The sequence below is a fragment of the Megalobrama amblycephala genome, linkage group LG15 (assembly GCF_018812025.1).
Source record: "Megalobrama amblycephala isolate DHTTF-2021 linkage group LG15, ASM1881202v1, whole genome shotgun sequence".
NCBI classification, from domain to species: domain Eukaryota; kingdom Metazoa; phylum Chordata; class Actinopteri; order Cypriniformes; family Xenocyprididae; genus Megalobrama; species Megalobrama amblycephala.
In genome coordinates, this window is record NC_063058.1 from 21,551,799 (window position 1) to 21,695,977 (window position 144,179).

At 36.3% G+C, this 144,179-nt stretch overlaps 1 protein-coding gene across 2 annotated transcripts; it reads left to right on the forward strand.

Annotated features, from left to right (window-relative positions):
• The first annotated feature begins 267 nt into the window (after positions 1–267).
• Positions 268–69,504, forward strand: tafa5b (TAFA chemokine like family member 5b). Of its 2 annotated transcripts, none has more exons than XM_048159065.1 (4): positions 268–863; positions 47,363–47,512; positions 65,977–66,104; positions 68,479–69,504. In XM_048159065.1, exons 1-4 carry the CDS (start codon positions 755–757, stop codon positions 68,485–68,487), a joined length of 396 nt encoding a protein of 131 aa, XP_048015022.1. In that variant the 5' UTR covers positions 268–754; the 3' UTR covers positions 68,488–69,504. The 2 variants fall into 2 exon arrangements, with proteins under 2 accessions (XP_048015022.1, XP_048015023.1); XM_048159066.1 differs by lacking the exon at positions 268–863 and adding an exon at positions 27,846–28,604.
• Positions 69,505–144,179: the final 74,675 nt, after the last annotated feature.

Genomic DNA, 144,179 nt, shown 5'->3' on the forward strand with positions numbered 1-144,179 from the left:
AAGGTGGCATCAAGTAAAAACCGAAAAACTTTCCTTGCATCTACTTGATTATTATTAAAAACATATTATCTTTAAATTAAACACACACACACACACACACACACACACACACACTCATTGTATTTAAGTCATTTTAGCATTTTTTATGGAAATTTCACGTTTTTATATAAGATTTTATCTATTATAACATGGCCAGACAAATAAAATACCGTCGCTGACCCATGTATAACTGGAAACAGAGTATTATAAACATTTCAGTCAGGAAGGCATCATTTGACTGCGCTTTATGGTGACAAATAAGCACAACAATCGATTCGCTCTCTTCTCTGAATCAAAAACACCTTCACTTCAGTTATCAAGCACTTTTCTGTAGTCGCCAGATGAAACGGCAGCAGCGCTTCTCTCCAACTCAGCTTTTAGGTAGCCTTTTTCTTTTTCAAGTTTATACGGTGTCTATTTTTTTACCCCCCAACTTCTCTTTCTTTTACGTTATCTGTCTAGTAGTACTTCGGTGAGAGATGATTTAGCCTATTTTTCTTCATCGTTTTACCTTGAGCAGTCTCTAACGCATCGCTGATCACGTAGGATCTTCTTCATTTGCAGTCTCATTTCAGTGCTTCTCACGGATACGTTCGCGCCGTTTCTCCCTAGTTTCTTTATGGCAACTTTGAGACGAAAGCCGACGCGTGAATAGCTGCTGGCCATATGAGCCTGATTGGAGGCTAATTTGACTGGAGAATTGAGACTGACTTTGATGGCTTCGCCCTTTAGGAAGAGGACTAGACAGAGGGATGCGTGGCTGACGATGTCCTCAACTTTCTGGGTTGTGGTGCTGTTGAGCGGTCTGCTGATCCTGTACTGCGGTAAGTAGCTAAACTGCTCTTCTGCCTTATGAATCTTTAATTTATTCCCATAACTCGTTGACAATATAATGTAATTGCAAGTTCAACAGCAATAATGATTTGGTTATGTGATAAGCTCGATATGAAAACAGGATAAATCAAAACGAGGAGTTGGTTAGAGCATTTAACCCCAAGTGCTGTTAGATCGTTTTTAGACATTAATTTCCCCATTTTTACCAATGATAGATAGATAGATAGATAGATAGATAGATAGATAGATAGATAATTTTTAGACACTAATTCCCACACTTTTACCAGGGATAGATAGATAGATAGTTTTTAGACATTAGGCTAATTCACACACTTTCACCAACAAGATAGATACATAGATAGATATTTTAGACATTAATTCCCTCACTTCAACAGATAGATAGATCGTTTTTAGACACCAATTCCCTCATTTTACCAACTATAGATAGATAGATAGATAGATCGTTTTAAGACACCAATTCCCTCACTTTTACCAACTATAGATAGATAGATAGATAGATGGTTTACATTAATTAAGACATTAATTCCCTCACTTTCACCAATGGATAGATAGATAAATAGATAGATAATTTTTAGACATTAATTCCCTCACCTTTACCAACAATAGATAGATAGCTAGACAGATAGATATATCATTTTTAGACACTAATTCCCTCACTTTTACCAACGAACGAATGATAGATAGATAGATAGATAAATAGACAGACAGATAGATAGATAGATAGATAGATAGATAGATAGATAGATAGATAGTTTTTAGACATTAGGCTAATTCACTCACTTTCACCAACAAGATAGATAAATAGATAGATCATTTTAGACACTAATTCCCTCACTTTTACCAACGAACGAATGATAGATAGATAGATAGATAGATAGATAAATAGACAGATAGATAGATAGATAGATAGATAGATAGATAGATAGATAGATAGTTTTTAGACATTAGGCTAATTCACTCACTTTCACCAACAAGATAGATAAATAGATAGATCATTTTAGACACTAATTCCTTCACTTTTACCAATGATAGATAGATAGATAATTTTTAGACACTAATTCCCTCACTTTTACCAACTATAGATAGATAGATAGATAGATAGATAGATGGTTTACATTAATTAAGACATTAATTCCCTCACTTTCACCAATGGATAGACAGATAAATAGACAGATAATTTTTAGACATTAATTCCCTCACCTTTACCAACTATAGATAGCTAGCTAGCTAGATATATCATTTTTAGACACTAATTCCCTCACTTTTACCAATGATAGATAGATAGATAGATAGATAGATAGATAGATAGATAGATAGATAGATAGATAGATAGATAGATAGATAGATAGATCGATCAATTTTAGACATTAATTCCATGACTTTTACCAACGAAGGAAGGAACAATAGATAGATAGATAGATGATAGAGATTTTTTACGAACCAACTTTTTTTTTCTACAGTCTAGCCTATGCTACTAGAAAGATAGATAGAGAGAGAAAGAGAAAGAGAGAGCGAGAGAGAGAGATGCCCATATAGTCACTACATTTAACTTAATCAAGTTCATTCCCTATATGACTAGATTACCGGTCTGGTGTTTGGGGACTCAGGAGTCAAGCCCCACTGTACTGTGGCTGTCCCACTGCCTGAGTCTTCATTAGCGTCGTGTTGTCCTATTGATTCCATCTATAGCACTGCATTTAGTTAGAGGACACAGCAAAAAACAGACACTTCCTCCCCAGTGGCCTTTCAGCAAATGGGCAAAACCCCTTAATCAGTTTTATTAGGGGATGTAGCATTTCTGGAGCAGACACCCAGAGTCCATTGTAGCTTTAGAAGGGCTGTATTCTTGTCTGAGTCACCATTGCATATTGACTTGAGTACATTAAAATCTTTAGTTCTTCCTAAGACAAGCCAGTAAAAGGAAATCTTTATTGATTGCTCTGCGGAGACAGCATTCACACACCCTTTTACCCCCTCAACAGATTTCGGGACTTCTAATGTGGGGGTCTAAGACAGACAAATCATTTCATTAAAAGCAACAAGAATCTTTATCCATGTATTTGAGCTATTTTTCATCTTTTAAAGCTAGAAAGCACAAGCACCACACTAGAGTCCATAACTCACAATAAGCTTGGAGACAGGCCATCTGTTCAGTGCATACAAATAATACTGATAAAAAACCAACCTAAAATCTGTTTTCTAACCAGCAGCTGTAATGCTCAAAACAGTTGAATCAACCATTTCTCTGCATGACACTGACTTCAAATTATTTATACTGAAAATTTGTAATATATTGAGTGGTGTGCTGAGTCAGAATACAAAACAATGGGATTTTAAGAAGTCGTTATTCCAGAGCTGACACACCGTACTCTTTTAATCCGTCTATACTGTTCTCTGGCTTTTGAAAATCAAGTTATGCAATGGCTGTGATGACCAGTGGAGTGCGAGTGGCTCTTGACCTACAGGCTCATTATGCAGGGCACCTATATACCGCTCATGATGAAGTACTTGCATGAAAGCAACCATTTATTGTTTTTATTTCTATAAATTTAGCATGCTGTCCAGGGATGTGCTTTATTATGCATGTGATGAGGTAGTACGAAGGCCGCTAGAATTCTTTTAAACTTCCTTTCAAACAACCAAGCTTAAAAAATTGAATTTCTAAGAACATTCCCTTCTAAAGTGCTTATGAGACATTGGATCCCTGTGACGACACTCACTTTTCAAGAGCTCTCATGAGGGGGGATCTTGGAGTTGCTGCTTTAACGTTTTAAGAGCATAGATGGGATTCATTAAAATGGCTACTCAAATGCAAAGGGTGGAAAAGACTCTCAAAATAGTTGAGCAGTTAGAGATCCATAATGTTAACTTTGGATTTCTATTACTTGAGCTTCAGCACCCAAGTGAAAACTGAGGCAGATCATCCAGGAACTCATCACACAAAAGCATGTTGGGGAGCTACTTTGAAACTAGCTTGCTAAGCTAAAAGAGAACTAGCTAGATACATTATAAGCTACTAACAAAAAATATCTAACTACATTGAAGCTACTTTAATATCTTTTTAAGTATAAACAATCTATTTATCCCAATTAAGGTGATATCAACTTCAAATTTGGGAAGATACTTTTATAAAAAATACATCTAGAATACATCCTTATAATTATAAATATACAACAGTCGGTACTTGAATTTGATCGGCTGAGTGACATTTCAACAGTTTTTATATATAGTCCAGACAGACTGTCAATCTATGCATTAGTCACTGGAATATTCAGTGATTCTTATGAGTGATCAGAATCATCTAATCATTTGTTCATGCAATTCATTCAAAAACAATTTATTTTAGGACCGGAAACAAATGGTGTGTTCCATTACATGTCAGAAACATTGTATTTATGAGTCAAAGGCACATGAATGGCACCACAAAATTACTCATTCAAAAACACATTCATTCAGGGACGAAACAAGCCACTTTCTTTGAGTGAGTCATTGAATCATTTTACTCATGATTCATTCAAAAACACTGAACAAAAGGTGAACGGCTTTATGGATGAGTCACTGAATCATTCAATCAACTGATTTGTTTAGTTAAAGGGATGGTTCACCCGAAAATGAAAATTATCTCATGATTTACTCACCCTCAAGCCATCCTAGGTGTATATGACTATCTTCTTTCAGTCAAACACAGTCGGAGATATTTAAAAAAATATCCTGGCTCTAATGGTAGTGAACGGGGGGCCTGATTTTGAAGCCCCTAAAATAAAAATAATCCATACAGCTCCAGGGGGTTAAAAGAGGCCTTCCGAAGCGAAGTGATGGGTTTTTGTTAGAAAAATATTGACATTTAAAACATTATTAAGTATAATAACTAGCTTCCGGCAGACGACCATACGCATTGATTCGTGGCGCAATACGACTTGCATAGTATGTGTACCAGTGTTAATTTCGTTGAAGAATAATTTTCGTCACATTTTTTCACGGACGAAAACGAGACGATAACTAAATAAAAATGCGTTTTGAATGACTAAAACTATGATTAAAATCTACTCTAATTTTCGTCAACGAATAAAAACGAGACGAAAATGAAAGAGAGGGACGATTTGGGAAGATATCCAGTCAGGACTGCTGTCCTGTGTAGAAGATGCGCACATTTGAAGTGTAACGTGCTGATCTAACCGCGGGAAAATGCGGCGCTGTTGCGCGCTCTACAGGCTCGAGCAGCAGTGCTTCAGACTGCTTCGCAATCGCATGTTTATGCCAAGCGAGTGCTTATAAGCTAATGTTGATGAATTATGACAATGTTTACTACACGATGTTTATATGGTAGCATGTTTTAGACGGTTGTAAGAATGCATAATTATCTCCCTCATGAGCAGCCTGCTACAGTGCAGACTGCAGACATTTCAGAATAAGAGTCACGGTATATTTCGGGATGGTTTATGATTATTACACAATAAACTGTATTCAATTTAATTTCTATTTAATTCAGAGTAAACTACTGTATCTTCTGTCACAGGAAGGAAAGATTAAGAACATTATTTGACACATTATTCGAGTACAATGGTTATTATAGTTAACTAAACCTAAAACCAAAGAAACCTTCATTACTTGAAATAAACATTAACTGAAATAAAAAATAAATATATATAAAAAATGTAAACTTATTGTATTTCATCTAGTTTCTAAGCTTTAGCTTAACATGAGGTATTAAAATAACAAACAGAAATAAAAACTTATAGACATTTAAAAGCAAAAACTAAAAGACATAAACACAAAAAAATACTAAAACCTTTAACTAAAATTACAATGAAAGCAGAAAAACTAAAAATGAAATCTAATAAAAATTTTAAACGAAAACTGTAATAGTACCTCAATGATAAGTGTGTCAATCCCTGAAAAGTCTTGATTTTTTCTCTTTCTGTCTTTTTGCACTTGAACGGTCAAAAATCGTCCGTTTTGGCGAGCAAAGTACAGTTGGGTGAACATAAATAGTTTGGGGAATATCAGTGTATTGTATTGTTAACGAAATGCTTAATGCATTTCAATTTATCTAAATTAGATTTTAGTTGACTAAATTTACTGTAGATTTAGTCAACTAAAATCTTATGATATTTAGTCGACTAAAACTAGACTAAAACTAAAACAATTTCTGATGACTAAAATATGACTAAAACTAAATGGCATTTTAGTCAAAAGACTATGGCTAAAACTAAATCAAAATTTGGTGTCAAAATTAACACTGATGTGTACGGTCATCTGGCTGAAGCTAATTATTATACATAATAAAGTTTTAAATATGGATATTTTTCTTACAAAAAACCCATCACTTGGCTTCAGAAGGCCTTTATTAACCCCCTGGAGCCGTATAGATTATTTTTTATGATGGATTAATGCATTGTTTGAGGCTTCAAAACACACCCCCCGTTCACTAGCATTATAAAGCTTGGAAGAGCTAGGATATTTTTTCATTTTTGGGTGAACTATCCCTTTCTCTGTTTCATTCAGAATTAAATAAATGACTCAGATGATTCAGTTTTAAAATCATTCACTCAACTGATTCTCAAGGAATGCATGAACTGATAAAATATATATCTCAGCTGCAATGTAAGCGACTTTGGATAAAAGCATCTTCATTTACATGAACCATCTGAATGAACCAAATCACTAGAAAGAATTTGATTCACGTTGAATGAACAGTTTAGACAACTTAATTACTAAACCAGCTTTAAAGGATTAGTCCACTTTTAAATACACTTTTCCTGATAAATTTACTCACCCCATGTCATCCAAGATGTTCATGTCTTTCTTTCGTCAGTCGAAAAGAAATGAAGGTTTTTGAGGAAAACATTCCAGGATTATTCTCCTTACAGTGGATTTCAATGGCTACCAACAGATTGAAGGTCAAAATTACAGTTTCAGTGCAGCTTCAAGGGTCTTATCTAGCGAATCGATCGGTCATTTTCGAAAAAAATACAACCGTTTATGCTTTATAAACAAAATATTGCCTTGAACGTACTTTCCGTTTCCGCATTCTTCATAACGCTTACGCTGAATGTTCTACGCCTTCCCTATTCTACTTACGGAACGAACGCGGCGCCAGTTTCGTTTTTTTCCATAACTTGAATAGGGAAGCCGTAGAACATTCAGCGTAAGCGTTATGAAGAATGCGGAAGCGGAAAGAACGTTCAAGGCGATATTTTGTTTATAAAGCATAAACGGTTGTATTTTTTTCGAAAATGACCGATCGATTTGCTAGATAAGACCCTTATTACTCATCTGGTATCGTTTAAAGCCCTTGAAGCTGCACTGAAACTGTCATTTTGACCTTTAATCTGTTGGTAGCCATTGAAATCCACTGTAAGGAAAATAATCCTGGAATGTTTTCCTCAAAAACCTTCATTTCTTTTCGACTGACGAAAGAAAGACATGAACATCTTGGATAACATGGGGGTGAGTAAATTATCAGGAAAAGTGTATTTAAAAGTGGACTAATCCTTTAATTGTTGTACAGCATACACAAAGTAACATTAAAAACAGCAATGTAGAGTTTTGACACACACCCCCTCTACTCACTGCAAAAAGTTGCTTGTTACTGCAAAAGCTTAGATGTTTTCAAAACAATGGTACAAATGCCACTACTGTACAAGATGACAACACTGTACAAGAGGAAAAATGGCACAGTCATAGAAAGGAACAGTGTGTACTTAAGTGAAGCATAAATGAACACATACACATACATTTATACACAAAGAGCAAAGCTAGTCACTTTGAAGATGAGAGAGCACAAAAGTACGCCTTGAGAAAAATTTCAAACTTACAGGACTTGACAAAGAAGTTTTTTAGTTTGCAAAATACTGAATGCCTAAGGCACTGCTCCACTGTGGGGGCAGGGTGAGCTTTTTTTCCTCTGAAGGAAGCACCTTCTGAAAAAAAATTATAATAAAACTGGGAAACAAAGAAAAGAAGCGAAAAGAGACAATCAAACTAAAGTAGATAGGAGAATTTTTTTGGTCCAACGATTCGTAGCTGAGGAAATAAACAACTTTGGAAAAATAAACAAGTTTGATAGCAGCGCCGGGAAAGAAATATGAAGTCTGGTGCGCGACAACTAAACGAGCTGCTATTTTAATAAAGCCGGCGGATAATGAAGCCGCTCAATTAATGTGGTTTATGGTGTAGTTCTTTTTACCCGCGTTCCTCCGAAGCTTCCGTTCCAATAATGCACTGACTTTGAGATACCTTCTACACTTCCACACGAGCCTGCGATAGATCAATCAGTCCGTTTGTTTGCAAAACCTATTGAGGGTGAGAAAAAGAGCGCGCGCGAGAGAGAGAGAGAAAGTGTGTGTTTACAAGAGCTCATTCAACGGACACAGGGGAAGAGAAACCCTGAAGATATTTATTCAACTGGAACAGTGTAATTCCAGCTGATACATTCATACATTTTGAAACATGGCTTTGTTAAGCTTCATTGGCTGTCTCTGGGAAACCAAATCTCTCTACTGCTCAATTCCTGAAACCTTGGTTTCTTGCTTCTGCTCTTTTTCTCGGGAGCAATAAATGTTAGATTGTATTGGCACTATATAGTCCCGGCCAAATCCTATTAATATGTGTTATATTAGGTTTTCGTGGCAATATCGAAAAGAATCTCTCTCATTCCCGACGTTCACCCTCCAAAACTTTCAGTGGGCGAGGTTCATTATCCGCAAATATAATACTTTCAGAACCAAAGCATTGTTACATTTTCGGACAGAAGGTCAACGGCGTTTCGCACCACATGTAGACCGCAGCATGTCTGTTAGTGACTCTCCTCCCTGCCGTCTGGCAGGCCACTCTATCCTCAGATTTGTGCTCTCCCAGCTTAACTAAATCAAGTTCAATTTGAAAGCAGGAGACGTGCCAGAAGTGCCATTGTGTAAGTCTTGAATAATGTAAAGCAGCTGATGCCTTTGCTTTTTGCGGAATCTCTTTGTGGCTCAAATAATTTAAGAAAAGCTTTCAAGAATCGCTCTTGCGGCAGCGTTGCAATGCTTTCACCGGTCTCTGAAAACAAATTGTCGTATGCAAAGAACCTGGCTGCCACCAAGGTCATTTTGTTCATTTATTCATATTTTTTTAGCCGCATCCTTTCCAAGTATTTGTCGGTATTGACTGCAGATGCTACCAGCTTGTTTATAATCATCCTTAACCTCAGGTCAAAAGCTGAAACAGTATCATTGCTAGTGACGTTATACATCTACATTCATTTTTCATTAGCTCAATGAACGCTGCCAGAAGTAAACAAGAAAAATCACTTTGTTCTGGAAGTTCCTCTATAACCCCTGACATGCATTTTATTAATTCACACACAAAACTGAATGGAACAGAATACAGAGGTCTCGAGACGTGTTTGAAAACCTGTTTTAAATCTGACACTGTGTCATAAACTCAGGGAATGGGATGTTTAAACAAATTGAGACATCTGTTTATGGGTCAATGACAAATAAAAGTAAATATATTTTAAAAATCTAGCAAAAATTCTTATAAACATACTCTTTTTATTCTTGTTTGTTTCATATGGTTATGAAAAACTGTAAAAAAATGTCTTTTTATATATAACATCATATCATATCATGATGACTCATATCAATTTTAAAATATCATTAAGTTTTTTTGGGTGTTACACATCAAAATCACATCAGAATTAATGGCTTTGTCATAAAAAGGTCAAATTATCTGCTATTTTAAGAGATTTTATTGGTCTTGACACTGTCTGCTGCAGGGGTCCTCTCTATGCCATCATTTCCTGTCCATTCTATGACATAATTTCCTGTCTTTATTTTTTTCCCCTGCATCTTTCTGCGTGTTACTTGCACACACAAACGTTTTTAAAATATTAATGAACAGTAAAGCAGTTTTCTTAAAATGTTTTTTCTTCAGAAATCTCTGAAATATGATCATATTAAACCATTTTTCATGAATTTTATTCTTTTAATGAGGCTTTTTCTGCATTATGATATAAGTACAGTTGTGCAAACCTGATTTTTTTTTTTTTACTTTATGCCTCATAAATATCAAAAGGAATTTATTAATAACATCATATCATAACAGAGGTATATTCATGTTATTCAGTGTATGAATTGCATTTTAACTCTTTCCCCGTATTTGAAGAGATTTTCTGTCAATTATTACGCATTTCTTCCCAGGCCATTGACAAGGTTTTCTGGCAATCTGTGTTTTCATTGTTATGGTAGGGGGCGCTGTTACACATCTTTAGAAATAGTACAGCATCTTCAGAACCAAAAACAAGTGAAGAAAAAGATCTGCGAAACCAAGGCTGTGTCCGAAATCGCCCCCTATACCCTTAAATGTGCTCTAAGTGATCCTGGGTGGAGTAACTTCCTGTTGACGTTCGAAGTGTTGTCAAACAAAACAGAGGCTAGCTAGACCCTCCCTCCTCCTCCTCCTCCCCTCCCCTCCGTGCTTCCTGAAACTGTCATGAACGCGCATTTAAAATCATTCTTGTCGGTTATTGGCTGGAGCATGTTTATTATGTTTTGTGGTCCAGGCTGCACTAGTTTGTTTTTGTTGCCGTTTTCGGAGCTTGTGGCGACTACAGAGACCACATTTTTTTTACAGTATGTTCAAGGGACAGGCAACTAGTGGATAGTGAGGAGATGTTTGCTGTATGTGACAAAAAATGTTTTGGCCTAAAAACATGTGACATCACTTAGAGCACCTTTAAATAGGGCACTATTTGAGGGGACAGCCATTTGTAGTGGTGTCCAAAACCATAGTGGACGATGTTGAGTGCACTCATTCAATCTCACAATGCACCGCAATAACAAGTGTACAACCGATGCGCGCTCAACAGTTAGAGAATACCCACAATGCACTGTGAGAGTCGCACGCTGAATGAGATCCTGTGTCTCGCCAGGAGATGGCGCCGGCAGCTGAATCAATCATCCATTCATTTCCAAACCCTATTGACAGACAGTTTGACCAGCACCACATCCTCTTGTACCACTGTTTGAAGAATTTATCTTCCAAAATCTGGCAGTAAGGTGTGGGAGTTCACTTTTAGTATATCATGAGGTGCGTCCCAATTCGTGTACTTATGCACTATTCTATGACGTTTTTAAGTATAAATAGTGCGAGTAGTGCGTTCACACTGAAAATTCCAAAAAGAAAAAGTGCACTTTAAATACCCGGATGATACACTAAATTAACGGAAAAAACGAAGTGTGGAATGTTGGACACTTCGTGCACTCAAATGTCGCAGCTTTAATTACGTAGTGGAGGGGAAGGGAGGATCGGACTCTGTTGTTAAATGACAAAATAACCTTATACAATTCACGCACTACATGGATGAGTGCATAGTGCACAAGTACATAGTGTATAAGTGCATAGTGTATAGTGCGTCATTTGGGACGCAACTATGGACTAAAAATGATCTTCCAAAACTTACTGCCAGATTCTGGAAGATAAATTCTTCAAACAGTGGTACAAGAGGATGTAGTGCTGGTCCTTCAGGAGTCACTCTCAAGCTGTCTGTCTATAAGGCCTATAAAAACCCAGTCTTCATGTATTTTATAACACTTCAGCTTGTGATTCTTATTAAGAGCGGGTCATTTTTTAGGATTCTTTAACTAACCTAAGTCTCTGAGATCCTGACACCTTGCACTTCTGGAGACTCCAGGTAGGTTTCAGTACTGGGAAATGGTGGCGCTGGAGACTAAAGGGTTCCTGATGGTTTCACACTTAATTCTTCACCTTAAAGGTGCCCTAGAACTTCTTTTTAAAAGATGTAATATAAGTCTAAGGTGTCCCCTGAATGTGTCTGTGAAGTTTCAGCTCAAAATACCCCATAGATTTTTTTAAATTCATTTTTTAACTGCCTATTTTGGGGCATCATTAACTATGCACCGATATATAGGTTGCGGCCCCTTTAATTCTCGTGCTCCCCCTCCCCCGGAGCTCGCGCTTGCCTTAAACAGCATAAACAAAGTTCACACAGCTAATATAACCCTCAAAATGGATCTTTACAAGATGTTCGTCATGCATGCTGCTTGCATACATCGGATCATGTAAGTATACTATTTATTTGGATGTATTACATTTGATTCTGAATGAGTTTGATAGTGCTGCGTGGCTAAAGCTAACATTACACACTGTTGGAGAGATTTATAAAGAATGAAGTTGTGTTTATGCATTATACAGACTGCAAGTGTTTAAAAATGAAAATAGCGACGGTTCTTGTCTCCGTGAATACAGTAATAAACGATGGTAACTTTAACCACATTTAACAGTACATTAGCAACCTGCTAGAAACATTTAGAAAGACAATTTACAAAAATATCACTGAAAATATCGTTATCATAGATCATGTCAGTTATTATTGCGCCATTTGCCATTTTTCGCTGTTGTCCTTGCTTGCTTACCTAGTCTGATGATTCAGCTGTGCACAGATCCAGACGTTAATACTGGCTGCCCTTGTGTAATGCCTTGAACATGGGCTGGCATATGCAAATATTGGGGGCGTACATATTAATGATCCCGACTGTTACGTAACAGTCTGTGTTATGTTGAGATTCGCCTGTTCTTCGGAGGTCTTTTAAACAAATGAGATTTATATAAGAAGGAGGAAACTCAGTGTATGTCTTTTCCATGTACTGAACTCTTGTTATTCAACTATGCCAAGATAAATTCAATATTTAATTCTAGGGCACCTTTAATTCTTAATTCTTTTGCAGTTAACATGTGTCTTTTCTTCTCCAGCTGTTTTTGTATGACCCCGCTGACCTAATGAGCATTTTGCTGTCCCTTGGTCATGCTTTAACTTTGCAATTTCTAGTATTGCATTAGTATTACGTCCTTCTCATGAGTATTTAATAATTTTTGACTTTTCAGTCTGAAAATCTCTTTTTTGGCTCATTTTGCCTGTAAAAGAAAACCTGCCTAATAATTCTGCACACCTGAATATAAGGCATTTTCATTTCCAGCCTTCATGAACAATTATATATCACTTATAAATGATTAAAAACAATATTAATAGTAGTTATTAAGATTGGCGTGGATTGGAATTGGTAAAATGTGCTTGGAAAAAAATATGATCAGAAAATCAAATTGCCTAATAAATTGACATATAATATGGATGTAATCTGGACATTCACCGTGTTGCCCTTATCACATGATCTACCAGCGTCAGTTGCATCGCTTCACCTCACATTCACAAATCCTCTCCCTCTCTCATAGGATAGTGAAGTGTCCATCGTATGCCACTTCAGAATCTCACCGAAAGTAGTAGGTCATCTGGATACGTTTTGCCTACTCTTTTATGAGTACTATGAATTCAGTCATACTTATTTTGTCACATACTGTTTTTCGCCTACTATATAGTAGGCAAGTATCTGATTTCAGATGCTGAAGTCTTTAACAAAAATGTGATTTTCTCAGCTTTTTGCTCCAAATGTTGTTGTTTTTTTATGAAACTTTCCCATATTCAAGTGTTGATAAAAAAGAATGAATGATAAAAGCTAGAATACATAGTTTTTTGTATGTTTAAAAGCAGAGGCACTGTTCTTTCTTTTGATGTATTGAGTGTTTACATATTACAACAAACATATATACAACAAAATATTCCGGAGGCCATGAAAGTTTTGTGAATATGATCAAAAATGCTGATGTTTGATGCTAACTTTTTTTATAAAACGCTGGTGGGAAAGAGTTAAAGTTTTTCTGAATAAATGAATAGATTCAGACAAAAAAAAGAGCATCATTTCACTGACCTTTATATAGACCAATAATTAAAAATAAATGGCATGTCCTGAGAGAAGTATTAAAGGACACACACACACACACACACACACACACACATACATTCACACCTTTTCAGAATTGTTTCTCCATCTCCACTACTGAAGGCCAGATGCTTTATGATTTGCCTTGAAACAGTTCTTGTGTGCTTTGCATAGCAACGACGGGAAACTGGTATAAATTCCACACTGAATATAGAATGAATGTATTCCCATCTGACCTGTGGGCAGTAAAATTCATAAAGTGGCCCATCTTTTACAAGCATGTTAACTTTTTTCTCCTCTCTCTCTGTCTCTCTCTCAATTTGGTGGTAATGCCGCCAACAGTTTGAGAAAATGGAGTTATCCTTGGTGGAACGCCTTCTCGTGATTACATCTCTGGCCTAAACAATATTTTAGTCAAATCTGTATTTCATTTTACTGATCCTTTACAAGTTATTAGATTTTAATAAGCAATCTCTTTTTCATTCTCTTTCAGTCACTGCACATAAAATCGTCTGACTGAAGGTTTTCAGCTGCATGTCATAGTGATGTTGGAAATCTGCACTGTACCAAATGATGTATCACTTTAGAAATGTGGTCACAGAACTTGTCTATGTTTTGACAAGCTAAGTGAATACAGCATCACAACTTCATAATCTACCCCTGCATCATTCACACGAAAGCCTTTTTAAGCTCGGTTGCTTGCCCACTACACCTTGTCTGAATGATTTATCTAAAACGTTTGTCAAAAACTGCTTACTATCCACATTTACGCCGCTGTGGACAGCACATTTGAATCTGTCAATAATTAATTTCACACATGCTATCCATTTCATAAACACTAGCTACAATGGTGCATCACGGTCAATGGGCAAAATGTTAGTTCTTTCAAATTAATACTGTCTATAAAAATACTGGCCTGGCCTGCAAGGAAAACACTTCAGAACTAGAGCTTTTCCAACCTCATGCCCTTTTAGAAACCACCAGTCTGTCCTTTAAACAGACCAAAGCACTGCTGTTTCACTCAGTAAATATTGACTTTACACATGGAGTCATTTCTTTCATGTATTACCAATTGAGCTCTATAACTTGACTGTGTTGTAATTAAAGGATTAGTTCACCTTCACAAATGAAAATTACCTCAAGCTTTACTCACCCTCAAGCCATCCTAGGTGTATATGACTTTCTTCTTTCTGATGAACACAATCAGAGTTATATTAATAAATATCCTGACGCATCCGAGCTTTATAACGGCAGTGAACTGGACCAATGAGTTTGAAGCTCAAGAAAGTGCATCCATCCATCATAAACGTACTCCACACGGCTCTGGGCGGTTAATAAAGGCCTTCTGAAGGGAAGCGATGCGTTTGTGTTGAAAAAAATATCCATATTTAACAAGTTATAAAGTAAAATATCTAGCTTCTTCCAGACCACCTTCCATATTCAACTTATGAATAAAGTGTAACTGACGTTGCGTCACTCGAATACGGAAGGCGTAGGACGTAGCGTAAGCGTTTTGAACTGCGAGAGGCGTTACACTTTCTTCGTAAGATGAATACAGAAGGGCGGTCTGGCGGAAGCTAAATATTTTACTTCATAACTTGTTAAATATGGATATTTTTCTTACACAAAAGCATTGCTTCGCTTCAGAAGGCCTTTATTAAACCCCCGGAGCCATGTGGAGTACGTTTATGATGGATGGATGCACTTTCTTGAGCTTCATACACCTGTTCCCTGCCATTATAAAGCTTGGATGCAACAGGATATTAATTGTGTTAATGAGAAAGAAGAAGTCATATACACCTAGGATGGCTTGAAGGCGAGTAAATCTTGGGGTAATTTTCATTTGAACTAAAGTGAACTAATTCTTTAAGCAAGTGTTTTATTCTAAAAGGGTAAAACAGACTTACAGAAATAGGCAATAATTGTGATAATTGTTGCAGAAATTAGTGCAAAGCACTCTGGAAAATGGCTCTAATGGCAACATTCATTCAAACAGTTTTTTTAAAATAAATATTTAATCCTTAATTTATGAACTATTAAATTACAAGTCTTATAGTCAGCATGAAACAGAGTTTCTGATTGTCTTTTCTTCCCATATTGTGATGTATACGAGTGTAGACCCATTCACACCAAGAACGATAACTATAGACCTTATTTACCAGAGAAACAAGCGTGCCGCCATCTTTAGAATATTGTCTTTGAACTTCCGTTTTTGCGGTAGCCCAGTATATTTCTATGGCATCGTTGTTGAAGAATAACTAGCTGGTGAAGTGGATTTACCTGTTGTAGAGTTAATGGAAGTTATCATGAGCATTGTTATGTTCAAAGCAGATGTCTTAACAAATGTCAATAGACCGGGAAGATTTTAAAATGAGCAGATCATTCATAAATACATAATATCGCTGTGGAAATACAAGCCGGAAGTTAAAAAAAAGACAACGAGCGCAGCGCTGAAAAGGGGCGGGGCTACATAAGGTCTATAAAGTTAACTATATTTTATATTTTAACTATATTTTTAACTATATTTTCGGTTTATTCTAAACTTGCGCGCTGCTGTTTCAAAGTATGTATAACGCCATCAAACATGTTTTGCTGTTGTTGCACTTACACGGCTTTAACCAGCAGATGTCCTCAGCATGTTATGTTCCGAGTGAATCTAGCTAGAGTAATCGATCTAATCTAACAAGGAATTTAGCTGACGAAATCAATATAGTGGAATAAAAACAACGCCTAGTCTTTTTCACTGCAACTTCAAAGGAAGCAAGACAATGTTGTCGAAACTAGCGCTGGATACCTGAGGTAATTTTGTGTTGTATCGTTAATACTTCTCACCATTTATTCCGAGGGTATGACTGATTGTTTTCCATATATCCATTTTCTTTAAAGTATCCTTGAAAAGGGGGTTTGACTTGTCAAACATTTTTCTGGATGTAGGTGATGAACTTCTCCGCAATGTCGTCTGCCATTTTAAATGTGCGAGCCCTTAAAATTCCACTGGATTCTGATTGGTTGTCAGTTTTTTATCGTTCAGCAGCTGGAAAAAATCTAAAGTGATCCCAACGATATTGTTTCTCCATATCATTATCGTCATAGCTGTGGTGTGGACAGTGCTATTCTTTTATATGTAGAATTTTTAGAACTATATCTTTATCGTTATTGGTATGAACGGGCCTTAACAGCGGCTCGAACAAGAAAAAATGTAGGGCGTAATGTAATGTTTGTCCATTTTGCGAAACGATTGGATGGTTCCCTATTGGTCAATCTCATGTGAGTGACAGGTTTTCCCGCCCTCTCGCCAGTAAATATGTCATCAGAGAAGAGATGTTGCTACAAGAGGGAGGGGAAATTATTTTAATTAAAATATTATTTATTTAAAATAATGATATGCACGGAATAATAATCCAACTTATTTTAACACCATCACACCATGAATAGTTAAAATGTCTTTTTTGAGTGCATCAGCGAGTTGAATATAATCACAATAAAATATCTAATTAATATGTTCCAACTGTACAAACTGAGTTTAATATTTTAAGCCATATATGTATCTGATGGGGAATTAAAATGTAGTGTACTGCAGGACACATGACTCTACAGCTGGCCTGTCAGACCATTTCTCACTTCCCTTCTCCGCCTCTTTTTGGATCACAATGTGAAGACCGGCCCAAATTAGTCTGTGTAGATTGATTACAAAGTCTTTGTGGGCAGGCGAGAGAAGAGGAGCCCCTGCCTTCTTATCACTCAACGTATCTGGACTTGTCACAGTTTCCCACCTCTCTTTGATTGGGATCTCTACTATCAGCTTTTCTTTCGGACTGTCTGGGAGTAAAACTGTGAGGCTAAATCCATTCTGATTACCTCTGACAGCAGAAACACATCACTCACCGCCCATTTCAAAGGATACAGTTACAGTTTCACCATGTGGTTTTAAATATATATGGTTCCACAGTAGCTAAACAAGAGTGTGAGATTTGATGCCATATGGATCAACATATCTTGAATGCAGCAGATTTACTGGAATGCATATTGTGAAGGTGGATGTCACATTTAATGGGATTCATCCAAATTGGACTGCACAACCCAAACTGTAATAAGGATGCGCTGTGCAGTTTAAACATTAGTTGGTGGTGGAATTTCCTTGAGTGTATCAATTTCTTCTCCTCTTCAGGCTTCTTGTATTTTATTTGGTTAAAATGTGTCTTGACTAATTATGCTGAATTGGAATGAAAGTTTCACACCATAGAAGCCACGATCCTGTGGTTCGAACACCTGTCAGAGCAGAAAGTCTTACATCTGCACATCAGCTTTAAATCTGATTTTGAGAGCTATGAGTCATTTCACCTACTATACATTGGCATTCTGATAGGGTGCTCTTTTGTCTTGCGTTAAAGGTCTAGTTCATCCAGAAATGAAATACTGGCATTATTTACACACTCTCATGATGTTCTAAATCCATAATTCATGCTTTTCTTTACCCAAAAGATGAATTTTGAAGACAATTCTGGCCACATAGAGAAAGCGAATGATGATGACTGGAGCTGTGAAGTTTCAAAATGACAAAAAGCACCATAAAACTATCATATATCCAAGTTCTTCAGAAAAAATGTTCTAAGAATGTTTTGCTTACGTTCCAATTAAGTTATGAAAAAAGATTTCTGAATGTTCAAACCCAAGTCGGGTTGAAAATGGACAAACCCAGGTTAAATGTTTGTCTAACCTGCAGCTGGGTAGTTTTATTTTAATTTAAAAATTACTGTATTCTTTGCTTAAAATGAACCCAAAAATGATGGAAATTATCATGTATTAATGTTTAATAAATTAACATTAAGAAGTTTAATGAATAATAATTAAACAATAAACATTTATTAACTTTCTTATTAATAAATGTTCACCTTTTGCTTATTATTGTTGCCTCTAGTAATTATATGTCTGATTTTTAATTTCCAACCTATTTTGGGGTTATTTTAAGCCAGCCATATAGTAACTTTTAAACAATAGTTGGGTAAAATAAAACTGCCAAGCACGTTGGGCAAACATTTAACCCAACCGCTGGGTTAAAACCTCCCAATCACTGGGTTTGTCCATTTTTAACCCAACTTTGGTTTAACCCAGCACTTTTTAGTGATGATTGTTAATTTTTAATGTTCTAAACACCATTCTGAAACCAGTAACAGTTTTTTAAAAAAATATTATACGAACGTCCAACTAAAACGTTCCATAAACAATGTATAAATATTGTTTCTGTGCTAATGTTTTTGAGATCACTAATAAATATGAACCAGATAACTTTGAAGAACCATTCTATTAACATCACTGGAATAATGTTTCTTAACTTTGAGAGAACCTTTTTAGAATGTTAGTCAAAGTTCTGAGAACGTTAGCTGGAATGATAGCTTTGTCTGGCAAACAGTCATTATTCATTGAAAAATCTTACAATTTTCAGTGATTAGGCATGAATCTCATGCATGTTTCATGAACAAGTTGTTCTTTTAAATCTGATCCTTTCAGAGAATCAGTTGATTCAGTTCACAAATCCAGCTGGGCGCTGTTTCAGATCAAGCTCTTCAGAGCATTCGGTATTGTAAGGGAGGATAGGGTTAAGGAGGAATGTCTTGATCCCAGTAGGGGTGTCTATTAGAACACAGAGTCCAGGAGTACAGTTCCATATGACCACTTTATTCATCCATTGAAGCAAGTAGAAAAGAGCAAATGAGCTGGAAAAGAACAGAAATACAAAAATTCAATAAAGATAAATAAAAAATTATTCAGATTACACAAGCAAAAGATACACAATATAAACAAAGGAGAATAAACTTAGGCCTATATGAAAGACTTTACATACAGATGGTACACTATATTTTTATGAATGGGAGAAAGTGCAACGCACAAAACAGCGGAATCCCGCCTTCTAAATAAGAGCCAATCGCCGATTGGTAAAGTCATTGCATCACTGCAGCGGCCATTAGAAGCTCCGGTTCCTATAGAAACAGTCAGACTCGTGCTTCCTATTCGGTTGTTAAGTCTGACGTCACGCGGCAGCGCTTCCGGGTCCTAACGCTCAATCTCATACCACAAGAAAACAACAAATGGTGCTAATATACACACACGATGTGGTGTAATACTACAAAAAAATTATAATCATAACCTTTATTTCCATACCAAAATTCCAGATGGCCAGACAATGATTCATCTTTTATAAATCGTTAAAATATTAATGTCTGTGACGCTGTAAGCACGGAGACTGTTGTGTAGACTGTAAGTATTTAAAATGTTTAACTTTTTAAAATGATTGATGTTTAATATGAATAAATAGCGCTCATAAACACTGTCGATGGCATTCTCAAGTGAAATGAGTCGAGGCTTGGACCCGGAAACGGCGTTCCTTACGTCATGACTTAACAAGCGGATAGAGACACGCACTTAGGACTGCGCATTAGCTTGATCCAGTCAGAAAATGCTGTTTTTTTGTCATGATCTGAGCATTTAGAAACAAAATTTATGAGACAGTTGTTGTCAGATTTCATTGGTGATTTCAAATATGAAATTTAATTGCAACAGCTTTGGAGAATTTGATGTTTCCCCATTTAAAGAGATAGGAGCTGTACTTGCATGCCCGAGAGACGTTTCAAAGATGGTTGCCGAGTGAAATGACTTGTCTTAAAGGGACTTTGATTTAACTGCACAATGGCTGCTAAAAATGACAACAAAGCCAGCAAAGATTGCAGTTCAGTCTCCATGTTATTGTTTACACGGTCATCAAGGATACGCTGAGCGAATGTGGGCAGCCACGTCATCGTTTTCAAAAGTCTCCGTTTTGGTCCATTTATACTGAAACACAACCCCAGCGTTTTCAAACCTCAACTGCAGCATTAGTCTATTGTGCATCAGTGCAGGCATTTGTAAATCAGGACCCATTAGTGCACAGCTACAGTGATTAAAGGTGCCCTAGAATGAAAAATTGAATTTATCTTGGCATAGTCAAATAACAAGAGTTCAGTACATGGAAATGACATACAGTGAGTCTCAAACTCCATTGTTTCCTCCTTCTTATATAAATCTCATTTGTTTAAAAGACCTCCGAAGAACAGGCGAATCTCAACATAACACCGACTGTTACGTAACAGTTGGGCTCATTAATATGTACGACCCCAATATTTGCATATTTCAGCCCATGTTCCCAACATTATGAAAGGCATTAGACAAGGGCAGCCAGTATTAACGTCTGGATCTGCACAGGTGAATCAACAGACTAGGTAAGCAAGCAAGAACAATAGCGAAAAATGGCAGATGGAGCAATAATAACTGTCATGATATCATATTTTTTAGTGATATTTGTAAATTGTCTTTCTAAATGTTTCGTTAGCATGTTGCTAATGTACTGTTAAATGTGGTTAAAGTTACCATCGTTTCTTACTGTATTCACGGAGACAAGAGCCATCACTATTTTCATTTTTAAACACTTGCAGTCTGTATAATGCATAAACACAACTTCATTCTTTATAAATCTCTCCAACAGTGTAGCATTAGCCGTTAGCCAAGGAGCACAGCCTCAAATTCATTCAGAATCAATGTTAACAATATAACAGTATACAATACTCACATAATCCGACGCATGCATGCCGCATGCATGACGAACACTTTGTAAAGATCCATTTGAGGGTTATATTAGCTGTGTAAACTTTGTTTATGCACTGTTCAAGGCAAGCGCGAGCTCCGTGGGCGTGGAGCACGAGAATTAAAGGGGTGGCAGCCTGAATTGGCTCATTTCTAATTATGCCCCAAAATAGGCAGTTAAAAAAATTAATTAAAAAAAATCTATGGGGTATTTTGAGCTGAAACTTCACAGACACATTCAGGGGACACCTTAGACTTATATTACATTTTTTTTTAAAAAACCTTTAATTAACAGAGGTTGTGTACAAATCAGTAAACAGTTAATTGAAGAGAAACTATGACTGGACAAATGAAATTTTGGGGTATCTCAGTAAGGTAAACCAGGAAAAGGATTATAAACAATGACCTTGAAATGATCTTTAATACAACAATCTTTTTTATATGCTTTACCCAACACACTCTCATTTTGTTGAATTGGCAGCGAGTTTCTATGAATTCAAACAATCTCAATTGCAGGTTTTCGTTCGATCTGCTCCCCACTGAGGGTTCGATTTAGAGATGGGAATAGAGATGGACCTTCATGCTTGCTTTTTCTAAAAATCATAGGTTTTTGTATGAGTGAAATCATACAAATTTGTCGAATCGTAAAATAGCTATGTTTTCTGATGAGATCTGGTTGGCTTTTCCCAAAATGCAGTTTGTTTGCACTAAGAGTTTGTTCATGACGTGCTAAAATGTCACATTAGAGACCGAACATCATTGTAGTTCATTATAACTTTTGTGTAACAAAATTTTTTTTTGAGGAATGAAAACTGCTACAATGAAACTGAATGGGGGTCCAAAATAACCCAACTGGACATTTTTCAAGATATCTTCTTTCTTTTGTTACACAGAATAAAGAAAGTCATACAGGTTTGGAATGACATAAGGGTAAATAATGACAGAATTTTCATTTTTGGCTGAACTATCTCTTTAAATGAGTAGTATTTTGCAGAACAATCTTTTACAGAATCATTTTCTTGTTCACTTGATGTGTGTTTTCTTATCAAGGTAGCAGGTTCCCAGGGTCAGTGAAGACGGTGGTTACACTAAGTCCCCGTGACTATTCCTGACAATGACAAAGATATTGATCATAACGAGACTCACCATGTCGTCAGGTGTGTTGTGGAGTGGAAACTGTGCTTTAGGGACATTCAGCAGTCAAGCGGTGGTCTGCGCTTTGCTCCCCCAGAGTGTTGCAGTGATAACGCTGACAGAAATGCTGCATAACATTACGGTGCAGGTGAGAGCGCCCTTGGCTCTCAGACAGGAAAATGGTGTAAGTCAGGATGCGTTAATATGCGTTTTTTTTCCCCTCTTTATTTTTACCCTGCCTCTAAAGCACATTAGCTCATGTTGTTCTTAAAATATCCTGAACTTCATTCAAACTATTTTTAAACAGTTTGGATCTCAAGTTCAACTGATTCAATGATCCGGTTAACATCTCACTGCAGGGGAAGAATATCATTGAATACGGACTTAAATTTCCGTCTGTTTTCACATAAATCTATCATTTGACGTGGAACATAGCAAAAGTGGTATTGACACTTTGGGTACCCCGCCCGGGGTAAAACGTCCCCCTGCTCTTTTTCTCAAAATAACCACTAGGTAAAGTCAAGATACATTTTTGTTGCAACTATGGACTACATTGACAAGAGTGATGTGGAAGTATTTACAGTGAAGCTTACACTGGTGACGTACCTGAAAGAATTTCACTGTAAATTATCACATTTTCAGCAGTAAGAAAAAAAGTGTTTTAAAGTGCTTTTTGTTTTGTAACATCACAGTAATATATGATATGAGAATAGTAAGGTGTTTATTTATTTAAAGATGCAGTGTGTAAATTTTAGCAATGCAATATAATAGACATAACTATGTTTTCAGTTGTGTATAAAGACGTTACATAATGAACCATTATGTTTTTATTACCTTAGTATGAACCATTTCTATCTACATACACCGCGGATCCTCTTACATGTTATGTCGCCATTTTGCGTTTCTACAGTAGCCCTAAATGGACAAACTGCTCTACAGAGCGCGTTTGCTGGACTGGCTGCTGTCTCAGACGACAACATTTTTGTCCTGTGTTGGTCACCGTAGCTTCTCTATATTGCAATACGCAACCTCACCACTAGATGTCGCTAAAATTTACACACTGTTCCTTTTAGGAATACATAATTATATTTTAAGAATGACAAAAAAACATTTTCAAATATAGTCTGTGGGGTAAAACGTACGGAGCCCTGCACGTGACATGCAAGAAAAATTTTTTTAATTGTGCGCACGATTTACTAATTCGGTCCCTCGATTTATTAAATCGTGCACACGTTTTACTAATTTGATAATAAATCGAGGGAACGAAATTGTAAAGCATGCACACGATTTAGTAAAACGAGGGAACGAATTAGTAAATCATGCGTACGATTTAGCCTACTATTTTTTCCCCGCATTTCATGTCTGGTTCTACGTAAAAACGCCCCCTTCCCACTATCATAATTACTCTGTTCTGAACATCAAATCTTTTGTTTTCCAATCAAATTTAATCTAACTAGGTGGTTGAATAAAAATATTTGGACTTTATATTTAAAAATTACCTCAAGTTAGCATCAGGTAGCTAGTTAGCTAGGAAGTTAGCATCAACTAACAATATTTTCCAACTAAAATACTGTAATTTTGTAAATCATAATGATTGATTATATTCTTTTTAATTCTAAGCTAAAACTGCCTGCACTTTGATTTTGCGGTAAATGTATAAAGCAACTTGCTTTATCAGACTGGGGGCATTTTAAACGCCCCCTTGGTACAAATTTAATTTCATGAAAAACTCTGGACATTTTTCATACATGGTTTATAATTTATGTCATTGTCACTAAAACTACGATAGCTATTCTGGACACATTTAACTTTTGTTTCACAGAAAAAAATGACACAGTCCTTAAGGGGGGCGTTTTCCCCACCCTACCCTACTTTTATGGTGCTTTTTGTCATTATGGAGCTTAACAAAGTTTTCATTTTTTGGGGATGCTTCTAATGCTCTCATTAGCATGAGATAAATGTTTAGTAAGTAATCTTTCTCATTTCAAATCTAAAGTTTGGTGCTGATGTTCTTCTAGCAATCTGTTTTAGAAGTTAAATGGATTTCTGATTCCAAATCAAAGAAAGGGATTTAGATAAAAAGGGCAAACAGTGGCTTGTCCCTGCATTGATCTGAGAGATTAAGTCCATGAATTGAAATGTTGAGTTTTTCAGTTCAGTTCAATGTGTTATTTCGGTGTGTGGAATTTCAACAATTGTTTAATTCACACTGTTTATTTTCACCATAACAGCTGCTAAATACTTGATGAAAACAGTTCAAAAATAAATATTCATACTCAGGTTTGTTTTCCATGGTTTGCCGTCATTCGCAGGTCTTATTGCTAGAATTAGCTTGGTGTGATTTTTTTTTTAATCCACCAAAAATAGCAAACAAAATAGGGTACTGGGTCTGGCTGATATTGTTTATATATATCACGGCAATATTGCTTTCCAGTGTCTCCTCTGAGACGTTGCAATTACTATGGAAAACAAATGTAAAAAGTAAATAAATGAAAGCAGGTTTAATAAATTGGAACCGTGTCTATTGTCCCACCACATTTTTTCATACAATACCTCCAACAAACACTGCAGAGTCAAATATAGATATTCCCCTTAGACAAGATGGAAATTGAGAGATAGAGCGGGAGGAAAATACTAGATCTGTAGGAGATATATTGGCAACACAGGAGGAACATGTTATTATAGGGCAGGATATTTCAGTAGCAGCTTGACTTTGCAGTGGTGCGGTATTCTGAACATATTTAATTGGGTCCCTGCTGATTGATTGCCATTCTTCCACTGAAGCTCGGAGTACGTGAGAACAATATGAGAATATGATGGGATGTCATGTGTGGACAGATGTACTTGTGGGTAATATGAAAAGTGACATTAACTGCAAAGAAAATGGATTACTTTTAAATCTGAATATATGCATTAAAATAGATCATTATTAATTATATCACCAAGAGACAAAGCAAATAGCTATCTATCACTGGATGAAGCAGTTTTAGAGTTTAAGAAAAAAACTAAAACTAATAAACTATGAGAAAGCAAGTCTACATATACATGCATAAAATCTGAATGTTAATTTAGATTGTGTGTGTACCTAACCTCACTGATCCAGGGGGACTGTCACTGTTATAAATAGCCTGTACTGTAAATGGCTTCGGATAAAAGCTTCTCCTAAATGACAGCTTGATATTTACTTTCTCGCTAAATATAAATCTGAACATCAGTATGATATTTAACAATAATTACCTACATTAGATTGATATCAGATGGAAAATGAAAGAAACCAATTTTGACCTGCATATGTAAGCTATGGAGTACTATGCAAGCTATTTAATTTTTTTTTTTTAAAATTATATATAACACACACTAGGCATTACACTCAAAAAAATATTTTATGATACTGTTCAGTTTATTTAAAAAAACATTTTCATTTAACACCACTGTATTAGGTTTCTCATTCATACACAATTGCATTGTGTTAAACTGACTTGAAACAGTTACGTTTTGGCTCAACTCAATATTTTCATTTTGAAAGAACATGTTTCAATTAAGTAGACCAAAAATAACATTTGATGCTTGTTCAATTTACTTAAGTAAATGAATTTAATCCAACATAATTCTTTTCATCCACTTTACTTAATCTATTTGAGTTGAGAGTACATAAATGATTTTGTTTGTGTTAAAATAACATTATAGAAACAGGATCTCCCCTTCTCATCATGCTTTGCACAGGGCTGGATAGGGAGATTAAATGTTGAAATAAAATGTTATTTTATGCGGGGGGTTTTTCAAGAAGAAGAAAAAATTGGGAGACTAAATGTTTAATGTTCTCATATGTTTTTACTGGTCACCATTATGGTGAAGTGTAGCGCTTGTGCTTGGGTTGAGGACCTGCTAACAACAATTAAAGATGTTTTAATAATAAAAAAACAACTATTTTGGGCATGTCATGGATATAACAAAACTGTCTTCTGGCTAACGCCTAACAATAAGAGTCTTTACGGAGTAAAGATTTTGTAAAAGGTTTTCTTGTCAGATAACATTTGTGAAGGTTATAAAAATTGTTCTTGAATGCATTCAATAAATAATTAAGTTTTTTTTTTTTTTTTTTTTTTTTAAATCTGATGGCTCTGTGAGGCCTGCATAGGGAGCAATGACATTTCCTCTCTCAAGATCCATTAATGTACTAAAAACATATTTAAATCAGTTCATGTGAGTACAGTGGTTCAATAATAATATTATAAAGCGACGAGAATATTTTGGTGCGCCAAAAAAACAAAATAACGACTTATTTAGTGATGGCCGATTTCAAAACACTGCTTCAGGAAGCTTCGGAGCATTATGAATCGGTGTTTCGAATCATGATTCGGATCGTGTGTCAAACCGCCAAACTGCTGAAATCACGTGACTTTGGCACTCCGAACCGCTGATTCGACACGCTGATTCATAACGCTCCGAAGCTTCCTGAAGCAGTGTTTTGAAATCGGCCATCACTATATAAGTCGTTATTTTGTTTTTTTGGCGCACCAAAAATATTCTCGTCGCTTTGTAATATTAATATTGAACCACTGTACTCACATGAACTGATTTAAATATGTTTTTAGTACCTTAATGGATCTTGAGAGAGGAAATGTCATTGCTCTCAATGCAGGCCTCACTGAGTCATCGGATTTCAACAAAAATATCTTAATTAGTGTTACGAAGATTAACGAAGGTCTTATGGGTGTGGAACGGCATGAGGGCGAGTAATTAATGACATTATTTTCATGTTTGGGTGAACTAACCCTTTAAACTGGATAATTTTTGTTTGATATTAATTTTAGGATAATTAAACTTAATAGTTTTGGACAAAATTAAGAATGTTAACCTGATTCAACTAAATGGCACTGAATTAACCTGCTGACATAAAAAAGTTATGTAAATCCAACATATCATTTTTTGAGTGTACATACAGTAGGCTATACTTTACATTAAAACATAAAATTGTTTTTTTTGAAGTAAACCAATGAATTATTTTTTTTATGAAAAAAAAACTTGTTTTATGTTGCATTTATGTTATTTACTATATACTACTTACTGTCATAAGTTACCTTGGTGTGTTTATGTTTGTGTGACTGAACTTGTAGCTTTCCAATATCTTACAGAAACTATGAAGTTAGAAGAAAATATGCAGTCACTGAAATGCTTGTACTGTATTTTTACAGTAAAGTTACGGCAACTACAGCTTCCATTTTATTTTTGCAGTAAATAAAAGAGAAAAAAAACATTTCATAGTGTATTAATATTAATGAAAACTCCTCTTTGATCCACATATTAAACAGCATATTAAATATAAGTTTTTAACTGAAGACGCCTTAGCCTATGTATTCCTGTCAGATGAAAATAGAAAATTAGAAAAGAAAAATATGGCAAAAAAAAAAAAAAAAAAACTTTTCTGGAGTAAAAACAGTATCTGTTGGCCTACTGTGACCAGGTATCCCCGCGCGCGCTCTCTCCATCTCTCACTCGCGCTCTAAGCGGAATCGCTCGGAGATTGACAGATTTAACAGTGATGACGTCGATTTCAACCAAGATGAAACTCGCGTGCAAACCCGCAGCCTCAGTTAAATAGGAGACGCTCAGACTGGCAGCACCGCGCGCTTTCTCGGGATGCACGCGCGTCCGCACAACATTTCTGCTGGGAAGTCAACAGAAGAATGCAGTAGACTAGAGACCTCTCGCGTGATACTGGACATACTGAGGTCTTTTCCTGGACTTTAACGGAATTCCGGGGGCGACAGTTTATGTAGCTCGAGGCTCGTGCGTGGATGTGTGAATACAAGCGGCCAGTCGCCTGTTAAATATTACGGGACGACCAGTGAGCGAGAGACTATGCAGCGGTTAATGGGGCACGAAGTGTCAGATGCCGCGTTGAAACTCGCATTGAACTTTAATCTCTCCGAATAGAAACCTGTCGCGCGAGCAGTTTCCACACATATCAGCTTTTCCGCATGGAAAGTGTCCTTACCGAGCATCCTGTTCTTCCTGAGAATAAGGGAATGTTTATTGCGTGTTGAGTCGGGATGGATGTGCTGTTGTAAACGCATCAGGTCATCAGAGAGATGCAGCATCTTCGTGTGGCGTGGGCGCTCGCGGGAGCGGCGGTGGGCTTTTTTCTGCTGTTCTTGATTCAAGCGCATTTCTTCGGCGAAGGTAAGCAGTACTCCTTGTCCTTGGCAGAATTAACTGAATGCTGGAAAAAAAACACACATATAAAAGTGCAAATTTTACGGTAAATTATTATAATAAAAACAAGCAGTTGTGGTTGCCAGAACTTTGCCGTAAAAATATATCTGGTGATGATGTTGCAAACATTTTGATGACTTTGGGTATTTCGCGTTATTTCTCCTAAATACGTCATTCAATTATATAATATCAATACCAACCTATTTGAGCTATTAAAATCTGTTTTATTAATGTGAAATGTTTATTGTACAGTTGGAACAATGGAAGGCCATGACTGCGTTAATCAAATTTGGCCTCTACAGCAACTATAATGGCATAAAGACAGACCTGTACAGTTACACTCAAACATCAAACACCATCAGACATTACAATAATGCAGTAAACTTGAGCTCAATAACATCAAATGCAACATAAAAAAACTTGTGGGTTGGGAATGCCTCTGTCTCCACAAATTATAAGGTGGTTTCTAATATTTACATACAGAAAAAAAAATATTATTTCAGCTATATTTTACTGCCTCGTTAAATATAAAATTCAAAATTTTTACTTTTTTAAAGCATTTTGTTTTCAAAGAATTTACAGTTAAAATATACAAACATCATCAGACACTAAAATAATGCAGTAAACTTGAACTAAATAAAATGCAACATAAAAAAACCTTAAACATACATTTGTGTAGGGAATTGTGGGATGGGAATGCCCCTTTCTTCACAAATTATAAGGTGGTTTCTAAGATTTACTTACAAAAATATAATTTTACCAATATTTAAACCATTTGTACTGCCTTGTTATACAAAATAAGAAATAAGGGAGAACACCTATTTAAACCTATAGGTGTTCTTTTTACTAAGTTACATTTAATATTTTTTAGAGTGCCATATAAAACATCAGGGTTGCACGGTATACCGCGATACGAAAGCTTCAAAATACTGGCATTGCCACTGTTTATAAACGTATATGGTCAGTACTGCCCTGTGTTGTATGTGTGGCAGTAACACTATTTAAAACGTTCATTTCAACACTTAATGGCTGCAGAAACATTACAAGAGAGTCTTTTTGAGTGCCTTTGCCTTCATGCTGTGCCATGTGTAGTAAATGCCGTGTAATTTGGGCCTTATTGAGTGTTTCCGACGCTTCAGTTCAAACACAGCTAATTTTGTAATGAGAAGTTGCACGTCATTGTTTGCGCTGTGGTTTATCAGATGAAAGGTACTGAAAGGATTTTATATTAGCAGCTCAAGCATCTCTATTAAACATTATAACATCTTTACATAATAGTTTATTCTCTCAGTTCGTGCTCATTTGACCACGCTCATTTGTTCCTGAATGAATATCAGCCGTTTTCAGCGAATTGTTTGAATGAACGATTCAGTGACCCAATCAATAAGACTTGCCGCCACCTACTGGCGGTTTTAGTTTCCCATTTAAAAGTAGACCTATTATTTCTTTTTTTTTTTTTTTTTATCATTTCATATTTCTATATTTAGAATTTAATATTTATAATATTAATCTCATAACATTATTTATGCTATTGCACTTGTAATTGCAATGTAAATGCAGTAATACCACCCCTGGGCAGCATTAAATGGTCAGTGTAATGAATGTCACTTCAGATGCATCTTCTGTGCCACTTCTGCAGTGCTAAGATGCATTTTGTTTACACTGATTTAATCTGATAGGTAGGCTAACAATAGCCAGTTTTTCATTCTCATTAATAAAGTATTCAGAGGAAAATCTAATCTAGTAGTTTTCATTTACATCTATGTATTTATAAAAATCTGGTCCATTTTGTAGATTTGAATTATGAATTTACATCAAAATACTGCATGATTCTGTGATATTACTTGGTATTGGTAGATATGTTTATGGTATCATAACACATATTGCTTATATCAGGAAATCAGTACAGTGCAAAAACAATGAAATGGCAAAAACACAAGAATATGTTCTGACACTGTATGTGCATCAGTGATACATTCATCTGGCATCAGAATTGATAAGAAAAAAGATTAATGTAATTTTCTGACTTTCATGACCTGTCTAGTTTGTACTTGTGCAAAACTTAAGTTGTACAACCACTTGTTATTAGAAATGATATTGTGAATAGCTTAAGTGCCATTGTGAAGAAACTAAAGAAAGACAAGCCTGTATTCACAATCATGAGCAGACCAGCTGTTTGAATTGGTACTCCGTTTATTTACTTAGGCAAGTTGGATCAATTTTTTGCACATTTTACCAATTCCAATCCACATCAATCTTAATAACTACTATTAATATTGTTTTTAATCATTTATAAGTGATATATAATTGTTCATTAAGGCTGGAAATGAAAAATGCCTTATATTCAGGTGTGCAGAATTATTAGGCAAGTTTTCTTTTACAGGCAAAATGAGCCAAAAAAGAGATTTAACTCAGACTGAAAATTCAAAAATTATTAAATACTCATGAGAAGGACGCAATACTAATGCAATACTAGAAATTGCAAAGTTAAAGCATGACCAAGGGACAGCAAAATGCTCATTGGGTCAGCGGGGTCAGACAAAAACAGGTGGAAAAGAAAAGACACATGTTAACTGCAAAATAATTAAGAATTATGTGTGAAACCATCAGGAACCCTTTAGTCTCCAGCGCCACCATTTTCCAGAACTGCAACCTACCTGGAGTCTCCAGAAGTGCAAGGTCTCAGGATCTCAGAGACTTAGGTTAGCTAAAGAATCCTAAAAAATGACCCGCACTTGATAAGAATCACAAGCTGAAGTGTTATAAAATACATGAAGACTGGGTTTTTATAGGCCTTATAAACCGACAGCTTGAGAATGACTCCTGATGGACCAGCACCACATCCTCTTGTACCACTGTTTGAAGAATTTATCTTCCAGAATCTGGCAGTAAGTTTTGGAAGATCATTTTTAGTCCATCTCTGCAAGACAGACATTTCAGGATAAGAGATGGACTAAAAGTGAACTCAAACACCTTACTGCCAGATTCTGGATAAATTCTTCAAACAGTGGTACAAGAGGATGTGGTGCTGGTCCATCAGGAGTCATTCTCAAGCTGTCTGTCTATAAGCCCTATTAAAACCCAGTCTTCATGTATTTTATAACACTTCAGCTTGTGATTCTTATCAAGTGCAGGTCATTTTTTAGGATTCTTTAGCTAACCTAAGTCTCTGAGATCCTGAGACCTTGCACTTCTGGAGACTCCAGGTAGGTTGCAGTTCTGGAAAATGGTGGCGCTGGAGACTAAAGGGTTCCTGATGGTTTCACACTTAATTCTTCACCTTAATTCTTAATTATTTTGCAGTTAACATGTGTCTTTTCTTTTCCACCTGTTTTTGTCTGACCCCGCTGACCCAATGAGCATTTTGCTGTCCCTTGGTCATGCTTTAACTTTGCAATTTCTAGTATTGCATTAGTATTGCGTCCTTCTCATGAGTATTTTATAATTTTTGACTTTTCAGTCTGAGTTAAATCTCTTTTTTGGCTCATTTTGCCTGTAAAAGAAAACTTGCCTAATAATTCTGCACACCTGAATATAAGGCATTTTTCATTTCCAGCCTTCATGAACAATTATATATCACTTATAAATGATTAAAAACAATATTAATAGTAGTTATTAAGATTGATGTGGATTGGAATTGGTAAAATGTGCTGGGAAAAAAATTTGGCATCTACTCCCTGTACACTCTGAAAAGAAAAAGCAAGAAAATTCTGCCTCACAAAATTGATCCATGTTACATAAGGGTCTCAGTATAAGGAATGATGTGAAATAGTTGAGACATGTTCATGACCTTTTTATTTTGGCTCAGAAATGACAATTATTTTTCAATATTCAAAAACTTTCTCACTACAGATCTTTAAATAAAGCATTAAGGCAAGTTGGAATTGAATTTTTTGATCAACAGCCCTTGCAGATGTGTTTAGTTTTAACTAGGGGTGTTATGCGATTAATATTTTTAAACTAATTAATTACATGATGTGGCAATTAATTAATATAATTAAACGTAAATTAATCACACATCAAATTTGGCTGAGAAATTACTCCCAAAAGATAATTTAAAGTCAGTATTGTGTAAAGCATCAAATAGACATTAAAAAGTAGCTTCAGCAAGAAATAATTAATTTGATTCAACATAGAATTTATTAAACACACTCTTTTGGAACATAAGGGTGAGTAACATTAAAGAGTGAACTATACCATGTTGTTGTTGTTTTTTAAATTAACTTACACTCTAAATAATAAACTAAAACTGCCAGTAGGTGGCGGTAAATGTTTAATGATTAAGTCATTGAATCATTCATTCGATTCGCTCAAATGGCTGATTCATTCAGGAGTGAAGTAAATGGTTCACCCGATTCGTTCAAAACGCGGATTCAGAAATGAAATGCTGCTGTGTGAACAGTTCTGCTTTGTCTTCATATTTTCGTTGGCAAAATTGAGCAAAACAGACAGTATTGTATCTAAAATAACACAATATTAACTTATTTATTGAACTATTGTATAAAATCAGTATCACATTTGAACCCATACATTCTATAGGCTCCATCATGAGAGCTGTTGTCCTGCTTCATATTCGTCATCAATAAACCTAAGTAGGTCTGGGGTGGGGCAAGTGCATTTAACACATTGTTTTTCACCGTAATTAATTAATCTAATTAAATCGACAGCCCTAGTTTTACCCAATCAATGGACTTCTAAGTGAACCAATGCTATCATTAAGTTCAGAGTTCTTTCTGTGTGCGATACCAGTATAGGTGTAAGGTTCAATTCGTAAGAGCAGTCACCCATTATGTGTGAGCTAGCTTTGAACAGCTTAAAGGTTTGAGTTGGCCTGCCGCCATGGCAAACAAACCATGTTGGCCTGGTTGCCACAGTAACTGGGCTTTTAAGAAAATAATTGGAGAATGCATGGGTTTGCTTCTCACAAAGTGCCAAGGAATAGAGCAGTGACCTCCAGCATAGTGATAGAGAGAACCACAGGAGGCATCTGCCCGAACGCTTTTCATTTCCAACATACAGAGACTTAGTGCTGCGTTAGGTGTTTGATATTATAATGCACCGACCTCACACCTCAGCTCACATTTTCCAAAATTTCTCCATTTATTTTCTTCTTTAGGTCAGTTTTGTTTATGCTTCATTTAGAATGGATTATCCAATGGCTTTAAAAATATAATTTCATCAATGCTGATTGTTATAAAGAAGTTAGTAAGTCAAAACGAAATCCAAAGTGACAATATTTACTTTCCTAATACACAGTATTGTTAGTGTTATTGTGAATGATTCAGCAGTGGATGTTATGAAAAAATGTTTTATCTTTCATTAAAAATAATAACTTGCTTCACCACTGAAACTTTTTTTTTTTTTTAATCTTGTTTGCAAAATTTCATGCCGGTTAAAATGAATGAAACACTTTCCTTTTTTTGACTGATGCCATTTTTTTCTTTCAAATCTTGCTAATAGTGAGTACAATTTCATGCCAGTTAACAGTAATGCAGTAAAGACCTACTTTTTCTTAAGGATGATAAAATGAACCCTTAACATTTTTTTATTTTTAATATTCTGTTTAACTCAGAAATATGTCATAGTATAGAAGTAAAACAGTTTGCAAATGCCAATTTTAAGGTATTAAATCTCATAAAAATGTATTATAAAGGTAAAAATGTATACATTATATTACAATATATTATATATAATGTATAAATAAAAATCGATTTTTATTGAGGCTCCATTTTGGTGTCATTTGGTGCTTTGGATGTAATGTTGTAGTACTGATACACTCTTAGAATGGCACCCTTTTATTCAGTTTTCTATAGGGTTCAGGTGACACATTTGTGCTCAGTGACACATTTTTGTGTTGATTTTGGTGTTTGTTTTGGATCATTGTCCTGATGGAAGATCCAAACCACGGCCCATTATAAGATTTTTAGCAGCGGCAGTCAGGTTTTGATTTTTTATCTGTTGGTATTTGATAGAATCTGTATCTGAACAAGATGTCCAGAACCTTCAGCAGAAAAATAGGCCCATAACATTAAAGATCCAGCAGTATATTTAATCGTACACATGGAGTACTTTTTTTATCCCTGTGTGCACCAAACCCATCTTGTGGGTTTGCTACCAAAAATCTCTTTTTTAGTTTCATCCCCGTCCTGCTTGAAGTTTGAGTTGTGTCTGACAACTGAATATGCTGGAGTTTGTTTTTGGATAAAAGCAGAATATTTTTCTTGAGAACCCTCTCAAACTACTTCTGGGGATTTAGATGCTGTTTGATATTTTCTTTGAGGCTTTTCTTTGACTCACCTATTTTCTGATATTCTCCAGCTGTGATCCTTGAAGAGTCTTTGGCCACTCAAACTATCCTCTTCACTTCACATTAAGATAATAGACTCTTTCATGCAGATTTGTAACCTGTTCGTTTCCTGTTGATTGGAACTTCTTAATTATTGCCCTGATGGTGGAAATGGGAATTTTGAATGCTTTAGCTGTTTTCTTACAGACACTTTTTTATATTTTGTGAAGCTCAATAATCTTTTGCTGCACATCAGAACTATATTCTTTGGTTTTACTCATTGTGATGAATTATTAAGAGAATTTGGCCTTTGCATTAGGCCTATCTCATTTATATTCCTGTGATACAGGAGTTCATGGCTGGATAATTTCATGTTCCTAGTCACTCTGGTGTGGTAAAAAAAAAAAGTAAATATGAAGCGGAATATAATTCCTATATATTTTACTCATAAGAATTTTCAATATTTGTGGCCAACATGTATTAGAGAAGAACATTTATTTCATAATGTGATTCCTAATCCTCGACATATTAGTTTTACTTAAATGAAAGGTTAGATTTTTGTGATTTTTTTGAAAGGATAAACAATGCAGATTTTTTTTCCCACAGCCTTCTTTGGTCATATTTACCAAGGGTGCCAATAATTCTGATAATGACTGTATATTAAAGGGTTAGTTCACCCAAAAATGAAAATTCTGTCATTAATTACTCACCCTCATGTCGTTCCACACCTGTAACACCTTCGTTCATCTTCAGAACACAAATTAAGATATTTTTCATAAAATCCAAGGCTGAGGCCTTCATTGACAGCAAGATAATTAACACTTTCAATGCCCAGAAAGGTACTAAAGACTTATTTAAAACAGTTCATGTGACAACCTTAATGTCATGAAGAGATGAGAATACTTTTTGTGTGCCAAAAAAACCCAACAAATAAAGACTTTATTCAACAATATCTAGTGATGGGCGATTTCAAAACACTGCTTCATAAAGCTTTGTAGCTTTACGAATCTTTTGTTTCGAATCAGTGGTTCAGAGTGTGTATCAAACAAATCCTTTATAGGAGTGTATGTATATCACAAAAAAACTAGGCAGTTATAAAAGTAAGTATTTTTAGTTTCATTCATCATTTTTTCTTCCATTGTGTTTTGATGCTATTGGCTGTTCAGTTCAAACAAAATCTCTGACCACTGAGTTCAGGTCATGATGACGATGAGAGCGAACTGAAAAATTACTCAAAAACCCCATACACTGCTAAGCATTTCAAATGAACAGTTGGCTACAAAGATTACCATTACTGTGGCCACCTGAACTCCCCCAGCAGTTGCTAATTGATGGAAATAGCTTGAAAGAGGATGGATGCCAGACTAAAACCATGGAGGGATTAACAATGTGGAACACTGAGAGCTGTGGAAGGGCTTGCGTGTCTTAACAAAGTGTTCTGCGTACATTTTAAGTATTCTAAATAAATTAGTTTAAAACACTCCCCAGGAGTCCGTACAAGCAGACGTCTTGCAGTCACACTTTGCAGGGGCTTTTTGGTATGATTGGAGTGTGGAAGCAAAGATTTTGGCTGCCTGCTGAGCTCAGAGGCCAGCCAGACTGACCTGGCATCAGGTCCAATCTCAGTCTGACTGTCATTACCGACTCTAAAGGAGACCCTCGTCCCCCGTCAGCCCTCCCTCTGACTACTGCTCCAACCTAGACTAGGATAATAGGTGTATAGGGTGACAGGAAGGAATACATACTGTCCAGCTCTTAAGCAAGTTATTGGCAGTTGAAATTATGATGTATAGCTACTGGCTGAATAGTAGGACTTGTCATAAAAAATGTTGACCTAAAATATATGATACAGGATGTAAAGTCCTCAATTTCAGGTTGCAATAATACTGTCTACTCAATATAAAAGCTGTACTCAATGTTCTTTATGGTCTTTGGCTTGCCACAGTCTTTAAGGACATGGAATAAGATTTGAAAACGTATTGCAACATGTACATTCATGCATTTGACAGTCACTTTTATTTCAAAGTGACTGACATTGCATTCAATTTATACACCTATGGAAATAGTTTTCAATAATTTTTCAATAAAAACATTCATTTTAATTTTAGAAATTTACAATTTTACAAAATACAAAATTTTACAAAATAAAATACATTGATTAATTGTATGTTATAGTTATTTTATAAATAAAATAAGTTGTCATTTGTTGTAGCTTGTTTTTTTTTAAATCTTTTTTAAATTTTCACTATATTATATTATATTATATTATATTATATTATATTATAAATATACTGTATTTTTTTTTTACTCTAACCATTCCAGACTGTGATGTGTTGTCTCATTGCTGACCTTTCTTTTTGACTTGAATTTGACTTCCTGTGGCATTTTTTCATAGTCTTTGTCTTGCCACAGTCTCTAAGGAGATGTAATCAAATTTGGTAATATTGACTTAACATTCAACATTTTAAATTTACATTTATGCATGTGGCAGTCATTTTTATTGACTTTCACATTGCTATGGCATGTACTGTTTAAGCTATAGGAACATTATGAATAAAACTAAATGAAATATAAATGTTTTTTTTTTTAAATAAAAGTATTTTATAAATCTAATGATTTTTTAGTTATTTAAAAAAAAAAAATATATATATATATATATATATTTAAATATTTTAAAATAAATACATTTATTTTTATTAAATAAATACATTTATTTATGTTTTATAAAACAGTTAAAACATAAAACAGTTATTTTATAAAATAAAATACATTCATGTAATTTTATTTTATAATCATTTTATAAATAAAATTGAATTTGAAAAGAGACATTTTTTGGAGCTTGTTTTCATTTCTCTCAATTCGTGACATGAATTTTGTCCAGTGATTTATTGAAATAATGAACTTGCCTAATATTTGTGTTATTGTTATTATTATAATTATTTCTTCTTTTTTTTTTTACTAGTTAAAAAGTCAGGGTTTCTAATCATTAAATACTTTGTGTTGTCTCATATCTGACCTTTCTGGTTTTTGTCTTGAATTTGACTTTCTGTGGTCCTGGGCTAAACTCCAGCTCAGACTATGACGTGTTTAACATCTAATTATTCTATTTCACATTGTATGTCTATATGCAATATCCTAATTGTTTTATCAAAACTCCCCTGTCTCAGAACATTATATTATTCATATATGCTTTTGTTACTGGTGGTCTTTCTTAATGAAAACATCTTACAGTTAAATGAGGCCAATTGACTCACATTGCAAGGCAATAACTGCAGCATAAAGCTTTCAGTTATAGAATTGAACTGAACGATCTTGGCATGAGAATGAAGGCTGATAGCATCGTGCGGTGTGCTGGTGGAGTCCAGCATCGGTCCCCTGATGATAGACTCCCTTTTCACTCCATCACTTTTCTGACAGCCTGTAAAGGATAGCTTTTGAATTTCAGATCAGCACAGCCAGCAAGTCTCCATCTCTGAGATGCATGGTTGGCAGCTCTTTCATCCCTAAAACGCATGCACTGGAGTATACAGAAGATCCTGGGGAGAGAGCGGAGAGGTTGGAGATGAATCAGACATTTCGCTGTCAGCGGGGCTATTTGAACAGACAAGGAGGGCGTATCATCTATCACGAGTTGCGCCGCTTAACACGTCTAAGCTGCAGCACTTAGAGGCATTTTAGAACAATGCGAGCAAATCTAGAGCTTATCAGAGCGGTGTAGCTCCGTGACCATTAGCAAAGTGTTGACTTGCATTCTTGCCGTGTTAATGATGTCATAATGGCTTGTCCTGGGGTGAAACCGCTGCCGTCTCAGATTCGGTGTGTTTAATTGTGTTTTCCTCTGAATTTTCCCAGTGGTCATACACTATAATGAGAGCACGTTTACATGCACACCAATATACTGATAACTCACAAAAACGTCTCAGGTTATGACTGTAACCATGGTTGACCCTTCTGTGTGATTGCGTCTTGACGCACGTGTGTAAGTCCAGTGTGTCCAATGGCGTGGCGGGACGTCTCCCCGTAGCGTGTGACATCATGACCATAAGGTCTATAAATAGTGCCCGGACCAAACAATGGCAGCTTCTGATTGACCGAAATAAGTCGATCACAGACATGCAGGAATTGTGGCAGGGCGACGCAGCGTCTCGTTACAATTTTTAGGGAACCATGGTTACAATAGTAAGGTAACTTGCGCCGCTTCGGAGATAGCGAAGCTATGGGAACAATAATACCCACTCCGTTGTACTGACAAGTGCCTGCCTAGTGTGAATTATGGTGAGACATAAGCACCTTGGACCCCAAAGTGGGATCCAAGTCTAGTTTGTAGAACCTCACAAATATGTGCGGAGAGGACCAGCCTTCCACTACACACATTTTGTAGGGATCCCCCTGACAATATGACTTTTGAAGCCGCCATACTCCTAGTTGAATGAGCTTTTACAGCCATCGGTGAAGGCTGTCCAGAAGCTTCATATGCAAGAGAGATTCACTATCCACTTGCTCATTCTTTGCTTGGATGCTGGGGTCCCTTTTCTAGGTGACCCAAAGCACACAAACAATTGATCAGTCTTATGCCACAGTGCAGCTCTGTGAACATAAGCATCCAAACCCTAACTGGGCACAGTAGATTTAGCTTTTCCTGGTCCATCATCCAAAAGGGGGGAGAAAAAGCCTGCAAAACTATAAATTGTGCCACATTTTTTTTAGACCTTAGGAACATACCCCGGCTTAGGGTATAGAAAGGCTTTCACCATACCAGATGCAAACTCTTAGCACAATGGGACAACTGATAGGGTCTGAAGGTCTCCTACTCTCTTTAGCAACGTTATCACCAGAACGGAGCCGTAGAGAGGCCTTTCTAAAACAATGGCCAAATCCTAAGCCAGTACCCTCATGCAGCTTGCAGGCCTTAGACTCAAAGCAATACAGAGGAAATGCGACACTGACGGGTTTCTCCCCAATTACTCTCCACCCAAAGGTGTGTGGTAAGCAGCTATGGCTGTCATATTAACATTCAGAGTGGAGAGATAAAACCCTGCAAAGAACTGATCCTGCAACTCCAGCACGGTACCAACAGGGCAGTTAACTGGGTCCAGCTGGTGATTTCTGCACCATAAAGTGAAAAATCTCCACCTCAAGGCATATAGTTTTCTCGTTGAGGGAGCTCAGGAGTGAAGTATGGTCTCAACCACCTCAGTTGACAGACCAGACTCTAAGAGTTGGGCCCCCTTAGAAGCCAAACCCACAGTTTCCACAACCCTAGGTGGGGTTGAAAGATATAGCCCTCTGCCTGAGCCAGAAGGTCCCACCTGACCGGAATCTCCTATAGAGAGAGGAGACACCAGGTCCGGGAACCTTCCTCGAGCCAGCCAGAACAGGGCTACTAATAACAGGTGGACCCCGTCCCAGTGGATTCTCTCCAGAACTCTCGGGAGCAGAGTGGAGCTGTGGAGCTGGATGTGTGAGGGAGGACCAAAGTGGACAGTGTGTTGTTTCTTGAGATGCAAATAGGTCCACTTCCGCCTGGCCGTACTCCCTCCAGAACAACTTCACCACCTCTTGGTGGAGTCTCCATTCCCCAGGCCTCAGCCCCTGCCTCAACAGGATGTCTGCTCCCTGATTTTGCTGCCCAGGGATGTACACTGCTTTCAGGGAGAGCAGCTTTCCCGGAGCCCAAATAAGGATCGGGTGTGTCAGTTTGTAAAGTGGGCAATGCCACAGACCCCCCTGATGATTTATGTAGGAGATCACTGATGTGTTGTCTGTCCGTACAAGCACATGATGGCCCCTCAGGCCTGGGAGGAAGTATTTCAAATTTAGTAAGACAGCCATCATCTCCAGGAAATGTATATGCCAAGAGAGATGATGACCCCTCCACAGACCCTGAGCTGAGCGACCCACCATGAATGCTCCCCAGCCTGTGAGGGAATCGTCCATCGTAAGCATTTTGCGATGACAAGGAGATCCCAGCATGGGCCTTGGGACAAGAACCAAGGTTTCTTCCACATAACTAAGGTACAAGAACCAAACTGAATTTTGTATCCTTTTTCTATCGTCAACAGGACTCAATGTGACACATTTGGCATAAATTCCCATTCTACCTAGGGTAACCAATCTCTTGAGATTGTCAGTCAGCACTCAGTCAAGTGCCCTGAAGCGGATGACCAACAGGAAACAACCGAACTGACTCCTCTAATAACCTCCTCGGAGGACGCAAGTCTCCCAGTGCCACAACGTCTCCGGGCCGACAAGGAGATCTGAACTCGCTGGAAACCACTGCACCCCGAAGCACCAGAGGTTGGCAGAACAGTCCCCTAAGGTCACTGAGGAGGAGTGGGCACCGTATGCTGAGGTGTAAACCACTTCTTCCTGGAGGGTCTTTCCCTAAGAGACCTGATATTCCTTGTGGAATCACGCAGAAAAGTTCCCATAGCGTCATTTTCTCCAACACAGCATGAGTTCTCTTGAAAGGAAATCAGCTTATTTAAATAGCCTGTTGTCCCGGTTTACATGCTAACCAATAACCTGGGAACACAAGTAAACCATGTTTACAAGACTTTATTAATAAATCAGGTTTTTTCCTTGCAGTGATCTCAAAACTTAATCATTTGTGTATCTGACTTAGAGTATTCCATATGTTATATAAGTTATGATGTTAAATAAAGCATTAAAAACTAGGGAGGTCCCGATCTGATCTGAGTCACTGAATACCAATAATTCACTGCACTGACCAACAGAAATATGCTTGGCTAGACTTCTATTCTATTGCTATTCTATTGACAATTTACCTTTTTTTGTCTGCAAAATTTTCATCTTAAGGACATCTTAAGGACGCTTAACCACATAGCCAGACATACGCACTACAACAAGCCAAACAAAATGCAAGTTAAGGTGTTTACATGCCAGGTAAGGTAATGGGCAAAAATCTAGCTGTGTCAATCAGTTTTTGCTGAAGGTGTTTATGACTTTACTCTGATAAAGGTAGATAAATTAACATGTTTACATCACCACACGCGTTGTTGTTTTATGCATATTCAGGTTAAGAATGTGCATGTAAACACTGAATGATTCTTTACTCTGACAAACGGAATGTATAAGGAAAAAAAGGTTGGCAGAGGAAAGGAGGCCACGATAAGGTGGCGGAAAACAGTGGCCGTGTTGGGTTTGTCATAAAGCCATATCAGGCCCGAATGAATGAGTGAGAGATTAAAGGAGGGGCGCTCACAGTCTGCATTCAGTCACTGCAGAGCCAGACTTTGCTCCTGGCATGCTGATTAGCCTCCATGAATGGCTCTATGGACTCCTCTCTCTCCGGCAGCTATCAGAGCCCAGTCATTACTGCCTATTTGGGGCTGAAGTTGGAAATGAATGGTGAAGCTTTTTTCTTCCAGCTTTGGAGTGGGGCTCACCTCTAGGGCGCCGTGGAGAAAGAGAGAGAGCCTGGATGTTGTCAAACATGACAGGACGAGAAGATAACTTTTTTTAGAAAGGGGAAAAGGCAGTGCACTGATTCTGTGCCACATTTTTACCTGGTTTTAAGTAACAACATTTGCAGGTTCTTAACACAAATGTACGAATTCATCTACTGAACTAGATACTTTTTTATCTGCATATGGCCTGACAGATTAAGTTACAACAAGGAACAAGGTTACAGCAAGAAATCCAAAATGATACCTCTGTACATAAATGTCTATTTTTTCAGTTCCGTAGCCCGTTTAGTCCCACGTCTCGAGAATCAGAGAGCTTATTTTGAAGAATACATTATTCAATACAGAGCAACTTTGATAACGAGGAGTTTCCACCCACATCACCGCTCTCATTTCCTGTGAGTCGTGCTCGCATCATATTCTGTGATGATGTAATCATGAAGTATCTGCCGTCATATTAACAATTCCACTTTATTCAGAGCTTCAGTTCAATTCAGTGTCTTTGAAGAGAGAAAAGGCAGACGTTCACCTATTAGAGCAGATACCAGAGCAGATTTTTTTTTATGCTGATATTTGATTTTGCAGAGAAAGAGAAGCAAGAGCAAGAGAGTGAGAAATGATGTCTGGAGAAGAGGAAAACAGATAGAGAGGGGGAAAAAATCAAATCACTTCTTGAAAATGTTCCAATAATCACTAAAGCGCTCCGGCAACTGAGTTGGCCAAAAATAGATTGAATTGAAAGTTCTCTTGGTATTTTATGACGAGAGTAGCTTGCAACAAGGGTCGTCTGGAGAACTTTTCTTCAGATTCTTTCGTGTTTATTTTGGCAGTTCTGACAAACCTGCAATATTTTCTTCTCAGTTTCAAATGTAGACTGAAATATTGGGTGTAATAAAAGGTGATGGGCTTCACATCCTGATGAATCGATGATGGGCTGAGAGAGGAGAGGAGAGCCTCTGAAAGTTATGGCTTCTTTTCTCTAGTGCCCGGGGCAAACAGATTTTCAGCTGTGCTCATAAATGCAAAAAAAATATATATATATTATTTATGTGTAAAAAAAAAACCCAGATATGCAAACCAACCCAATCCAGCCTGGATGTGCTTTTACATTCAGTACCTCTGCCCTGATGCCTCGTCAGTGGCAGTCGAAGGGCCATCCATCATTGTTTGTGTTGGAGCTCATGCATGTTTGGTCAGATGAACCATTTCACACACTGTAGATCAAACTTCAGCTGAATACATATATAGACATACAGGTAATTTTACATGCCAATAATTCCACGGCCGCCGTATCTAGTCGAGAAGATGCTATAATCCATCATGTGCTACAGACATACACCCTCATATGTCACTCACAGCTACACTAGATCACAGACTACATACTACTAATGACTGCAATACTCAGACACACTTCTCTGATTGAACGCTTCTTTTTGTAGCGAACGTAATTGTCTCTATCTGTAGTGTAGATGGGGTTTAAAGCGACCATATCACAAGGAATCACATTTTCTTTGATCTTTCGAGATAAAAGTGCTTGAAGTACTATGAAACACACTGTAAGTTGCTCAAACCTTCCCAGTCAAGAAAAAGAAATTATTGTTATTATTATTTTTATTGTTTGGAACAATATCTGTATATCAGTGTAATCTTATTATTATACATTTGTAATATTTATGCTAATTTTATTTAAGGGTTGAAATTATGCAGAATTGCTTTCTGGATGTGTGGCAATATAATATAATAATAAAATAATAATAATCAGATTCCTCAAACAGATACTTTGCTCATGGCACGGCGCATACTCTTTATGATCAGCGGTAGTTTTTAGATTTATATGTTTTTTTTGTCTTGCAGGTAATGCGAAAGCCATTATGGCAATTGTGACCAACTGCCTGTTGAAAGCTTGGCAAAGGATAGCCTAAGTGTATACATAACCATTCCTTTGTAAGGGGTGTTGAGGCATCCTGGGGCAGGATTAATCATCATCTAACATAAGCGATCTCTCAAGAGGTTGTACGCTGCCTGCTTAGCCATCTGTCTGGACTTGCAGTGGGTTTTGTGGAAGATCTGCAGCCCACCCTGATGCATCAAGCTTTTTTCTGCTGACACGTCACTGCTAGGACATGATTCACTGTCGCAGGTCCATATCCAACATATTGCACTGGCTTGATGAGACCGTGTATATAGATTCCTGTTTATGCAGGTGCAGGATAATAGAGGAACATTGAACAATGGCTGCAGTGTGCAGCTTCAGCAGAACTTGGTCCCCATCAGTCTGCTAACAAGGGTGATGCCTCAGTCTACAATATTAGTAGGGAAACTAACAGCTCAGCAGCGTAAAAATCCATTTATTCTGTCAAAGCTGTGGGCTACTTCCAAACACAGTGCGCTGTGGTGTTCATGTGGGAGATGCTGGTTTGAATCTGCATTGCTTTGTGACTGTTAAAAAGGCTATATATGTATATGTATACTGTAAAATGACTGCAATTTTAAATTTCACTTTACAAGTTCCTCACTGTTTGTGCTATAATTATGAGATTAATTCATGAGGCATGCTGAGGAAAGCTGTACTATTACTTTTCTCAGCAATCAGGCTTGCAATTTTTGCCTGGTAGATGATAGACCAAGGAAAAAAAAAACAAAAAAAAACATAAACTTACACTAAAGAAGTGGCCTGAGGGCTGCACGATTTGGGGGAATTGGGGATTTTAACCCTTAAATGCATGACTGTTTCGCCAATCATTCTTACATATTCGGGTCTTTATCGACCCGGATCAATATCTAACATGGAAGGAAGATCTCTACCTGTCGCGATAATATAAAACTCCTCTGATATTAGAGTAACAATTAGGCTACAGAAGAATAAAATAAAGCATATTTTGTTACCTTTTGGAGCTTGAAAGGGCTCGGTTTGAGCAGATGTTTTATGCCATCATCATTGTCCTCATCAGAGCTCATTTCCCAGTAAAATTCAGCAAATAATAGGCTATTTTTATGTTTGAGGTCACGAATATGAGCCAATTCGCGATCTCAAACGTATTCTCAAAACTATATAATTTTCAAAATCTTCAAAATCAATATTTCGATCACTAATAGCTTAATCCAGTAACAGTTACAGTCATATTTGATTGCGTTCAGTACTTGCTCTGCAATAAATCGCTGAGCCATTTCATGTTTGTTTTATTATTTCATTTTCTGTCTGAATGAGTCGTCACTTCAGCATTGTTTATCAGACTTTGCCACCTTGTGGAATAAAGGTGAATTGCACTTTTTCCGTCATCTAAGATTCAATTATTGTTGTGCAGAAAAAATATACGTACACTCATACACACCTCGGGTCGTTAGCGACCCTATACAATTTTTACAAAAAATGAACGCAAAAATAGGCATTCTTTTATATTTTTATGATTTTTTTCTTTTTATATTGTTTATAATAAATTGATTGAGGAATACCAAGAAGGTTGATGTCTAACTTTAAAAAATGAATGAGGAGGAGGGTAGTGAATGTATGTATGCATTTAAGAGTTAAATGTGATTCACAGTAAAAGAAAAAAAGAAAAGAAAAGATAAAGCTCCAGGTTTGCTGTGCTTGTTTGTACACTCTAAAAAAATGCTGGGTTAAAAACAGACAAACCCAGCAATTGGGTTGTATTAACCCGGTGGTTGGGTTAAATGTTTGCCCAATCTGCTGGGCAGTTTTATTGAACCCAACTATTGTTTAAAATTTTCTATATGTTTGGCTTAAAATGAACCCAAAATAGGTTGGAAATTAAAAATCAGACACATAATTACTAGAGGCAACAATAAACATCAAAATGTGAACATTTATTAATTTCCAACATACTTTGGGTTCATTTTAAGCAAGCAAAACAGGAATTTTTAAACAATAGTTGAGTTGAATAAAAATACCTAGCAGGTTGGGCAAACATTTAACCAAACCGCTGGGTTAAAACAACCCAACTACGTTAGCGCCAACGGCCTCATGGGTAGCGCGCCGACATGTGGCGCTAATGCGCTTCGGGCAACCCCAGTTCGAGTTCCGGCTTGTGGTCCTTTCCCGATCCCGTCCCCCTCTCTCTCTCTCCCACTTCGCTTCCTGTCTGATCACTGTCCTATCATAATAAAGGCAAAAACGGCAAAAATAAATCTTTAAAAGGGTTTGTCCATTTATAACCAAACTTGGGTTGTTTTTTTCAGCCCAGCATTTTTTAGAGTGTATGGTTGCACAATTTGGACAAAAAATGCTGGGATTATACAGTATATTAATATTATAAATATAATAATTAGTAGTAGTAAATAATAAATCAAATAATAATAAATATTACAATTATTATGATAATAATAATTTTATTATTACTACTAAATTAAAATATTAAAAATAATTATTATTACTATTTGTAATTTTAAAAAAAATGGAATATTTCACTGTAAAATGTTTAAGAAAAACAAAATAATAATAATTTATTTTACTATATTTTACAATCTGTGAAATTAAAATACTAATATTTCTGTTTTGTTTCTCATACTCAGTTTGTGAAGATGGTTGGTGCATGTTGTGCTCCCAAATGCACATTATAAGCAACCCAAACTGAGTTCATGTGGAGCAGCATTTACTGTGACACGAGCCACTAAATAAACACAAAAATGCTTATAAATGATCACAGTGACTTGCTTCAACCTGAAATATGCATTGCATATATTTATTAAATGAAATCGCAGCCTTTATCACAGTCATATCGAGATTTCAGTTTTATTTCGATTAATTATGCAGCTCTAGACTTGAGCCATAGTTAAGGACTGGAATTACAGACTTGAGTGTGCTTTATACAAATGTGCTAAAACCACTCATATTAGCAACCACATAGCAACACCCTGGCAACCAGCCACAACGTTCTAACATTGTGGCGGGGAGTTTGGCACCACTCACGTTTTCTTAAAAAAGATTTGATTGTCATCCTGGTGGTATTGAAAGCCCAGCTGACATTTATCTAAACTCTTTGTCCTTCATTCAGGTCAGCTGGTGGCGGGTACATGTGAAATCGTGACTCTGGACAGGGACAGCAGTCAGCCAAGGAGGACCATCGCCCGGCAGACGGCCAGGTGTGCCTGCAGGAAGGGCCAGATTGCCGGCACTACCAGAGCCAGTCCAGCATGTGTGGATGGTAAGAATGAGGAGGGGCTGAGGTGGGACTCATCCAGGCTTTGGTGCCACTGCCTCTAAGCCCACCAGAGCAGCCATAGCTGGGGCTTTCAGATTCCAAACTGATCCATGAGATTACACTGCTCACTGAGTGTGGCTGAAGTGTCACTCACAAGATTTGGAATGTTGCTGCAGGTTTCATCAGTGCCTGAGGTCACGTGTGCCGAATGTGTTACGAGGTGACGGACGCTGGGGAAATGTAGACTTGGAGAGATTAGCCCCGAGCTGCTGCTTGTTATTTAAATAGTAAACTTTTGGCAAACACAAATGACAAGTGAAACTTGACTACAGGTTGTTATATGAACAAACTTGAGTTTCCAGTATCTTTAAATACCCAAAGCTGCATTAGGAGTCAAACATAACTGAAAGACATGCAGTTCAGTAAATGAGTCAAAAGTTAAGTAATCGATGTAATGGATTCAGTGAACATATTAAGTCTTTATTAAGTTAAATTATTAAGTCTTTTTGATCGATTCATTAAAAGAACTGGCTCATTTGTTTATGAACCAGAATGTTAAGCCTTGTTCAGACTGTCAGTCCAAATCTGATTTTTGTGCATATCTGATTGAAATCCGATCTGATTTCGCAAGTGTGAATGGCAAATCCGTTTCAAGCTGAAATTCAATTCAAATCACATTTCTGGAAATCCGTTTCAGTCTGACTGCTCTGATCAGATTTCGTGTGGTTTATGTGACTTTTCTCACGCCAAGTCAAGCATAAATGTCAGACGTTGTTATAGAAAACATGCTGAAAGTCACTGCAGAAACAAGGTTGTGTTGTTGCAAAGTGCCGGACACGCAATATAACGGAGATATGTTTTGAAACCGGTGGCGCTGACAGTGGAAGAAAGCTGCACATACCAGCCTCCTACGGTTCTGCCGCTGCCTCAGAAGACACGGTAGTCCAGTGATTTTTGAATGATTCATTAAAGGATTAGTTCACTTCATAATTAAAATTTCCTGATAATTTACACACCCCCATGTCATCCAAGATGTTCATGTCTTTCTTTCTTCAGACAAAAAAGAAAATAAGGTTTTTTTTTCCTCCATATAGTGGACATCAACAGGGTTCAATGGGTTGAAGGTCCAAATTGCAGTTTCAGTGCAGCTTCAAAGGGCCCAGACGAGGAATAAGGGTCTTATCTAGCAAAATGATCTGTCATTTTCTAAAAAAAAATAAAAATTATATACTTTTTAACCACAAATGCTCATCACGCGATGTGCCACGCATTACGTAATCACGTTGGAAAGGTCACGCGTGACGTAGGTGGAAGTACCGAGAAAGTGTTTACAAAGTGAACGTGCAAAGACTGTCGAACGGCCTTTACAAAAAAAAAAAAAGGTAAAACAACAATATCAGATGATTTTAAAGTTGGAGACAATTAGAGTTTTTTTGCGGTACTTCCGCGTGACCTTTCCAATGTGATTACGTAATGCGTGGCGCATCGCAGAGCAGTGCAAAATGAGCATTTGTCGTTAAAAAGTATATACTTTTGACGATTGTTTCGCTAGATAAGACCCTTATTCCTTGGCTGGGATCCTGTAGAGCTCTTTGAAGCTGCACTGAAACTGCAATTTGGACCTTCAACCCATTGGTAGCTGTTGAAATCCACTATATGTAGGGCCCTATAATTTCCGCGATCACGGAATCGTGGACGGAATCGCGGAATCCAGTCATAAAAACGGAATTTACTATATAACGTGGAATGTCACGGAATTTGTCAAATGTTTGATGAATGAATTAAAAGCAGGTCAGTACACGTAAATTAAATCACGATATAGACTAGTGACTGAATATTAAACCGCAAAAAGACTATTTAAACATGAATCCTGCATGCCTGTGTGACTCTGAAATGAATGATGCGGAAGCGCAGTTTCATTTACCTCACACCGCCTCACACACAATCGCGCGGGCGCACGCACGCTGAAGCACGTGCAACGCTCACGGTGTTTTCGTCCTCTGTCGCCTCACTATATGAACGCACAAATTCATCTCCAGAGCTGCTCTGAAAGTCACTTCATCAGCATTTAACCGCTTCGTTTGAGAAAACTACCGTCATAAACACAGAGAAACTCAAAGCTCTAGGCAAACCGTCAAAATAAAAGTTCGATTTAACTTGACAGAAACATATTACTGTTGTACAATAGAATTTAGATAAATCAATTTAATAATAAATTATTAAAATATATTTTAAACAATAATCTCAGTGTTTCTTCCATGTTTTAATTTTAACAGTAAAGCTCTGTTGTGCAGCACATTGTGTTTGACAAAAAAGTTTAATTTCATGATTAAAAGATAAATTAAATGGTATGCGTTCATTTGATTGCCAGAAATATTTAAATACACAACAGATAAAATTCATAAAAATATATTTTTTAATTAATTAATATTGTTGTTTTTAAGAATTCAATTAATTAGACATGCTTTTTGATTATTGAAATGGAATTAAACCATTAAAATGGAATCCAGAAAACAGAATTTGGTAAAAATAAAATTTGAGGGGAAAGAATAAAACGTAGGGCCCTAAAAAAATTTTTTTTTTTTTGTTAAATTTTTATTAAATTGTTGGTAAATTGGACAAGATTCATTATTTCAATAAATTAGACATGCTTTTTGATTACTAAAATTTAATTTAACCATTAAAATGGAGTCAAAAAAAAAAAAAAAAAAAAAAAAAAAAAATCCAGAAAAATTAAAACGGAATTTGGGAAAAAATAAAACGGAATTTTGGAAAAAATAAAACGGATTTTATAGGGCCCTATATATGGAGAAAAATCAAGGAATGTTTTCCTCAAAAACCTTAATTTCTTTTTTGACTGAAGAAAGAAAGACATAAACATCTTGGATGACATGGGGGTGAGTAAATTATCAGGAAATTTTATTCTGAATTGAACTAATCCTTTAAATGAACTGGCCCATTAGAGTCAAACTTAAGTTTCTCAAATATTTGACTCAAAAGAACCCGCTTATGCAGCTGTAAAGTGAACACAATGGAAAGACGTAATACAGGGTCCTTTTACAGCTGGTACTGTATCCGAGCTTTTTTAATGTGATTAAACTGATTATGTCAACTTGAAGCAAATGGCACCACTTAATCGAGAGCTTTTTAAATGATATTTTGCATTTGCATTGGTTGCATTTAGTTTTAGTCCTGTGTGGACTGGTTTTCAGCGTGACCTGCGCTTATCATCATGTGGTCGTATGTCTTCTTGCTTTCAGTTGTTGCTATGACACCCGAGTAATTTCAAGACATATTTCGTAAGGTAGGAGTTTCTTCGTGGCCAGATGAAAGTAGGTGTTCTTGAGTAATTGCTTTTGAAAGACACAGTCCTCCATGTTTCTACGACCTTACATCACCTGTAGTGGGCTACACCACATGCCAATCAGTAACCATGGCTGGGAAAAAAAAGTCTTAAAAAAGCAAAAGCATGATAAAATAGCACAGAATCCGGTAAATGATAAAGATGAAATAATACAATTAGTGTAAACAGAACAATGCAAGTCGAAAAAAATAAATAAATACTGTGGATTTCATGTCTCAGTAATTCCTCATTGCCATTATTGGAAAATTTTCTCATGGCTTACCAAACAAATTGACAATAAAAATCAGTCACTCTACATTGGCATTTTCTAACAAGATAGCCGGATGCAATTTCTCCATCGGTGCGAGCAGAGATCTTGAGGCTTTGGCCTTTCAAAAATGCAGTTATTTCATAACAACCGATGGATTCTTCTCTTCAGATATAATTTTAAGCCTTAGAAAGAAAATCTCAGTGTATCCAATTGACAATTTACCCCCTGCATGTGAAGACAATCTTTTCTTGAAATACAAAGCTCCCTCAATATCTCCTCAGTTTTGTTTGCTGTTTAACTATTTACCCCACTCACTTTTAATTTTGTGTAATTTGGCTCTCTGAGTGTCTGAAGCTATTAAAGAATTATTGATTTCTTCAATCGTTTTGTTTCTTTAGATAAAAGGCTTCTGCTAAGTATAGCCCAAACTCTTCAAATGAGTTGACGATGCTGTTTTATCTTGTTTTGTGCCCTGTGGCTTTATCTGATAAAAGGCAGGCAATCAGACAGGTTTTGATACTGAGAAAGAATAGCCGTCACGTCTGCCATTATGTATTAGAACTAAGACCGCCAGCTTTAGTTGCATGACAGCAGGTGCTGAGTAAACAAGCCCTGCTGATGGAAGGTGAGCAGACTTTTGTATTTAGCACATTGAAGACCAGTAAAACAAGATGACACTGTAGATCTCATGTGGCTCAGTGACAATAAGAGTGTGCACGTCAAAGAAGGAAAAGTCTAAAACAAAAAATATGGTTAATATGGCAAGTTTATGTTTATACCTTTTTAAAGAAAATTATCATTTGAATACTCTAAAATGTCATGTTTTGCAACACCTCCTTACATATTTTTCAATGTAAAAAGTATATTTTACAAATATAATATGAAATATAATTACACTTTATTTTACAGTGTCCTTGTTATTGTAATAATAGTTACTTTGGATAATTACATGCATAATTGCATGCATAATTATGTTGTTAAAGTATTAGTTCACTTCAGAATTAAAATTTCCTGATAATTCCTGATAAAAGGGTCTTATCTAGTGAAATGATTGGCCATTTTCTAAAAAAAATTAAATAAAAATGTATACACTTTTTAACCACAAATGCTTGTCTAGCACTGCTGTGCGATGCGTATTCACGTTGGAAAGTTCATGCTTGAGGTAGGGCGAAAAACTCCATCTCATTTTCTCCTCCAACTTCAAAATCATCCAACATTGGTGTTTTACTTTTTTTTTGTAAAGGCAGTTTGACTTGTCTTTGCACGTGTGGCACATTGCAGAGCAGTGCAAGACAAGCATTTGTGGTTTAAAAGAATATAATTTTTATTTATTTTTTTAGAAAATGACAGATCGTTTTGCTAGATAAGACCCTTATTCCTCGTGTAGAGCTCTTTGAAGCTGCACTGAAACTGCAATTTGGACCTTCAACCTGTTGGTCCCCATTGAAGTCCACTATATGGAGAAAAATCATGGAATGTTTTCCTTAAAAACCGTCATTTCTTTTCGACTGAAGAAAGAAAGACATGAACATCTTGGATGACATGGGGGTGAGTAAATGATCAGGAAATTTGAATTCTGAAATGAACTAATACTTTAAGACTGATATTATACAAAGATCATACAATGCTTACTAATAGTTTAATAGCTCCAAATAAAATTTAATTATAATTTTATATCAGTAAGTCTTAAAGGTTTAGTTCACCCAAAAATGAAAATTATGTCATTAATGACTCACCCTCATGTCATTCCAAACCCGTAAGACCTCCGTTCATCTTCAGAACACAGTTTAAGATATTTTAGATTTAGTCCGAGAGCTTTCTGTCCCTCCATTCAAAATGTATGTACAGTATACTGTCCATGTCCAGAAAGGTAATAAAAACATCATCAAAGTAGTCCATGTGACATCAGTGGGTTAGTTAGAATTTTTTGAAGCATCGAAAATACATTTTGGTCCAAAAATAACAAAAACTACGACTTTATTCAGCATTGTCTTCTCTTCCGGAATCCATTCCATTGAATTGATTCCATTGAATTGATTCCATTGAATCCTTTCATCTGTCGGCGTTGGTAATGCACTTTTACGTCGCCGTGGTTGTTTTTGGCGATTAGGACATCCGCGACATTTTGAAGCATCGAAAATACATTTTGGTCCAAAAATAACAAAAACTACGACTTTATTCAGCATTGTATTCTCTTCCGGGTCTGTTGTCAATCCGCGTTCACGACTCCGCTTCTTCTTCTTTCCTGTTTTACGGCGGTTGGCATCCAGCTTATTGGTGCATTACCGCCCCCTTCTGCTCCGGAGTGTGGTTCACGACTCCGCAGTGACGCTGCTGATGTAAGACGCTGCTGACGTGTTATCCGGTGCGCCCGAGCTTCATTTACAGTCTGAGGGAGACGCACGCTGTATTCAAGCTATTCTACATTGTTTGTGTTTTGGTATTGCTATATTTTTTAAATGGTGCGTAAGTGTGCATGTCGCGGATGTCCTAATCGCCAAAAACAACCACGGCGACGTAAAAGTGCATTACCAACGCCGACAGATGAAAGGATTCAATGGAGTCAATTCAATGGAAAGGATTACGGAAGAGAATACAATGCTGAATAAAGTCGTAGTTTTTGTTATTTTTGGACCAAAATGTATTTTCGATGCTTCAAAAAATTCTAACTAACCCACTGATGTCACATGGACTACTTTGATGATGTTTTTATTACCTTTCTGGACATGGACAGTATACCGTACATACACTTTCAATGGAGGGACAGAAAGCTCTCGGACTAAATCTAAAATATCTTAAACTGTGTTCCGAAGATGAACGGAGGTCTTACGGGTTTGGAACGACATGAGGGTGAGTCATTAATGACACAATTTTCATTTTTGGGTGAACTAACCCTTTAAGTGATATGTCAATAAATATGTTATTGGATTTGAAGTATACTTAGTATGAAATAAATGTATTTTAAAAAGATTTTGGTATAGTATTTTTTTTTACTAGGGTATATAGTCAAAACTTGGAGGTGTAGCATTGTATTATCAGTGGTGTTTAACATAAAATTAAGTACTCACACACAGACTGAACCATATAAAAAAAACAACATTCTTTGGCATGAAACCAGGCTGAAATTACGTATAATTCATGTTCCTAGCATAATTAAATTTTCACTTGTACAAGTACATTGACAGGTCAGTTCTAACTGCAAACTGCCTCCATGTAATATGAATAACAAGAAAAGCAGAGCTGAAAACACATTTGCTCTCTGGAATCCGTTAAGATGTCTTGGGTAACGATGTTGACGAGACAATTAAAATGAATTTATCATCAAACCAACAGGAAATTAAACCGTCATGAAGTTTTCATGTAGAACAGAATCAAAGTGCCCTGGAAAGTCTGGCATCAATATCAAATCAGACTGAAAAAGCTAAACGAGAGGCGGCTGCAGCATGTTGGGACTCAAAGGGACTGCGGATTCTGCCTGGAAGCGGGCACGAAGTGACAGCAACAGAACCCAATTCCCTCAGCTGGTGGTAGCGGGGAGGTGAGAGCCGACAGCTGGAATATGCCCTGAAAACTATGCGGAAAGTCAAGGGAAGGAGAGCATTTTAACAATTAGACAAGGTGATTGTCGGCCAGATGTCAGGATAATCAAGTCCCGCTCACTGAGCACCTGCATTAATTCCATATCTTTGACTCCTCAATCGAATTCGGAATGTCAGTCCAAGGATTAGTAATGTTTCCCTAGTCACACAGCCTAGATGGATGTGATAGGTCAGGGCTGACCCCAGGCAGCCAATTCAAAGCATCTGCCTCATATCGCTGGTACTATGCGGCAGCATTACAAATGGGATACCGGCTTCCCAAAACATTCGGGAGTGGCTAGAGAAGCTCCACGCCATCAATCAAAATACCAAAGTCAAGATGGAGCTCGTTTCATCTGGGGATATCACGTCGGGGACACCAAAAGCTAGAGTTGCCATTCACATTCTTTACGATTTAATACGAGTTGCAGTTGCTGGCATGGCTTTATATTTTTGAAAGGATAGATAAGGACACAAAATATATCGTTATTTGGCTCACTCACTAAATAAATACAGAGACTTGACATAAGTGGTCCCACTAGAAACTAATTATATAATGCATCCTCTGTGTTTCCACAATGCTGTAAAAATTAGCATGCCCTGTGATGAAGTGTCTGCAGGTGTGCCCATGGTAACACAGATTACACAGACTCTCCGCCTTGACTCCTCATATATTATTTTACACAAACATCCTCTCACAAAAAATACCTTAATTTTGCTTTCTAGAATCTATTATGCAAGTGAGGACCATCAGTGTACACATATTTGTGTATTTGGTGATTAATCCAAGAGTATTATTCTATTTTGGAGCATTATCAAAGCAAGTTTTATGATGGTGTAATTAAATGAAAATAAATATACAGTGTTTATATATTTATATAATGTATAAATGTAAAATTACTACAAAAATATTATGATTATACAATAAATTAAATTTTTAAAACATTAAAATGCTATATTATTAACAAATACTAAATATTGTGTATATTGTGTCCATTCAATTATAAATAATATTTATTAATATTATCATTAAATCATCAAATTGTTTAATGTTGTAATAATTTTCAATAAAAATTCAAATATAATTTATTAAAAAGAAACTGCTGCAAATTTATTTACTTATTTACCATGACAAACATAATTGTCTGGAATTTTGTTATGGCAAATAAATAAATAAATATTACATTATACAACAGGATAGAATACAATAGTAACATTAAACATTAAAATGTTATATTATTAATAAATACTAAATGTATACATTCAATTATAAATATTTATTAATATTATCATTAAACAATCAAATTATATTTCATGTTGTAATAATTACAATTATTGTAATTTTTTATAAAAATTAATTTAATTAACAGGTTTAGAACAACTTGAGGGTGAGAAAATGATGACAGAATTTTCATTTTTGGGTGAACTATCCTTAAGTCAATTTGCATACTGATTTGTGATTGATCATTTCTTTCGAAACGTTCTCTCATAAACAGCTGAGAATAAACAGTTACACAGAACCGAAGTCTTAAACTTACTATTCCTCTGCTGCCTTTTAAGCTCTAATATTTCCTTCAGAAAATCAAATCTGTTTTCTTTGTATTGAATAATTTTGATTAATGATTAAATATTTGTGAATTGCAGAGCCACGGCTGAAAGGCACACTGCATATTTTACGTATACAAAAAAGAATTGTAGAGAAATCATTTTGGGGGTGATAATGGAGGTATTCAGTGATCTGTCACAATTTAGATGCCATCTGTATCAGCAAAGAGAGATGCATGAATAGTTAGCAAGAAAATCTTTGCACAAGAATTGTTTGCAGGGATTATTTTGATATTTGATTTTGCCTTTTTCTAATTTCCAAGTCCCAACATGTGGATACTTCAGATATACAGATTATAATTCAACAGATTCAATTTTCAGCATCTAACAATAAGAGGAGTTTGAGTAATGCAAATCTTCTATAGTCTGAGTTGTAAATGAGTACACCCCCTTTAAAAAGTAACATGAAAACAATGTTGACAAGACTAAGTTTAATATACAAAAAACTGTTGCAAATTTGTATCTTGTAGGCGAGACACCCCAGGTGAATAGGGTAAAAAAATTAACTTATAGATATCACCATACTACCCCAGCTGATTGATTACATTAAAAATTGCAAACATTTTTTGTATTACAAGTTTTCTAAAATGTTATGTTCAAATATGCAAATGAGCTGTTATCTAATTAAATATGTGCTAATTTGCATACATTTCTAGAACAAAAATCTGAATATTGGATGACGTCAAGTTCAAAATTCTTGTTTAATTTTTTTGGACATATTAAATTCAAAGGCTTTTACAGAGGACATGTTGGATATCTCTTTTTATCACTCCATAAATCAGAAAATACTATCAACAGCCAGAAAAAAAATTATTTTCACCATTTTTTTTAGGAATAAAATGTTGTATAAAATCAGGCAAATTATATATCAACAAATCCCTCTGTAAAAACCTTCAGAATATAGATAGGAATAAAACTAAAGTTTGGTGTAAGTAAGTTCTGCTGAAGTGGAGATTTCTGACTCAGAGCAGAAGAAAAAACTCATTTTGAGAAAACGGCCTTTAAAGATATTTACTGTAATTGAAATCTATAGACGCAAATAGATAAAGTGCTATAAAATATACACTTAAAAGTGTATTTTGAATGTTTTCTTTCCACCAGTCTGAAAAAAACACTTTATGAAAAGCCAAAAAGTGCAAAATCTCAAAATTGACAGGTGCCTGAAAAAACAGTGTTTTTGCCTGTAGTGTCTCCCCTTACAGTAATGCTACTGATTCAAGTAAGCAAACCAGTTCTTCCCTTGATTTTGAGTTGAATGACTTGAAAATGAAAGTAATAACATGTTTAAAATGTTTATTCAGTAACCGATCTGACTGATTCAGTTCATTCATTCATAAAAAGGATTCATCAGACTTATTATGAGTGATTCATTCAGATTTCTCATTTCCTTCATTCAGATGCATTCAGACTGATTCAAACCAATAACTTGTGATTCTTTTTGACTCATTCATAGAACTCATTCAATCTCATTTCACTGGTTGTAGTGTATGTTTGTTTTTGAATGGAATACGTGCGATAAAAGATTCAGCAGCGAAGTGAAAAGCGGTGTAGAAAATACTGGTGTAATAAAGATGGGTGCAAAACAATAAATAGAAAATATTCATTGTTATTCACATCCAATTCATTATCTAGGCAAATTATGACATCATAAATTCCCCTCACTGATTGCATCACAGTGGGGGGCTTAACGCTGAGAACAGAAGGGGTATTGGTGAAGAAACTGTTTAAAATGTAAGCTCATGAATTCATTATAAAAAAGAACATGTGCTGCTTGTAAATTATGGACATTTCCTGTGTAAGCAAAGCTGATCTGAATACTAGTGTGTGGCATTACTGTGAATGTTAAGCATATAGAATTCTCAAGCTGTGTCTGCTGTAAAAATGTATGGACAGATGTTTGATGTTCTCCTCTGTGCCAAACGTTTGAATAATCACAGTCCGCTGCAATGAGCAGCCCATCTCATTTATTGTCCCGATAAATCTCGAGTCCGGCCTCTGCATCGGTCATCAGTCACAGCTAAAGTCTTAACTGGGGCAGGAATGACAGGGCCTTGAGGACTGGAACTACCTTTCCTCAGAACACTGTGAAGACCCCATTACAAAAAACAAATTTAGGTTAAAAAAATACCCAGAATTTGACCATTACAGTGCTTGCATGTAGAGTCAGGCAAGATATCTAAGATTCGCAATGATATTCTCAATGATGTTGGCGGAAATATAAAAATTAGGCAATATTGTGATGATTTCAATGTTTTTTTTTTTATTTGTCAGTTAATTGAAATGCTGAAATAGTGCCTCTGATTTAAACTCAAGGTGAAAAAACAACATTATTTGTGAATCAGTTTCAACTATTCATTTCAAAAGAATCAAATCTTTGATTCAAATGATTCATTTGTGTCATTGCTGTTGCAATGTAACATTCCAGCTATATTTATTGTGATGGGTGTTCTTTCCTAACCCTCTAATGCACACATGTTGATGGCACATGAAAAAAAAAAAATATTCCACATCATTTTTTGGTTCATTTGGGAACATTTTATTGATAAAAAAAATTATTGACCCCCCACTGCAAAATATTTTTGCAACAATGGTACAGAATCATAGAGAAAATTATCATCAAAATCACATAAAAAAAAAAAAAAATAAAAAAAAGTCAAGAAATCATTAAATAAAAAGGGAAAACACTTTGATATATTGAATTTGATACATGCATAGGTCTGTATCATGTAGTGTGCTATGCCATATAATGTACTTCATGTAAGATTTCACTCCGTACGAAACTTCAAAAAGCAGTTCTTCTCTGCTGTGAAATAGAGGTGCATGTTACAATTTTTGCACAACACTTTGGGTGTTCCTGCACACCCAGGAACCCTGCATCTTCCCATCTTATAACACATTGTTGCCAATGTGAGGTATTGTCCAAAACATCCTCGAAAAGTACCCCTTATCGCACAACGTTGCCCTGAGGCAATGAACAGAAAAACTGAATTTCTGTACATGCAAAATAAAAAAAACTTCATAAAACCTGACAAAAGGCTTCTCTACACCTTCATACACGCACACATATTTTTTCTGTACAGTTCATGTCATTTTAAATAAGATTACTAAAGCAAATAATCTTGCCTTCTTCTCACACCATGTGCTCCGGTGACCATGTGTCAGAACACGACGTCCCACCTTTAAATGCTGCTTAATAGTGACTCACACACCTTACTGAACTGTTCTTTGGTACTTTCTCAACATTTCTAATTGGTTGTAATCATTTAAAGAAAAATGGTTACAAACATTCTTCCAAATATCTTCCTTTGTGTTCAGCAGAACAAAGAAATTCATACAGGTTTGAAACAACTTGAGGGTGAGAAAATGATGACAGAATTTTCATTTTTGGGTGAACTATCCTTAAGTCAATTTGCATACTGATTTGTGATTGGTCATTTCTTTCTAAACGTTCTCTCATAAACAGCTGAGAATAAACAGTTACACAGAACCGAAGTCTTAAACTTACTATTCCTCTGCTGCCTTTTAAGCTCTAATATTTCCTTCAGAAAATCAAATCTGTTTTCTTTGTATTGAATAATTTTGATTAATGATTAAATATTTGTCATATTAAATATACAGCGCTCAGCGTAAATGAGTACACCCCCTTTGAAAAGTAACATTTTAAACAATATCTCAATGAACACAAAAACAATTTCCAAAATGTTGACAAGACTAAGTTTAACATCTGTTTAACTTAAAACATGAAAGTAAGGTTAATAATATAACTTAGATTACACATTTTGCAGTTTTACTCAAATTAGGGTGATGCAAAAATGAGTACACCCCACAACAAAAACTACTACATCTAGTACTTCATATGACCTACATGATTTTTCTAGGCATGGAATAAACAAGTTGGTGACATTTTGCAACATCAATCTTTTTCCATTCTTCAAGAATGACCTCTTTTAGAGACTGGATGCTGGATGGAGAGTGATGCTCAACTTGTCTCTTCAGATTTCCCCATAGGTGTTCGATTGGGTTCAGATCAGGAGCCACTGAATCACTTTCACACAGTTCTTCTTCAGAAATCCAACAGTGGACTTAGATGTGTGTTTAGCATCATTGTCATGTTGGAAAAATGCATGACGACCAAGGGTACGGAGTGATGGTAGCGTCTTCTCTTTCAGTATAGAGCAGTACATCTGTGAATTCATGATGCCATCAATGAAACGACACCAGCAGCACTCATGCAGCCCCTCATAAGAACACTGCCACCACCATGTTTCACTGTAGGCACCATGCATTTTTCTTTGTATTCCTCACCTTTGCGACACCATACAGTTTTGAAGCCAGCAGTTCCAAAAACATTTATCTTGGTCTCATCACTCCAGAGTATAGAGTCCCAGTTAGTCTTCATCTTTGTCAGCATGGGCCCTGGCAAACTCTAGGTGGGCTTTTTTGTGCCTGGGCTTTAGGAGAGGCTTCTTTCGTGGACGGCACCCATGCACGCCATTCCTCTGCAGTGTACGCCGTATTGTGTCACGGGAAATAGTCACCCCAGTTTGGCTTTCTACATCTTTAGATAACTGCAGTGAACTTGCATGCCGATTTTCTTCAACCCTTCTCATCAGAAAACGCTCCTGTCGAGGTGTTAACTTCCGTGGACGACCTGGACGTCTCTCTGAGATGGTTGCAGTTCCATCTTTTTTAAATTTTTGTAAAACTTTTGCTATAGTATTCGGACTGATAGGTAAAGCTTTGCTGAAATTCTTGTAGCCTTCACCTTTCTGGTGTAAAGAAATGATTTTCTTTCTCAGGTCTTGTGACATTTCTCTTCCATGTGGTGCCATTGCTGACAGCATGAAATGGGAAGGTGTTTTAACACCCTTTTATAGTCAACTGTCTGCTGGACACCTGTGCAATGAATAATTAGACTCACCTGTGGTTGAATTCTTGGTAAATTAGACATTTGTAGTCTAAAATTTAGCTTTGCTCCAGAGATTTTCAGTGGGGTGTACTCATTTTTGCATCACCCTAATTTGAGTAAAACTGAAAATTTTGTTATTAACAAAAAAAAATGAAAGTTATATTATTAACCTTACATTCATGTTATAAGTTAAACAGATGTTATATAAAACTTAGTCTTGTCAACATTTTGGAAATTGTTTTTGTGTTCATTGAGATATTGTTTAAAATGTTACATTTCAAAGGGGGTGTACTCATTTATGCTGAGCACTTTATATAAATTATAAGCAAGCACAAAATGTTCTATTCAGAATCAGATACATAAAAGCATATTATCTCTCAGTAGCAACTTTCATATTACTTTTGTGCCTCTTTGACCAAAACCTCCAAGTTCACAGAGTTCTTTGATGTGTTGATTCGGAGGCACTTTGTGCACTCTGTCATAGTCGGTTTGCCATCAGTGGAGTGACAGTCTCAATGCTCAATACCAGGAGACGGAGGACAGCTCATTAGAGAGCGAGTCTGAGAGCTTACTGTGTTGTGCTGACAGGACTCTCTTCAGCTGTTGTTTGTGGGTTTGTTGACTTTACTTCTTTAAAGTGTTAAAATGTTGATGATCTGTCATGTGTCATGCATCATTGAAGCCTGGAGTGATCCGACGTCCTACCAGAGACAGGCAGAGAATGAGTTAGTGGTGGGATGTGGGGGGGGTTTTGGAGTAGCCGAGTATTTTACTGTGAAATAAAGGGTTTTGGGGGCATCACTATTACAGTACGTTGGCTTGACAAATCCCCTAATGCAAGAACAGACATTTATAAAATATAACGGTTCCTAGAGCTTTCGAGCTTTTCATGTCCTTCAGCCTGACTTGGGATGCTATAACTTTACTTTCTGATCTGATTTACGGTTTTCCCAGAGCATTATCAAAAATCCCATATACTTCCAATGAAGAACTTGGACTATAATTTAAACTATTTGTCTATCCCTCCATCCATTTCTCTATCCAACTGTCTGTCCATCCATCCAACCATCCATCAATCGTCTATATATACACATCTATCAACCCATCCATCCATCCATCATCTATATATACACATCTATCAACCCATCCATCCATCCATCCATCCATCCATCCATCATCTATATATACACATCTATCAACCCATCCATCCATCCATCATCTATATATACACATCTATCAACCCATCCATCCATCCATCATCTATATATACACATCTATCAACCCATCCATCCATCCATCCATCATCTATACTGTATATACACATCTATCTACCCAGCCATCCATCCATCATCTATATATACACATCTATCAACCCATCCATCCATCCATCCATCATCTATATATACACATCTACCCATCCATCCATCCATCCATCCATCCATCATCTATATATACACATCTATCTACCCATCCATCCATCCATCCATCATCTATATATACACATCTATCTACCCATCCATCCATCCATCATCTATATATACACATCTATCAACCCATCCATCCATCCATCCATCCATCATCTATATATACACATCTACCCATCCATCCATCCATCCATCCATCCATCCATCCATCATCTATATATACACATCTATCTACCCATCCATCCATCCATCATCTATATATATACACATCTATCTACCCATCCATCCATCCATCATCTATATATACACATCTATCAACCCATCCATCCATCCATCATCTATATATACACATCTATCAACCCATCCATCCATCCATCATCTATATATACACATCTATCAACCCATCCATCCATCCATCCATCATCTATACTGTATATACACATCTATCTACCCAGCCATCCATCCATCATCTATATATACACATCTATCAACCCATCCATCCATCCATCCATCATCTATATATACACATCTACCCATCCATCCATCCATCCATCCATCCATCCATCCATCCATCATCTATATATACACATCTATCTACCCATCCATCCATCCATCATCTATATATACACATCTATCTACCCATCCATCCATCCATCATCTATATATACACATCTATCAACCCATCCATCCATCCATCCATCCATCCATCATCTATATATACACATCTACCCATCCATCCATCCATCCATCCATCCATCCATCCATCCATCCATCATCTATATATACACATCTATCTACCCATCCATCCATCCATCATCTATATATATACACATCTATCTACCCATCCATCCATCCATCATCTATATATACACATCTATCAACCCATCCATCCATCCATCCATCCATCCATCATCTATATATACACATCTACCCATCCATCCATCCATCCATCATCTATATATACACATCTATCTACCCATCCATCCATCCATCATCTATATATACACATCTATCAACCCATCCATCCATCCATCCATCCATCCATCCATCCATCATCTATATATACACATCTACCCATCCATCCATCCATCCATCCATCCATCATCTATATATACACATCTATCTACCCATCCATCCGTCTATTCATCATCTATACATACACATCTATCAACCCATCCATCCATCTATCATCTATACATACACATCTATCAACCCATCCATCCATCAATCCATCATCTACATATACACATCTACCCATCCATCCATCCATCCATCCATCCATCCATCCATCCATCCATCCATCCATCTGTCTATTCATCATCTATATACACACATCTATCAACCCATCCATCCATCCATCGTCTATATATACACACATCTACCCAGCCATCCATCCGTCTATTCATCATCTATATACACACATCTATCAACCCATCCATCCATCCATCGTCTATATATACACATCTATCTACCCATCCATCCATCCATCCGTCTATTCATCATCTATATACACACATCTATCAACCCATCCATCCATCCATCCATCCATCGTCTATATATACACATCTATCTACCCATCCATCCATCATCTAAATATACACATCTATCTACCCATCCATCCATCCATCTATTCATCATCTATATATACACATCTATCAACCCATCCAACCATCCATCGTCTATATATACACACATCTATCCATCCATCCATCCATCCGTCCGTCTATTCATCATCTATATACACACACCTATCCACCCATCCATCCATCCATCCATCCATCCCATCGTCTATATATACACATCTATCTACCCATTCATACATTCATTAATCCATTTATGTCTATATATACACATCCATCCATCCCATCATCTATATATACACATCTATCTACCCATTCATACATCCATTCATCCATTTATCGTCTATATATACACATCTATCCACCCACCCATCCATTGATTATATATACACATCTATCTATCTACCCATCCATCATCCATCCATCCATCCATCTCAAAGTACAAGGCCTACATAACTTTCAAGGCTTTCTAAACTATATTAAGCATTCAGGCAAGGCTTTGTCAAAACAACATAGTTTGTCTTGATAAACTTTACTTTTACACACTCCCTTTAATTCAGTTCAAGCCCTCCAATCAATGTGAAACCAACCAAGCCAACCAACCCGCACCCAAATTAATATTTTAAAGATCTCAAAAAAAAAAAACCCTACTTGTAAGACTGGTGTTAAATAGCATAGTAAACTCAAAGCGTAGATAAGAGCACCACTGGCTGCAACCTACGGATTTGTGAATCATGCCTACAGAATGAAGACGTACCAAATTTGCATGAAAGGCTCTTTTATTTGTCGTTATGGCCCAGGGCATAACAGTGAATACTAATGCTGGAGATTAGTAGCGGAAGCTAGTCCCTAGAGTAGACGCTGTGAGGGAAACATTCACTACATAACAAACTACTTTGAGTTTGGAAGCCATCTCTACAACTATTTTTTACCTTTAAGAACGTGCCTTTTCCTTTGGAAAGAATAACATTTCGCCTCCATTTGTATCTACTTGTTCTCCGAACACTTTGTTAGCCTTTCTCCAAACGTACAAATTCTGCCACCCTGATATTTATGTACTTTTGCTTGCCTGGGTTATATTTCACTCTGATTATAATTTTCTCTATTTCACAAATGTACTCTTTTTTTTTTCTCTCTGTGTTTCATTTTCTCTCAGTTTCCCTCCCTTTCTCCCTCCCTTTTTTTCTCTCTCTCTCTAAGGGCCAATTGGGGTGTCATGGTATGCAAATGAACATGTAAGGGTGCCCTAGTTATTATAAATAGACATTTATGTTTGATTAAGTGCAAAAACAATCTTACCTCAGGAAAAAATTCTCACTGTTGGACCTTAGCGAGCTGTTTCAAAGAGAAAGGCTTAGGATATTAGGCCAAGTGCTGGAGCTCTTTTCTTTCATTGCTATTTTCTTTTGTTGCATGAAATGTCCTAATTCTACAGTGTCTTGCCCTCTGAATGACCTATGTCATATGATCATTTTAGGTTAACTATACTTGACCTTAATGGCATTCATATATAATGCTAAAAATAGGTTTATTTAGATGAATTTCCTCTACTATAAGTCTTTTGCATTTCAGTTGCACCAATTGGCAATCATATAGGGACCACGCTATGATTCAAATAATTGCTAATAAATAAGATCCCACCCTGTGTTTAATTTCAATTTAATGTTTCACAAAGAAATCTTTAGACTTACAGAAGTAAGCGAATGTTGTTCCACGTATTTATCTTTCTCATATTTGTTTTCCTCCTATTTTAACAGCACATATTGTCAGGAGCAGACAGTGGTGTGAGATGATGCCTTGTTTGGATGACGAAGGCTGTGACCTATTGGTAAACAGAACGGGCTGGACGTGTGCACAGCCGGGAGGCCGAGTGAAAACAACCACAGTAAGTGCCACAAAACAACAACTCAGGACTTAGACTTGCTTGTCAAAAAGGCTTACGTTATGCCAAATACCCTATTGGATCCCAATAATAAAGAAAATGTCAGCATACCTTTTTTAATTCAATAAAATCAATTAAGCATGCAATATTTAACAATGATGGCCTGAAGTTATATCAGTGTTTTCCATGATTATGTGTAATAACTTGTGTAAGATATGTTATCTGAGCAGGATCACTTAGCTTGTTAACAGCAAGATAACAGACAGAATGACAATGTTTAATGTCCATGTTTTGGTTATATAAATGTATGTGGTATAATTTATTTATTTTGATGCTTAATACTACAATCAGAAGCTATTTTACAGATTTCTGGTTAGATACTGAATAAAATCTCAAAAAGATTTTAGCCATTGGTATCACTGACAACAAGAGGGCTTTTTTATTATTTTTTATTAAAATTTAAAGGGATAATTCACCCAAAAATGGCCCAAAAATTATCCCATGATTTACTCACCCTTAAGCCATTCTAGGTGTATATCTTCTTTCAGATGAACGCAATTGGAGATATATTTAAAAATACCCTGACTCTTCCAAGTTTATAATGGTAGTGACCAGGGGGCAAGATTTTGAAGCCTAAAAAAAATGCATCCATCAATCATAAAAATAATCCATACGGCTCCAGGGGGTTAATAAAGGCCTTCTGAAGCAAAGCGATGGGTTTTTGTAAGAAAAATATCCAGATTTAAAACTGTATTAACATACTAACTAGCTTCCGGCAGACGGCCATACGCATCGATTTGCGGTGGAATACGCATGATGCAATGATAAATGTGGAAACACAGAGGATTAGAGCAAAACAAAACACTGGTCACGTATTAGAAGTCTAAAATGAGAAATTTTGAAGAGAAATGTCAGAGGATTTCGATATAAGAGAAGAGGAGCTTGCACTCAAACTGTTGAACTCACTGTTGTTAGTTTCACTCAAACCACCCTTGTTCACATTACTTAAAAAACTCATGTAACTACATGAACGTAATTTAACTGCGTTGTTTCTACTAAAATTGAGTATTGTCAGCTTTACTTAGTAAGTGTTTGTTCAGTCAACTTAACATTGCTGTGTGAAACGCACACATTATTGTTGACATAACTAACTGTGCAGTGGATCCGTAGTTCCCAGCATGCTTTGCAAGGGACTGCATTAGGAGAGTAAATTTAGGGATTAAAGTGTTATTTTATGTCTTTTTCAGTAAAGGGAAAGATGTTGTTAGTTTATGTTAGTGTTTAACGTTCAGTTATGTTGGACATTTAGAGTAGTTTCTGTAATGTTTTTGAATTTTGTGGTTACCATCATGCAGAAGAGCGTCGCCTGTGTTTAGGCTGTGCGCACTCATATACGCATGTTTATAGAATTAAATTCCTGCTCTCAATTCAATTGAGTTTGTTCAATTAGTTATTTTTTGAGTGCATTTTGGGGTGAGGGGCTGCATTCTGATATGTTGTATCCTTTTTATTTAAATGATTATTCAAAAAAAAAAAAAAAGAAAGAAATGTGTTCACCTTACGTAATCAACATAACATTATTAAGTAAACTGCACATATAAACATTATGTAACAGTGACATTCAAATGATTTGTATTTACTCAAAGGAATTTTGTTAGCTTTACTTGAATTTCTTTTGTTCATTCAACTAAACAGTTTTTTGTACAAATTACTCAATATTGTTGCGTGGAACCACTTGACACTTATTTTTTAAGTAAATCCAACAATTCATTTTTTTGAGTGTGGGTTTGTTGCACAGCCATATTTGTTTAAAACGCGAGAGGCGTCTAAGCTTACGATACCTGTGTCATTCATCGCGTCAAGGGTTAATCTTGTGGCGCAAGTCGACTTGCGCAGTATGCGTGCAGTTGTCTGCTGGAAGCTAGTTATTTTAGTTTATAAAGTTTTAAATATGGATATTTTTCTTACAAAAACCCAATGTTCCGCTTCAGAAGGCCTTTATTAACCCCCTGGAGCCATATGGATTATTTTTATGATGGATGAATGCATTTTTTGGGGCTTAAAAATCGTGCCTACCATTATAAAGCTTGGAAGAGCCAGGATATTTTTAAATATATCTCCGATTGTGTTCGTCTGAAAGACGATAGTCACATACACCTAGGGTGGCTTTAAGGTGACTAAATCATGGGATAATTAAAATTTTGGGGTGAACTAACCCTTTAAGAATGAGATTTTACCTTTCCTACATGCCTTGAATATTTGTCAACATCCTTGGTTAGAGTCCAACAAGGGTAGGATTTGGGATGACACTAGAAACTCTCAAAATGGATAAGTGATAGTGTTATACACCCTAACTGTTGGGTTCTTTAAATCCCAGGTATCCTGACGCCAGTGGGGGATGATTTTCCCAAGAGAGGTGCAATGTATGGAAGAACCTCGTCATTCTCCAAAGCTACAGCGGGGCGGGGGAGGGGAGCATTCATCATAGTCCTGTTAGCCCTGTCTGTCAGTCTCTCCATTAGTCCTTCAGTCTCATAAGATAAGGGGTGAGGACCTCTAGTCATGGAGTTTACGTGGACCGTGAGGAAAGGATCCCCCTGTGCTGTCAATCAGAGTTGGAACGGGCCAACGCTTCATTTGCCGACACCGAAACTGGCATGGAGGATGCAGGATAGTTCGCGACTTGGATCGTGAAACGTGTAAGGATCTATCAAAATTTTACAGACCAAAGAAATACAATTTCTGTGGGAAAGGATTTCCAATATGAACACAAAACACACACATCAGCTGCTTCAGCTTCAAGAAACGCAAGCAAAAAAACACATACCTGAGCTTTGTAAGGAGTTTTTCCAACTGAGCACACGCAAAATGGACAACAAAGACGTTTGCGGCGAAACTGTTTGACTTTTCTTCGATTGTAGATCTGCTGCCATTGTTGTGTAATGGACTGAAATCAGTCAGGATTTGGAAACGTAGCGAGTGTGGCAGACAATTTGTCATTACCTACCTGACCTGAAGAGACTAGCAGAGACTTGCGCTTTGGGAGAAACCATCTTATGTATTTTCAGAGTCATAAAGTTATATATATATTTAACAGTTTTATATGATGTACCTTTGTAGCAAACCTTATTTAACACTGACAATGTGATCCTATTCATAAAGGGTGAATTGAAAAACGTTATGTCCTGGAAAGTTATTTCCGCATAGCTTTCATCGCGAAGGAAAATAGTGTACTTGTGTATTTGTGAGTAAACTTTTGTTTTGTAACAACATTCAACAATATACACGCACATAAAAAGCAACTGTAACCCACCTTGACAAGGTTATTTACATCAGTATACAGCTATGGGTCAATTGTGTTTTACCGCAGAGATTGTACACTGGTAAATTCATCTTATAAAAACTGTTTATGTGTCAGTCCTTCTGTGATATCTGTCATATCGAGACGGTCACCCCATTTAGATAATGGCTCTTATGAGATAATGGCCCGTCCGCCGCAACGAGCGCCGTGTCCTGCGTGGTTTCTCTTAGACCATTACTCTGCCCTTGTTGGCCCCTCTCCTCCTCTCTCAGCGCCGAGCCTGTGGAGGAATGCTGCTGTCAGCCAGGCTTCAAGCTTCATTTAACATCACTAACAGCCTGCATTACACACGGCGTCTCTCAGCTACAGCCGCAGTGCCCCACAATATCACCCCCCGGCCCAAAAGTACCCTGAGTGTTTATGAGGGTTTGAAGAAGAATAATGTTGGCTTTATTGAGGCTTTTAATATGATCTTAACAACTCGCATTAATCATTTACTTTGGTTGTACGTCACTAAATGTGGCCCTTCATACTTAAACCTTAAGCTAAAATATGCTAAGATGCTAAAATACTTTCTTCTATCTCAGTTTAATATGCAGAGACAAATATAAGTAAGCCATTTGTAAGTTGATTTCCCTGTAAAGTGTAAACACTGTGACTTTTTCTGCTTGTTTGAGGATCTCGACCACCCTGAAACTGCAGCAGTGGCTCAAACAATGTCGGAGCTCTCTGTTTGTTTGCTTTTTTTTATTGTCGCTATTAAGATCTTAACAATCTGCATTAATTATTTGCCTAGGTTGTATATCACAAAAAGTGGCCCTTGATACTTAAAGGGATAGTTCACCCAAAAATGAAATTTCTGTCATTAATGTCTTTCCACACCTTAAGGCCTTCGTTCATCTTCAGAGCACAAATTAAGATATTTTTGATAAAATCCGTTGGCTCAGTGAGGCCTCCATTGACAGCAAGATAATTAACACTTTCAAATGTCCAGAAAGCTACTAAAGACATATTTAAAACAGTTCATGTGACTACAGTGGTTCAACCTTGACGAGAATACTTTTTGTGCAACAAAAAAACTAAATTACGACTTTATTCAACAATATCTAGTGATGGGCGATTTCAAAACACTGCTTAAAGGGATAGTTCAAAAATGAAAATTTGATCTTTATCTGCGCTCTGACAATGGAAGTGATGTCTAGCACTCATTGAAGTATAAGCGCGAGACATCACTGCCGTTGTCAGAGCGAGATCAGACCTCACTAAGCGAATGCTGAACGCAGTTGGAGTGGTGTATTAGAGGTAAAAAATGATATAAATACTGTTCGGTTTCTCGCACAAACTGATCGTTTCGTGTCTTAGGACATCAATGTGTCGTCACGAGCCGCAGGGTTTAATTTGGATTTGTCTGTGCATGTTTTTTGACTCTTATAAATTGTGTTACCATTCACTAGCATTATACGGCTGAAAGACGGCAACGGTTGGAGTTAAAAATCATCATTTGTGTTCTACTGAAGAAACAAAGTCACCTACATCTTGAATGCGCTGGGGGTACGCTCTTAAAAATAAAGTTTCGAAAAGGGGGTTTTCGCATCAATGCCATGGAAGAACCATTTTTGGTTCCTCGAAGAACCTTTCACTGAGCATTTCTTAACAGAACCATTTTTTTCCTTAACATGAAGAACATTTTAATAATCTAAAGAACCTTTTGCCATCGTAAAGAAGCTTTTGTACGATGGAAATGTTCCATGGAAGATAAAGGTTCTTTATAGAACCATCAATGCCAATAAAGAACCTTTATTTTTAAGAGTGTAAGCAGATAAACATCAAATTTAAATTTTTGGGTGAACTATCCCTTTAATGAAGCTTCGAAGCTTTACGAACCTTTTGTTACGAATCAGGGGTTCGGAGCGTGTATCAAACTGCCAAAGTCATGTGATTTCAGTAAACGAGGCTTTGTTGCACTGTGTTTCGAAACGTTTCAAAATTTCAATGGTTCACATGACTTTGGCAGTTTAATACATGCTCCGAACCACTGATTCGAAACAAAAGATTCATAAAGTTTCGAAGGTTCATGAAGCAGTGTTTTGAAATCACCCATCACTAGATATTGTTGAATAAAGTCATTATTTTGTTTTTTGGTGCACAAAAAGTATTCTCGTCACTTCATAACATTAAGGTTGAACCACTGTAGTGACATGAACTGTTTTAAATATGTCTTTAGTAGCTTTCTGGGCATTGAAAGTGTTAATTATCTTGCTGTCTATGGAGGCCTCACTGAACCATTGAATTTTATCAAAAATATCTTAATTTGTGTTCTGAATATGAACGTCTTACGGATGTGGAACGTCATGAGTGTGAGTAATTAATGACTGAATTTTCATTTTTGGGTGAACTAACCCTTTAAACCTGAAGCTAATATATGCTAAAACAACTGTTGTTTGAGAATCCAAGCCAGTCTGATATAGCAACAGTGGCTCAACCAATGGTGTAAGATTGGGGTGGAGCTATCTGCTTATTTGACCAATAGCATATAGGGAGAGTTGTTCGATAAACCTGTTTGAATGCTGCTGATTTTATTGTTGCTTTTCAGAAAGTCTTGACAACTTTATAACTGAAGTAAATGACTAATATTACTATTCAAAAGTTTGGGGTCAGTACGGTTTTTCTTCTTTTCTTCAGTGAGGACATCTATAATTACATCTATTTGTTAGACATCTACAAGACGATTTCCATAAAAAGTTTAAACACTGAATCTGTGGTGTTTTCAAAAGTTTGTTTTGAGAATCCCGACTAGCCCGCCATAGCAGCATTGGCTCAACCAATGATGTGAATTTGGGGCGGAGCTGTGTTGTTTGTTTGACCAATGGAAGTGTGTCATTATTTTTGCAACTCAGTTTGGTTTGATCTTTTACTGCCTGAAGTTTTTACAAAAATGCTAGATTACGAGTTTACTAATTGGCTCATTTGATTTATCCCATTAAAAAAAGGAGCCATTTTATATTCAGCAGTAAGAGTGTCTAGTCATCTTTTTTGTCATTTAGCAGATATCTATTTTATCCACTGAAAATGTCATTGTGAACAATTATCCCTTCTTAGACAACCTGCAAGGAAGGCGGAGGCAAGGCACGAAGATGATTGGCTAAGGTAAAAAGGCTCCCTTGAGTTCATAATCAGGGTTTGACATGTCGCACTGAACCATCTCAAATTCCCATACAAATCTTACCGGCTTGGCTCACTCATCCATGGACTAAATGAGAAAAATTACAGACTTTGCCAGTTCCCTTAAAATCCCATTTACATTCTGTCAGCTCCTATTAAGGACGAGGATCGTGACAATGGGCAAAAATATGCATGGGAGAGAAATCCAGCCCCAGTCCATCACGGTAATTCCGACCCTGCTTACCAAGGCGCCAGTTGATTTCTCCTCAATTTGGGCTTCCCTTCCCGCAAGCTGCACACTAAACAGGCCCTGATAAGCACCCTGCCTGAAAACCAGCTTTAACAATATCATACAATTACAAGCACCAGTAACAGTATCAGCCATAGATTAGAGGTACTAAATGCTGAGCTATGAATAAATTAGCCACAGTTTTTCGCCTAAGCAGAAAGACTCGAAAAAGAATGAAAGGACAACAAGGCAGGCACTTTGATTTTCGTAGGCTCTGCACCTCGGCTGATAGTTTTCTCAAAATTATTTTGAATGACACAGATTATAATAGATTTCCACAATAATCCGGATTATCTCAGTCATTAAAGCCACATTTGATAAACGAAAAAAGTCTTTCTATGGTCGCACATCATTATGTGCATTATGGCTCAAAGCGGGTGGCGATCTTATTTCAATTAAAAATTGGCATGCCCATCAACGTGATGCCTCTGTTTACTGAACTCTTTAGACAAAGACGTCATCTGCAATTCAAATGATTTTAATCAGTAGACGCAGAGGCACAACATTGATAGGATTGCTTCATTCGTTTAGCAAAATGTCAAAGCAAATCGTCGGGTCTCAGCTGTGTTTATGAACAAACTCCATGTTTCAGATTTGCAGGAGATTAAAAAGAGATGAAAAGCAGTGAATATGTAATTGTGTGAAATCTAAACCCAGGACCTTTTTTATAGTGCAAATTTCTGATTAAGGCAAACTAAAAGAGAACTCCCCGCAATTATCGGTAATTGCGAGTGGGCAATTATGTATTAGCATGATAAAAAAACAACTGCACACATAAAGGACGGCAACTTTGCACCTGAGTGGAGGCGCAGGGTTTGCCCACGGGTTAGGCGGATGTTGCGCGAGTTCCTCCAGGTCCTTGTGGTGAATTATGGTCTGCCCTTCAAGCAGTCATACACGTCCGCCATTAATCATCTTTGGCCAGTGTCCCCATTCTCAAAAGAGGCCTGGAATGTGTTTCCAAACCTTACCGAGACCTGGTTGTCACCCTACCTGTCCACCCTCAGCCCCATGGGGTCCTTCATACGGGACCATAAAGATGAAGCAGAGGCGGTGACTTTGTTGAGGGAGATAGTTTCCAATGGGACCAAGCATACTCCTTACTGAAGGATGTTGCCCAGGCAATTTCTGGATTCAGGCGAGTACTTTGAGGGTCACGCAGGATGAAGTAATGTTTTGTAAGAATTAATTGAATTGTTCACTGAATACACAGTCAGCATAAGCAGGACCGATGAAGCATGGACGCAGCGAATAACAGTGTGACCTCTTAAGGGACAGTCTTTGAACGAGTCCCGGAGTATCCTATACAATAACAAATGATGTCTAAAGATTCTCCTTCCTTCATTTAAGCATGACATATTTGCCATTGCTATTAAACTAAAGGTCAAAGATATGTCAATGTTATTCAGCTTCTGAGAGCTAATCTTTAGGATGAATGGAGAATTTTCTAAAAGTTGCTACATACCCTGAATTTCACAGATCTGGCTAGTGGGTTTGTGAGGCCCCAGACAAGATTATAAAAATGTCTTCAAATGAAAGGAAATTCTGTGCAGAACGTTCATTAAAGCAACAAGGCTACAAATCAACTCATACTTTTAGCCTTAAAGGATTAGTTCACTTTCAAATGAAAATTACCCCAAGCTTTACTCTCCCTCAAGCCATCCTAGGTGTATATGACTTCCTTCTTTCTGATGAACACAATCATGAGTTATATTAATAAATATCCTGACGTGTCCAAGCTTTATAATGGCAGTGAACGGGACCAACGAGTTTGAACCTCAAGAAAGTGCATCCATCCATCATAAACGTACTCCACATGGCTCTGGGGGTTAATAAAGGCCTACTGAAGGGAAGCGATGGGTTTGTGTAAGAAAAATATCCATATTAAACAAGTTATTCACCTTCCGTATTCAACTTACGAAGAAAGTGTAATGCCTCTCGCAGTTCAAAACGCTTACGCTGCGCCCTACGCCTTCCGTATTCAACTTACGAAGAAAGTGTAACGCCTCTCGCAGTTCAAAATGCTTGCGCAGCGCCCTACGCCTTCCGTATTGAACTTACGAAGAAAGTGTAACGCCCCTCGCAGTTCAAAATGCTTGCGCTGCGCCCTACGCCTTCCGTATTCAACTTACGAAGAAAGTGTAACGCCCCTCGCAGTTCAAAACGCTTACGCTGCGCCCTACGCCTTCCGTATTCAACTTACGAAGAAAGTGTAACGCCCCTCGCAGTTCAAAACGCTTGCGCTGCGCCCTACGCCTTCCGTATTCAACTTACGAAGAAAGTGTAACGCCCCTCGCAGTTCAAAACGCTTACGCTGCGCCCTACGCCTTCCGTATTCAACTTACGAAGAAAGTGTAACGCCCCTCGCAGTTCAAAACGCTTGCGCTGCGCCCTACGCCTTCCGTATTCAACTTACGAAGAAAGTGTAACGCCCCTCGCAGTTCAAAACGCTTACGCTGCGCCCTACGCCTTCCGTATTCAACTTACGAAGAAAGTGTAACGCCCCTCGCAGTTCAAAACGCTTGCACTGCGCCCTACGCCTTCCGTATTCAACTTACGAAGAAAGTGTAACGCCCTTTGCAGTTCAAAACACTTACGCTGCGCCCTACGCTTTCCGTATTCAACTTACAAAACAAGTTACAAAACTTACGTTTTTTAAGTTGAATATGGAAGGCAGTCTGGTGGAAGCTAGATATTTTACTTTATGACTTGTTAAATATGGATATTTTTTCTACACAAATGCATCGCTTCCCTTCAGAAGGCCTTTATTAACCCCCGGAGCCGTGTGGAGTATGTTTATGATGGATGGATGCACTTTCTTCAGCTTCATATTTGTTGGTCCCGTTCACTGCAATTATAAAGCTTGGACGCATCAGGATATTTATTAATATAACTCCGATTGTGTTCATCAGAAAGAAGAAAGTCAATTACATCTAGGATGGCTTGAGGGTGAGTTCGCCTTGGGGTAATTTTAATTTTAAAGTGAACTAATCCTTTAAAAGTTTTTTTGTGATTCCACATGGGCGTAGATCGTAATCAGAAATGATCTGTTCATTTGTTGTAAAGCACTAGTGCATTCAAATCATGCAGAATGATTGTACAAGTTGTCAGAATGATTGTACAAAGTTATATGAGTAGGAATTTGTTGGCAATAAGAAACATGTGACCTTTTAGCCCAATAAAACTTTTACCAACATGAACAAAACTTTGCTGTAAAAGCTGTTGTACACAATCTTCTACATGTCTTCTGTCGTCTGATTGATAGTTCATACTAGTTTTTTTAAGAAGTAAATGGGCTTTTAGTATAATTGTAAAAACACTACCCTTCTGGTTGTAGTACACAAGACTTTTTGCTTTGAAATATTTATTGACATACATGAAAATCCCTCACCTTTCGGCGAAATTTGCCGTTTTGAAACCAAATTCATATTCAGTTTTTCTTCCGGGACCCCCCTAGAGGGGTAATATCCTTCTCACCTTTTTCACCCCTGACCCGTTTTCATGCCTGTATTGAGTTTTATAGAGTAAACACTTGTTAGTGATATTTCAAGATGAACATTTACTGGACTGATTATCCATACATTAATTTTAGAAAAATCATGTTAAAATGTGAGTATCAAATATGACACATAAGGCTTCTGAGGAATGCTTATTTCCTCATCTCTCAATCATCAGTGATAACTGATATTTAAATGCATTTTATGTAAGTACACTGCTATACTGTTATAAAGATCTCACTGATTTACATTACAAGCTATGATAATTTCATCTTTTAGGCCATATAAATATCTGCAACTGCAGCAAATTGCATATCTTTGCTCAGTTTGGGCCTCGAAATAAAATGTATGTATTTGTTCCTCCTTAAATGTGAGCTCCACATTCTCACTATATGAGCCATAAAAGCCCGATTCATAAAATATGTTTCAATAAACTGTTTCATTTCAAAAATTAGATTTTCCTGACTATTATTTCATATGTCAGGCTTTACAGGGTTATGCCCTGACTTTCCTTGTTTGGGGCATGTCAATGAAAAAAAATCATGGTGTTGGAAGAAAACTATTACTGAAAAAATATGATGTAATTATGAATGTTGACAGTATAATTAGTTTGTTAAAATAAAATGTTTTTCTGTACCATAAATGAAGAATAGTAATGTAACATGCCAGAAAACTTTTAATTTAATTAAGATGATTTATGAGTGGACAGATTTGTGTGATCGAACTACATTTCCCTGACAAAATATACAGTTAAACAGTGATTATACAACTAATGTGCATCTTTTGCTCTTTATTATGTTGCATTAGTGCAAAAAAAGCTTCATGTCTTTGTCAATTAGTGTTGTTAAAAGTACGAACTTTGAGTACTGTTGAGCGGATTCTTAAACACCTCTGATTGGCCGTTGTGTTCACACACTCATCAGATATGTCTGTGTCATTGATGACTATTTACATGTTTTTGAAGCATTGATCATTGTAGCCAATCACAGACAAATCTGATGAGTGCATGAACACAATGGCCAATAAGAGGTGCTTGCGAATCCACTCAAAGCATCACATTTTTAAAATTTCATCTTGTAAGATTTCCATAAGTATGACCTTGCACATATATCCCCTACAGGTCAGAACAGCCTTGATGATCCTAGTTGAAGACATTGCAGACTTTTCTACACAAACAAGCCCAAAATCTTTCATTACAGTATCTATGCCAGAGGTAAATGTGCTTAGCTGAAATACACAATGCTACAAAACAGCATCCTCCAGTGTCAGCCACCCAATAGCGAAACACTGAACCGCAAGGGCCGCCTGCAAAATAGGATTATAGAGATGCACACCGGCAAGGCGCCAGTTCTCTGACCACAAGTCATTCTGAGCTGAATCTACCAAAACTGATTGATTCACGTCTACGATTCACCAGACACCTGAATGTCACCTTTCCACATCGCTGCCATTCACTGCACAGGGTGATTGAAAGAGAGAGCAGAGGTGAGAGGGAACGGGATGCTTATGGCATGGGGAGATATGAACTTAATGCTGGAACACAGAGAGGAAGACGGGCACGAGGGTGGAGGTGCACCGAATGCCACAGCTGACGACGGGGAGATATGGGAACATTAATTTTGCTACAGAGGTCTCTAAGTCTTCATTTCCAGGAGTCTCCAAGACCTGGTGGAAACATCTGATAAGAGCCTGATGTCAGTGTCTTCATTTCGTTCTCTATCATACTCACATTCTTCACCTCGTTCATCTTTCCAGCTCAGGATATTTAGTACAAGCTGAAGCGATGTCATTGTCATGACCCTAAAGAATTTTTAATATTTGACATTTAATATGTTTCGACTGAGCTACAGTGGCCTGGGGGTGCACAATATAGTGCTGGGAATTGACACAAATTTCACGATTCGATTTGATTTCGATACACAAGCTTGCAATTCAATTGAATTCAAAACTATATTGATTCACTTGGATATATATAAGGTACAGTACATATTCATTTTTCTCAAGGAAAAAAATCTCTCAACTAATTCTGTAAACAGGGAATAATAATATAATAATATTATTATATAATATAATAATAACTTTTAGTGATAAAATTGTTTCTACAGAAGAGGATTAGGGACAAGCAATAATAAAAAAATAAAACCATCTTGAGATTAAAGTTGTTAAATTTCGAGAAAAAACTTGTTAAATTTCGAGAAAAAAGTCGAGATAAAATGTTGAGAATAAACTCGTTAAATTACGACATTTTATCTCGACTTTTTTCTCGAAATTTAACGACATTTTTCTCATAATTTAACGAATTTTTTCTCGTAATTTAACAACTTTTTTCTCGTAATTTAATGACTTTATTCTCAACATTTTATCTCAACATTTTTCTCAAAATTTAACAAGTTTTATTCTCATAATTTAATGACTTTATTCTCAGCATTTTATCTCGACTTTTTTCTCGAAATTTAACGAAATTTTTCTCATAATTTAACGACTTTGTTCTCGTAATTTAACGACTTTTTTCTCGTAATTTAATGAGTTTATTCTCTACATTTTATCTCGACCTTTTTCTCGAAATGTAACGACTTTTTTCTCGTAATTTAATGAGTTTATTCTCAACATTTTATCTCGACTTTTTTCTTGAAATTTAAAATTTTTTTCATAATTTAACAACTTTGTTCTCGTAATTTAACGACTTTTTTCTCGTAATTTAACGACTTTTTTCTCGTAATTTAATGACTTTATTCTCAACATTTTATCTCAACTTTTTTCTTGAAATTTAACGACTTTTTTCTCGTAATTTAACGAGTTTATTCTCAACATTTTATCTCAACTTTTTTCTTGAAATTTAACGACTTTTTTCTCGTAATTTAACGAGTTTATTCTCAACATTTTATCTCGCCTTTTTTCTCGAAATTTAACAACATTTTTATCATAATTTAACGACTTTGTTCTCATAATTTAAGAAATTAACGGGAGAAATTGACGATTATTTCTTCAGTCCACATGTGATTCAAATAGATAGTTAAAATAATATGATAATTCTAATTTTACATGCACATATTGTAATTGTAAGTGTTAAGGTTCATTTTCTGGAATGTGAATGTTGCAGATTATACTACTGTAATTAAGTGTATTAAACTTGTTAATAACATATGAGAGTGCTTCATGTTAATATATATATATATATACACAAAAACTCAATGATAAAAAGAGCTTTATTTATAATTAATTTACATTTTCTGTATTTTTGTTTCTGTTAAAGGTTTTTCACTTTTCTTGTTGGCATATTTGATGCTTTTCAATAAAAAAGAACAGTGGAATCCAGTTAAGGCCTCCGTTGATGATGTTACCTCCCTTTCAAGCGGGGAAATTGTGCACATAAAAAATAAGCTTGACACACACCATGTTGCAATTACCCTAATTACGAGAACTTGTAAGAAGTGTTCATGTCCTTGTAGAGCTCGTAATTACAGTTCGTAAGATGGGAATTTTTCTGAGAGCTTCTACCTGTACCACTTGACCATTGCAGATTAATTTAGGCTTTGATAGTGTTGCCATAGAAACACATAATTCCCAGTCCGAGGACGTGAACAGCTCCGAATAAAATATAGTGTTGTCATCTCGAGACTATGGTAATTACGACATGGCATGAAAGCAGCATAACTATAGAGTTTATGCACATTAAATGGCTTTTCTGAGGTAAATGTAACATTATGTGACATTGTTTACAAGCTGTTTTATTGACATCTTTCCAAGGTTAAAACACTGATTTAGCGATTACATGAGACATGATAGGGATTTCGGTAAGTTGTACTGTATCTTTCAACATACCTTCTGATGTTCATTCAAGTTTATTTTGTGTTGTAACTAGTAATAAAGAGGAATAGATGATCCGTTCATGTGCGATTAGTGCTGCCGCTTCGCTTTAACTGAGGTGGCAACAGCGACCACCACATTAAAGAGCACCAAAACAGTATTTATTGTTTGAATTTTTAAATAAAATTGACAAAATTCAAAAGCTGAGACTTTGTTTCATATAAAAGCACAACGCTTATTGTGATTATTGGATGGAAGGAGCGCTAAAAATAATGTTTAGTGAAGATATGATCATGCATCAACTGAAAACAGCAAAGACTAAAAGATCTATTCTTGGGATTTTATGGAGCGTTTGAAGCAAAGTTGGAAGTGGAAATATCCGAGTTAAAAGGTCCCACTTCTGAAACCAGTGAGTTCCAGTCAGGTCACATTCACATATACATCACCAACTTAATGAATAATGTTACATTTTGTTTTTACGTTTGACATAAGGTAGCTCCATGCTATGCTCATTGGGAGCAGGACTTGCCGCCATTTTGGAAGTCAAAACGATTACCGCCATTTTAGAAGGTCAAATGATGCGTCTCACTGAGGTCGGGGTTGATCGATCACTGATGTTCACAGGTCGGATGTCTGACTTCAAACGGCATTCCAGACATTATTTCCAAGTGTGAGGTGGGAAAAATCCAAATTCTGAGTTGTCTGGAATGAATCAATATTATTATTATATTATTATAATACAACAAATTTAGATAAGTGTTGAAAATACTACAAAAATAAGCCACAAAAATGTTTGTTTGCTTTAGATGCGTTCACACCATGTTGGAATTACCGTAATTACGAGATTTCGACTTGTAAAAAGCATTCACGTCCTTGTAGAACTTGTAATTACAACTTGTAAACTCTGAATTTTCTGGGAGCTTCGACTTGCACCACGTGACCGCTATACGAGAATGAGAACATTACGGGATGTCAGCTACTTACGACATGACATTTTCAAACTTTTTTTAAAAGCCACCATACATTAAAAATGAGTCTAAATTCGACAAATCTACATCGTTTTCGAACCCATAGCCCTTTTAGTCCCATCTCAAACATTCACAGCACAGATTATTAATCATTGCCTCTGATCGTCATGCAAAGGTTGTCTTCCTCTGACATTTCCTTGTGTGGCCTTGCTTGTGTCCATCCTGCTGAGTCGCTCATCTATGCTTGCTAATCCAACATGCGTGACAGCTGACCGCTGATGCTAACAATAGCGAGACAGCACGGACAGCCCGTTCTAAAGACTGTCAAATGATAAATTACCCTCTTCAGTCACTCTAACCGAGAGCCAGTTAGGTCACACAAACAGCTTGACGTGACATTTTTCCAGTACTGTATATGCAAACTGCTGCCAATCAATTAACAGCTTGCCTTTCTTTACCCCTCAACTGCATATTGGGTTTGTGGGAAATTGACTGCAGAGGGGAAGTCAACACAAAAGCCTCCTGTGGGTCCAGCGTCGCAGGGACGGGCTGAACAAATAAATGTGGCTGTGAAAATGAACCTGAAAAACTAATATCACCCGTCTTTATTGCGAATTCCTCAAAACATTGCAGTCGTCATATAAATAATGCATAAATTATTTTTAATCAGTACTTTTGTCTTTTTGTGTTTTTCAGGGGGAAAAATAAGAAAAAAATATTATATAAATAAACCGCCATTCAAAAGTTTGGGGTCAGCAAGATATTTTTATTTATTTAAGAAGTTTCTTCTGCTCACCAAGGCTGCATTTATTTGATCAAAAATACAGTAAAACCATAATATTGTGAAATATTATTACAATTTAAAGTCCCCCGTGGTGAAAATCAAGTTTTTAATGTTGTTTATATGTCTATCTGGTGTTTTTAACATGTTTTAAGACAAATCATGTGTCAATTCATAAGTCAACACCATTGCTGAGTATTCTCTTTAACAATGCAGTAAACCAAAGACTACGGAAGAGGATTAGGGCCAAGCAATAATAAAAAATTAAAACCATCTCAAGATTAAAGTTGTTACATTTCGAGAAAAAAAACGTTAAATTTCGAGAAAAAAGTCGAAATAAAATGTTGAGAATAAACTCATTAAATTACGAGAAAAAAATCGTTAAATTACGAGAACAAATTTGTTAAATTATGAGAAAAAACTTGTTAAATTTCGAGAAAAAAGTCGAGATAAAACGTTTAGAATAAAGTCATAATACTTTTTTCTCTAAATTTAATGAGTTTTTTTCTCGTAATTTAATACGTTTTTTCTCGTAATTTAACGAGTTTTTTCTCAACATTTTATCTCGACTTATTTCTCGAAATTTAACGAGTTTTTTTCTCATAATTTAACGAGTTTTTTCTCAACATTTTATCTCGACTTTTTTCTCGAAATTTAACGAGTTTTTTTCTCGTAATTTAATGAGTTTTTTCTCATAATTTAACGAGTTTTTTCTCAACATTTTATCTCGACTTTTTCTCGAAATTTAACAAGTTTTTTTCTCGTAATTTAACAAGTTTTTTCTCATAATTTAACAAGTTTTTTCTCAACATTTTATCTCGACTTTTTCTCGAAATTTAACAAGTTTTTTTCTCGTAATTTAACGAGTTTTTCTCATAATTTAATGAGTTTATTCTCAACATTTTATCTCGACTTTTTCTCGAAATTTAACAAGTTTTTTTCTCGTAATTTAACAAGTTTTTTCTCAACATTTTATCTCAACTTTTTTCTCGAAATTTAACAAGTTTTTTTCTCGAAATTTAACGAGTATTTTTCTCGTAATTTAACGAGTTTATTCTCAACATTTTATCTCGACTTTTTTCTCGAAATTTAACGAGTTTTTTCTCATAATTTAATGAGTTTATTCTCGAAATTTAATGAGTTTATTCTCAACATTTTATCTCGACTTTTTTCTCGTAATTTAACGAGTTTTTTCTCGTAATTTAACGAGTTTTTTCTCATAATTTAACAAGTTTTTTCTCAACATTTTATCTCGACTTTTTCTCGAAATTTAACGTGTTTTTTTCTCATAATTTAACGAGTTTTTTCTCAACATTTTATCTCAACTTTTTTCTCGAAATTTAACGTGTTTTTTCCTCAATTTAACGAGTTTTTTCTCAACATTTTATCTCGACTTTTTTCTCGAAATTTAACGAGTTTTTTCTCGTAATTTAACGAGTTTTTTCTCAACATTTTATCTCGACTTTTTCTCGAAATTTAACGTGTTTTTTTCTCATAATTTAACGAGTTTTTTCTCAACATTTTATATAGACTTTTTCTCAAAATTTAACGTGTTTTTTTCTCATAATTTAACGAGTTTTTTCTCAACATTTTATCTCGACTTTTTTCTCGAAATTTAACAAGTTTTTTTCTCGAAATTTAACACGTTTTTTTTCTCTTAATTTAACGAGTTTATTCTCAATATTTTATTTAGACTTTTTTCTTGAAATTTAACGAGTTTTTTCTCATAATTTAATGAGTTTACTCTCGAAATTTAACAACTTTAATCTCGAGAAGGTTTCATTTTTTTATTATTGCTTGGCCCTAATCCTCTTCCGTAAAAGACAGTCTCAAACCAGCAGCTTGAAATTGCTGGTGTTTCTGACGTCACAAACTACCTTGTAACCAATCACGTCAATGTGCCGGCGGGTTTTAGCATATCCTGGTATATTTTTCTGCTGATATGAAAAATCGTGTAGATTTGGCAATATGGCGGGTGTATGATGTACATTACGATGTTATGATGAGCTATATGTCTTTCTCCACCAACGTTCTGAGTTGTTCAAAGCGTTTCTAATATTGATTGTTAGAAGGCAGACTCGTGAATGTGAACATGGTTTGTGTAACATTAGCAACTCATTATTAGCAGCTGTTTGATAACGTAGTCAAGCAAAACGCTAATCATATTAATTACCGTTATGTGTCTGACGTTGTAAAAAGCGATATCATTGTGCAGCATTTACCTCAGTAAGTTGACCGAGTGGATCTCTGAGCTCGTGCGAGTGAGTGGAGGCGGGGCTAATTAGTATATTCTTAGATCTGTGTATATTAAATGAGGCAAGGGTGTAGAGTTACATTAAAGCTATTTTAAGGCATTAAGAATTTTTTTCACAGGAATTTTTTTTTTAAATATGTAATTTTGGTGGTCAGAGATTAGTTTTAAGGGATACAATTACTGACTACATGGGGACTTTAAAATAATTGTTTTCTAATTTAATATATTAGAAATTGTATTTATTTCTGATGCAAAACTGAATTTTCAGCATCATTACTCCAGTCAAGTGTCACAAAATCCTTCAGAAATCTTTCTAATATGATGATTTACAGCTCAAGAAACATCTTATTATTATGAATGTTGAAAAGTTTTCATACTGCGTCATATTTTTGTGGAAACCATGATACATTTTTCATGATTCTTTAATGAATAAAAGGTTTAAAAGAACAGCATCTCTTTTTTTTTTGTAACATTACATCTTTACTGTCACTTTAGATCAATTTAATTAATCCATTTTAATAAAGTATTAATTTCCTACTGAGCCCAATCTTAATTCACATATAATTAAGTGTATTTTTTATTATAATAAAAATTTTATAAGTGAATAAAAATATTTTTTTATAAATATTTATAAAAAGAAATTGTTTGATTTATGCTAAACTATCTGTATATATAGAGTAAAAAAAAAAAAAGAATTCATGATTTTATTTTTTAAAATCAAGTCTTCATATCTAATGTAGCCTAATTTTGCTTCTTAAGGATGATTTGATATTTTGTATTGGGAAGAAAAGACAAAAATACTGATAAAGAACATTTTACTGTAAGCCTTTAGAAATCAATGTCCTATAAATCCTTAGGGATTTTTTTAAAGCCAAATTTCTAAAGTCTCATTAATCTCCTCTCCGCTAGAGAAAAATCATTACTGTCTATTCATTATTTTATAATATAAAATACATAATTATATCAAGATTAATATGAATGATGAAGTGGCGAAAGCCACCACTGGTCATTTTGCACCGGTGCTTGTCTTTGGCCCGGCAGCAGCTGTGTTTTAATTAAAGCTGCTTCACTTGAGTGGTTTATATTTATATTTTATTGAGACCTTTCACCTCTCATGATATACACAGAGTGCAAATCAACCCCTGGGCATATAATTCATAAACATCTTTTAATTGCCTCATTTATATCTAAAAGGCTAAATTTATAATAGTTTGCTGCAAAGGCTCTTCTAGTGTATTGCTTTAGCTATATGGGAAATGTAAAACGTAAGCATTTTGAGATATTGTTATCACTATAGACTAAATGTCTAAATGAAGTCTAAATGACTAAATGAAGAATAAATGTCCATTCACTGACAGCAGAAGACAAGAGATTGCACAGTTTTCAATGTTCAAACACCAGGAATGCTTTTAAACCTGTGACACATTTCTGTGTTTCACTTTAAATATGTAAAATACTCATGCACTTTGAGGTAAAGCAGTAAAAAAAAAAAAACGTACTGATTGAAGATATCTTTTAAAAACAAAAAAGATGGCACTGTCTAACTCATTTGCACAGTAATAGACTCTAGCTTTTGAATTGTCATGTCTGGCATGCTCTGATATCAGAAAGAAAAGCAAAAAAAAGCTTTATGAGCATCTACGTACAAGGTTTCCCACAGCTAAAACAACAAAGCGCTTTCATGTTGTCTTCAGACGGTAGAACAGTTAGCGAGGTTTGAACCGAATGCTGTTTAACCCCTCAGAAGACAGATTAGCCCAGAGACAGTCCATTCATCATTCTTCTTATTCGTCAGGCAATCCCATAAGGACCACACCACAGGCACCTTCTGGAACAGCAATAGTCCTTGGGAGTGTTTTTACAAGTTTGGATTCCCAGCCGTGCCGTTTTACTGCTATTGCAGCAAAAGATTTGATGCGTATCCGCTTCCCTCCATAAAAGCTTGTAGCGTGAATAACTGGCTTTGATTTGATTGAAAGAATAACGTTTATATTGAAAGCGTATCACTTCCCACTAAGATTAATCAAGAGTGCCATCATAAATAAGGAAAGTAGCACTTATACATTCAGTGTTGGGCAAGCTATTGAAAAAATATAGATAGATTTGTTAGCAGCTACATTGTTGACTGGCCAACAACAGGATATACAACTTTGGTTTCAAATAATTGTATTAATCCTATATTACAAAGACTTAACCAAACAAGTGTGTGTGCCGTTGAAATGATTCAGACTTAATATCAAAATGTTTTGCTAATTTGACCAACACATTGAAAAGAAGCAATTCAAAATAATGAATAATCATTGGATTGAGTATTGCTAGTTCTGATTATGAATGGAAACTGGAAAACAAATTTGAGCAATTCATTGAAAAGAACTGACTCAAAAAATTGCAATTTGTTTACAAATCAAGTATTGCTAGTTCAGATACTAAACTGGTCAAATGGGTTAGCAAAATATTCTGAATCGGTTCCCAGTTCAATTCATTGAAAAGAACCAACTCAAAATTGTGATTCATTCATTAATCGAGTTTGGTTCTGATTTAAAACTGAATTGCAAATCGATTCAGAATGCTGTGCTAACCCATGTGACCAATTCATTGGAAAGAACTGACTCAAAATAATGATTCATTCACAATTGAAGAATCAATAGTTCAGATTCTAAATTGGTAAGCACAATATTCCGAATGTTCCTGATTCAATTGACTGACAGACACAAAACAGTGATTCATTCACAATTAAAGAATCACTAGTTCAGACTGTAAATTGGTAAGGACGATGTTCTGAATCAATTCCCATTTCAATTCATTGAAAATAATCAACTCAAAATAGTGATTCATTCACAAATAATAATTAAAAAAAATAACTAGTTCAGATTCTAAAATGATAAAATGTTCTGAATAGGTTCCCTATTCAAATCATGGAAAACAACTGACTCAAAATAATGATTCATTCACAATTAAAGAATCACTAGTTCAGATTCTAAAGTGGCAAGCACAATGCTCTGAATTGGTTCCCATTTTAATTCATTGAAAAGAACCAACTCAAAATTGTGATTCTTTCATGAACCAAGTATCGCTAGCTAAACTTTTTTCTAAACCAATTCAGAATGCTGTGCTAACCCATGTGACCAATTCAGTGAAAAAAAAAAAACCTGACACAAAATAGTGATTCATTCACAATTTAAGAATCATTAGTTCAGACTGTAAATTGGTAAGCACAATGTTCTGAATCAGTTCTCATTGCTATTCATTGAAAAGAATCAACTCAAAATAATGATTAATTCACAAATAAACAAAATCACTAGTTTAGACTCTAAAATGATAAGCAAAATGTTCTGAATAGGTTCCCTATTCAATTCATTGAAAAGAACTGACTCAAAATAGAGATTCATTCACAATTTAAGAATCACTAGTTCAGACTGTAAATTGGTAAGCACAATGTTATGAATCAGTTCCCATTTCAATTAATTGAAAAGAATCAACTCAAAATTATGATTCTTTCATGAACCGAGTATCGCTAGTTCTGATTCTAAACTGAATTGCAAACCTATTCAGAATATCTTGCTAACCTGTGTGACCAGTTCATTGTGTGACAAATTCAAAGAACTGACTCAAAACAGTGATTCATTCATTGCTAGTTCTGATTCTAAACTTAATTGCAAACCAATTTCACTCATTTGACCCATGAATTAAAAAGAACTGACTCAAAATCGTGATTCATTTACAATTAAAGGAGTAGTCCACTTTCAAATAAAATTTTCCTGATAATTTACTCACCCCCATGTCATCCAAGATGTTCATGTCTTTCTTTCTTCAGTCGAAAAGAAATTAAGGTTTTTGATGAAAACATTCCAGGATTATTCTCCTTACAGTGGACTTCAACGGACTCCAGACAGTTGAAGGTCAAAATTACAGTTTCGGTGCAGCTTCAAAGGGCTTTAAACGATACCAGACGAGGAATAAGGGTCTTATCTAGCGAAACGATCGGTCATTTTCGAAAAAAATATGCTTTATAAACACAAATGATCGCTGCGCTTTCCGTATTCTTCATAAAGCTTATGCCGTATGTCCTACGCCTTCCCTATTTTACTTACGTAAAAAAACAAAACTGGCGCCACGTTTGTTCCGTAAGTTGAATAGGGAAGACATACAGCGTAAGCTTTTTGAAGAATGCGGAAAGCGGAAGCATGTGCACAGCGATTATTTGTGTTTATAAAGCATATACAGTTGTATTTTTTTTGAAAATGACTGATCGTTTTGCTAGATAAGACCCTTATTCCTGCACTGAAACTGTAATTTTGACCTTCAACCGTCTGGAGTCCATTGAAGTCCACTATAAGGAGAATAATCCTGGAATGTTTTCATCAAAAACCTTAATTTCTTTTCGACTGAAGAAATAAGGACATGAACATCTTGGATGACATGGGGGTGAGTAAATTATCAGGAAAATTTTATTTGAAAGTGGACTAATCCTTTAAGAATCACTAGTTCAGACTGTAAATTGGTAAGCACAATGTTCTGAATCCGTTCCCATTTCAATTCATTGAAAAGAATCAACTCAAAATAGTGATTCATTCACAATTAAGGAATCACTGGTTAAGATTCTAAAAAGACAATAGAAAAATATAAGACGCACTTGATTTGCTGAAATACTGTCAGGTAAAATGTAATGTTTTCCGCCACACTATTTGTAGTGATGCTACTAAAACTGTATACATCTTTGACCCAGAAGTAGAGCTACCGTGAGACGTTCTTCCATTCATCTATGCTATCTTTTCCCAAAGGATGAATCAAAGGACGTAGAGCTCTGGAATCAAAGTTGGAGCTTAATCAGCTGGTTGCTTTGCTGGCTCATTATCAGTGAACACCTGCCTTTCATGCCATTTATCAACTGCCTGTCAATATATAGATTAGAGTATCCATTTCACTGTCAAAACTGACTATTCATCACAGCTGTACACTGTCCGATCGTAAAGTTCTCTATGACCTCTGTGCATAAACAGACAATCTTCTGACTACAAAAAAATAAGTGAATATAAAGAGACAATGACGCTAAACAGAATGAGACCCGTGATAAATCAGATATTGTGAAATATCAATTTTGCACATGGCTGCACACGAGCGCGCTTCCATATTTTCCCGATGCTCCTTGTCTTATTCCCAAGCCATTCGTTTAATTCATGACATTGTAGAGGGAGGAGGTTCACTATTGGCTTCATAAACAGACAATGAATCCAGTTTTACGAAATCAAACATGTCAAGCAATAATTCAAGTTTCAGAGCTGGACAATATAATTGACTATTTACTTCAATATGGAACGTGAGACATTAGTTGGACAAAATTAAATAGTATTTACGGCCTGACATTCGTCATAAGGCTCTCATTACAACAGGCAGAATGAAGTACCTTGTTCTTAATTAGAGTCTTGAAGTCCCAAATCGTCTTGCTATTCTTCTTTTGTTCCAGAGTTGATTCATTCCTTCCTTCAGCACCAGGACGCTCAGAAATGCATATTAAGCAAGCTTTCCTGAAACAATTGATACAAGAAAATGTTAAACCGAAGACAAATGTGGTTGGAGTCGGTTCATCTATCACTTTCCCACACAGATCTCATTGTTTTAACCTGGTGGAATCCCACTTCGCCCTTCAGTGAGCCCCACAAATCATCCTGGGACATGGAAATGGGGAGCGGAACAAAATGGGCATCAAAGTTTCGAGACTTTAGAAAAGAGAAAGAACAAAGAGAACAGAAACAAGAGGAGTGAAAATATTCTTCTGGAACCAACATCATATCCCACTCATGCTGATTGCAATGCAGAAAGGGCTTTTTCCACACACTCTTAACCCTGGGATAATGTTTTTTTTTTTATCCTCATTTTAACCCCAGGTTAAGTACGGAAGAGGATTAGGGCCAAGCAATAATAAAAAAAATAAAACCATCTCGAGATTAAAGTTGTTAAATTTCGAGAAAAAACATAAAATGTTGAGAATAAACTCATTAAATTATGAGAAAAAAGTCATTAAATTATGAGAACAAATTCGTAATTTAACTTTTTTCTCGTAATTTAACAACTTTTTTCTCGTAATTTAACGAATTTGTTCTCGTAATTTAACGACTTTTTTCTCGTAATTTAATGACTTTATTCTCAACATTTTATCTCGACTTTTTTCTAGAAATTTAACAACATTTTTCTCATAATTTAACGAATTTGTTCTCGTAATTTAACGACTTTTTTCTCGTAATTTAATCAATTTGTTCTCGGAATTTAACGATTTTTTTCTCATAATTTAACGACTTTTTTCTCGTAATTTAATGAGTTTATTCTCAACATTTTATCTTGACTTTTTTCTCGAAATTTAACAACATTTTTCTCATAATTTAACGAATTTGTTCTCGGAATTTAATTACTTTTTTCTCATAATTTAACGACTTTTTTCATGTAATTTAATGACTTTATTCTCAACATTTTATCTCGACTTTTTTCTAGAAATTTAATGAAATTTTTCTCATAATTTAACGAATTTGTTCTCATAATTTAACGACTTTTTTCTCGTAATTTAACGACTTTTTTCTTGTAATTTTATGACTATTCTCAACATTTTATCTCGACTTTTTTCTCGTAATTTAACAAGTTTTTCTCGTAATTTAACGAGTTTATTCTCAACATTTTATCTCGACTTTTTTCTCGAAATTTAACAACTTTAATCTCGAGATGGTTTTATTTTTTTATTATTGCTTGGCCCTAACCCTCTTCCGTAGTTAAGCAATGTTTCACACTTGACATTTTGAAAGGATCTCTATTGTGGATCTAGAATGCTAGAGTTGTAAGGCAACCTTTCTTCAATGGGAGTCTATGTAGATATCTTTACCATTCATTTTAATGGAGCAAAGATCAATGTTGATTGGTCAACAGCCTCTGAAGTGTCATTTTGAGTCCTGCTTGGATGATTTTCATTGGACATTAGGCTTTCAAATAGTTTTTGTAGCCTGGAACCTTGATTATTGGGTGAGCTCTTAAATGGGTGGGACTTTGCAACAAACAGCCAATATATTAGATTTTGGTTAATTGTTTAAAGGGATAGTTCACCCAAAAATGTCAAATTCTGTAATTTACTCACCCTCACATTGCCTCAAACCTTATGGCTTTCTTTATTGTTTCCACTTTTGGGTAAACTAACCCATTTAGAAATTTCCCTGTTAAGTAGAAGTTTAAGAAGCTCTTTGAAAAAACACTGCAGACACTAAAATAAAAAATTGATCTAGGCACATTTTGACATTGATAAGTAACATCTGTGCTTTCCCACTCATGAGAAATCCCAGCTGCAATGCAGACAACCAATCATAAACTGCCTCAGTGCTGAACTCATTAAATATTCATGGGTTTTTACAGTCATAGAAACTTTTGGTTTCAGCATCTGAGTGCTAGTTAAATCTGACAAAATGGTAACGAGAGTGATACATTTTGTGATACGGTTTTGGCGGAAGCATGTGCAAGGCATTTGTTTATATAAAGCATATACATTTACATTTTTTTCTGAAAATGACCAATCGTTTCACTAGATAAGACCCTTATTCCTCATCTGGTATTGTTTAAAGCCCTTCGAAGCTGCACTGAAACTGTAATTTTGACCTTCAACCATTTGGAGGCCATTGAAGTCCACTATAAGGAGAAAAATCCTGGAATGTTTTCATCAAAAACCTTAATTTCTTTTCGACTGAAGAAACACATGAACATCTTGGATGACATGGGGGTGAGTAAATTATCAGGACTTTTTTTTTGAAAGTGAACTAATCCTTTAACCCCATGGAGCCGCATGGAGTACGTTGTGTGATGGATGGATGCGCTTTTTTGGACTTCAAAATCACTCCCATTATAAAGCTTGGATAAGCCAGGATATTTTTAATATAACTCTGATTGTGTTTGGCTGAAAGAAGAAAGTCATATACACCTAGGATGGCTTGAGGGTGAGTAAATCATTGGGTTAATTTTCATTTTTGGGTGAACTTTTTGAGTGTTTTCTCGCTTCCTTCCATTGTCTACTCAGTTCCTCTGTATCTAGAGCCTGTCAAATCATATCAGCCTTCTCAGCCTCACCAGTCCACGCATCTGTTTACTGGTATATAATAAGCACATAATCAAACGCCACAGTTAAGCGAGTGCTGAGTGCTGTCAGAGCACATTGAGGGTGCATTTATTCAACGCTCTCAGTGCTGGCAGTTGCTTTGAGAAGGGCAACAGTAGAAGCAAGTGCTAATAAGCATTTGACATCAAGGTTACAGATATGCACCCTGTCGAGCAACAGCGGGCCTGTCTCACACTCTCTGGGGACTTAGTGTGACACTACTTTGTACTTTACAACATGCACAAACAAATTCAACTTTAATAAAACCAGAAATTAAAGATGAGGAGATATAACAAAAAAAACTTTAATGTGCTGAACAAGACAATTATGAAAACATTGGATGCATTTGGATTCTGTAAGATCCTTTTTGATTAGTCATTTCAAGGTTGAAGACAACCTTCTGTTGTTTTGAAACACTTATGCAAATGCTAAATTGTAAGCAGACACATTTTATCACATATTTACTAGACACTGAGGATGTCAAAAGAGGTTGCATTTAAGTAGGAAATGCACAAGCAAATCACAGGAAAGCGATCCCTCGAGAGTTAAACCTGAGGATAATGATGCATTTGTTTAAACAAAAGCTACGCGTATCTATTCAGCCACTGGCATCTCTAGCACAGTTTACCTCTGATTCATGTCTAACCTCAATGACAGGCAGCAGTTTGTTTCTTTTCAGAGACATAAATCCTCCACCACTGCTGTTAGGCAGGGCATCCCCCAGGGATCTATCCAAGGCCCTCTACTCATTTTAATCTACATGCTTCCCTTTCGACAAATAATGCAACATTATGGGTCCATTTCTATTATTATGTCAAAGACACATAAATCTATTTTAGTTCCCATCACCACAGCCTTCCAACCCCTCATTAAGTGCTTGCGTCTCTAATTTAAAACTAATTCTAACTGGACATTCTCAAGCTCAACAAAGATAAAACTGAAATCTCATTAATCAGTCCCAAAGCTCTTGTCCTTTATCAGCCTGGTCTTTCAATAGATGAGTGCAACACATGCCTATTTGCATTAGTTTTCTCTATGAAGTATCAGAGAGAAATAAAACGTTTATAATTAATATTATATTAAATATTATACAATATTTATAATTAATTATTTATCTATCAAAAATAATGTAATTGAGTTATCTTCATTCAGGAGCTCTTTTTCTTTTCAAGTATTGATTATATTAATTGCATTAATTAATAAAATATAACTTAATTGTACTAACATCAATGTCAAAAATGGCCATGGAATGTAATCTTAAAATATAAAAATGTAAATATAAAATGTATATGGGTCATCGAAAAACATAAAAGATATAATTAATTTTTAAGTTTTATTAAGTGTTAACAATGAGATAATGTGGTTTTTATAATCAATTAACACTGCTTTTGTCATTTATTACAAGATGGACAAAATTTGCCACCAAAAAAGTCATTCAGTTTAACCAAAATTTCGGTTTTACCGAATGACACTTTTGGTTATACCGAATGACGATATTTTCAAACAATGCTAACAGGCTGATATCTAGCTAGCTAGCAAAAGGACAATCAAACATTTCAAATCAAAAAGTTTTTAAAATATTACAACATTTTCCATGTTTTACAGCGGTTGTACCAAATGACCTGATGTTTCAGGACATGCGTATGAGCAAGTGAAAAGATGAATTTTTCTAATAATTAAAAAAGTTAGTTACTTTGTTTCAGGACCATGTGGTCCTTTGCAGGTGTCTGAATGATGTCACATCCTGTCACATAATACTGACCGCATGACTTGATCCAAAATGGTCCCTTTATATTGGTTACTCCGAATGACATCAATGAAATTCATTTTTCCGGACATTCTTTCTCATAAAGCAACGACTTCTACACATTATTTTAATGCCATTTTGCACTATGTTGATTTATGATGTTATAAAATCATGCCAGAGTAAAAATATATACATTTATTACATTTTAAGATATTTTAATCACAAATGAAATGACTGTATTGGCCTTTGGATGGTTAAACCGAATGACATTTTGACACTTCAAAATCTTTATAATACATTTATATGTAGCAAAATATAATTAAAACCTTTTGGATTCAATAAAAGAGATCTAGTTGTACTACCTTACATACTTTGGATGTCATATCTTTGTTTTTTATTATTATTAAGGCCTTTGGACAAAAAAAAAAGACCCATCACATCATTGACCCATATCCCAATTTAAGTCATGGTTGATAAAACTGTCTGCAAAATGAATAACATTAAATGAATTTCATTAATTTATCAGCATATAATGTATATAATTAATCTACCTAATTAATATATGCCATTATTCAAAATGTTGGGGTCAGTAAGATTAAAAAAAAAAAAAGTGAGAATGATTTAAATTGATCAAAAGTTACAGTAAAGACATTTCTAATGTAAAAAAGAAATTATAAATCAAAGAATCCTGAAAAATGTATCAGTTTCCACAAAAATATTAAGCAGCACAAGTGGTTTCATCATTGATAATAAGAAATATTTCTTGAGCATCAAATCATCATATTAGACTGATTTCTGAAGGATCACGTGACACTGAAGACTGGAGTAATGATGCTATTTTTTGTAGGAGATGTGGAAACACTGGAATATTCACAAGCTCTTTTCAAAACTGTCTCTCAGAATGAAGAAAAATAGAAATATGTGAAAAGCTTGTGGGTTTCTTTTTGCTGACCAAAGCAGGACTTTGACTTTTACAAATGCAGTTTCATGGCAGTCTCTCCGCTTCATGCCAGCTTAATATTAACACCCTCAGGGCTGGCCAAACAGCAATTATTGAGCTTGTGTTACTGTGTGTATGCATATGTGCATGTGTGTGTGTACCCAAAAAGGACAAACTCTCTGAGGACAACCCACTGTTCAGAGAAGCATAATAAAGCATAGCTACATCACCGACAAAAGCCGTAATCCACTGTCATACAGAAAGAAGCACCGAGTCCATAGTCCTTTTGATTGGACTAGCAAGCCCAATTCAAAGAGTGGGAAATGAGAATGAGAGGCTTTGCTGCTTTACTGAAGATGGCCCTAGTGCGTCCAAGAAAAAATGCATAGGAGGATTTCCATTTTGGCATACAATGAGCAAGGCTGGGGGGAAAATTATCACCATACTATCCATTTGCACACAAAAGGTGGCTACTCTAGATGCAAAGAGAATTATGATGCCTGTGATCATAAAGAGTTTTGTATCTGAAGGACTTAAAAACTAAAATTCAATGGCAGCCTAGAGTATGAAACACTTAAAAGTACATTACGAGTTCACAGAAAACGTCAGACATATTGTTTATGTCTTGTGGCTTTACAAATGAAACAATGAGTAATTTAACTTTTACGATTTGGCTCCATTCACTTCCATTGTCAGTGCCTTACTTTAACCTAGATTTTTGCTTTTGCTTTGCTTACAAGTGGAAATTTTGTGCTAAACTCTAAAAAATAAAACATTGGTTCAACAAAAAAAAAAAAATATGTTAGCGTTTTCCACTAGAATTTTTAACTTAAGCCAATTGGGAGAATTACATTAATTCAATATTTTGAGTTGATCTAACATAATGTTTTAAGTAAGGTGAAGACGTTTTTTTGCCACAAAATGTATTTCTAAGTAACATGAACTTAATAATTGTCAACATGAATGCAACTATTTAAGTTGATCCAACATAATGTTTTAAGTTAGGTGAAGACGCTATTTGGACACAATAAAACACATTTCTAAGTAACATGAACTTAATAATTGTCAACATGAATGCAACTATTTCCAACATAATGTTTTAAGTAAGGTGAAGACGCTTTTTGGACACAATAAAACGCATTTCTAAGTAACATGAACTTAATAATTGTCAACATGAATGCAACTATTTAAGTTGATCCAACATAATGTTTTAAGTAAGGTGAAGACGCTTTTTGGACACAATAAAACGCATTTCTAAGTAACATGAACTTAATAATTGTCAACATGAATGCAACTATTTAAGTTGATCCAACATAATGTTTTAAGTAAGGTGAAGACGTTTTTTTGCCACAAAATGTATTTCTAAGTAACATGAACTTAATAATTGTCAACATGAATGCAACTATTTAAGTTGATCCAACATAATGTTTTAAGTAAGGTGAAGACGCTTTTTGGACACAATAAAACGCATTTCTAAGTAACATGAACTTAATAATTGTCAACATGAATGCAACTATTTAAGTTGATCCAACATAATGTTTTAAGTAAGGTGAAGACGTTTTTTTGCCACAAAATGTATTTCTAAGTAACATGAACTTAATAATTGTCAACATGAATGCAACTATTTAAGTTGATCCAACATAATGTTTTAAGTAAGGTGAAGACGCTTTTTGGACACAATAAAACACATTTCAAAGTAACATGAACTTACCAAGCACCGCTTGTCACCATGATGGTAAATCTCCAAAAACCCACATTAACAGAAACTCTTCTAAATTAGCATAACAAAACACTAATTACTGCTAAATCTCCCTTACCATTAATCTTGTGCAAAAAACATTATATAACACTTAATTTTAGCATTTACTCTCCCTTTCAAGTGCCATGGGCAAAGCATGATGGGAAATATAAATCCCAGCCCAGTTTCACTTAACTTAAGTTCGTCTAAATTAAAAGAAGTGTTCATACAACTCAAAATAATAAAACACATTTACACGTCATCAGATTGTATTTTACAGTAACAGAACTTAAAATTAAATACATTTTTGATTAACTGAAAATGATAATATATCGAATCAATAGGCATAATTTGTGTGTCATCTAAGCTCAATAAAATAACAATTACAAGTAAAAAGTCTAACAGCATTTCAGAACTTGGTTTTTTATTTCACAACAACATATATATTTAAGTAATGACTAAAGTTCCCCTAAATTAGTTTTTAGAGTGTAAACAACATTAGTTTAACTTGTATTGAACTGGAATATTCCTGAAGCAAATGGTTTGAAGCTCTATAAAGCTTGAGATATAAACCACTTCAAAACATCTACATCACTAGCTTTTTTCCCCCCAGAACTTTTAGGCAAACATTTTTGTGCTATTGATCATTCGGTAGCAGACGTATCCAAACGGAGAGAGAAATATATTTGTCACTTCTTTGTAAACCGCTGGCTTACACACCGAGGTTGTTCAGGTCGGCTATTTTGGCTTTCTGCAAATGTATAAATTATTAGCTTGCAGGAGGTGCATTTATTATATGTGTTTTGTTGCCTGGAGGCTAATAGCTGCTTTTCAGGTGTAGTAGGGCACTGATGAATGCTAGCTAATCGCTAATGTTGGCTGAGGGTTTAGACACCATTTATCACGTCTTTAAAGGATCTGCACGTGGGAATATTAACAGCCGCATTACAGCCGCCGTGCTTAAGTCTCTAAAAAAGTCTTTAAGTGCATTAAAGCAGTGCTTTAGTTTGACATTAGATAATGAAATGAGAGAGAGTCCAATTAGTTCTAACCGCTTAAGAGTAGTTGAATGTAATCCAATGCCAAAATGCCAGACTTTTAATGCTCCAATGCACACTAATGCACTCTCTTAGGGTCAAATTTACCCACCAAGAAAGGTTGGAGTAGGTGTCATTTTACCTCTCTGGATTGGCTGACGGTTTAAATTAAAGAGAATATTGTAGATAAATCAAATCACAATAGCACTTTAGAGCACAGCGGATAGTGGTCTGAAGGGGCAAAGTGACTGTCAAAATCAAAGTATTTAATTTAAGTTGGTATACACAATAAATTATACCCAAGGGCGTCATGAACCAATTTTTTTTTCTGGCTCACTTGGTGCCCTAGACCAGTGCTTCTCTACTTTTTTTGACTCAAAGTCTTCCTGTTCTCCAGCACAATATTAAACAACTCCCTGATATAGACTATTACCTGTAATTTTGACTGCTCGTTTAAAATGGGCAACCTTTGTTTGAATGAGCATGACGCTTGTGATTAGACCTGTTATGAAGTCTGACCCAGAAGCCTTTTTAATGTCATGCTTCTATCTCGCCCCTCAGAGGGGTTGCTGGCCCCCAGCCCCTTTCAGAGCTGAAATCAGCACTCCGTTGCACACGGGGCACTGACCCACCAGCCGGGATTTTAAACGAATCGGAGGATAGGACATAGGAGCAGCACCTGCCCAGATGGCAGGGGGCACAGGTCCCGAGCAGAGCTACAGCATGAGCTTACCTGCAAGTTCGACCTGGATGGACGCCACAGACAGACTCCTGGGACAAAGGGAGGAAGGGGATGCTGAGATCCAGTCTGTTGGCTGTGATTTCCATACCTCGAGAGTTCATGCCTGGTGGGAAAGGGTTACGGATGACATTTGACTCACGATCCTTAGGATAATTCAAGGCTAGTCCGCTACAGTGAACATCTGAAAAATTATTTATTATTTTTATCCATGTGATATAATAATTATTTACTATTATTATCCATATGAATGTACTCATTTAGAACTGAAATGCATTTGCTGTTCATATCAAAGGAATTATGTTGATTTCCACCAAATGTATTACCGCTTGACCCTCCTTATATATATATATATATATATATATATATATATATATATATATATATATATATATATATATATAATTTATGTGACCCTGTACCACAAAACCATTCATAAGTCGCACGGGTATATTTGTAGCAATACCCAAACAATACATTGTATAGGTCCAAATTATCGATTTTTCTTTTATGCCAAAAATCATTAAGATATTATCATTAGTAAAGATCATGTTCCATGAAGATATTTTGTAAATTTCCTACTGTAAATATATCAAAAAAATATTTGGACTTCATTTGGACAACTTTAAAGGCGATTTTCTCAATATTTCGATTTTTTTTTTTTTTTTGTTGCACCCTCAGATTTTCAAATAGTTGTATCTCGGCCAAATATTGTCATATCCTAACAAACCATACATCAATGGAAAGCTTATTTATTCATTTTTCAGATGGTGTATAAATGAACGAGACCCTTATGCCTGGTTTTGTGGTCCATGGTCACACACACGTAAATTTTAATGTCATTTAGGGAGTTTTAAACAAGTGGATTTTGTTAAAAGTTACTTAGCCTATGTATGGTGGCCATGCTGACGGTACTAGGCTACTTTTACGAGACTAATGATGAGCATAGACAACAGAGATTCAGCAGGTTTATTTCCGACATGCACTTATTGATTGCTGTTTTATTTAATGTAAAGTTATGTATTTACTGGTAAATGACTTACCTACGGATTACGTGACTCCGTGATTTTGTAGCGCCAAGTTTAAACTAAATATCAAGCATGTAACATCTTATTTGTGCATTAATGGCTGTTATGTTAAATAAAGTTTACTAATTAAAGGAGGTAAGTTATTTTACCTGGCTTTGAACACCGTTGTTTAGGCTACTCATTTCCCCCTCAGACGCAGTGCTTTGTCTTGCGCGAAATTCTTAAAATGTCCACAAGATGGCGCCATTTATCGATGAATTCGATATAACAAAACCGATAGCTGATTATGGAAAAAATGCTTACACATCGTGAAAAAGTACCGGTAAAACCGAATATCAGTCATCACTAGCTTCTCTTAAACAATCAGTTAAATGAACATAAACAGTTGAGAAAGAAATTGGATGTGTATCAGAATACTGGATCCGTGCGTTCGGTCTTAAAGGGTTCACCCCAAAATGAAAAACGCTTCAAACTGTTCATAGAGATCAGAAAATTAATCCATATGAATCGAGCGGTTTAGTCTATATTTTCTGAAGAGACTCGGTCGCTTTATATGATGAACAGATTTAATTTAGGCTTTTACTCGCATGTAAACATTGATCAGCGAACATAAGCAGAAGCTCAACCAAACTTGCTTTGTAACACACGAAAATGAACCTCATTGGTTACGCAGCAAGTTTCCAAACCTCTTCTGGAAGAGGTTTGTTTTTAAAAACTTTACAGCTCAAATAACACAAATTTTAACAGAACAATTAATGTAGTGCTTTTATACATTTATAAGCTTCACATTTAGGCTATAAAATATTTTTAAAAAATCAGTTTGTAAGTGCCTCACTAGTCCGTAGCTTCCTCTTTTGTGCCGTTTAAAAAACAAAACAAAACAAGGGATGAGTATAAACTATTTTTGTGATAATCAACTTATACTGAACTCTAAGCTTAAGCTTACAACATAAATAAACACTGTATAAAGTGTTTAACTAAATATTTATACCATATTTCACTAAAATTACTTTATAGGTGTAACTTAATGTCACTAGGTTGAATTAGATGTTTACTTGAATAAAAACAGTTTATTTAGTTGCTGCCAGATTTTTTTTTTTTTTTTTTGGTGTTTCTACAGTGATATAAACATGCAGAAAACGTTCTGCACTTTCTTCTTTCAGAAAGGATGCAAACCTTACCCTCAAATACGAATTATAAAATGCAAATGTGTCCCGTAAGGCTTTAAATATGGATGCCTCTGCGCTTACAAGGGACTCGGGGCTCTTTAAAAGCACTCAATGTAGGTCCCTCACAGCAGCTTCTGCTCTCTCTGTCCTTCACATTTCACTGGTCAGTGCCCAGTAATCAACACACATTACCCACACAGAGCCCAAGCTTAATTACCAATCACACATAGACCCATAAACACTCCAGCTCTTCCATATTCCGCCTGCCACTTACCTTTCTCCCCATTATTTAAATTCAAGATTATGAATGACTGACACACGAGTATGTAAATGTGTTTTGTTTTTGAGATTATGTGCACTGGTTGATATGCTGATGAGGAACGGTAACTGCCTCTTGAGAGTGAGTGACATTCCCCTGCACAGTGTGAGACGATCTCCTGGATTCTTCTCATCAGGCATCCTGCGGAGAATAGTTTACTTCTTAACAACTAAAGGAAAATTGTTTACGGCATTCACCCGACAGTAGAGTTTTGACTTTGCCGTAGCGTGTCTGATTGGTGTCAGATTTTAGAAGTGTTGCCTAATACACAAAATACTCTTTAAGTTAATTCATCTAAAAAAAATTACAACTCTTTCATCATTTAATCACTTTCTTGAAAAACAAGATTGATTAATTTTTTTTTTTTTTTGGCATATAATGAAAGTAACAATCAAATTCGTTATATAAGTGGTCAGAATATTCCTCAAGATACACCTTTTTGTTCCATAGAAGAAAGAAAGTCATAAGGTTTTGGAACAACATGCGGGTGAGTAGGAGATTTTTCATTTTTGGGTCCACTATCCCTTTAAGATATTATTAAAACACATATTCTTTTGGGAACATTTAGATGAAGATGTTAGGTAAACCCCCAAATATGCCCAATTTTGTTTTGCACATCCAGTCATCCATGAAAGCATCTATTCCTCCATAGTCACATACATCTATCAAACCATCCAATCATTCATAGAATTTTTCCCCCTAAAAAAGCACACAGAAAAGTGATCACAGCAGGGGCAGTGAAGCCAGAAATCAGGTGAGGGGAAACAGGAAGTGACACGGGCCCTGTGGAGCCCCACCTAAGCAGGAAGTGATATTGAGGAAGAGCAGATGGATCTGACATGATTACAGCTTGTAGTTGGAGGAGCCATCTGTTCTGGTGACTGTTTATAGCCGTGAACTAAGACTGTGAAGCAATAAACAACAGGCACAGAAGAGGGAGAGAAAACACTGTTGCAGGAGAAGTTTTCAATAACGGCCCTGGGAGATATCGGAATAACAAACGCAAGATGTTCATGTCGGTTCCTGGAGTCTTGTGTATTCGCTGTTGGTGCATTTTTTCTGAAAAATGCAGGAGTGAAATTACCATATAGACCAATTAAAGATTCTCATTTCATATCCCAGAGAAAGTTTCACACTCAGGTTGAGGTTGTCTTTTGAAACCTGTATGACTTGAGAAACACAAAATGAGTTATTTTTCCATACAATGAAAGTGAATAGTGACCATGACTGTCAAGCAAGACTTTCAGTAAACATAGACTTAAATTATGATTCTCATCAAACGCGTTACAAGTAACTTGAGATAAGTAATCAGATTACTTTTTCAAGTAACTAGTAAAGTAATGCATTACTTTTAAATTTACAACAAAATATCTGAGTTACTTTTTCACATTTATTGACTGACAGCTCTCATGTCCCCATGTTGAGATGTTGTGTGCGCTGTATGATGGTTATTGTAGTTCTAGACTAAATGTGAACATGCATTTACTCATCTCACTTGCACAAAAACATTCAGTATTCCTCAAAATGAATAAAAACAGTGAAATGCAATCTCAGAATTTTATACAAATCTGTAAAAATTAACTATATTAAATTACACAAATATACTTTATGTATTTAATCTCACTTTATTAACCAATGTCTTTGTTTCTGTCATTCAATGATCTAATTCAACCATACTAATAATCTAAAATTACTTTAGATTAGGTTCAGAAATAAGAGTGTTGAACTTTCTTCTCCTGTATCCTATTCTTCTTCAATCGAGAATGGCAGCACAGCTGAAATGTTTGTTTGAGCTGCGCCCTCTACTGTACAGGCACAAATATGCATTTCCTTCAGCCTGAGTCTTATTCATTTCACTTTTAGTGGGAAAGGGTCTTTACATAGAACTGTTTTTGTTGTTATTAAAAAACAAACACGCAAGCCCAGCCAAGGTGAGAAAAAGTAATGTAACGGATTACTTTTCATAAAAAGTAACTAAGTAACGTAATTAGTTACTTTTTTTAGGGAGTAACACAATATTGTAATGCATTACTTTTAAAAGTAACTTTCCCCAACACTGATTCTCATACATAGAAAGTCTTCAGCAGTCATATGTAGTGTTGGAGTACTCGAGATCGGTCTTGAGACCATTTTTAGAAGATCTTGGTCTTGTCTCAGTTTAAACCATAGCATTGTTAAAATTAAAGCATTGTCTGATTTATTTGTTTACATCATTAATGTAACTGGATGTAAAAACGTCCTGCTTCAAATGCAACTTTTTTATAATTTGATTTCTTTTGTTACTGTTGTGCTGGGTCAGAATTTAACAGGGAATTTTGTCAAAAATTTCACCAAAATTAATACAAATTGCCAAAAAATTCAAGACATTCTCAGGCAGTAAATATGGATATTTCAGATGAATTTGAGGAGTGCTGGTCTGGTCTTGGTCTTGTCCTGTTCTCAACCCTTCAAAGTCTTGGTCTTGTCTTTATCTCAACACCCTCTGGTCTTGGTCTCAGTTTAGGTGGTCTTGACTACAACACTAGTCATAGGGACCACCATTATGACACTTTGTCTGTGCTTTTGTCATTTTGGAGATGGATAGAGCCAGTCCCCATTCACTTTCAGTAATAAAAATGTATCACAGTTTCTACAAAAATATTAACCCTCTGGAATCTGAGGCTGATTTGGGGCCTGGAGAAGTTTTGACATGCCCTGACATTTGTGCTTTTTTCAGTTGTTCATAAACATATAAATGACAAAAGTGTCATTACACTGTATTCAGCACAAACTAGGCTACCATAATATGTGAGGAACATGTATGCACATGTTTGTGTTTTTGAAGGAATAACGTTTATGCGTGGTTATTGAAAAAACAAAAAAATTAAGTCACTGAAATAAGGCCAGAAATATATATTAAATCTGTGTTTACAAGACTTCTGGGTATTGGGGGTTGTAGGCTAGAGTTTTTGCTTCAAAATTATGTAAAAATTATAATGCCTACTTGTTCATATAAAACAATATATTGATTTAGTTTTTGTAAGACACTTTTTGTCAAGAAACACAGTATGCGTGGAGGCGTGAATCATCATGAATAATGGCTCATTTACACCTGAGAAGACAAAAGAATCGCATAAAGAACCTCTAATGGTGCTGCATATTAAGCAGAACATCTGTTTTCAACATTGATAATAATAATAATAATAAATGTTTCTTGAGCAGCAAATCAGCATATTAGAATTATTTCTGAAAGATCATGTGACACTGAAGACTGGAGTAATGACCCTAGAACAAAAGTCAGAAAGTTACTTTTAAAAGTAATGCATTACAATATTGTGTTACTCCCTAAAAAAAGTAACTAATTGTGTTAGTTACTTTTTATGGAACGTAATGCGTTACATTACTTTTGCATTACTTTTTCTCACCTGGGCTGGGCTTGCTTGTTTGTGTTTTTTTTCAACATGGGGACAGAAGAGCTGTCAATCAATACATGGGAAAACAAAATAACTTGCGTTACTTATTTGAAAAATTAACTTAGATATTTTGCTGTAAATTTAAAAGTAATGGGTTACTTTACTAGTTAATTGAAAAAAGTAATCTGATTACGTAACTCAGGTTACTTGTGATGTGTTACACTGGTCCTCATCCACTTTTATTATATGGAAGACAGCAGTTTGGACATTCTGCTAAACATCTCCTTTTCTGTTCCACTGAAGAAATAAAAATATGATACGAGCATGAGTAAATCATTTAAAAAAATTAATTTTGGGGTGCTGAACGATCCCTTTATGTTTTAGTAAACGCATCTGCTGGTTCAGGGAAGCTGCCTCTCACTCATTTGTACTGATCTCAGTCTCTCAAATGTAATAGAGCTCAGCGACGTCTGGTAATGAAAGCACAGGTGCCTTTGACTGTCCACCGGCATCCCGAGACATTTGCACAGAGAAAAGAAAGAGAGCGAGAGTGAAAGTGGTGCAGCACGCTTCTAATTCCCTCAACTGCGTGCCTGCACATTAGTCATTCTTGTCTTGGCGCCTCAATTAGTGGCATGTATGTTAGATGTTTTCTCACTTTCAGCCCTCTGTCTATGCTTAATTGCCCACCTAGGTCACTGTTCAGAAATTAGTTATCGTTCGGCTACGGTGTCAGGCCGGGGTGTGAATGGCTTCTGAGACTTAATGAAAGGTAATGATAAGATAAATGATCTCCTAAATATTCATCTGGGTCTTTTATTGATGTGTGAAATGTAACCCTGCAAAGCTCCAATCATTTGCAAAAACTGCTAACTAGCACTCTGTAGTATATATACACTGTATATGGAAGAACAGCATTAACATTCTGCTAAACATCTCCTTTTGTGTTTGAGGTCAGTGACGTGATCATCACCGGTCACCATGATTTGGCCAAGACAGACATGTTCCTGGATCAACATATTTTGTTGACCCTGGAACAACATTCCAGTCTGAAAATTTAGTCTTAACCCTATTCCTACCCCTAAACCTAATCCCACCCATAACTTATCCCTAAAATCAGAGGGGAAAGATAGGTGAATAACATTGATGTAGAAGCACCTAACCCTGGTTGCAAGCCTAAACTTGACATAAACGGTAAACTTGTCCCTCAAATCTGATTGGTTTATTGGAATGTTGTTTCAGGATCAACAAACATGTCTTACTTGGCAAAATCACAGTAACCGATGATCACCATATTCAAAAATGCATTATAAAGGACATTCTTAGAAATGTATTGCCTTGAATAGAGCTGTTTAATGGTGTTTTAAATTTTGATATTTTGTGGAATATAATGTCAGGGTGATGCAACTGTACTGATATCATAAGGAACATCTTAATTGGATTAAAATTAAACCATTTTAAGTAGTTTGGCATGATTTTTTATTTAATGTTTCCCAGAAAAAAATTGTATATTGCAAAACTGATTCACCGTTTAAAAATCATGTACAAAAACAGGCAAAGTTTGTAAAATGTCATTTGGTACAATGAATTAATTCATAATATTTGTTAATACTTAACTTGAAAAATATATTTAAAAACTTTTATGAAAATAATTATTAAAATGAGTACAAGCACATATAATTAACGCAATTTTGGGGAAAGATACTTTTAAAAGTAATGCTTTACAATATTGTGTTACTCACTAAAAAAGTAACTAATTGCGTTACTTAGTTACTTTTTATGGAAAGTAATGCATTACATTACTTTTGTTACTTTAATGTAAAGACCCTGTCACACCAAAAGTGAAATTAAAGGTCCCGTTCTTCGTGATCCCATGTTTCAAACTTTAGTTAGTGTGTAATGTTGTTGTTAGAGTATAAATAAAATCTGTAAAACTTTAAAGCTCAAAGTTCAATGTCAAGCGAGATATTTTATTTAAATGCATTACGCCCTACACTTATTTAAAATGGAAGGGAAATGCTATTACATTTTCCTTGGTTTCACCACATTAGATAAAAAAAAAAAGTTTAATTAAACTGAAACTTTTTTTTTTTAGAACCCAACATGATTACAAAGAGTACATTTCTTTGAACCTGACACTTGTTTTAAACTACATTTTAAAAGATATTTCTTCTTCTTTAAGCTAGACACTCCTATTTGTCACTGACTCTTCTACAGTCGAACGAAAGTCATACGGGCTGAATAAATGATGACAGAATTTTTATTTTTAGTTGAATTATTCCTTTAAAAAGGGCTCCAATGAATGCATTTCATTAGCAAATTCGCATATACATGAGTCCCAGTGGCCTGGTGTACAGAGGAGGAGAAGAGGTTGTAATAGGACAGATAGTACCAATCCCTTGTGTTTTATGCTGACTAGAGAAATCAGATAAACCGTGCCACTACTGCAGTAGGAGAAAGTGGAAGGGAAAGTAGAGCACTGTAAACACACTTCCAAGCCATCACACTAATCACCTATGCAACACTTTTATTTAGTCAATTACTATTATGTCACAACGCCACAGTCTTGAATAATGAATAAATTAAATATGTATAAGATGTATAGTGTATAATTAAATGCAGGAACGCATGACTCATTGCACCTATTTATCGTCGTTATACCTCATGTCTGTAGTACAATACCTCAAAAACTCCACTTTTTGGATTAATTTTTGATTGATTACACACATGCGGTGCTTTTACAATAATTGTATTGCATTGGAAGTATTCACTCTATGCAAATAAGCAACAAATTTACATTAACATCACAGTGCGCGTCTCATTTAAGTATGCCAGGGATATTCATGAGAATCATAGTGCAAGCCAGCTCTATATAGAGTCATTTTCAGTGAAGACACTATTTCCACAAAACAAAGAATTTCTAGGTGCACAATATACCGATGGCCAATACATTAGGCCATCTTGATTTTCTTTCTTAGAATTGCAATTTTATAACACAGAATTCTAACTTTATTTCTCATAATTTTGAGGTAACATCTCACAAAATTCCAAGTTGGAACTCAGAATTCCAAGAGAAAAAAAAAAAATATATATATATATATATATATATATATATTGAGATTTTAACTCAAACTTCACAAGACATAAACTCGGAATTGCGAGAAATAAAGTGATAAAGAGATAAAAAGTGTGATCATATTTCATAAATTTTAAACATCATTTTGTGTCAAAGCAAGTTTTTTTGTACATTGCTGCATCCCTAAAGCATTCTTCAGCCTCAAGCTGTAGACTGAATAAATCTTTGCAGCCCTGCAGCAAAAACTGCTTCTTATTATAGGCAAATTTTGTTATTCTTTTGACTCAAATATTCTTCTCAAATATGTCTACTCGCTGACCCGGCAGAGCCTGCTGTCTGCCGCCTTTTAAAATCTCTCTTTTTCCGAGCATTTACGACCATTAGTAAAAAGCGGATATGCGAGTGAGTCTGAACTCCAGCTGGGAGCGATGTGGATAGCATGTCTCCAGGCCAATTTATGGAGCAATTAGTCTCACAGAGCCACCGGGGTCAAACTCTCTGTAGCGCCATGGTCTAGAATAAAATAGAGACTGTGGACAACACGGTAATGTAACCGCAAAGATGGGAAGAGGCACTACTTTTTCCTGTCTAGAGATGGTACAACAGCAAAAAAGGACAAAATGAGGACATATCTGCTGTCAGTGTGTGGAAAAGTCTCGGGACTGCAGGAGTCTGGACCTCTATAGACTAAAGTCAACAAACCATTAAAGCATATAACCCAGCTCAGCTGTATCGACTGGAATGCTGCTCTTATTGGCACTTTCTGGTCTGGTTTCATCTGAGTGTTCATATCAATTTATACACTTTCCTCTAAGCAGTTTTGATGAGAGGTTTTCCACCATGAAAACCGCTCGTTAAAGGGATAGTTCACCCAAAAATGAAAGGTATCCGATGATTTACTCACTCTCAAGCCATCGTAAGTATATGACTATCTTCTTTCAGATTAACACAATTGGAGATATATTTAAAAATATCCTGGCTCTTCCAAGCTTTATAATGGTAAGTGAATGAGGGGTGGGGACCTTCTGAAGCGAAGAGATGGGATTTTGTAAGAAAAATATCCATATTTAAAACTTTATTAAGAATAATAACTAGCTTCCGGGAGACGGCCGTAGGCATCGATTTACGGTTGAAGAGTGACCACTGATCCAACGCATGACGAACGAGGAAGCTCAGAGGATAAAGCAAAGCAAAACACCGGTCACAAATTAGAAGTCTAAAATGAGAAATTTTAAAGGTGCCCTCGAATGAAAAATTGAATTTATCTTGGCATAGTCAAATAACAAGAGTTCAGTACATGGAAATGACATACAGTGAGTCTCAAACTCCATTGTTTCCTCCTTCTTATATAAATCTCATTTGTTTAAAAGACCTCTGAAGAACAGGCGAATCTCAACATTACACCGACTGTTACGTAACAGTCAGGATCATTAATATGTACGACCTCAATATTTGCATATGCCAGCCCATGTTCCCAACATTATGAAAGGCATTAGACAAGGGCAGCCAGTATTAACGTCTGGATGTGTGCACAGCTGAATCATCAGACTAGGTAAGCAAGCAAGAACAATAGCAAAAAATGGCAGATGGAGCAATAATAACTGACATGATCCATGATATCATGATATTTTTAGTGATATTTGTAAATTGTCTTTGTAAATGTTTCATTAGCATGTTGCTAATGTACTGTTAAATGTGGTTAAAGTTACCATCGTTTATTACTGTATTCACGGAGACAAGAGCCGTCGCTATTTTCATTTTTAAACACTTGCAGTCTGTATAATTCATAAACACAACTTCATTCTTTATAAATCTCTCCAACAGTGTAGCATTAGCCGTTATCCACGGAGCACAGCCTCAAATCCATTCAGAATCAAATGTAAACAATATAACAGTATACAATACTCACATAATCCGACGCATGCATGCCGCATGCATGACGAACACTTTGTAAAGATCCATTTGAGGGTTATATTAGCTGTGTAAACTTTGTTTATGCACTGTCCAAGGCAAGCGCGAGCTCCGTGGGCGTGGAGCACGAGAATTAAAGGGCCAGTAGCCCTGAATCGGTTCATTTATAATGATGTCCCAAAATAGGCAGTTAAAAAAAATGAATTAAAAAAAATCTATGGGGTATTTTGAGCTGAAACTTCACAGACACATTCAGGGGACACCTTAGACTTATATTACATCTTTTTTTAAAAAGTTCTAGGGCACCTTTAAAGAGAAATGTGGAAGGATTTCAATAAAAGAGAAGAGGATCTTGAGTTTGTTGCACAGCCCTATTTGTTTTAACCCTGAGAGGAGTCTAAGCTTATGATACTCCTACATCCTGCGTCATACATTACGTCACGGGTTACTCTTGTGGCACAAGTCAAGTTAATTTTTCAGTGAACTATCCCTTTAAGTGTCTATTTTTATTTTAAGCATTTCTATTTTCACATATAGCATTTAAATAAGATTAAGCAAATTAAAAAAATAAAGCAATAAATAGTAATATGAATAATAATTTTAAAATAATACTAATAAGAAGTATTATTATTATTATATAAAATAATTATATATCTATAGATTGTACTTATATATATATAAAAATCGTAAAAAATATTTACTTGAAGGTGATTGATAGAAAGTGTCATGGCTGTCTGTCGACACACACATGCAAACGAATCCACACCACCCTTCAGTTAATTAACATCCATGACACAGTACATAATTCCTTTCATCCCTGTTTTGATCCAGAACGGAATAACATTACTTAATGCAGATACCACCTGAGGAACACTCTGAAAAAAAAACAATCTGTTTTAAATTAGCATACTAATTGAAACAGACCATAATAATGAAGCGGCATAAACACCGAAGAGATACGCACACGCATGATTAGGAGGGCTTCTGGTAATTAATAAAAAAGGAAAATAGCTGAACATTTCAAACAAGTCCTGGGTGTGTTGCCTACCCTTTGACCTTTGTACTGTGGGGACGGATGACTTGAGACATCTGTGCTGAGTATCACCTTAATTAACTAAATGTGTTGGCTTAATCAATGCGTCCAGACAATAGAGTTAAAGCCCACTGAAGTATGCTTATCGAGTCTGCAGAAGGACTTTAACAGGTCAGAAAGGCTTAACCGTGAAGTCTGTTGGCAAATCATCCAAACAATACTCAATGCATAGAAATGTTCAGTGGAGAGGGCATTGATGTGAACATGATATTAAAATCATATTGATGCAGTGAGATTTCACATACACCACATATTATTTGCAAAAATTAATTATAAAGCATAATGGGTATATTTTGTTGCAGACAATTGCAACTGCATTTGCATCTCGTTTCACTTCCATAATGTCACAATAATTTCAAAATAGAACATGCAAAAAAGGGGGAAAAAAATCATTTTTATTATATCATCCATGTAAGTGACATTATTAAACGGTTAGATCACACAAAAATGAAAATTATCCTGTAATTTACTCTCAAGGCATCCTAGGTTTATATGTCTTTCTTCTTTCAGCTGAACACAATCAGAGTTACATTAAAAAAATTTCCTGGCTTTTCCCAGCTTTGTATTTTCCATGTTCTAGGACCTTTATTTTGATGGGGTTTTTTATGTTTCCATTGTTCCCACTTTCTGTGTTTAGTTCCTGTTTTACTTTTCCCTTGTTTGTTACCGTAATGAGGTTTTTATTGATATGGGAAGGAGGAGGCGGAAACAGGAAAACGTTAAACATATCTTTAATAATAAAATAAACATAAGAGACAAAACGAAATTAAAGCGGCAGCCTATAACGGACTGTTTCCCATTTGGTTTATCATCTTCTCCTCTTTGGATTTATGTTTGGATTACTGGCATCTTTTCCCTTGTTTGGATTATCTTTGAGACTTTTGAATAAAGATCCTTGCCTCTCCTCATCCCTGCACGACCATAAAAGGAACTAAAATACTAAAACTGAAATAAATAACTTAAATGCTGAAGAAACTAAAACCAAACTAAAACATTGATTGAGAGCGAACTAACAAGACTACACTCTAAAAAAAAAAGGTGCTATATAGTACCAAAAGTGGTTCTTTGGCTTGTAATCATAGGGGAACCACTTTAACGCTGCATTCACACGGGGCGTCAGCGTCAACGCTTGACGGAGGGCGTGTCTGAAGCTTGTGTTGACGCGACCGTTATAGTGATAACAGCCAATCACATTACTTTCCGGTGTTTCACAAACGCAATTGGCTAGCAACTGCTCTAGGGTATTTGCATAGGGCGATCTGATTGGATGACGCCTGCGTTGGCGCTTGAAAAGTTGAGAAATCTTCAACTTCTGCCGCTTGCAACGCGAGTGAAGCGACGCGACGGAACCCACAATTCAGTTCGGCAACGCATGACGTCACCCATTCAAAGTAAATGAGAAGCGTTAACGCTGGCGCCCCGTGTGAATGCAGCGTAAGTGCTGTGTAGCACCAAATCTTGGTGTTTCAGTGGTGCTTCAGTGGTTCTTCACCAGTTCTTTGGGATGACTGAGGTGCTATAAAGCACCGCTACCGTATTCAGAACCGGATAAGCCCTTGTATGGTTCTTTGGGATGACTGAGGTGCTATAAAGCACCGCTACCGTATACAGAACTGGATAAGCCCCTGTATGGTTCTTCAGTGGTTCTTTGGGATGACTGAGGTGCTATAAAGCACCGCTACCGTATACAGAACCGGATAAACCCTTGTATGGTTCTTCACCAGTTCTTTGGGATGACTGAGGTGCTATAAAGCACCGCTACCGTATACAGAACCAGATAAGCCCCTGTATGGTTCTTCAGTGGTTCTTTGGGATAACTGAGGTGCTATAAAGCACCGCTACCGTATTCAGAACCGGATAAGCCCCTGTATGGTTCTTTGGGATGACTGAGGTGCTATAAAGCACCGCTACCGTATACAGAACTGGATAAGCCCCTGTATGGTTCTTCAGTGGTTCTTTGGGATGACTGAGGTGCTATAAAGCACCGCTACCGTATACAGAACCGGATAAGCCCTTGTATTGTTCTTCACCAGTTCTTTGGGATGACTGAGGTGCTATAAAGCACCGCTACCGTATACAGAACCAGATAAGCCCCTGTATGGTTCTTCAGTGGTTCTTTGGGATGACTGAGGTGCTATAAAGCACCGCTACCGTATTCAGAACCGGATAAGCCCCTGTATGGTTCTTTGGGATGACTGAGGTGCTATAAAGCACCGCTACCGTATACAGAACCGGATAAGCCCTTGTATGGTTCTTCACCAGTTCTTTGGGATGACTGAGGTGCTATAAAGCACCGCTACCGTATACAGAACCAGATAAGCCCCTGTATGGTTCTTCAGTGGTTCTTTGGGATAACTGAGGTGCTATAAAGCACCGCTACCGTATTCAGAACCGGATAAGCCCCTGTATGGTTCTTTGGGATGACTGAGGTGCTATAAAGCACCGCTACCGTATACAGAACTGGATAAGCCCCTGTATGGTTCTTCAGTGGTTCTTTGGGATGACTGAGGTGCTATAAAGCACCGCTACCGTATACAGAACCGGATAAGCCCTTGTATTGTTCTTCACCAGTTCTTTGGGATGACTGAGGTGCTATAAAGCACCGCTACCGTATACAGAACCAGATAAGCCCCTGTATGGTTCTTCAGTGGTTCTTTGGGATGACTGAGGTGCTATAAAGCACCGCTACCGTATTCAGAACCGGATAAGCCCCTGTATGGTTCTTTGGGATGACTGAGGTGCTATAAAGCACCGCTACCGTATACAGAACTGGATAAGCCCCTGTATGGTTCTTCAGTGGTTCTTTGGGATGCCTGAGGTGCTATAAAGCACCGCTACCGTATTCAGAACCGGATAAGCCCCTGTATGGTTCTTCACCGGTTCTTTGGGATGACTGAGGTGCTATAAAGCACCGCTACCGTATTCAGAACCGGACAAGCCCCTGTATGGTTCTTCAGTGGTTCTTTGGGGTGGTTAAGGTGCTATATAGCACCACTGCCGTACAAAGAACCTGTTAATCCCCTTTAAAGGTTATTTATGAGCCAAAGAAGCACTGTTGGTGCTGTTTAGCACCATTTTTGTTGAAGAAATAAAGTGAGTTATGGCACCTCTTATGGGTTCTACATAGCACCATTTGACAAAGGTGCTGTAGAGCACCTTTAAAGATATGGCGCTAGATAGCACCAAAAGTGGTTCCCTATGATTATGAGCCAAGAACCACTTTTAATGCTATATAGCACTTTTTTTTAGATGGTAAACTAAACTGAAAAGACAAATAAAAATTCAAATTCAAAATTATAATAACGCTGATGTCCACAAAACACTGACATCTACTAAACCTCTATGACCAGTAAAAACCATTTAAAGTTATGTTACCTGTTTTTGACATATGTGATCTGCTGATTAGTTAAAATTTCCCCAAGCCTTAGAGAAAGTGAGAGCAGATGAAAAGTTAAAAGATCATCTTGATGTGTTTGCCTCACACCCCTTTACCATTTTCACTATGCTTATGTTCGTAGTGAGAGAGAGTTTTGCTGGCACAACCTTTAGGGAAATTAATTCATTTACTAAGTGTCTTAATAATTACACTGACATCGGGGTTAATTGCCTAATCCGTACTGCCATAGACACGTCCTGTTGAAATCCCCACACAATCTGTTCCAGAAACGGGGGCCAGAGGATACCCGCAACAGTGGGACACTTTGACCTAAATAAAAAGTTTTCTCTGAATACGGATGCTCCTTTAGACAAACCCTAATCTGCTAATGTTGTTTTCTCATCCATTTTGAGCAAATATGTGCGGCATGTAAATATTTCATCGATGGATGAAGGTGTGTGCCACAAGATGCGTTTCGCAACAATGACTCGTTCTTTTTCACTTAAAAAATGGCAGAATAAATGAGGCACCAAATTAAAAATCAAGGTTGCTGCAAATAACTGCAACTAATGAGGCATCGCTATAGAAGTTTCACACACGTTCCTTTCTTGAAAGACTCGCAGACCTTAGAAACTGTGTGTTTTGCTTTGGAGGGCTCTCCTTAGCGTAAGATAATGAACAGATCATTGCGGATCAGGACAAAGAGGATGATGGATGTCTCTGTCAACACGAGGCTGAAAAGTGGGGAAAGAGTCCATCTAGAGAATCTGAAGTGTTTAAGTAAGTCTCATTAGCAAAAGCCTGAAAGAGGCTTGTTATGTGTCTGAAATTTCCCTCTACATTCCCCATATTGATGAAGCCCTGTACAAACAGTCTTCTTTATGAAGCATTTACAAACTTCTAGTTACTTTGGCTTTGGATCATTCAGATATAACCCTCTATTTTTTTTTCTGTTCTTTCTTTTTCATTATTTTTTTTTGGATCACTGAGGTCTCCTATCTATGTTGATATCTCATTAATCAAACTCTGCCACATAAAAGAAAGGCTGCCAACCCCATCAGCGCTCTAATAAGATCTGCTGAAGTTAATCACTGCTTCAAACGCGGAAAATTGATCAGCGCGTAGACCGACGTCTCCAAACAATGACATTCATTCATATTCAGCCGTCTGCCATATTGCCACAAACAGTTTCACTGCGTGACTGAACAGCCTTCATTTTCCTTTACTCTGACATTTGTATTTGTCCTTCAGTGCACCGTTGCACAGTAACGGTATGTGTTTGGCACATACCATACCAAAAAATTAACTAAAAACCAAAATCAATCATTTTAAATGCTTCAAGTGAATTTAGGCATCTCAGCATTAAAATGTACAGTATGAAAAAGTTTAGCGTAATTTCGGGAAACTTTTAAACCAGGCAACTTTCTGTCGGTCAACCATGTGACTAACTTGAAACCGTTGCGAAATCTTTCACTTTTCATTCCCAATCGTGTGGACTTCTATTGGGATGACTGGATTTTGCTTGTGAAAATTAAAATTTAACACTAAATGTGATAACTCCAAAGATAAATGTAAATAAAAGGAAATGACTACGTACAATAAAAAAAAAAATCTATATTGTCCATTACGGGTGACTAGGCCTGCCTCCTAATATTCGACTAATCGTTAGTTGGCTAGTCGCAGAAAAAAAAACTTGTGGCGAAGTCCCGCAGTCCATTAGGAACAGATTGTTAATGGCGGGTTCTCGTGGTAATTACAGTATGTCAGGGAGGAAATCCAAACGTTCGCCTATCATCCATCAACCTCAAATATGGCTTATCATTTGAAACATGTAAGTAGTTGCATGGCTGCACGCTCTAACGTTAACCTAGATAAATGTGCGCTATTATTGGTGTATATCCAAGTGTTTGTGCGGAGCGTGGAAGCTAAAGTACAGCACGCTTACTGCACGACATGGAGGCGCCGGCACAATCACTTGCATTTTTTCCTGATAACATTTTTGGTCATACAGATAAGAGTAATACATCATTCGAAACATGTAAAGGGTCTACTTTTTATTTGTGTAAACTGATAATAACAAGAAAACATTGTGCCTTTATAAAATAAAGAAAACAAGGATACGATTTCTGCCATCTCAGTCTCTGTGAACTTGAGTGCGTCAAACAAATTAACCAAAACCCAGTGTATACTTGCCTCACAGACATGGGAAATATATCTATAGAAAGCTTGAAATGTCAAGCGATTTTCAACCAGTTGGAACACAAATATTCTCAGATTATGTAATTCATATGAAACGTGCATATAGGTGCGTCAGCTAATTTATCAATAAATTATTAAAATGTTCATTCTCCTTGCTCCTCTTTTCACGACACATTCATAATCTTTACTTTTACTTTTGTCAGTGCACTGTGGCAAGCTTTATGTGTGCGTTTGAGCGCTGATATAGGCTATGTATTATATATAGGCAATAAAAGGCTCATTATAATTTATATGGTCTATTAATATACCGTTGCGATTAGTCGACTAATAGCTTAAATGAATGACTACTAGTCGACTAGAAAAATCTTTAGTCGAGGGCAGCCCTACTGGTGACTGATGGTCCTTATATATTGTGCATCCCTAATGTGCACAAATAATTGTTCACTATAAAACCAGGAATATGCTTTAGAAAGTAAATTGTGATTAAAGTTTTATGATTTAAATTTTAAGGACCAGATTTACTAACTGCTTTCACCAGCGCAAACCCTCTTTTGCCGTTAAAAACTACTGTCAGGATTTACTAAATACACAAAGTGAAAAAATAATGAAAAGGTGTGGACAGTTGTTTTTGCATTTCCACCTTATTGCCTGTGCATTTGTAGGAGTTTCCCATTCAGAAGCAAAATTTATGAGACAAGAGAATGGGACGAGATGTGATTTACTAAGGTTGACAGGAGTCAATTTACTGGTATTTGAGACATTATTTAACGCTGAAAAAAAGCATGTCTCGTGCTTGACACGGCTTTGTCTGTGTTCTTTAATGTAAATCAGCCGCAGAACTTTCCACTCCCATCAGTGTAAATATAATCCCGTCTTGAGTAATTAATTTATACTTAATTTAAATGGTCGTTTACAAACACATGCTTTGAACAGGGCCACTGAACATTGGATTTTTTATTTAAAGGAATTAAATAATTTAAGGACTAATGGGGATTAAAGGGAATAAAGAAAATGGAATAAGAACAGTTAAAGGTGCCCTAGAATCAAAAATTGAATTTACCATGGCATAGTTGAATAACAAGAGTTCAGTACATGGAAATGACATACAGTGAGTCTCAAACACTGTTGTTTCCTCCTTCTTATGTAAATTTCATTTGTTTAAAAGACCTCCGAAGAACAGGTGAATCTCAACATAACACCGACTGTTACGTAACAGTCGGGATCATTAATATGTACGCCCCCAATATTTGCATATGCCAGCCCATGTTCAAGGCATTACACAAGGGCAGGCAGTATTAACATCTGGATCTGTGCACAGCTGAATCATCAGACTAGGTAAGCAAGCAAGGACAACAGCGAAAAATGGCAGATGGAGCAATAATAACTGACATGATCCATGATTACATGATGTGGTTAAAGTTACCATCGTTTCTTACTGTATTCACGGACTGTCGTTATTTTCATTTTTAAACACTTGAAGTCTGTATAATTCATAAACACTCTATAAATCTCTCTAACAGTGTGTAATGTTAGCTTTAGCCACGGAGCATAGCCTCAAACTCATTCAGAATCAAATGTAAACATCCAAATAAATACCATACTTACGCGATTAGACATGCTGCATGACGAACACTTTGTAAAGATCCATTTTGAGGGTTATAGCTGTGTGAACTTTGTTTATGGTGTTTAAGGCAGTCGCGAGCTCGGGGGCGGGGAGCGTGAGAATTTAAAGGGGCCGCAGCCTAAATCAGCGCATATTTAATGATGTCCCAAAATAGGCAGTTAAAAAAATGAATAAAAAAAAATCTATGGGGTATTTTGAGCTGAAACTTCACAGACACATTCAGGGGACACCTTAGACTTATATTACATCTTTTGAAAACACGTTCTACGGCACCTTTAAGTTTTAAGTCTAATTGTAGTTATGAAGTAATCAATTTAAACTATTTGCAAATAATATTTTATTTTAAATTATGCACACATTCACTCTTATTCATATGTCTAATACATTGAAAATGCAAAACGTTTCTTGTCTCGTCATATTCAGTTATAAATTATATTAATCAAAATGGTGAAATTTCATAAAGTTGAGCAGTTATAATAAATATAAAGATTTGATTGGCCATCTTGAAAATGTTGCCATTGACAAGTGCTGATAGACCACTAAGCTAATGAAGAGCAGCAAAAATAGCACATTCAGTTGGGGTGATTTAGGGCAATTTGGCCATTTCTAATTATTCGGAGAGGGGTTACGACCATAAGGTCAATGTCTATGGTGGTTTCAGCCCTGACTTTGAACCTTCTTTGGATTGAAAATATCCCGGAATGTCTCACTATAAAAGTTTCTCAGTCCCTCGTACTTATCCTGTCTTTATACATTCATATTCATACCATTTTTCATCACCGTGACTCACCGTCACATTGTCATCAGAAACTAAATTGTCCTGCTACCCCATACAGCACAAGTGAACACCAAAACCTGGTATTTAGCTTTCTCTTGACATGCTTGTCACACTCGATGGACCAATCAGAGGTGACCTTTCGGGGTGACAAACAGAGCCAGCTGTGAGAAATTGCACACACATTCACTTACATAACCAAATCATGTTCTCTCAAGATGAATTGCCCCGCAAAATGAACAAGACAAGTCTTTTGGACATTAATCTAAAGCTTAATTCTAATATTTCATATAGCGGGGAGGCTGGGTCATGACTGTATCTGAACGCATTTAATGTAACTACGTACCGCGGTAGGAACGCTGCAGTTATGTGGTTAATTTATGAGGGATGCACGGGAAGATCAGCATAATTGATTTTGTTTGCAATAAAATGATGGAGCAATAGGAACGTTTGCATATCCCAACAGGTGGAGATGATTCATTTTTCATATACACAGCGATTTTTTAATGTGCATTTGGCAAACCAAATCTTATTCCTGTTCAATTACATCAGTGTGACGCTTATTATTAAAACATCAAGCTAAAAATACTCGCCGTGGTAATTCAGCTCTGGTCTTGCGGGATGAGAAATTGGTCTGCCACATCAAATCTCTTATCATTGCTTTGCCATTTTCTCCCATCCACTCGTCATTTTTCCCATGTTCTAATTGAGGCTTACAGGCCCGACACCTTCACAGTTTGAGTCATGGATGGAAATTTCAGTGGGTATTGGATTGCAATTCTTGTGTTTATATCGTCCTTTCCAAGAACAGATCGATTGCTGGCAAGCGTACAGATGTCTTTTCTCAGCTATCTGTATCCCACAAGCCCTGCCCCGTCTTATAAGAGTGGAATTGATTATTGCTCATTTTGGGTGTCTTTTTTTTTTTTTTTTTAAGTTGGACTGAAATGTACTCTAAGCTGCACTTTTCTTTGGCACCGTCAATGTTTTGCATCAAGCTGCGAAAGCAGGTTCAAAAAATCCAAAGCACTCCCCCGTCGCGCTGCAAATATAAATACCCCGTCATCCCTTTGGCACAAACAGCAGAAACAAACTCTGATCTGCACTTTCCATTGCTTCATACATAAAATCCACAGCTATCTTCTTTCTCCATCTGTCTCGCTTTCAGTTGTTACACACTCTGAAATATTTTCTCAGCGGGCTGACAAATCTAAAGAGGTCCCACTACAACCTGTTTTGCCGACTTTGACTGACAGCCTGTCAGTTAGGACTGACAGATGGATGCTGAATTGTTGTCTCTCAGTGAGTCTCATGAATCTTTTACTTGCACAAAAACTGCCGCCATTGAGGGGGGGGGTATGTAGTGCACCTCACAAAATAGTATGTTTAAAGGGATAGTTCACCCAAAAATTAAAATTATCCCATGATTTACTCACCCTCAAGCCATCCTAGGTGTATATGACTATCTTCTTTCAGATGAACACATTCAGAGATACATTTAAGCTTTATAATGGTAGTGAAAAGGGGGCGTGTTTTGAAGCCCAAAAAAATTGCACCAATCCACTATAAAATTAATCCATACATCGTGGCGTAAAGTTGACTTGCGCAGTATGCATACGACGTCTTGCCGGAAGCTAGTTATTTTACTTTATAAAGTTTTAAATATGCTATATGGATTATATTTATGATGGATGGATGCATATATTTTGGGCTTCAAAGCACACCTCTCCTTTCACTACCATTATAAAGCTTTTTAAATATTCGATTGTGTTCGTCTGAAAGAAGTAGTCATATACGCCTAGGATGGCTTGAGGGTGAGTAAATCATGGGGTAATTTTCATTTTCGGGTGAACTATCCTTTTAAAAGCGCCCATTTTAAATAATCAAATATAATAACTTTCATTTTAAAAATGCTATTTTTCAGATGATGCTGTACTCTCAGTGTTGTGGTGCCTCATTAGGAGCCTATGCAAATGAGGGATGTTATATCAGGATAATGAGATGCAGAAGACATGAATATGCATTTTTATCAAAAATTGTAATTCCTTTGAAATGCACAAGTCGAGAAAAGTATGTCATGCAACTTGTGACTCAGGTCATTGATCTTAATAATGCTATAAAACCGAGTTTAAAGCTTTAATGTCGCTCTCTCAACACGACTATGGACCATTATCCATTTGAAGAGCATCAATATTTAGTTATATACAGACACATACATACATGATGAATGACAAAACTCCTAATGGTTCCCAGAAGTGGATAAATTTAATAAATATCAAACAAAAAAATGTTCCCGGGCTTTGAAACTGTCAGTGCACAACTGCTGCGTCTACATTCTGGCTAAACTATTGAGCTCGCACAATAATTACAACCTACAACACGGCACTCAATTTTAGAACAACGGCTGACCTTTAAACACACTGGAAACTGTTGGGATTTTCAATCACCAATTAGTCAAGTCTATTCCTGAGAAAGCTAAAGACTCCACGGGGACGCTGCATTGATTGGCCTCTCAGCTGCCAACAAGCCCTCAGAACGAGTGTCGGTCCAAAGTTTCAAAACTGTGTGTCAGCCGCTATTTGCTGCGCCTTCTTTTCAGCACTTTTGAAAATGGTCACAAATAAAGCAAAAGCATCTGATAAAAGGAAAGGCTGATTTATATGGAGCATCTATCATCTTACAGTGTGATTCTGCTCTCTTCAGTGGAATTAGAGCAGTAGCTCTTATGTACCTATATGCCTGAAATGTCTAATGACTAGTGTAATATTAGATCCAAGATCATAGAAAATTCAAGAACTTCATCCATGTTTTTCGTAATATAATATAATATAATATAATATAATATAATATAATATAATATAATATAATGTGTCACAAAAATATGGATGCAAACTTATATCTGTAATTAAACAAAGCTTTGAGTTTTAAAAAAAAAATAAAAACAAGGAAATATGTTAAAGGTGCCGAAGAACATGTTTTCAAAAGATGTAATATAAGTCTAAGGTGTCCCCTGAATGTGTATATGAAGTTGCAGCTCAAAATACCCCATTTTTTTAATTGATTTTTTTATATTATAAATGCGCCGATTCAGGGTACGCGGCCCCTTTAAATCTTGTGCTCCACGCCCCAAGAGCTCGCGCTTGCCTTAAACACCATAAACAAAGTTCACACAGCTAATATAACCCTCAAAATGGATCTTTACAAAGTGTTCGTCATGCAGCATGTCTAATCGTGTAAGTACAGTGTTTATTTGGATGTTTACATTTGATTCTGAATGAGTTTGATTGTGTTCCGTGGCTAACGGCTAATGCTACACTGTTGGAGAGATTTATAAAGAATGAAGTTGTGTTTATGCATTATACAGACTGCAAGTGTTTAATAATGAAAATAGCGACAGTCTTGTCTCCGTGAATACAGTAAGAAACGATGGTAACTTTAACCACATTTAAAAGTACATTAGCAACATGCTAACGAAACATTTAGAAAGACAATTTACAAATATCACTAAAAATATCATGTAATCATGGATCATGTCAGTTATTATTGCTCCATCTGCCATTTTTCGCTATTGTTCTTGCTTGCTTACCTAGTCTGTTGATTCAGCTGTGCACAGATCCAGACGTTAATACTGGCTGCCCTTGTGTAATGCATTGAACATGGGCTGGCATATGCAAATATTGGGGTCATACATATTAATGATCCCGACTGTTACGTAACAGTCGGTGTTATGTTGAGATTCGCCTGTTCTTCGGAGGTCTTTTATATAATTTTATATAATTTAAGGAGGAAACAATGGAGTTTGAGAGTCACTGTATGTCATTTCCATGTACTGAACTCTTGTTATTTAACTATGCCAAGGTAAATTCAATTTTTGAATCTAGGGCACCTTTAAATAATTTAATTTTGACTATTTATAGGTCAAAAACTTCAAATTTGAAAACTCCTTTGTAAAAAAGGTCATGTTCTTTCTTTCATTGAAGCATAAGACACTCTTTAGATGATCTCAAATAATGCTGGAGAACAATCATCAGGTTTTACACAAAATTGTGGAGTTCATTCAGCTTGATTGCTGCTGTCATTAAAGCAAAAGTGAGACATAAATACCAAATTATAAGAAACTCCATGTTAATTTTAAATAAACTTTTCTCAAATTGTTATGCTGAAACAAACCGGATTAAATCAAAGCATTTTCACTGATGGCATCAGACTTTTGGACACATCTATAAGTAGATTCAGACAATGGAGTCTGCCAGATATTTCATTACTGCATGAATGCAATCAAAATAATTAGGATTAATAGAGCAGCAATAGACAATCAATCCTCCCAGAGCTCTCTCACAATAGCTGACTGGACTCTCTCTGTGTGAGTGTTGTTCATCCTGAGTTTGATTGCTGGCAAGATATGAGGGAGAAAATGGCTTCCACTCAGATGCAGCCACATAAACAATCTCCCCTCTGTGAATCTCTCTGATCAGTGACGCCAAGGATAGTGGCAGCTCAGCCTTCAGACTGCTTCATGCACCTCAAATGAAATCCAAGCTGTAGCATATCACTTGAGCTCCAATAAGTATCTGTTCTCAACAAAGCCAATGACAACAGATGCAACATCTGCAAGTACTGTGCATACAGTCTCTATGAGGTTTTCTCATAACAGACTAAGCGTACTAACCCCGTATTCATCGTATCCATACCACAGATGTTTACAGGATTGACCTGCATGGGATAAATTCCTTCCCGAGACCTTAGAAAGCATAAAAGATTCAGAGAATTGACAACAGAATTGGCAAGCAACTTTACGAGGAGGCTTCATCTTATAGCCTTTGCTGATGGAATTACTGTTTGTGCGTGTGTGTGAGAGAGAGAATGTGTGTAAAAAATTGAAGAAGAAAGCAAGACAGAAAGATTAAGTGAAGCTGATCCTGCTTGATGCATCAGGGCAATTCAATATTCAAATCATGTTTGAAGATTGAAATAATGTGAATGATTAATGCACACAATGAAGAGATGTGAGACTTTGAGCGTCAGCACAATGTCGACTGAATCAAATCATCAAGGATGAATACGTTTGGCAAGATTACAATTGATGTTACAAAAGAAGTTAAGATTGGACACTTACGTACATATTTAATATACAGAGTATTGAATAAAATATATTGTGTTCAGTCCCTGTATATATGTGTGTGTGTGTGTGTGTGTGTGTGTGTGTGTATACATACGATAATGTCCAACTGACTGTACATATATACAGTGAACAGCATAAATGAGTACACCCCCTCTGAAACTTCTGAAAGTCAGCAGTTACTCAATTACTTAGAAGAAATGTTAGGGTTCTTTAGAGATATAATGTTCCAGCAAGTCTGCTTAATCAATTACCAGAGAAGCATGTCAAAATTATTCAGGAAAATAAGATTTTCTTATCAAGGTGATAAAATGTTGTGTAGCAAAAATTAGTACACCCTCCTAAAAGTTACTAAATAAAACTAAATAAAAATTTTCTGGTGTAAGTTTAAGGCAATGTTTGATCAACAGGTAAGTATGTTGAACCAAACATTTAAAGAGAAGTAATTTCTTGACAATTAAAAGTGTTATATAGCCCACTGAATCATTCTCAGACTTAATGCTGACAACAACGGAAGCACTTGGGAGAGAACTGTCAGGAGACTTATCTCTTAGCACAAAAGAGGACAGTGGTGTAAGAAGATTACCAAATCATTGTTGTAAGTGTGAAAATATAGCAAAAGTAACACAGAAATTCAAAAACAATGGACTTGTGACAAGACCCCTGAAATAATCAGGCCTTCATTTTAAGCTTTCATTTAGTGATGAGGGATTTTTTTGCTAGACAAAGAGCAGGAGAAATACCAAGCGAGTGTCTCAGAGCCAGCAAATGCTATGAAAAGGGTGACTGTTTATCTCACAGAGTAAGATGATGCCTGCAGAAATGACATGCATGGTTGTTGTTCTCACTGGAACTACCTACTGTAGCCAAAGCACAATAAAGTCAGTTAGCCATTTCCAAAGCCCATATTTACAAAATATAGATTCTGGGAATCAATACTCAAATCAAACATTTTGGATCTAACAGCATCCAAAATGTTATGGTGTTGCTAGAGGAGGAGTACACTGAGAAGTGCCTGGTTCCCACAGTAAAGTTCAGTGGTAGTAAAGCTCTTATATAGGGATGAATGAGTGCTAAAGGTGTGAAGGAGTTGTGCTTTATCAATGCTGTCATGAATTCACACACCACTGTGTAATTTAATACACAAACTTGAAACAGAAGATGTTACCCTTTCCTCATTCCCTGCATTGTTGGGCATTTTTTCAACATGACAATGAGGATATGTATTCTCCCAAGGTGAAAAACCTTCTGTGGACATGTATTGCACTCAATCTTAACACTCTTGAGCTCCTGTGGGGGATTCTGTAGAGACGAGTTGAGCAACACTCCCCATTAAATATCAGGGCATTTAAGGAGCTCATCATCCAGGAGTTAAACAGGACAGATGTGACAATTTGTCATGAATTTGTACACTCTGTGCCAAGAAGGGTCAGAGCAGTATATTCAATATTATGGAGGGCATACTAAGTGCTAGAATATTATACATTTGTTGAATTAAATCTAGGGTGTTCTCATTTCTGCAATCCTTAATTTAAATAAAATTGGCTAATTTACTTATTTTATGACTATTAATGACATATATTTCTCAATTTTTATTATGTTTATGTTTAAGTTAGTTTTGCCATCTTTCCATGAATTGTATTAGTGAGCATAAAGAAAATACATCTTTTGTATTTGTTCAGAGGGGGTGTACTCATTTATACTGTGCACTGTACAGTCAAACCAAAATTTATTCAAACATCTTGAACATTTCATTCATTAATACAGTTTATTCACTATAGTTTAAAAAAATGGTAATAAAATATGACAAGATCTCAGAGTTAAACTGTGTCAGAAAAAAATGATCTTAATTATGTCAGATAACACTTGGTCAGGTCAAAATACCCCATAGATAATTTATTAGGGGTGTAACGATATGCTAGGGTCACGATACGGTACGTATCTCGATACGGAGTTCACGATACGATACGTATCACGATATTTTGAACAAAATCTTATTTGAATTTCAGTTTAATTTATTTTAAAAATATTAACAAATTTCAATACTTTTTCTTGTTGTACATACAAGATCGCATTTCAGGTTTAATAAAAACCTGTATTCAAATTAACAGCTGAATAGGTCTATCTGTCACTGAAAAAAAAAAAGTTAAATTTAACATGAACTTAGAATTAAGCATCCAAAGGGACCGTTCACATATCGCGTCTAAAAACGCGTGGAAGGCGCGGCCGCACCGCTTTTCTTTTTTTCCAAAGCGCTTGCGCTCCCGTGGCGTCAGTTGTTGCTATGCAATCATGAACTGCGCTCGCCAAGAGGATCAGGAAGTTTCAGCAAAGGATAAATGATTTCTAGCCCTTGCATTACATTTACTACTAAATATATTTATGGAGATAAGATATAAAAACCACACTGTACAGCTATGATCAGCTGTTCAGCTGAGATTTTGATGTTTTGTAACAGAAAGGCCATAGCTGATCGGTTGGTTCTTGTCACATGGCCTGCGGCATTATGAAAACTTGAGAATTTTTCATCTCAATGCGCCTGGAAAATGCACCACATGCGCGTCACGACCGCGTTGCTCCCATTATGAGCGCGCCTGCCGCGTGGCTACATTTGAAATAACTGACTTGCACGCGGAAAAGACGCAATATGTGAACAGCCCCTAATTTCTTAAAGCAAAGCATCGCAAGCATCTTTTGCTTTTCTGTGAGCACAGCTGTTGCTGTGGCACTGCGGTGAAAGAAAGCCACGACTTTTCTGACGCGACCAAGAAAGAGACTGACGCAAGAAACGTTTAAACCTGCTTGCAAGATTTGATGTGTGCGAAACACTTACTGAACTAGAGAGCTGATTGAGACACACCCTTAATAAGCAGTGACAACCCGGCTTCTCTTACTGCCACCTCCATATTGCAGAGTAGGTCACGTCGGCAGCTCAACCAATAAGATTAGACTGCCGTCATATCGTAAAAGTATCGACTTCACTCTGCGATACATATCATAACATTTTTGCATCGCGAAATATCGCACTGCAATATTCGTTACACCCCATAATTTATTATAGCCTGTCAAATTTGCCCCTATTTGAGTGTGAGCAAAAACAGTGTGTGTTTTTGTGTGTGTCCCTTTAAATGCAAATGAGCTGCTGCTCCCAGCCCGCTTTCCAGGAGAGGGCGGAGCTTTAACAGCTCGTGCTTCGGTTGCTCAACAACAACAAAGCAGGAGAATCTCACACAGCCAAAATGAGGATTGTCAGTAACGGTGTTCAGCCTTACATTGTTCAAACCGGAGTCGGACACTGATGGAGAGACTCAGGAAGAAGTTACAACTTTTAGAATGCATCTGGACGTTTCTGAACGGTTAGTGGATAAATTTATGTAGCTTCTGTGGAGTTGATTCAACTTATCCACTAGCATGTGCCGTCATGTTGATCTTTTGTCCAAATCCAGTGTTGAATTGACCTTCGTTTGTGAAGCAGTCCGGCATTAAAATGATGGCATGGCAACAACACTCTACTACAACAACTCTTCATCTTCTCTAAAGCAGCCCAACATGTCCTCACCCCCTCTGTTGTGTGTTCTTGGGGGTGGGGTTTATGTAAATTTTAGGGTATGCGATGTCACTAACCATTTGTTGTAGTCCTTATAAAGTGATTTCTTTAAAATAAAATATCTCCCTTTGCATTGAACTTTGAACGTCGTAACTTTGCACATGTTGTTTATGCTCAAACAGCAACATTATACACTAACTAAAGTTAAAAAAGTGAAATCATAATCAAGGACCCCTTTAACTACAAAATAATTCTCAGTGTTGTTCTTCAGACAAATGTTTTCATTGTCTTTCTTTAAGTAGGGGCTCCTCTAGCCATAAAATCTTTATGCTCTCCATAAAATTAATACTGAAGTCCTCAAAGACCATTTTACCACAGAGGACGTTTTGAGTAACAAGACAGCACCAATTAATTTGCATTGGTATAAAAAAAAGATCACAGAGTGATGTGAGCAACATGTATGAACAGTGGTAAAAAAAAAAAAAAGCTTTAGTGGTCATTAAACAGATATATGCACAATATTCCTGACTAATCAGAATCAATTATTACAGAGACTATAACTGGAACCACTGGATGAGCTTCAAAAGCTCCTTCAATTCAATGCGACTGATGCAAATTGTATGTCTGATGAGGATCTATAAAAGCCAAATTCAGTTTGCAAGATTAAAAACAGAACAAAGCGTCAACAGAAGTTAAATCATTTAATATTATAAACCAATTACAATCCGAACATTGATGGTCGATCTCCCATCTTGCAATCACTGAACACTTCCCAGTATCTTTGATCTGCATGAATCCTTTGAATCGCTCCGGTCGAGTTGGGTAATTTCAGGACCCTGGAGAGCGTCCAAACTGCCCGCAATAGTGCAAGTGCAATAAACCAATTAGAAGCAGCAAGAGCAAATCACGGCATCTGTCTTCTATTGGCCCTCGACAGACAAAGTCATTGTTGCAGAATTTCGCCTGATTGTGATCAGACTGTCTGATCAAATGTGACAACATCAACAACGATACTAGCATCAAAGGCTGAGAAAAGTGTTAAAAATCTTTTTGATTTTTATGTTGGGTACAAAAGTCTGTGTAAGAAACATGGGCTCAGAGAAAATTCAAGATAATTAGACATCAACACTCGGTAATTAGCCGAACTGCCTGACAGTGATACATACAAGCTGTGACAAAAAAATAAAAAGTAATTCATTTTAGAAATGGTGTATAAAGAGTAAACAAGAGGAGTGGGTGTTGACCGATTAACAAATATAACCTTGACAATGACAATCTCATACCCAACTACTCTTGACGTTCAAAGGGTATGATATTTGTTGATTATATTTGATAATTCGGTGGTGTTCTATAATTATGTTTTAAAACGCTGTTCAGTCTTTCAGTGTTTATTTAGTTTTGCTCTGTTAATTACGCTCTGACTGAGGATGAAAATGAATAGTTATGTGATTTTAAATAGCTTTCCTGAAAGGGTGACTGAACCTGCTGAGTTCCAAATGAGGAGAGCAACAGGAAACACCTAAATGAAATGAAGAGAAAACCATGGAAGTTCTTTGAAGCTATAATCATATACTGTATTACAGCGTGAGATGAATCTTATGATTCATTAAAAATGAATCACATCAATTACAAATATATTGGGTATACAGAGCTAGAAGTCCTCCTTAAGAAATGTATTTGTCTCTGGACCCAAAATAAATGGTAAAATATATAAGAATACCAATTAGAATGAGAAGAATGTAAAAAAATCTGTTTGTTGGGTACAAATGTCTGCCTAAAAAAAACAATATAATATAATATAATATAATATAATATAATATAATATAATATAATATAATATAATATAATATAATATAATATTACACGGCTCTGTGGAATACTTGATTCTGATTGGTCAATGGCGTTATCCAGTGGTATGTTATTCCCCGATAACAACCGCTGAAAACAGTTAACACAGGCTCATCCGGGTTACTGAAGTCTGCAGCGCTATATGCTTGTTGGGAATGGGTTTTCCTCATGGAATTTTTACCTTTGGTGAGCTAATAAAATATTAAAAAGCGGTCAAATTTTGTGCGCGCAATTTAAAGGGGCCGCAGCCTGAATCAGTGCATAGTTAATGATGCTCCAAAATAGGCAGTTAAAAAAATTAATTTAAAAAAATCTATGGGGTATTTTGAGCTGAGACTTCACAGACACATTCAGGGGACACCTTAGACTTATATTACATCTTGTAAAAAAATGTTCGATGGCACCTTTAAAAATCTTAAAAACATGGATTCAGAGGAAATGCAAAATCAAATATAAATAAATAATCATGTTTTTATGATCTGTCTGTTGGGTACAAAAGTGCCTAAAATCATGGCCTCAGAAAAAAGCAAGAAAAATATAATAATTATTATTTAATAAACAGAAAAATATAAATACAATAAAAACTTATTAAATAAACACTACTACAACAACCAAAACCCACTTTTGATCCCAAAATACAGTATATGGCAAAACAAAATATATACACTTTTTGAATAAAAATCCTGTAAATATAAAAAGCAGCAAGAGAAATGTTTGATGTGGCAAAATTTCTCACCATACAGGCAAACATTTGAATGCATGAAAATATTTTGAGCAAGGTTTAAGTACATCAAAATTCAAAATAACCACTTTAGTTAATGGTGCGCCAATTTCCTGTTTGTTAAACCTCTTTGGGCATTTCATAACCTCTTAACTAAGTATTTTATAAGAACTCCTGTATTATTCTGCTTTTAGTGACTGAACGGTGCACATCTTGGAGCTTCAATGTTAGTGCAGACATATTTCCCAAATGAATCCCCATCATGATTGGAGCACTCAAAGTGGGCCCACTTTACACATCCTTGACAACAAATCATTCCTCCCCACTTACGGAAAACAATTGCAGGCATTCTGCATGTTCTTCCTCTGCCTGCCTAAGAGTGTTTTAGTTGCCTTTTTGACCACAGTGTATCTATATGGATCTGAAAAACTATTTTTATCACCTTTTAACAAAACTGATTAAAGCATATTATCAATCAAATGACCTCAACATCGCAATGCATAGTGAAAAACAGGTGTTTCAGTAACATTTTGGGGGAAAAAATAAAGGGATTTTACTTCAGGGGGTCTTAAGCTCTCTTGTATCCTTCTATTTACAATAATAATAGGGACAGAGATGGAAAATATTTTACACTCCGTTGGGCAAAATTGATCTCATCTTGGTTTCAGTCTCCATTCAAAGCTTTGACAAAAGTTTCATCTCTTGTTGTCAAAAATCAACATGCATATTTGTAACTAGAGATTAGAATATACCCACAAATATATTCAAACATCAAGCTAGTTTCTCTCAAAAAACATTTTTCTTAAGGTTTTGGGCGAATTTATGTAAAGCAGTTGCCGTTCTTCAAATGAATTCAGTTTGCAGAGGAACCCAAAAAATGTCTCCTGTTTTAAAACTTTTCCAATTAATTCATCAACATATGTCAAGAAGGCATTTGTTTGTTTATTCGTTCTACTCAAATTTATGTCAAACATTGCTCAATAAAACCGATTTAAACCGAAGTTCATTGTATGCTGAACAAAGACGCTATAAAATATCTTTTATTCAGAGGTATTGATTGGCTTTCATTAATCTATAGCCAGGTAAATGCAAACCCATCATTCATTAGCATGATGAAATGAATATTGAGTAACTGTCGGCGTTTGAGGCACAAATTAGCATACATGACATACTTGATTAGGCACGACGAGATTGGTTACTTAGTTGGCAAAAAAAAAAAAAAATCTCTGAACAAGGATGTAATATGGATAAGCATATCGAAAGTGCGGAGAAGCAGCAAACTAGGCAGACAGCATGCAAAACACAGCCAGCATTCTCACTAAGATGCACGTTCCCAACGCCTGCATAATTGATAATGACAGTAATGAAGCCCTGCCACACTGATGTAAGTTTTCAAATTTTAATGAAGCAAAGTTGCACAGTCTTTTGAAGGCTCTGTAGCTTTTTATATCATCTTAATAAGTGGTGCTGCAAATTATGGTAGTAATTAAGTCAGAACATGGAAATAAATAAATAAGTGATTAACAAAAAAAAAAGTAGTAAACAAAACTTGAAGTAAAAAAAAAAAAAGAGGTAAAAATACATCATATCTTTGCATTTGAAGTCAACTTCATAGTGCAAATCAGATGTGAGAACGCATATGTTTGTTGCTTTGTAATCACACAAGTGCAAAGTTTTAAGTGCAAAGACATTTAGAGCTTCCCATGGAGCAGAGAAAAGAATTTAGTATCCGACAGTTTTGGCATCTGGTGACCCCTCAGATTCAAACCATATGACTCCACTGGAGAAAGATCAAAGTTCCCTTATGAATAAACGAGTAGAGCCCATCTGTGTGTGTGTGTGTGTTATGAGACCAGAAGTCTACTGTGACCAATAAAGTGTCAGACTCAAACATCCAGTCGCTCGATGAAGTGCATCACAGATTGCAGAGTTGGCTGCCGAGCGCTAGATTCTTCAGGACATTCTGCGGTCAGCTAATATCTCGACAAATTCCGTACCGATCAAGAGTTAAAGTGTTAGTTCAACCAAAAATGAACATTCTGTCATTAATTACCTTCATGTCGTTCCACATCCGTAAGTCCTTCGTTCATTTTCGGAACACAAATTAAGATATTTTTGATAAAATCCGATGGCTCAGTGAGGCCTCCATTGACAGCAAGATAATTAACACTTTCAGATGCCCAGAAAGCTACTAAAAACATATTTAAAACAGTTCATGTGACTACAGTGGTTCAACCTTAATGTTATGAAGTGCGCCAAAAAACAAAATAACGACTTTATTCAACAACATCTAGTGATGGGTGATTTCAAAACACTGCTCGAAGCCTCGTTTACTGAAATCAAAGTCACGTGATTTCAGTAAATGAGGCTTCGTTACGTCATTAGTGTTTTGAAAATTTTCCAAATTTCAGTGGTTCACCACTGGGGGGCGTGACTTTGGCAGTTTGATACACGCTCCAAACCACTGATTCGACACAAAAGATTTGTAAAGCTTTGAAGCTTCATGAAGCAGTGTTTTAAAATCACCCATCACTAGATATTGTTGAATAAAGTCCTTATTTGTTTTTTGGTGCACAAAATATTCTCGTTGCTTCATAACATTAAGGTTGAACCACTGCAGTCACATGAACTGTTTTAAATATGTCTTTAGTAGCTTTCTGGGCATTGAAAATGTTAATTATCTTGCTGTCAATGGAGGCCTCACTGAGCCATCGGATTTTATCAAAAATATCTTAATTTGTGTTCTGAAGATGAATGAAGGTCTTAAGGGTGTGGAACGACATGAGGGTGAGTAATAAATGCAGAATTTTAATTTTTGTGTGAACTAACCCTTTAACAGTATCTACAAAAACTGTGTCTTATATAATGTGTATGTTAGGAGGAAAAAAAGTTCTAAAAACCATAATAGGGGTCCAAAGTAAAACAAAACTGGAATATGTATATTTGCAGGTTCATTTTGAATGCGAACAGATGTGAACTCAGTAGCAGGGCTGTCCCAAGCGTGGGGCAAGGCCCAGTAAAAGTTAGTGGAAGCGGGGCCCACCTTTGGTACGATTTTGTTCCGATCCCCGTCGGTCCATTCGGCCTGTTTGGCGTGGGGCCCGGTGTGTTCGAACCAGTTGAACCGCCCTAAGGTTTTATATATATATATATATATATATATATATATATATATATATATATGCCAAGGCAATATATTTGGCATTTTTTAATTATTGGCATCAGCTCATAAGTTTTCTTTTTGGCTGATGTGTCAGAAGAAGGACTTTTATTTTGACAGCACTGAGAACAGCAGTGCCTAAGACTCAGAGCTCCCATTCTCTGTCTTCATTTGTTTACTGTCTTTGTTTAACAGTTGTTAAAAGGGTGGTTGATTATGATTTCACTTTTTTAACTTTAGTTAGTGCGTAATGTTGCTGTTTGAGCATAAATCTGCAAAGTTATGATGCTGAAAGTTCAATGCAAAGGGAGATATTTTCTTTTACAGAATTAGCTGTTTAAGGACTACAACAAACGGCTGGTAGGGACTACAACAAGCTTCTTCCTGGGTTAGTGACATCACTAAACCTAAAATTTACATAAATCCTGCCCCCGTGAACACACAACAAAGGGAGTGAGGCCATGTTGGGCTGCTTTAGAGAAGAGGAAGAGTTGTTGTGGTAGAGTGTTGTTAACATGCCGTCATTTTATGCCAGACTGCTTCACAAACGAGGGTCAGTTCAATGCTATATTTGCACAAAAGATTAACATGACGGCACATGCTAGTCGATGAGTTGAATCAACAGCAACTACATAAATTTATTCACTAACCATTCAGAAACGTCCAGATGCATTCTAAAAGTTGTAACTTCTTCCTGAGTCTCTTCATCTGTGTCCGGTTTGAACAATGTAAGGCTGAACAGTTACTGACAATCGTCATTTTGGCTGCGTGAGATTCTCTAGCTTTGTTGTTGTTGAGCAACCAAAACATGAGCTGTTAAAGCTCCGCCCTCTTTTGGAAAGCGGCCGGGAGCAGCAGCTCATTTGCATTTAAAGGAACACACACAAAAAGGGTGCGTTTTTGCTCACACCCAAATGGGGCAAATTTGACAAGCTATAATAAATGATCTGTGATACACCACAATACGGAAGAAAAGAAAATCGCATTTTCTATTTCATGCCGACTTCAAAAATACCATTCGACCACTAGAACTTAGTAAAGTCTCTGTACGATTTTTTGACTGATTCAAATGTTGAACTTATGAGTGAATTTGAGACTGAATTTTAAATCTTATTGCCTGCAAAGAGCCGGTTCATAAGAGTCATCGGACATCACGAATCATAAAATACTGTTAAGCCATTATGTTCGCATTTAGAGAATCATTGTGTGGTCTTTATATAAAATATGTTATAACAGTAATGTAAATATATTCCATTCCACACATATTTAATGGATGTCTTTCCCTATAGACTATAGCTCTGAGACCACTAGTCACAGCTTTATGATGTTGAACCTTTCCAAATACTTAAGTGCTTCAGTATAATATATAGTGTACACAGCTAATAGCAGAGCTTTGCTAGCTACTGCAAATACACTGTTAATCAATATGAATCTCAATAGCAATCCGTTTCCAAAACAACCCTGGATAATAATGAAATCATCAGGTTATGTGAGAGCTTGTTATCGTTTAAAGCCAGAGCTGTGCAGTGTTTTAGGTCAGGGCTTCATTGAACAACAGTTCTTCACAGAGGAAAGAGAAAACAGGCTTTATGTGTCCAAACGACATTTATAAATCTACTAATAAACTACTTGTAAATCATAGGATAATTTTCATCGCTTCACTTCAGAAGGCCTTTATTAACCCCCTAGACGCGTATGGATTATTTTTATTATGGATGGATGCTTTTTCACTGCCATTATAAAGCTGGGAAGAGCAAGGATATTTTTAAATACATCTCAGATTGTGTTTGTTTGAAAGAAGAAAGTCATATACACCTAGGACGGCTTGAGGGTGAGTAAAGCTTGGGATAATTTTCATTTTTGGGTGAACTAACCCTTTAAATCCACTGACAATTCATGAATGTCTATCAATGATTTATCCGTTTGAGCTGAGAATAATGTCTTTCTTTAGTTTCCATATCTAGACTTTAAACAAGTGTTATCAGATTCAAATCTGCTGTGCAACACTCCTAAATCGCCTGAGAACATCAAGATCTTGTGCAACTCTCATTCGAACCAGAGAAGAAGTAAATAAAGGCTGAGCAGCATTGAAATACGACTGGTACAAGGGCTCTTGGTGATTTCCATTAAGATAGACTCTCAGGTCTTGTCTTATTATAAAGTCATTAGTCTCTCAATCAGTTGCAGATTGGCTGTAATGTAGAGAAGTGAGACAGACAGCGTTACTGACCACGCAGGTGTCCAAACCACTTCATTTATGAATGACTAATTAACTCATTATATATCTGCTTGTGTTTTAATTAGGCAAAATTTCACTATATAATGATAGAATTGAGTACTTTGTAGTCTCAAGATCTAAAAGTGGTTCTCTTAAAGGGATATTCACCTAAAAATTCCAGTAAATTTTTTTTTTTTTTCATACTATGGAAGTCAGTGGCTACCGTCAAGTTTTTGGTTAACCACATTCTTCAAAATATTTTTTTTAGCAGAAAAAAATTCAAACAGTTTGGAACTTAAAGGTGAGTAAATGATGACAGAATTTTCATTTTGTGCGAACTACCCCTTTAAGAGGATACAGAGAAGAAAATATACCTCAAAGATTTCTGTCTTCTAAACAAGATAAGTGCTTGTCAGATTTTTGTTATAAAAAATATAGATTTTAAGATTTCAAACTTTTTTTGAAAGATATTAATACTTTTACTTAGCAAGAACACATTACATTGATTAAAAGTGATATTAAAGACATTTATTATGCTACAAATGATATATATACAAATAAATGCTGTTCATTTGATCTTTCATTGAAGAATCCTAAAAAAAAAATGATCACGCTTTTCACAAAAATATTAAAGGTGCCCTCGAATTAAAAATTGAATTTATCTTGGCATAGTTGAATAACAAGAGTTCAGTACATGGAAATGACATACAGTGAGTCTCAAACGCCATTGTTTCCTCCTTCTTATGTAAATCTCATTTGTTTAAAAGACCTCCGAAGAACAGACGAATCTCAACATAACACCGACTGTTACGTAACAGTCGGGATCATTAATATGTACACCCCCAATATTTGCATATGCCAGCCCATGTTCCCAACATTATGAAAGGGATTACAAGGGATTATCTGTGCACAGCTGAATCATCAGACTAGGTAATCAAGCAAGGACAACAGCGAAAATGGCAGATGGAGCAATAATAACTGACATGATCCATGATAACATGATATTTTTAGTGATATTTGCAGACATCCCAACCTGCAAAAAGTCATTTCAGGGAGGTCACATCAACGGCTTTAACAATGTCTTTAGTACCTTTCTGGAACTTGAAAGTGGTGGTTAAATTGCTGTGTATTGAGGATTCAGAGAGCTCTCGGATTTCATCAAAAATATCTTAACTTGTGTTCTGAAGATGAACGAAGGTCTTACAGGTTTGGAATGACATGATTGAACTTTTTTGATTGAACTAACCCTTTAAGCAATATTTCTTTTACTGAGCAGCGCTCTTATATGCCACCAGTCTGGATATTAGTGTGAATTCACCTATTATCAGCCTGAACCCTGAATATATTGACCATCAAGCACTCTGTTGACCTGGATCAGCCTCGGTTCAGTTGCTATGAGACGAGGCAGCGAGCGCTTAAACAGTTAACTTCACAAATACTCCCCGCAGCCAATGTTCTCTGGTGGACAAGTAAAAGATGCGATATTTGTGTGCTGTCATGATGGTAATATCCGATAAGAAGCGGTTTCCCTTAAAACGTAATGTTTTCTAGCAATCTCCTCTTCGAGATACCAAGATAAGTCTTATAACTGGACGCTGCAGTTTTATGCTGCAGAAATAAATGGATTCTGAACCTGGGCCGCCCTAAGCCCTTAAAGTCAGGCTTTACACCGTGTGGCTAAATCTTGCTAACACAGTGCAACTTTAAAGCTCGTCAGTGAGGAAAGGAGGGTGATTAAGGAGAGGGCAGTCGCTACAAGATGCCCTCTCTTATCTCCATGCAGCGAAGTTTCCATTGATCCGCCCCGCTACGGTGTGTGTGCCGCTCCGCAGGCTAGCGAACATTACGATTCAGCTCCACCCATCTCGAGTCCATTGATCCAGTCGTGCATCTGGGAGAGAGCCACGGGAGGCCTTTGAGAGGGCTAATGAGTCGAATAAACAGGACGGGGAGACAAGAAAGGAGCGCACGCGAGGTGAGAGGCCTCCCGGGTCAAACTCCTGATGTGGACAGACACGTGCAGATGTTTTCCGGTAGGTGTTCACACGGAACATGATTGGAGGGAAATATTAAACCAGATTGTTCTTGGTCACGCAAGATGTCTTCTGACAAACAAATGGGTGTTTAAATGAGCAAATACGGTCTGTTTTGCAAAATCCGTGACAGTAGTTGCGCACGACAAGAAATATAACTGAGAAATATTACACCCCTGAAACCGAGTAGCATGACTGATGGTAATAAGGTGGGTGTGTTTTGTGATAAAATCTAGCAGAACCGCAACGGGCTGCTGTAAAACTGTTTGGGATTCAAAGCACATGGCTCTCAGGTTCACACAGTATCCCAGCCAGACTCCTTGGATGTGATGTTACCAAACTCGGATGGCTAGCTCAGCTGTTTATTTGTACTGGGATCATTCCACTTTGTCTTTGCAATCTCGACGTAAATTATTGTCGAGATAAAAAGCGCAAAAAAAGAGAGAGAGATAATCTCCAGGCTTGCATTGCATTACCATTAATCAGTTTGTTGACAGTTTCGTCCTTTCGTGTTGTTCAAGTTCAAACAATAACTTCTCTAATCCAAACATCCGTGAACCGTCAGACAGAAAGATGATGCAAAGCGCTGATCTAAGATCAGGTTTTTCCATGCTTCATCTGATCTGAGGGAATATTAGCTGGGATTTGATTTTAAATGCAAATCAGGTATGCCTTTCTGAATTTGCAGCCATCAAATGTTTGGGTGTTTATGGGTTTATGAAGAGCAGAGGAGAAATATATTCCAGTCACAATCCCCCTCACATCTGTCCCAAATGCCTGACAGCTTCAAAGCAGGTTAGGACCACAATTGCAGGCCTCAAACCACCGAATATTGTGTATTTTCAGCACACAGCCTTTGGCGGAGAGCAACCAAGTGGCAAAACGTGTTTTTAAGTCTATTTCAAGTCAATAACCAGATTTTCTAAAGAGAACGTGAGTGGCATTTGTCCATTCAAAATTCGCTGTCACGATGTTGCAAGGCATTGCTATGCAACTGCTGATGTGTTCTTCAAATGTTCTTGCTATGCATGTTGCAATATGATTGCAAGAATGTTTTTCCCGCCCTTTTTGCCCAATTTATCATGTGAAAACAATCAGTCCGATCACTCAGAAAAGAACTAGCTTGGTCACACTTGGTATCATTCATATTTGTAGCACAAATGATGTGGGGTAAATTACCTGCCAAAATTTAACCCTACAATCCAAAAAATCTAAAGCAATTGGGTTGTTTTAACCCAGCCGTTGGGTTAAATGTGCTGAGCAGTTTCATTTAAGTGGGGTTAGCTTAAAATGAACCCAAAATTAAAAATTAGACACATGAGCTAATTACTAGAGGCAACAATAATAATAATGATCAAAAGGTGAATATTTATTAGTAAGAAATGTAAGAAATGTTTATTGTTTAATTATTATTCATTAAACTTGAATGTTCATTTATTAAACATTAATAAATGTTAATTTCCATCATATTTTGGGTTCATTTTAAGCAAGCAATACAGTAATTTTTAAACAATAGTTGAGTTAAATAAAACTATCCAGCAGGTTGGGCAAACATTTAACCATTATATTTATTTTTCCAGTATTTGGGTAATTTTTGTGTTACCCAGCTCCTGGGTCAGACGTAATAACCCAGCGTTTGGCTAGTTTTTCTTTAACCCTGCTCCTGGGTCAAACGTAACAACCCAGCGTTTGGGTAGTTTTTCTGTTACCCTGCTCCTGGGTCAAACGTAACAACCCAGCGTTTGGGTAGTTTTTGTTTTACCCAGATCCCGGGTCAGACGTAACAACCCAGCGTTTGGGTAGTTTTTGTTTTACCCAGATCCCGGGTCAGACGTAACAACCCTGCGTTTGGGTAGTTTATGTTTTACCCTGCTCCCGGGTCAGATGTAACAACCCAGCGTTTGGGTAGTTTTTGTTTTACCCTGCTCCTGGGTCAGACGTAACAACCCAGCGTTTGGGTAGTTTTTGTTTTACCCAGATCCCGGGTCAGACGTAACAACCCAGCGTTTGGGTAGTTTATGTTTTACCCAGATCCCGGGTCAGACGTAACAACCCAGCGTTTGGGTAGTTTATGTTTTACCCTGCTCCCGGGTCAGATGTAACAACCCAGCGTTTGGGTAGTTTTTGTTTTACCCTGCTCCTGGGTCAGACATAACAACCCGGCGTTTGGGTAGTTTTTGTTTTACCCAGATCCTGGGTCAGACGTAACAACCCAGCGTTTGGCTAGTTTTTGTTTTACCCTGCTCCTGGGTCAGACGTAACAACCCAGCATTTGGCTAGTTTTTGTGTTACCCTGCTCCTGGGTCAGACGTAACAACCCAGCGTGTGGGCAGTTTTTGTTTTACCCAGATCCTGGGTCAGACGTAACAACCCAGCGTTTGGGCAGTTTTTGTTTTACCCTGCTCCCGGGTCAGACGTAACAACCCAGCGTTTGGGTAGTTTATGTTTTACCCTGCTCCCGGGTCAGATGTAACAACCCAGCGTTTGGGTAGTTTTTGTTTTACCCTGCTCCTGGGTCAGACGTAACAACCCGGCGTTTGGGTAGTTTTTGTTTTACCCAGATCCTGGGTCAGACGTAACAACCCAGCGTTTGGCTAGTTTTTGTTTTACCCTGCTCCTGGGTCAGACGTAACAACCCAGCATTTGGCTAGTTTTTGTGTTACCCTGCTCCTGGGTCAGACGTAACAACCCAGCGTGTGGGCAGTTTTTGTTTTACCCTGCTCCCGGGTCAGACGTAACAACCCAGCGTTTGGGTAGTTTATGTTTTACCCTGCTCCCGGGTCAGATGTAACAACCCAGCGTTTGGGTAGTTTTTGTTTTACCCTGCTCCTGGGTCAGACGTAACAACCCGGCGTTTGGGTAGTTTTTGTTTTACCCAGATCCTGGGTCAGACGTAACAACCCAGCGTTTGGCTAGTTTTTGTTTTACCCTGCTCCTGGGTCAGACGTAACAACCCAGCATTTGGCTAGTTTTTGTGTTACCCTGCTCCTGGGTCAGACGTAACAACCCAGCGTGTGGGCAGTTTTTGTTTTACCCTGCTCCTGGGTCAGACGTAACAACCCAGGGGTTGAGTTATTTATCGCAGGCTCTTTGCGACCTCTTCAGGAGAGAGCAGTGCAGATACGTCAATTCTCTTTGGTAAAATACAGGTTTGTGTACGTTTTAGTTTATCTAAAAATTAGTTGTTGTTCTGTATATTGTTTGATTTTATGCAAAGCAACATACAAGGGCACGATGTGAGTCACCTAAACAAGTGTCACATTGGTCTATTCACGTGATGGAAACGCCTGATGCTTTGCATGAAATCTTGTGATTTTATTCAAAAAGATACAGAATATAATACTTAGGATGTTAAAATATGTTCTCGGAATTATACACTGATCATTTATTGACAGGTTATAGAGTCAGTCACAGCATTTTTTGGCTATGAGTGAAACGCAGGACGGCGGTCTGAAGTTAGGAGCTCCCTCCATCACTAGAAACAACAGAGACTGAGTGATTACACTTAAACTACTTCTAAATGTTTATTTTTTTACTTCTAATATTTGTTAAACAAGCTTAAATGTAGGCAATATGTATTGAAAAAAATCTTTGTCAATACTGAGCCTTTTGGGTCATTTCTTTGGGTTATTTTTCCAGTATTTGGGTTGTTTTTGTGCTACCCAGCTCCTGGGTCAGACGTAACAACCCAGTGTTTGGGTACCCAGAAACAGGACAACAGAGACTGTTCGATTACACTTGAATTACTTCTAAATGTTTATTTTTCACTTCTAATATTTGTTAAACGAACTTAAATGCAGGCAATATGTATTCATTAGAGGATTTAAGTTAATTAATGTTAAGTTAAAACATTAATTCATGTATAAAGTAAAAAAAAATAAAAAAAATAAACTAGTATTATAGCAAAAATAAATCAACCCATTATGATGGGTTAAATAAACAACCAAATTTGCTGGATAAAATTAACCCAACTTGTGTTCTGTCCTATATTTACCCAGCTAATTTGCATCACAACTGCAAGACCTCATAATTATGTCAATTTAATTTTCATTTAAAAAAAAATACATAAAGTTTGGATATACATGAGTAAATGTTTCTAAAACATATCCTAAACTGTTGCCTACCTACTTGTTTTTGAATACACAGAGTTTCTTACCCATAGGAAGCCATTCCATTACCGAAAATCAAACAAGGTTATAAAAGATAATGGATGTAAGTATCAACATGATGCTTCGATTTCCCGACTGTCTTTTTTTTGTTGTTTAATTGATAAAAGAAAAAAGATTTTCGCTACCGCTATTATTACTGTTCAAAAACTAAAGTTTTTTTAAAGTAACAATGTGTTGTATGGAGATATGCTAATGACGAGAGCTATGACCAATCAAAGAGGAGGAAACTTCAGCGGGGCGCCGTTAAGCCTGCTGCTAGTACGGATATTTGGAAAAGACCTGCGACAGCAATATCTCTGAATCCCAAAGTTTGATTCTGCCATATATCTTTTAGCAATAATCCTTTAACTGAACAAAAAACCAAATTTCTCAATGAAGAACTTGTCAAACCTGAAAAATACAGAACGGTGATATAATTTGCAATTGGTTGAAGGAGGTGTGATCTAGTAAAGTTGAAAGCAATGATAATCCAGGATGAGTCACTAGGGAAAATGGGCTATTTAACGCAGAACCATGAAATGGTGTTTCACGGTTTTAAGCAGAACAAAAAAGATAGAGATATTAATGGTGAGTCATTTTACAGCATTTTAAATGGATAAGTTTGCCTTCACAGAGAAGCAAAAAATGAAGTTCACATCAAAGATGAAGATGTGAATTACAAGGTAAATGAGATTTGCAGGGATTATAATTAAAAACCAGTACATATTGTGTTCCACAGATCAAGTAGATGTTTATGGGCTGTGTTTAATTTGAATAATGAATTCAAACCAATTCTTTAAGGAGTTTCAATAGCTGTCCTTTCTGAGGAAGCCCATGAGGGTTCGATTCATTTGTCTTTTCACTGCTGCATTACCTCCGCATTCCACTTCAAAGACCTAATGTCATTTTTTAAACTTTTGTCTGTTTCGTTCCAGGAATACGTCCAACTTTCTGAGCACGATGGGACCCCATCGCCTCAGTCTCTATTAACAAATTTCCTTGATTCCTAATTCGAGCGGACAGAAACAGCCACTGTAATTATGTCAGAAATCTTCCCCATCTGACTAATTATATTTCTCATCATAGTCTGATGATGCTCATTATACTCCCTTTCCATGAAACAGCGATAAATAAGAGGCTCAAGACAAGCTGTTGAAAACACTGGGCCCCGAGTACAGCATAACCATAACGCTCAGTATGAGATGCAGATAATACTAGGTTAAGGGCATTTAAATATACAATGCAATACAAAGTACATTCACTATTAAGGAGTTTTTCTAAAATGCACTGTAAATAATATTAAATATCCGTACATGTAATTTTACTGTAAAATATTCCATTCCAGTATGCAATGCTCACTTGAAAATCCAATCAACAACCGATGACTAAAATCGGGTCCAACCCTACATTTTTTTCTTGTTTGATTTCACTTGGAAAAATTTCACAGTATGGTAGTGAAGTTAGTCGCAACTTCCATTTCATGCTATTTTTTAAAAGTTCACCCAAAAATGTCATTAATTACTCACCCTCATGTTGTTCCACACCTGTAAGACCTTCGTTCAGCTTTGGAACACAAATTAAGATATTTTTGATAAAATCCGATGGCTCAGTGTGGCCTCCACTGCCAGCAAGATAATTAACACTTTCAATGCCCAGAAAGGTACTACGTATTTAAAACAGTTCATGTGACTACAGTTGTTCAAGCTTAATGTTATGAAGCGACGAGAATACTTTTTGTGCGCCAAAAAAAAACGAAATAACGATTTTGTTCAACAATATCTAGTGATGGGCAGTCAACACTGCTTAATGAAGCTTCGAAGCTTTACGAATCTTTTGGTTCGAATCAGTGGTTCGGAGCGTGTATCAAACTGCCAAGGTCACACCCCCCAGTGGTGAATCACTGAAATTTCAAAACACTCATGACGTAACGAAGCCTCATTTACTGAAATCATGTGACTTTGGCAGTTCGATACACGCTCCGAACCACTGATTCGAAACAAATGATTCGTAAAGTTTCGAAACTTCATGAACAGTGTTTTGAAATCGTCTTTAGTAGCTTTCTGGGCATTGAAAGTGTTAATTATCTTGCTGGCAATGGAGGCCTCACTGAACCATCAGGTTTTATCAAAAATATCTTAATTTGTGTTCCAAAGATGAATGAAGGACTTACGGGTGTGGAACGACACAAGGGTGAGTAATTAATAACAGAATTTTCATTTTTGGGTGAACTAACACTTTAGGAATTAAAAGTATGAATTACCTTATAATTAATCGACAAAATTTCATTTATAGCTAGAACTTTAATGTTGGCTTGACAAAGCCATGTCTGAAAGTTTAAAAGTTTTATAAGCTTCCTGGCATATCATGTTGTTAGCAAGTTTTATCATGTTGTTAGCATGTATCTAGCATTATTTTGTATTTTGCTAGTATGTTTGTAGAATGTTTTAGTACAATGCTAGCATGAATTAGCATCTTTCTAACATGTCTTACCAAACTGCTAACATGTTGCTAACGTGTTTTAACACTTTGTTTGTGTTTTAGCATGTTTATTTTATTTCAATTTGATTTGATTTAATATTAAATTCAATATTTTACTTATTTAAACAAAATGTATTACAATATTAAGTAATATTTATAATGTTTTATACATTTATGATGACAATACAAATAATTGTCCAGTTGTCAGGAAAAGGACATATTTGGCCTTTCTTGGTTAATTATAAAGCAGTATAGTATGGTATAAAGGAGAATTTAATAGTTCAGGCTGTTTGGTACATTAGCATTAAATCATTTACATCATTGTTTATCAATGTTAAACAGAAAACACAAACATGACTGTGACGAGCAGGGCGGGCGAGAGCCGTGAGGGAACGGCGCGAGGCCGGTGACGCAAGTGATAACGAGCATCACCTGCGAGGCGCACCGGCCTTGAGTCTCTCA

Bases quoted from the DNA above. Each gene is read 5' to 3' on its own strand.
- tafa5b (XM_048159065.1), top strand. From the start codon at position 755: ATGGCTTCGCCCTTTAGGAAGAGGACTAGACAGAGGGATGCGTGGCTG. The intron at 864-47,362 runs GTAAGTAGCTAA...TCCTTCATTCAG, and splicing joins TCTGCTGATCCTGTACTGCG to GTCAGCTGGTGGCGGGTACA. The intron at 47,513-65,976 runs GTAAGAATGAGG...CTATTTTAACAG, and splicing joins CAGTCCAGCATGTGTGGATG to CACATATTGTCAGGAGCAGA.